Below are 139,462 nucleotides of genomic sequence, written 5' to 3' on the forward strand. Positions count from 1 at the left end.
TCCAAGTGACCGGGCTCAGGGCATTCTCGATCAGGAGATCTTCTAATAGTTTTTTGGCGTCATTAGCTATTTGTGGGAGGGATACACTTGTCCACTTGAGCCGCTTCAAATTAATTGTTGTAAGGTTGCCTGGTAGCATAGGAGCTGGTTCGAGTTTGGGTATTTCCGTCGCGATCTCAAGATGTTGTTTGGAGTGATCGCTGTCCAGGGAGCAGATGATATGAAAATGTTGTATTTGACTGAGCAGGGGTAGTGTAACAAATGTATAATCCAGTACCGAACAGGAGTTGTGGCCGATGTAGGTCATTGAGGGAGGGTTGTCATGATAGGTTCTTCCATTTTGTGCTCGGAGACCAAGGTTTTCTAGGTCCCACATTAGTTGTTTATCCTCCTTGTCCTTCTTCACTACCTGAGGAACAGCCTGCGGCAAGACGTTCCAGATTTCATTTGCAGCATTGATGTTGACTTTGTCCTCCGGAACTGTAAAAGGTTTGAGTTGAAGTTGCACGTGAGGATTATCTCCCAGTCCGGGTGTACCAAACGCATGTTGGTGATTATCAAGGTGATACGTTGGAATAGTGTTTTTTTAGAAGATTTTTTTGGATTCGCATATATGTTCATTAAAATTATGGTTCTGGTTATGGCCGCTGTTGTACTCTCTAATTTTAAGATTTGCATGTCCGGAGCTGAGTCTGGGGATTGTATTGCTCTGACATTTAAAGATGTTGATATGTAGACAGAAAGGCCCCCACGGGCTCGCCCAAAGCGCTGGAGGCGGGTCGCGCTTTTACGTGATAGCCCAACCGGCCAGGTATGTCAATTGGATCGGTTTGCCACGTTTCCTGTAGGGCTATAATTGCATATGGGTCCCAATTAGCGGCTTTGCCGTTTTTGTTCATAATGTCTTTTGCACCCGCAATGTTCCAAGAAAGAATGTTTATAACGTGACTTGCAGTGTTAGTTGACTTGCCGGGCGTTCAATATGGGAATGGCAATTGCGACTGGGGATGTTCGTGGTCTGCTGCTCCGGCTCCCTTGCTCCTTTTAGGACAGGTGGTAAATTTACGCTCTTGGTCTGCCTTCTTAGGAGAGGAGATGGATACGCTGCCTTGACCATTTCCTTCAATAGGATTCCCCATTCCTTAAATTTAGCCATTTCAGAGAGGATGTGGGTTACCATTCCAGCCTCCCTCCATGTCGTGACTGTGCATTCTTTTTTGGGACATTTTCCGATGTTGTAAACTCAACCAACAGGAGGTCTGCTGAAGTGAGGTAGCCAAGACTAGGGATAGCTGATGTTAAGCGGAGTATATTCCCACGGTTTAAGTGATCTTGCAAACCTTGCTGCTCGAATTCAGGAACAAAAAGAAGTTTGCCTGCATTGGGAGCGCCCTCCTTTGCCGTTGGTGAGTTGTCACCAATTTTGACAATTTGGCGATGGTACATTTGGTTCCAAGACCCAGAGACTTTCATATTGTTAGAATTGCAGTTTCCAGGGGGGGTTTGAACGCTGGGCAGGGGACGCTTGTTTGGTACGATTGATAAGTTCTCTTCTCGTACTTTACTTGTTGTTTGCCTAGTTGCTAGCGGTCCCTCTTTTGCATCGAACAAGTACTCCAAGCGGCGACTGCCCCCTGCTTTCCTGCAGGTTTCGGGGTTGGCGCCATTATTGTCAGTTGGGAAGGTTATTCTAATGAGGTCAAGGTTCTCCCTGGTCGCGTTTGTTACCAAGTGTCTGTCAGGGTCAATGACCACACTGGGGATGGTGATTGAGAATGGGGGTACTGTGTCGTTGGTAACTGTCATTTCCACAACCTGACTATTGGGTCTATCATTTCCATACTTTTCGTTTAATAGTTCTTTCCCATTTGTAGTGGGCTGCTTGTTCTGATTCTGCGTACTTGAGATCTGTTTAGGGGAAAGATCGAGTTTTCCCAGCGTGGATTGACTAATTACTAGCGGCTTGTTTAAATGGCCGTTGATAGAGTCTTCTTGATCAGAGGAAACGTTTAATCCCGTTCGGTCGCGGAGCTCTGCACCCGAAGCGTTCCCTTTACACAAGGCTTTTGTGGGGGTGGCCTCCGCTAGGTGGAATGGTTTGTTTGGCGGACGTTTGCGCTGTTGCTTATTAGTTGGTTCTAATCTCACTACTTGAGCCTCCATTTTTACAAGCGTCTTCGGGCCCTTGATTTTTATGTCTTTGGGTATCATCGTCTGGGATGGGTCGGTCGTTGTGGCACTCTTGTTTTTAACTTTGGCTTGTACGAAAATAGGGAAGAGTGGTAGCGTCTGCTTGGGCTCAAGTTCACTGCTTAGACGTTGATTTCTGTTTTTTCGAGCCCTTTTTTTCTGACATTTGGTTAGTTTTGTTCCATTCTCGGCTTCTGGTGGTTGGACCATGATAACAGGTTTAGCACTGCTCTGTTGGTTGGTCGAGGCGATGTCAGATTTTGAAGTGATGCTCATATTGTTATGTTTGTCGTAACCTTCTACCAGCTGTTGGTGGGAGACGACTATGTTAGCTGCCTCTAAGGCATTGTTTAATTGAATCACGTTGTCGTCAAAGGAGATCAAGTCGTCATTCAATTGAATGCTAGTGGTATTTAAATTAGTCTGCTTACATTCCTGCAGAATGTCTTTCAAGATGAGTGGCAAATCCTGGAGTTTTTTCAGTATTGGATGACAAGTGCAGGAGTGTGCTGGCAGACTTGAGCCAATTTGTTCTGTTAAGATGTTAAATGAGCCGGTTAATATGTAGAGTTTTTTATTTATGCTGGCTATATGCTCGGCTATTGATCCCAGTAAGTATATTTGCACGTCAAACTTATCCGACTGCATGTTTAGAGTTTTTATCGATGTTTCCAGTATGCATCCCAGTGCCTTGTGTAACGTAAATATGGATTCTAAGTTGATTTTGGTGTCCGGCTCGACTTCTAATTGCGTACTGTGTTCATTATTGTTGCTGGGAGCGATTGCCGGCTCCGATGCAGTCTGGTCGTTGGGTGGTATTCTGTGTGTCTGTTCTTGAAATAATTTTTGTCTAGTGTTGGAATTTCTTTCAATAGATACTATGTCTGGTGTCAGGGAGCTTGAGATCTCTAACATGAACACTTCCTTTGGATTGCCCCTGTCCTTACCACAGTTGCTTGTATGAGTGAATGAATCATTTCCTTGTGCAAGTTTCATTGCGGTAAGGGTCTTCGTCGGACCATTGGTCGGTGGACCTATGATTGGCGAAATGGGCAAAATATCTGACTGTGAGTCATGGATTGTTATAACTAAGTCCTCCAGCACTGCAAGCAATTGTTTGTCGCTTGTATTGGGTTGGTCCGTATTACTTCGAGTTGTGTTTATGGACGGGCAATCCCTATGTCTTATGGGCTTGCCATTGGTGGTTGTTGTGACAATGTCCGGTTTCCGTGCTAGATGTGAATCTTTTGATTTCGCTGTCTTCAGATTTAGGCTTCTGTTTAAACGTAAAGCCGGTCTAGGAGTTGAATGATTGTTTAAGTAAGCTTTATCCGATAGGTTATTGTTGATAGGACTGTCCCTTTTGCTCTCTGGTCGCTGGTTACTAGGCATGATTAAGTTCGGTTCGCTAGTGTCTAGTAGTACGTTGCTTGTAAAGCCTTCAGACATGATGTCTGGGACTGTGCTTAGGGCTCGTGTTGTTGGTGAATTTTCCTCTGCGTCAGCTCGTAGTAGAGGTTTGTGCGTATTGCTGTCCCTGTGGACTTGGGCTTGACATTGCATGGTACGTTTCGTTGTATTGTGAGCTTCTTCCACGCAGTGGTGATTCGGCTCAAATCCGTTTAACATTGTGGATATAGGTGATTGGGCTGATTGTGCTCCTGACAAATCCTTTGTCTCCGTTGTTGTACTGCAGATGTTCGGAGTCATTGGCTTCTGTAGGCTGGTTATGCTCGCCGGCGTTGAGTAAATTACTGACATCGGGTCCTTCATAAAAGTGAACTTCCCCGAGGGTTTCGCTGCTTCAAAGATCGAATAGATGGGAGGTATTGGACTAGGGGGTTAGTCGGCTAGCTGGGTCTGGGGAGGCCGGTTGGTCTTGGCCTTGGTCTTATTCCTAATGTTCCTTGGTGGGTTTACTCTCGGCCTCCCTGATCTCATTTTGCCCCTCAGGTGGTCCCAGATGGTCAGCTTTGTTGTTCTTGTGGGTTGGGGCTGTTTTTCGTGTTTGAGTGTTCTCTCCCCGCTGGAGCGGGTACTGGTTAGGTTACTTACAAGGTGTCGTGACTATCTGCACATTAGTCGACGCTAGTAACCTTAATGTACCTATCCAGCATTCCCTATTCCAAATCAGGCACGGATCAGATACAGTATGATCCTCCTCCTTCCAGGTGCTCGCTTTGCTTGATTTTTGTAGCTTTTTAAAGTCTAAAGCTTGTCTCTGCTGCAGTTTATGGAATTTTGTAAGGTGGTAGCTATGGCGGCAGGAACGTCGTTCGGGCCGCATGCAGGAGTGTTGTTATCACAGCGCTTCCTATTACGTCCAGCGCTCACACTACCTGCAGTCTGCAGCCCCAGCGACTGATAAAACAACAATTAGAATGTATGCAGGGGAGTATGTAGGAGTGTTGTTGTCACAGTGCTATCCCTTAACATGCGTGGGTGTTCAGCGCTCACACTTCCTACGGCCGCTGGCCACTGGCCCACTAGCCCGCTCTCTCCCTGGATCAGGGATAGATAGGATAGATAGATTGCCTGTGTTGATTGGGTGGTTAACTAGTTAGGTAGATAATTGCGAGGGTCATGACGGAGGTTGATGTTATAGATCCTGCAGGTTATGGGCCGCTGTTGGTGCGCAGCTAAACAGTTGATGGGCCGCTTGTCCACTTGCTAGTAATTGGGACGCAAACTCCCAGTAGCTCGCTGCCCTGGGACCTCTCCCCTGGACTACCGGCCACTGCCTGTCCACCGTGCGGGATGTTGCTGGGTTATAATGGCGTGCCCCCTCCCCAACTGGGCAGAGTTGGCAGACTTGGGGGCAGACCTAGGAGCAGACTTAGGGGCCAAAAAGCAAAGCCCGCGCTTGCACCCTTATAGCACCCGCTGAACCCTAACCCAAACCCAAACCCGACGGACGGGCGGGACGGGCGGAATGGGTGATGCAAGCAAGGAGCGGCAGTCAGTGACAGGAAGGGGTGGCGGGTAGGTATAGCCTGGTCGTTCCCATATGCTGCCCTTCTCCGTTGGTCCCCTACCTCTTGTCGGGGCTCCCTGGTGCCTCAAGCGGTCCAGTCGACCTTGCGCTGTGGAATTTGCGGTTGGAGTCCTCTGACCATTGGGTCTCCGCTCCGCTCCGCTCCGCTCAAGTCTCTCACGCCACTGAGACAGACTAGGTGTAGCTTTTTAACTTTGGCTGGATCCTTAGGCCTTAACTTTAACACTTTTAACTCCCAAGGTCGTGGTCAAGCATGGAGGGCAGGAAGGTGCTGAACTATGGCAACCCTGGACCCCCCAGCCGCTCCTCTCGGCGCTGCTTTGCACTGCTTACACACCAGCACCCAACTGTAGTCGGTTGTCAGTTGTCAGTTGTTGATGGATTGTCTTCAAGGGTGTGACAAGTCCGCAGGTTGCAGTGTCCTGGCTGGTGAGGGAACAGAAGGATAAACAAATGGAGAAAACAGCTCTGAGCTCTGGGCAGCTCTCCTTCACCATCACCTACAGAGTGTTCTCGGCTCTGTAGGCTCAGCTCACTGCTCATGGCGTTGTCCATCGGCTCTCGGTGCTCACAGCTGTACTTGACACCCCCCTCTTCCCTCTGCTCTGTTGTGCTCTGCCCGCACCGGTCCCTGTTGATGAGCAACTTTGAGATCTCCCAGCCGCGAGGAGCGGCTTCCCCCGCAGCTGCAGGGAGCAGAGACTGGAGCAGAGAGGAGAGGACCGAAGGATGGGAGCCTGGAGAAGGAGGTAGCAGTCGGAGCTCGGAGCTCGGTTTTCGACGTTCTCACACGGCGTCTCTCCCCACTAGCTGCAGCTCAGACTGCAGTTCGAATACTGACTCTATTGTGACTGAAATTAAAAATGTGCGCAATGAAATGGCTTGTTTATCGATGAAAATTTCAGATAACTCAATCAAAATCCAAGATAATAAAACCAAAGTAGATGCCTTCGCTCCACTTGTGGCAAAAATATCTCCGCTGAGCTCGCACCTTCTGGATATGGAAAATCGAAATAGGCAATATAACTTGCGAATTTTTTATTTACCAGAAGAAGTTGAGGGAAATAATTGTCGATTATATTTGGAGTCCTTACTTCCTGATTCAGAAAAGGGGGTGGTGATGAACAGAGTGTCTGAATTAAGCAGACCACTCTTACCCAGTCCAAAGATCAGGGCTTGATCCATCACCGTTATTTAGCTCACTGCCCCATCCCAGCTCAGAACCTGGCTATATGCAAATTAGTCTGTCCCTAGCCCAGTGCATCATGGGAACAGGGCAGACCAAACTACCAAGCCAATTCTTCACCAGAAAGGAGACAAGCTTCCGGGGAGCGGTTTCTGCCATTTCAGGCGTCGTCGGCCCGGCTTGCTTGAATCCTGATGGAGCAGTGAGCAAGGGACTCATGTCTGAGCATACCCTTCCACGCTTATGGTGGACAAAATGATTCAGAAAAGGGGGTGGTGATGAACAGAGTGTCTGAATTAAGCAGAGCACTCTTACCCAGTCCAAAGATCAGGGCTTGATCCATCACCGTTATTTAGCTCACTGCCCCATCCCAGCTCAGAACCTGGCTATATGCAAATTAGTCTGTCCCTGGCCCAGTGCATCATGGGAACAGGGCAGACCAAACTACCAAGCCAATTCTTCACCAGAAAGGAGACAAGCTTCCGGGGACCGGTTTCTGCCATTTCAGGCGTCGTTGGCCCGGCTTGCTTGAATCCTGATGGAGCAGTGAGCAAGGGACTCATGTCTGAGCATACCCTTCCACGCTTATGGTGGACAAAATGATTCAGAAAAGGGGGTGGTGATGAACAGAGTGTCTGAATTAAGCAGACCACTCTTACCCAGTCCAAAGATCAGGGCTTGATCCATCACCGTTATTTAGCTCACTGCCCCATCCCAGCTCAGAACCTGGCTATATGCAAATTAGTCTGTCCCTGGCCCAGTGCATCATGGGAACAGGGCAGACCAAACTACCAAGCCAATTCTTCACCAGAAAGGAGACAAGCTTCCGGGGACCGGTTTCTGCCATTTCAGGCGTCGTCGGCCCGGCTTGCTTGAATCCTGATGGAGCAGTGAGCAAGGGACTCATGTCTGAGCATACCCTTCCACGCTTATGGTGGACAAAATGATTCAGAAAAGGGGGTGGTGATGAACAGAGTGTCTGAATTAAGCAGACCACTCTTACCCAGTCCAAAGATCAGGGCTTGATCCATCACCGTTATTTAGCTCACTGCCCCATCCCAGCTCAGAACCTGGCTATATGCAAATTAGTCTGTCCCTAGCCCAGTGCATCATGGGAACAGGGCAGACCAAACTACCAAGCCAATTCTTCACCAGAAAGGAGACAAGCTTCCGGGGACCGGTGTCTGCCATTTCGGGCGTCGTCGGCCCGGCTTGCTTGAATCCTGATGGAGCAGGGGGCAAGGGACTCATGTCTGAGCATACCCTTCCACGCTTATGGTGAGCAAAATGATTCAGAAAAGGGGGTGGTGATGAACAGAGTGTCTGAATTAAGCAGACCACTCTTACCCAGTCCAAAGATCAGGGCTTGATCCATCACCGTTATTTAGCTCACTGCCCCATCCCAGCTCAGAACCTGGCTATATGCAAATTAGTCTGACCCTGGCCCAGTGCATCATGGGAACAGGGCAGACCAAACTACCAAGCCAATTCTTCACCAGAAAGGAGACAAGCTTCCGGGGACCGGTTTCTGCCATTTCAGGCGTCGTCGGCCCGGCTTGCTTGAATCCTGATGGAGCAGTGAGCAAGGGACTCATGTCTGAGCATACCCTTCCACGCTTATGGTGGACAAAATGATTCATTGCACCATCAGGATTCAAGCAAGCCGGGCCGACGACGGCTGAAATGCCAGAAACCGGTCCCCGGGAGCTTGTTTCCTTCCCAGTGTAAGAATTGGCTTGGTAGTTTGGTTTGCCCTGTTCCCATCATGCACTGGGACAGGAACAGACTAATTTGCATATAGCCAGGTTCTGAACTGGGATGGTGCAGTGAGCTAAAAAACGGTGTTGGATCTAGCCCTGATCTCTTGACTGGGTGAGAGTATTCTGCTTAATTCAGAAACTCTGTCCATCACCACCTCTTGTTGTTAAATATTTTGTCCACCCTCAGCGTGGAAGGGTATACTTAGATGTGAGTCCCTTGCTCATTGCACCATCAGGATTCAAGCAAGCCGGGCCGACGACGGCTGAAATGCCAGAAACCGGTCCCCGGAAGCTTGTTTCCTTCCCAGTGTAAGAATTGGCTTGGTAGTTTGGTTTGCCCTGTTCCCATCATGCACTGGGACAGGAACAGACTAATTTGCATATAGCCAGGTTCTGAACTGGGATGGTGCAGTGAGCTAAAAAACGGTGTTGGATCTAGCCCTGATCTCTTGACTGGGTGAGAGTATTCTGCTTAATTCAGAAACTCTGTCCATCACCACCTCTTGTTGTTAAATATTTTGTCCACCCTAGCGTGGAAGGGTATACTCAGATGTGAGTCCCTTGCTCATTGCACCATCAGGATTCAAGCAAGCCGGGCCGACGATGGCTGAAATGCCAGAAACCGGTCCCCGGAAGCTTGTTTCCTTCCCAGTGTAAGAATTGGCTTGGTAGTTTGGTTTGCCCTGTTCCCATCATGCACTGGGACAGGAACAGACTAATTTGCACATAGCCAGGTTCTGAACTGGGATGGTGCAGTGAGCTAAAAACGGTGTTGGGTCTAGCCCTGATCTCTTGACTGGGTGAGAGTATTCTGCTTAATTCAGAAACTCTGTCCATCACCACCTCTTGTTGTTAAATATTTTGTCCACCCTAAGCGTGGAAGGGTATACTCAGATGTGAGTCCCTTGCTCATTGCACCATCAGGATTCAAGCAAGCCGGGCCGACGATGGCTGAAATGCCAGAAACCGGTCCCCGGAAGCATGTTTCCTTCCCAGTGTAAGAATTGGCTTGGTAGTTTGGTTTGCCCTGTTCCCATCATGCACTGGGACAGGAACAGACTAATTTGCATATAGCCAGGTTCTGAACTGGGATGGTGCAGTGAGCTAAAAAACGGTGTTGGATCTAGCCCTGATCTCTTGACTGGGTGAGAGTATTCTGCTTAATTCAGAAACTCTGTCCATCACCACCTCTTGTTGTTAAATATTTTGTCCACCCTAAGCGTGGAAGGGTATACTCAGATGTGAGTCCCTTGCTCATTGCATCATCAGGATTCAAGCAAGCCGGGCCGACGACGGCTGAAATGCCAGAAACCGGTCCCCGGAAGCTTGTTTCCTTCCCAGTGTAAGAATTGGCTTGGTAGTTTGGTTTGCCCTGTTCCCATCATGCACTGGGACAGGAACAGACTAATTTGCATATAGCCAGGTTCTGAACTGGGATGGTGCAGTGAGCTAAAAAACGGTGTTGGATCTAGCCCTGATCTCTTGACTGGGTGAGAGTATTCTGCTTAATTCAGAAACTCTGTCCATCACCACCTCTTGTTGTTAAATATTTTGTCCACCCTAAGCGTGGAAGGGTATACTCAGATGTGAGACCCTTGCTCATTGCACCATCAGGATTCAAGCAAGCCGGGCCGACGACGGCTGAAATGCCAGAAACCGGTCCCCGGAAGCTTGTTTCCTTCCCAGTGTAAGAATTGGCTTGGTAGTTTGGTTTGCCCTGTTCCCATCATGCACTGGGACAGGAACAGACTAATTTGCATATAGCCAGGTTCTGAACTGGGATGGTGCAGTGAGCTAAAAAACGGAGTTGGATCTAGCCCTGATCTCTTGACTGGGTGAGAGTATTCTGCTTAATTCAGAAACTCTGTCCATCACCACCTCTTGTTGTTAAATATGTCCTTACTTCCTGGCCTTTTAAACCTCAAATTTCCTGAAAAATTCGAAATTGACAAGGCCCATCCAATTCCTTCACATCGTAACCCACAACATACCAAACCTAGACAAATGATACTTAAGGTATTTCGTCATCATCATTTGGTTATGATCAGAAAGGCAGCAAGAGACATTCCTTCATTGATGGTTAATGGTCACAAAATCTTTATTCATCAAGATTTTGCAAAAGACACTGTTGCAATCCGTAAGGATTCGCTACTCTTCGCCCTCAACTAAGAAGTCTTGGATATAAATATGGTCTCTTTGATCCTTCAACGATGCGCATTTGGAAGGACTCATTCTCCAAATCTTTTCAGAGACCTGAAGATCTTCGCCATTTTCTTGATCAGCAACTTCAACGTCCAATGGACACTCATGATCCTCATCCTGACTCTTGAATTCTTGTTGTTCATTGTCTGCTGACAGGTTTTTGAATTCTTATTTTACCTTGGGGCTCCAACGGTTACGGTCATGCTTGTAGATCGTGTGTGCGTTTTACTGCTCTTATTTATGTGTACTGTTTTGTCTCTGTTTTGTTTTTTTGTTTTATGTTTTTTCCTATCCTTCACTTTTCATAATCCTTCGAGCTACTTATACTCTTCTATTTCCAGTTTTCTCTATCTTCCTCTTCTTCTTTTTCTCTTCTTTAACTCTTCACTATTGCTAATGTCAAAGTAATTTCATTAAATGTGAAAGGTTTGCGACATCCAGTTAAACGTACTAAGATTTTAGATTATTTAGGTCGTTCTAAGGCTGATTTCTGTTTTCTTCAAGAGACTCATGTTGATGATAAAATACTGGATTATATGAAAAAGAAATGGGTTGACTGTATAGTTTCATCTCCTGCTATTGGTAAAAAAAATGGTGTAGCAATACTAATTGCAAAAAAGTCTCATTGCCAAATATTGAGCAAAATTGCTGATGTTGAAGGGAGGTACTTAATTGTGAAAGTTAAAGTTCATGACACTTATCTCTTTGATAAATGTTTATGGTCCTACTGCAGATGAACCTACATTTTGGTCTACTATTACTACTGAGGTTATTAAAATTGAAAATGTTCCTTTGATTGTTGCAGGTGATTTTAATGTAGTAGCTGACCCTTAATTGGATAGATTGTCTCACACAAAATTTCACACCTCTAAAGTTTATTTTGCTTTTAAACAATTTTACAAACCACAAAGTTAGTCGATATTTGGCGCCTCCATTTCCCTACAGACAAAACTTTTACTTTCTTTTCTAATCCACATAATTCGCATTCTAGAATTGATTATATTTTAGTTTCACGACAACTCATTGCATCTATCACTAACCCTGTAATTGGAAATATTGATAGCTCTGATCTCCAGACAATACTCCCTAAACAATCTAGATGGAGAATGAATTCTATCATTGCTCTCAACGAACGGAATAGACCAAGACTTTTATCTGCTATATCAGATTACTTTCAGCTGAACCCTGAAGGCTCAACTTCTTTGATTAATCGATGGGATGTGTTTAAAGCTTATATTAGAGGGACTACGATTTCTATTATGGCTCATGAAAATAAAACTTTTAAGGCTAACATTGTTCGGCTGCAGAAACAAATAGCGAAATATGAAAGACTTTTTATTACCTCCAATGATTTGAAATATAGAGATATTTTGCAAAAACTTCGTTACGAATTCAATACTATTCTTAGTAAAAGAGCTGGGGTCCAACTTTCCAGAGCCAAAGCTAAATTTAGTTTCAACGCAAATAAATCTGGTAGGCTTTTAGCTAATTATCTTCGTATTAAAAAAGACAAAACACAGATAGCTTCCATTCGTAATCCTACTGGTAAAATTGCGCTCTCACACGTGGATATTGTTAATGAATTTTTAGAATTTTACTCTACATTATATAATAAGCCTGATTTTAACGATGATTCTATAGTTGGCTCTTTCCTTTCTTCCAGTGGCCTACCCAAACTTTCTCAATCAGATAAACTTGGCCTAGATTTACCCATTACAATAGATGAAATTGTATCTGCTATAAAATCTCTCAAACAAAATAAATCCCCAGGTCCTGATGGCTTACCAGCTGAATTTTATAAAGAATTTCAATCCCAGCTCTCACCCTTTTTACTCCAACTATTTACTTTCTTTAGCTCTTCAGGAACTATGCCTGGGCCCTTTTCAGAAGCCTTAATTATTGTTCTTCCTAAACCAGATAAAGACCCCACCCTTGTCTCTAATTACCGTCCCATTTCTTTAATAAATCAAGATTGTAAATTATATGCAAAAATATTAGCTTCACGTTTATCCCCAATATTAGATTCTATCATACATTCTGATCAATCAGGGTTTATGAAAAATACATATTTAGCTAATAACACAAGAACGTTATTACATGTCATTGAACAAGCACAAACATTTCATACTCCATCCGGTGTTATGGCTTTAGATGCTGAAAAAGCCTTTGATAAGCTTCATTGGCATTTTTTATTTTGTACCTTATGTTCCTTTAATTTTGGTGATAATTTTATCCATATTGTTTCAGCCGTATATTCTGCCCCTACTGCTAGATTATTTATTAATGGCCAAGTCTCTACTCAATTTTCCCTTTACAGAGGTACACGTCAGGGATGTCCCCTTTCGCCTCTTTTATTTTTATTGGGTATTGAACCCTTTCTTGCTTCTATCCGACAATGCGATTCTATTAAAGGGATTAATGTTAAAGATATAGTGGTCAAAACACTGTCATATGCTGATGATGTACTTTTGTTTATCAGTGATCCCATGTCCTCGTTTCCTTCCTTATTAGACATAATTTCTAAATATTCTTTAGTTTCCGGTTATAAATTAAATTCCAATAAAACTGAATTTTTTCCTTTAAATATATATTGTACTCCTGAAATGGTGCCCATGTGTGAAATTATTTGGCAGAAGAAAAAGTTGAAATATTTGGGTACCTTATTTTCCTCTTCTAATAAATCAACAATGTCTTTAAATAGTGATTTTGTTTTAAATTATATTAAAGATAAATCATCTAAATGGTCTTCATTGCATCTTTCATGGTGGGGACGAATGGAATGCATTAAAATGAATATTGCCCCTAAAATCTTTTACACATTGACTATGATCCCCATTCAATTCCCATTGAAATTTTATAAAGATATTGATAAACTTCTCTCCAACTTTCTTTGGAATAAAAAAGTTAAACGCATTAATTATAACAAATTGAAGATGTTAAAAGGTAAATGCTGGTTTCGGCATTCCAGATTTTCTTCTCTATCATAAAGCTTTTATTATGAAACAAAGTGCTATTTGGCTTAACCACTCCTCTATACATAACCCTCCCACTTGGTTCCTTATTGAAAAATCCATTGTTAATCCCTTTCCACTTCCCACTTTACTGACCATGTCAATTAAATCTTCCAATGTTCATAAATCTCATATCATTAAATCCACTAAACTAATTTTTAATGATCTCGATTCTATTTTTGAACACCACATGTCTATTACTAATGATTTGTCACTATGGTATAGTCCTGTTATTAAATTGAATAGACATATTAGTTTTTGGTCCTCATGGATTAAAGCTGGAATTTTTTATCTTAAGGATATTTATAATGCTAATACGTTCATATCATTTCAAATGTTACAAACTACATTCAAATTGGCGAATTCTGATTTTAGTAAATATGAATGTTTAATTAATTCTATGTTGGACTCATTTTCACAAACCATTCCCTCTGATGTTCATGCTGATTTATTCACTTATATTCAAACTGTATCATCAAATCCTCATTGTGTTTCTATTTAATATAAAAAATTATCTAATAATTTAGGTTCGAATATTAATGTGATTGCACAATTTTGGAACATTGAACTATCTCTTTCTCTCTCTCCATTAATTCATGGGAAACTATTTGGATTAACAATATATCTGGTTGGTTACCTGTTTCTTTATTTCAAAGTAATTCTTACATTCTATTTAATTGCATGTGGACACCTTTGCGACTATTCAAAGCTAAATTACTTCAATCTGATACATGTTGGCATTGTAAATTACACTCTGGTTCACTACAACATATGCTTTTACTTGTCCTTTAGTTTCTAAATTCTGGACAGATGTTTGGGACATTATTAAGAAGATTCTTCATATTCAAGAGGATTTAACATATAATCTGTTGATTGGCAAATCCATACTCTTGTCTCATGATTTAAATACACTTAAATGTAAACTCTTTAATTTTCTAATTTCAGCTACGTTAAAATCCATTACCTGTTGTTGGAAAGATGTTTCAAAGTTATCGGTTCATGCATGGTGGTCCTGGGTTATTTTTACAAGAAGAGGAGCACAATTATCTTTATCCGGGGTTTGTCAAAACTCATCTTCTTATCATTTATTTTGGGTTCCTATCGATATTTATTTATCGAATTAATTTCAAGTATCATATGTTATGAGTTTAGTTCTTTTTTGGTTATTGTATATAGTAGCTCTTTTATTGCCTATTATTTATCTGATATTATATGTTTCCTTCCCATCCCCTCCCTCCCCTTTCTTTTAGTTATCTCATTGCATTGCTTGTACTTATACTTGGAACCATGAATGTATTATATTTTTCTGTATGTCTTGTTTTTTGTTACTTATGATAAAAACCTCAATAAAATATTTTGAACATAAAAAAAAAGCCAACTTTAAAAGGCTGTTTCCTGTACCCTCCGTAGGAATGCTTCATATGTAGTGTTCAGTACCCACATTACAGGCGGCGGTGTCTCGTGATAACGTTTTATTGTTTATTAAGACACACATTCTGAGCCTCCAGGCAGATCTTCGCACGTTGTTAACAGGACTCAAAGGCCGGCCAGTCCCTCACTGTGCAGCAGTCAGGTCAGGTGCATGCACGCGTCGCATGCCACTCGAGTCCGCAGCGCGGCTTTGCACATTTAAACTGGGCCGCGGGTGGCCACGGCACTGGAGGCCCGTTGCGGCCACCTTTATTATTTATTTAGGGACAACTGTGTTCGTTCCCAAATAAATTATAAAGGCGGCCGCAACGGGCCTCCAGTGCCGTGTGGCCGCGGTTGCCTCAAAAATAGTGCTGCCCACCCCCACACCCCCCTAGCTACACCACTGGACTCCGCTATTGGGCCACTGCTGAACACAAGAGACCAGTAAGAGATTTCACCCCCGCGCAATTCACGCTGCCCGATCACCCGTGCACCCTCTCCTTACTCCCCCCTCCTCCTTCCTTTCTCCCTTAGGCCACCGTGCCAGCTCAACTACTCTCGAGTAATACCAGCAGGGCTTTAAGTGGGGGGGGGGGTGTGGGGGGCTGAGCCCCCCAGTTTTTTGGGGGGGCCTTAAAAGGGGGCTCTAGGGGGCTCTATTTTCGGGCCTCAAAGGTCAAAGGTAGGGTGAGCAGACGTCCCCGTTTTTGTTTGGTGTTACTAGTGTGGGTCCCATGTCTTGATAGTGAAATACTGCCAATTTCGTTTTTCACTATTGAAACGCTATCTTGCCCATAGGATGGCATGGGGAATGCTGTGTGACATGTTTACCTGCATATCTTCCCATAACGGCAAGATAGACATATGGAATCTGGTATCCCTGAACTCAGAATTTAATAACACATCCTTTAGTGAAGATGGTTTTTAAATTCTAAGTTTGGTTATTGCACTTTTAGAAAGTGGCTATTTTCCTGTTCTACCTTTCTGTGTGCCTCTGCCTGGTTGTGTATTGTATCTAGTTTGTGAGTGACAGGGGCTGGGGCGGCTCCAGGAGGTTGGCGGAGTCAGCACAAGGCTGAATAGACCCATCTGCATGTAGAGTGGTGGGAGGAGTAGCATCTGGGTCTCAATAGGGCTGTGCCTGCCTGCCAGAATGCTGGCTCCACCTCCTGCAGTGTGTCTGATGGCCCTGGCCCACACTCACAAAGGAAGAAGAGGTGCACTGGCAGAGTGCACCCAGAACTGGTTTAGGTTGGGTCCAGGACCCCTCACACAAGAAGAACATAAACTTTTGGGGTATAAAAGTAGGACTGGAGCCCCAGTAAAAATAGATTAGGAAACTTTGTGATCAAGAAGGAATCCGTGCTGAGTGTCTGGGAGCTGACCTACAGTTGCTGTGATGGCTGAGGAAGGGGCTGTCTGCTGTGTGCTGTGTTCCTCTACCTTTAAGAGGAGCTGTGCTGTGTGCTTTGCCCCTCTGAATCCTGCCTGTCTCCAAGGGCCTAAGAAGAACTGGGAACTCAGGGATACAAAAGTTCTCCAGCACCCACCCTTCCAGCTGCTGTGTGGGTCTCTGCGCTGTGCCTTCGTGAAGCTGCCCCCTGTGAAATCTGTCTTGGTGTGCTCATCTGCACACAGCTGGGGCGTAAGGTCATGGGGCCTGCTCTGCCTCAAATGTGATCTGCCCCAGGATAGAGTCCCTTGCGCTCTGTGTGTGCGGATTAACGCACCGCTGAGGAACTTTGGAGCGCCTGCTTTGCCACCGAGCGCTGTGTGCGCATTGACTCCACCGCCGCCCCTCGAGCTGTGTTGTGTGCCCGAGGCCGGGTTTGCCGCTCTGAGAAGGAGCCTTGATACCCTGCCAGTATTCACCACCACCGGCCCTGGATCATCATTTCCGAGCCGTGCTCTGATTGGTCACAGCAACGAGAATTTCCCCCAGCAACGTGGAGGTTCGTCAGGAGGAGCTACGTTGCGTCTGGAGAGGTGCGAGGCATCCCCTAGCAACCAGGGTACCCTCACGCTCGTCATTGAGGAAAGAAGCTGCCCGAACCTGAGGCCGAGGCGTGTCCCACCGGCGAAAGCGGCTTCACTGGAGATCAGCGCGGACCTTCACATCCTAAGGTAACCAGAGTTTGCAGTGGTGGGGAGATTATGATCACACGCGCTACCGGCAGGCCTGCCTACTCTCGTTACAGGTCGCCCTGTTGCTACATACGTGTCAGTGGCGTAACGTTTGTCAGGGGCCCCTCTGACCACACTCAGGAGCTTGGGGAGCCCCGCATCATGGCGGCTGTGGAGGGCCTTTGTTACACCACTGGTGGGAGATCCATATTCAAGACTTCTTCTGGACTTTAGCCCAATAGCTGCCCTCGCTTTCCAGTTTATAATTCAGTTCACATCTGGTTGGCAGCCCTCACAGTTGCTCATTGTCGCCCTCTCTATTTTTTGGGTCACCATTAGCACCTCTCCTGCCATGCCTCTTTGTAGTGCTGCTTCTTGTCTACTTTGTTTGGTGGGTCCTACAAGTGTGTTTGCAGCAGTGCGCCGGGTCCTTTAGTCAGATACCTGGTACGCCCGGGTCACTGTTGTACCACTCACTGCTGAAGCCAGTTAGGCTTGTTTCATAAGGATAGCATTGCTGAAATCAGAATTTCCAAATCTTGTACTGACATGGCACTGTTTGGCTCACAGACTAGAACTTGGTGTGTCAGATACAGTTGATGAGGTTGCCGGGGTCAATCACTTAAAGATTTTCATGGACTCATTGTATACCACATACAGCATGTCACCAAAAAACCAGAGAGAGCTAAATCTGGCCGCCATCGGGCTATGTGTACAGCTTCAGAAGATAGGGACACTGTTTGATACTAGATGGGTTGCATTCAGTTACAGATCTGTGAAAGCTGTTTGGAACTGCTTCCCTGCCTTGTGCAAACATTTTGAGAATGCTTCTAAAGACCCAACCAGACCCATAAGAGACCGGAGTAAGTATGAAGGTCTCTTGAAGAAGACTACATCCTATTCTTTTATCAGAGATTTGGGGGTACTGTGTGATGCACTTCAAGAGCTCAAATACTTATCACTCTCCTTACAGAGGAGGGACATTACAATTGTTAATGCCCACAGACTTTTGGTTAGTCAAGTACGTATATTTAAAGCAATGAAGGATTCAACAGGGGAGTTTGCTTCTGCGGCTCAGAGAGCAGTTGGCGAGGGCAAATTTTCCATGTAGAAGTAATTCTGTTGACCTTAATCGAAATCAGTTTTACCAAAGTCTGTCTGTAAATATCAATGAACGATGTTCCTCGGATTCTGAGAAAGAACTTATAGCCAGCTTCAGTGTGCTAGATGCAGGAAACGTGTCTTCTGGTGATGAATGCATTCTTTATGGTGAAACAGAGACCCAGAAACTGTGTTCAGAGTTTCAGCTGCCAGCAAGAGATACTATCCAAGCTTTTAGACTTTTCAAAGATTTAGGTGGAAATAAAACCCCTGAAGCATTAAAAAAGTTAGTAGTTTGCATGGATACCCTGCCAGCAACTAATGTGGATTGCGAGAGAGGTTTCAGCGCTATGAACTTAATTGCTAGTCCAACAAGGTCTCTCTTCTGGTAGAGACCATTTCTTGATGCTTATGGGTAAAACTCAATGGTCCTCCATTTGAAACATTTGACGCAAAGCTGTATGTAAAGAGCTGACTGGCAAAAGGTAGAAGGTCTGCTGAAGAAAATTGTTGAGAGAAATCCCAGCAAAATAGACACAGTGAATATCTTCAAGGGTTTTGGGAACTCCTGCAATAGATTTCTAAGTAATGTAAATCATTTGTACATGTTTTTTTAAAGTGGTTGGTATTTTTATGGCTTATACCTAATATATATTCCTTTTTGCCTATTTTATTATCCTTTGCTGGATGCGACTTCATTATTTTCTTAAGCACACAATACTAGTTATCTTGATTTAGACCAAGCCCCTTCTCGGATAGGCCACACCCCTGTAAGAAATGTGCCACGCCCCTTTTAGAGCACCCCCAGTTTTGTTTTCCCACTTAAAACCCTGAATACCAGGATACTCGCAACCATCTGGTGAGTCTGCCGAAACTCCTCCCGCAACGGTCACATCACGCACTGTTTAACGCTAAGGCTAACCCCCTTCCTTCATCCAAAGGGCGAGCCTTGTGCACCCACTACTGCGCCGAGATTCCACCCTTCGGCACACAAAATGACCGGACTTCCCCTCGAGCCGCCAAGAATAAGCCCTGCATCCGCCTTGATTATTATCTACCCTCCAAGCCGCCCTGGCCGGTAAGCCTGCACCCCCCACGCAACTCACCGTTAACAATGACCGCTGTATCAGTTTGTTCGCATGTTTCCTTCTCACCACCGTTGGCTTGCAATTACAAGTATCTCTTCCGTACATCACAAAACTGTTAAATTGCGTGCACAATGACCGCTGTGAGTAGTTGCTTGTAGGTAACCTCACCACTAATGCTGCCACTGCCATGGTTCTGGCGTAAAAGGTCACGCGGCTCGCATTGTGCACATTCCTTTGTCCGTTTCTACCCCCCAACTCAGCAGCCTCTGATAGTAATGTATTGCAATTAACTGCCTGTACTGTACATTTGATATGTACCTTGGTTTTTTGCAACCTGCATGCCACTCCTTTTCAAACCCACACGACGCCGTCCCTACGGACTTAGTTATTGTCATCCCACCACTCCTAGATTAATGCACCAACTACCACCCTCCTCACGAATAGCCTGTTCAATGCATCTTCCCTCCTTCTTCCCTAAACACGGCACGAAGTATTATTCACCGTCCTAACAGACCAAACACAGTCATACCGTTTAACCATCTTCACTGCTGCACCCTTCTCCTATGGTGTACACTCTAGAACACCTGTTATCTCCATATAAGTATGCCACATCCAACCTCACTCACCTGCACCCTCACCTGCCAATGTATCACATAGAGCCACCTATGTCCTCATCTGGAGGTGCATGCCGCGTTATCACCCTTACTCCCTGACTTTTTATGCTACTCTTCCTAATTTCTGCATTCTTATATTTTCCTCCCCATTTCCTTCCCCGGGCAAATGAAGCTTCTAATTATTAGGCATAATATCTATGTCCTGATGATGATCTGCGCATTTCCATGCTGGATCGAAACGCCGTCGACACTTTGAAACACCTTACACACTCAAACCTTGTGTGTACTTAATTCTAAAGGTGTATAATGAGATGTGTTGCCTTTTGACATTGCTTATTTCCCAAGTACAACAAACCGTAAAACTTTGCCTAAAGCCCACTGTTTGTGGTTCTCCCATGCTTTGTATTGTTTTCCATGTGTTAATTAGGGCACAGGCTTGTGTCCCACTTCTTGTATTGTTTTGTGAATATTTGTGTTCTATTTCCTAAAAGTAAATATCAGACCTCCGTCCGGCTGGACATGTTGATTCAATATAATAAGGACTGAGTCTATATTCATTGTTCTAATATTCTCCCTTCTCCAGGGGCCACTGTTGTTTAAAAGAATTAACTCCCAAGGTCCCTGGTCGATTTTTTTTGGGTTCCCTTGTTGCCTTAAAATAAGCAATAGAATGGGACTGTTGAAATAAACTCTTTTAACCCTATTAGTCCCCATTGAAAATCATTCAATGCCAAATCATTTAAGGACCTTTTGGAGTGCTTTACTTTTGCGTGATGTATTTTGTGTAATTATGATTATAATGTTGACAAATTATATACTTCTGGTTCATGTGCTACTTCTACTATCAATTTATATATCAAATATATATTTATAAACCACCCCAAAGTCACATGACACCATTCAATATGCCCGACAGGTGACTGTGAAAATAATGTGTGTGAATGACCGCGTTGGAAGGGTAATGAAAAAAAATGAAATCAGAGGCACAGATTCTTTATTATTATTATGATTGCCATCCAAGTAAAACACATATTTTGATTCTCTCTTTGTTTTGTTGTGTTTTTTATGGCTATTTGTTATACTATGACATACATTGAAGACACGTACATTTATCATTGGTTTCAATTGTTGTACCAAATCTGAAGTGATATCTGTAGTAGAATTATTTCACAATAGTGCATTTGATTTTTTACAGAGTACTGTTACTAGATAAAAGAAAATACACAATTTTACTGCTTTTGACACCACTTTATTTACTACAAAATGGCATGATAATGTGTTTGTTGTTGCCTTTCATATGATCTTCCCAATCTTCTTATTAAAGTTATGTTTAATGTCTCAAAATCTTCTGACCTTTATCTGTAGTAGAGATGCATATTTTGTGAATAGGTGATGGATGATTTCATGCTAATCCCTCAAAGGCCCCAGTCTTTGACCTTTGACCTTAAATGGTAGCTCCTAGAAATCCACAAAGGATGCATTTGTGTATCAGCATAACCTTTTTTGCAAAATGGAAAGGTCATTGTCTGTACTCAGTAGTTAAACAAATCAACAAGGAGGGATTCAGGATTTTTTACAAGAGGGACACCTCAGTTCCCGGTAGCCTCTTACAATACAAGAGGATGTAAAATAAAATCTTTTTAGCTGACTGTCATCCACATATTTCTAGTTGGCATGCTTAATCTGCAAGTTCTCAACCAATAAACCTGATTGTGTACTGGGTGGGCACAACCCCACTCCTGGAGGAGGACTTGGCTATTCCTCAAAATTTGAAATATACAATTAGTGGAGGGTCTAAGGGGAAAATGTTTAAAGACCAGAAGACACTATACCCCCAATCACAATTTAGCTAAACTACAAAAAGTATCACTGGTCTATCATTCGACATGTGCGAAAAAGTACAGTAAGCTCAATGTGTACCCAAGATGTGTTCACAAAAGAAAAGAAATGAATCCCATCAGCCCACCCTATGGCAGAGCATCATCATCTGGGATTACTGAAGAGATGATCCAGTTAAGGAGCCACACACATATTGGTATCGTGTGTTGCTCCAAATCAAAGGAACCACCAGTGATGAATAATACCAAAGAATATGTATGTTCTATAGTGTGGATGAAAAATGCAGTGTTCAAAAAAATATGTGAAAGAGATCAGGAGTGCATTATAAAATTGGCTACCATGATAGAAGGGAAAAATTGTATTAAGGAAATATCATGGTGTCATCATTAAAAACAGAGTGTTGAGACAGTTTGAAATATTAACTGTCAATTTAAGAGTTATAAACGGTCAACATGCTTCTGCCCTCGTAGGATATGGTAACCTACCTGGCATTCATCAGGACCAGAATTACACTACTGCAAAAGCAAAATACACATTGTGAAAAAATGTGTGAAAAAATTTCAGGAATTTAAGATGCCATACATCCTGCCTGTGTGGGACCTGGGAAAGTAGAAAAGGTTAAAATGCCTCTGAGTGTCACTTCTCTAAGGCTACCTTTTTAGTGGGCACCTACGGGATAGACTTAAAATATAAAAGCAGACATTGAGGTGATGCTTACCTAGTGCCATGTTTCAGCTGATTTCTTATGCTTAATCAGGTCAGTCGGGTTTCATCGGAACCTACCCGGTCCCTAACATTGTATTGGGATAATCATGTGAACATCTTCATAATCACTCACTCCCAATTGCAATACCCTGTATTCCAGTTGTGTTTTGGTATTTCCTACACTTGTAAATCTATTTAATGGCTTTCTAAGGCCCCTTGGGAAATGGCGTCAGACTTGTCCATCAGTCCCACAGGCATCAACGATCTTGTTCAGCAGGCAACCTACTTGGATACCCCTAACTCCTGAATGTTCTGGAGTTGCAGGAATTCAAGTTGGGTTCCTTGCTGGGTGAAGTCTTGATAATGAAGCATGCCACAAAGAAATATAAGGGTGAGAGTCTGCCCAAAAAGAAATACTTTTTATCCTCCTCTTGTTGAGAAGATATTCTGCAGGGTCACCCACCAAACTATTTGCCTTCCTCCGCCTACTTTTTGATGGATTTGTTTTTGTTGGCCTTAGGACCCTGTGTACTTTACCACTGTTAAAAGGTGCTAAAGTGCTTCTTCTTTCTCCCTAAAACATAGTATAATTGGTTTACGCCTGTTTGGATTATTTAGTTTACTTGTAATTCCCTTGTAAAGTGGCATATCGTATACTCATGGCCTGTTAATTAAATTCTACCAAAGGGGCCTGCAGCACTTGTTGTGCCACCCACCTACGTAGCACTCTAAAACTTGTCCCAGGCCTGCCATTGCAACCTGCATTCAGTGTTACACTGCAATTTTGACCTGGCATTTAAAACCCAATGCCAAGCCTTAGACCCCCTTTTATTACTTATAAGTCACCCCTAAGGTATGCACAAGGTAGCACATTAGTTATAGTGCTATGTTATGAAAAGGTAGGGCATGTACTTTTACGTTTTACATGTCCTGGTAGTAAAAACACACCCACATTTATTTTTTGCTACACCTCTCATATGATAACATTGGGAATTCGTTATCACATTTAATAAGCTGTAATTCCTAATTGAGAGGAGATAGGTCTGTCGTGTTTAGTACCTATGGCATTGTAATGGTGCATCCTCTTTACTGGCAAAGTCAGATTTATTGCTACAATTTTGAAAAGGCCCTTTTTAGAAAGTGGAGTTTTCCTGCTCTGTGGCCCGTATGTCTGCAGTCTGTCTCTGAGTGCATGTCTGGGTTGGGAGACAGTATGGCTTTGTGTATTCCCTCTAGACAGTCACACACAATGGGAGCTTAGGTGTGACTTGATGGGCCATCCTAGGAGGATGAGAGTGAGATGCTGGGCACAGTCTCACTCTAAAACATGAATGGAGCAGGAAGGGAGTACCTCTGTGCACTTCAAAAAACCTTGTTTGAAGTCTTTCCCGCTTCAGAGGCACCACTGGATATAATAACTGGACCTCAGACCATTTCACTTCAGCACATTTCTGGACCTTTGACCACTTCACCAGGAAGAAGAACTGCTGTGCTGCTTAAGGACTGCCACTGTGCTGGCCTGCAGTTCTGAAAGAACTTGTGCCTTGCTGTGTTTTTACCTGCTGCTATCTCTTGCCTCATTGAGAAAGACGGGCCTGTATCACTTCAAATCAGTGACTCCCAGGGCTAGCTGGCTGACCTCCTGATCTGAAGTCTCCGGGAAATAAAAGACTTACAACCACACTGCTCCTGCACCTGGAGCATTGGAAGTGGGACCGATGCATTGCCACCACTGTGTGGAGAAAATCAAAGCTTTCCCTCTGCTGCAGGATTGACACTGATGCATCGCTTTGACTGCACCACAGGTCTTCATCAGTGCAAACCGGATTAAGGTACTTTCATTCCAACGGCCTCAGGGGGTCCCTGTGTCCAGCCCACACTCCATCGCAGTCAGCCTGAACTTTTTACTTTGTCCCTGTCCGGATTGACGAGACAACCCAGGTAAGTGCTTATTGCTTCTAAGCACTATTTTTCAGTTTATTCTTTTAAAATTAATATCTCAAGTTCTACTTATAGGATTTGTAATTCTGGTCTTGTATTATTTATTACATTACATGCTCCCCCTAAAGTTAAGCCTGGCTGCTCAGTGCCAAGTTATGAGCAGGTGAGCACAGGTTAATGTAGGGTATGCTTGTGACTTACCTGGAGTTCGATTGTGGTTTACTGCTATACCAGGGCTTATTCCCCAATCAACTCTTCATTTGGTCTGGTGTACTCACAAGTCAACTATCCAAATTGAATGAGAGGTCCCAAATGTGACATTTGAACTCTAAATACAAATATTTTGCAAAGTTTTTTTGTTTTTTTTTCTTTGATTGATTTCTGCGAGTGCAGTATTGGTGGACTTGATATGAAGAGCACTTTCTTTTTCCTTGTTCATCTTTGTGGGAGAACATGAAAATTGACTTTTGAACTCTATATACACTTTTTTAATTGGATTATTCCATCACTGTTAGATCCTTTATTACAAATATTGTATCTTTAATCATTATTTACATGTTTTACATTTTCCTTTGTTAACTTAGTGCTTGGAATTCATGCAATTTGATTTGTAACCTCTAATTCTACTTTTCTAACTTTTCAAGGTAATTTATCCATCATTTGAATCGTCTTGATAAGTACTTATATATAATCTCCTTCGTTAAATTGTTACAAGCATTATCCTGTTTGACCTCTGACATATAAGTACACATCTTAGTGTTTGAGTATCATTTTTCCACTACCTTTGGATCGTTTTTCACTAGCGTGTCATCATTTGAATCATAATAAAAATGACTTGAATTTCCTTGGTTATGTTATTAGGGATGTGATTCCATTTGACCTTTGGCCTCTAAAGCCACAACATTTACATATTAATTGACTTTATTCTTTCATTGCTAAATCAGTTTTTAATGTAGTATCATTGGAATTATCATGATGTGTTCTAATAATATGAGTTCTTGAATTTCACTTATTCAAAATGGTGGAGGGGTTAATTCAATTTGAACTGTTTAAGTCTAAAAAATATCAAAAAAGGAACATGACACCTTGACTCTAGGTGTATAAAGGGCAGAGTAGCACTATCAAATTCAGACACAGCCCTTTTCAATTATGCACCACGACTTGTCTACAAAAGTAAAGATTGAGAAAATGGAAGCTCTGCAAAGCATGTCTCGAAAAATCATAAAAAGGTTCCATTATTGTTATTGTGGTAATTATTTCGATATTAGTAGTTTATGTCATTTAGTTACAGGTAGAATAAGGAACTCCGTTTAAAGATTTAGTCTGCTGCCGGCCTCCGGGTTGTAGGCAATGGGAGCTGTGTACCATTAACTATGCAATAAAGCAGTTTGAACACAAAAAAAAAAAAGATCTAGTCAATTTATAAAAGTACAGAAATGCATAAGCTGGGCCATCAGAGTTTCATAAGCATTAGATTTAATAGAAAACACAGCGAAAAGTCAGTTGAGTTTAAGTCAAAATCCAGGATATATTTGCCTTCAAAGGATGGGGAAAGTGTCTCCTCTCAGCATAGAGTATTCTCACCCTTTATAGGGATTTTACAAAGGCTTAATGCATTTACTACATTAGTATGTGGTTCACATGCTCTAGCCAACAGAAATCAAGCAAAGAGTAACAGTTTGCAATGAAATACATTGGAAGATTTTCTCACTGTTCTAATACATGGAATTCTAGTGTACACTGCATCTGTGCTCAGTACACGAAATGTTACATAGAATGTTATTCAGCCTGGGACAGTTACTCTGGGGCATATTATCAAGAAACAGTATTAACATTATCGCCGCTTTAGCGGCAGGAAACTGCCACTAAAGCGGCGATAATGTACTTGATAAAATATCCTACAGAATTCCAATAGAAGCCCAGGTTAGATGTCCTTCACACCAGAACCTGGGCTTCTATGGGAATTCTTTAGGGCATATTATCAAGCCCATTATGGCCGCTTTAGCGGCAGTTTCCTGCAGCTAAAGCAGCGATAGTCCTAACTCCGTTCTTGATAATATGCCCTTCTGTCCTTGGGAAAGTACACGCTGCTTGGGCGAGTACTCTGAATCATTTTCTCAACTAGTGAAATTCATGAGTCTTTATCATGACTCAAAGGATTAAACTCTAGTTCAGGTGACGTGTTCGACAGCATTGCACGAGAAGATGGAGAACAAGGCCAAAGTTGTCCTAAAGTAGAGAAAACATGAAGTTATAAAATGTAAGCATTGACATTTTCTAAAATTAAGCAATCCACGCTAACAAGGGGATAGCAAGGATGAGATACTGGACCACAGTGCTTAGATTCTATACAAAGCCCAGTTCCACAACATAACATAATGATCCCTTTTAATGTGTGGGTTCTCAGTTCTCTAGGGTATGAATCAAAGGTACATCCCCTATCGGCACTGCATGGGGACTAAAATGGCAATAGTGGGTAGAGGATAGAGAGAGAGGCAGAATGAAAGCTCGGCTCACCCTCTTTGTTCTGATTTATTTGACCAGATTGATCCTTGGTGACCACTGTAAGTAAGTAAGTAAAGGTTTATTGTTTTAGGTTATTTAAAACCGTTACAAAAAGAAAAATACATTTGAGTACACATATCCTCAGATAAAAGTTTTAAAAAAAGAAAGAAAGAAAAGGGAAAATTAAAAAAAAAAGAGACCTTTAGTTATAAAAGTAGTAGTGCTAAAATCAGTGGGGTGTGTGAGCTAAGCATTGTTCATTGCATCCTGTCTTGGCCGTGGCACCTTAGGTCTAATCTGGGCCGAGTTCTTGGCTTTTTAGTTTGAACTCCACTAGTGTCAGGAACTTCACCAGCTTTCCATTTAGTGGGGGAAGACCTGGATCAAAGCAGGCGAGAACAGCTTGTCTGCGTGTGCGAATTCTTTGTTCATTGAAGGAAGTTTTTAGCAGGACTGCTCTTTCCTCTTTCAGCCTCGGGCAGGTGCATAGCAGATGTTCAAAGTCTTCATTCCCTGCGCCGCACAGCCTACATTTTGTCGAGCATTCCATCTCAGCCTTGGTTGTAGATGTGGTATGGCTGGTAGGATACCTAGCCTATGTTTTAGAAAGGCTTCTTGGTGACCACTGGGAATTTCAAACCCCCCAAGAGAGTTTTAGCAAGGGTAATAGCCACATGTGCTGCCATTTTCCAACAATGCCCCTCCCACAATCTCCAGGATTGATGGAAACCCATGATCCTTGAGTAAAAGCCTTTGCATGAGGCCAGTGGTGTCCCTCACAGAAATACTCCAGTTTGAAGAGCACAGTCTGCCACAGTCCCCAACCAGGAATCCTTCTCTTAAGAGTTTAGTTTAAAAGAGGAGTAACTCCCTTTCAAACTGTGCCTCTCCCTCTGTCTCCAGGCCTGGGCTGCTCTGATCTTGTCCCTTTCTTTGGGGGTGACTGGTCGCAGGAACAACCTTAAACTGATGTTAAGTTTTTGTTGTTATGTTAACATGTAATTTTAGTTTTATTTTCTATTAGAAACCTTTGGCAGGGATCAATGTATGGCTGGAGTAGTATCACTCAAAGGCCCCTCTTCTTCTCTCCTCCTTCCAGCCTGGCTCGGTGTCTGGACCCCGGTGACGGCGGGGCAGGGGCCCTTTGCAGGTGTGATCACAGCTGTGGTGGGACAGACGGCCACTCTGCCTTCCCCAGTCACTACAGGCGTGTACTCCTTTAACTGGTACAGAGGAACAACAACAAATAATAATACACTGTTGATTATGACTTACCTCCCATCAACTGGTGCACAGACCCCTGGTCCCCAGGCCACGGGCCGGGAGTCGGTGCTGGCGGACGGATCCTTACAGATCAGACACCTACGAACAAATGACAGCGGCTACTACACAGCATCCGCAGCCCTGGCGAATGGAACAGTACACACAGGAGCCCCCCGGCTGCTGAGGGTCCACGGTAAGTGGCAGAGCCCCATCAGCGAAATGTTTCTACTTCCCCAGCGAGGGTTCGCTGTAAGTTAATCACATGTTCTTTCGATCCTACTAAAATGCAGCATCAGCCGTCTTAGGATCCATGACAATATAGATGCTGAGTCACCAAAATATGTCAGGTGTTGCTTAAGTGACATCACACACACATAACCTACAGGTGCCTAGATTGCTCAGTAAAATTTCCAACCTATCACGCTTACATATCTTGCTGAAATATATTATATGAGAAGCTGGGCAAGAGGGGACTAGGGGTAGTGGAAAGGAGAGCAGTGCGGATTCTTAGGGTTACTTAAAAGACATTCAACATTTCACGGAGTGCAGCGCAGCAGCTAAAAATGTTGGGGTAGATTTATAAGCCCCCTGCGCCACTTTTGTGTTACTTTTAACATGGGAAAAGTGACACAAAAGTGGCGCAGGGTGCTTGTAAATCTGCCCCGTTGTACTGTGTTGCATGACTGGGGAAGATCAGGGGAGCAACATATCTATAGTGATGTGGCTGTATGCTGCCCTCTCCCTAGCGCCAGCACAGCCTTTTGCTGCTGTGCACCAGGTACAGACCTTTGTGCCATAGTGCTAGGGTGTGTACGTGAGTCTAGCATAGGTTTTGTACTTCAAGGGTTCAATTCCAGTTCAAAATGCATCGTATATATAAGTTTAAAACTTTTCCTACTTTGTGTGTGTGCGGTACAGTACAGCACGCATGCATGCAAAGTCGGAAAACAAAGGAAAAATTAAAACACGTCTCCTTTAAAGCCTATTTTCAAAAGGCATTAACTTGTGGCGCAAAACCCTATCTAATTCTTTGGGCAGATAGGGTTTTGCATCAAAAAGCATGGGTGATTGCATGGGGTAGCCCTCCTAAAACCAACTTGAACCTATGTAATCAAAGCAGCCCTTCACTCTACTTTGCGTTACTTTCAGGCAGTTTCCAGTGGAAAACAAGTTTTGTGCTGTAAGCAAATAATCCCAAAAACATTTTGTTCTGGTCAGCGTCACTTTTGTGATGGACGGAAAGCGCAATATGATATAAAATATCCAAATGTTTTAAGAACTTCAAAACAGAGAGTGTGTGTGTGTTGTCTGTGTATGTTTTTGTCTCAATGTGCATGTAAAAATCCTAGATGAAATATGACAACCACTTCACCAAAACCAACTGAAAGCATCTCTACCCAACTACTTACAAGAGAATTCATTTATTAGGCCCCCGTAGCTACGCCCCTGGAAACAACCCATGCTACATGTTCTGGATCCGCAGGCCTTTTTTCCACAGCCATAATAGGAGAGATTCCAGGCTCTCAAATGTTTACCCTGGCGCATGAATCTGAAAAATCTTGCGTGTTACAACCCCAAACTAAAGAATGTGACAACAGGTTATGACATTTGATATTGCTCCCTTTGCCACTGGATTCAAGCTAGCCTGCTTGATGAGGGGGTTTACCCCAAAACCGGTCCCAGGATGCTTATTTGCAGTTCAGGGAAGGCCTGCCTTGGCAGTTCGAGCTGGACTATTCCCATGAGGCACAGGGTCAAGACTGATTTGCATATAGCTGTATCTGAATTGAAGTGGCAAATTGAGCTAAAGAACAATGATGGATTCAACCCAGATCTCTGACTGGGGGTGAGTGTCTGAAAAGTTTCTGAGCTTCGTCCATCATCTCCTTGTGTTTGCTTTGTTCACTCTAAGTTGGCAGGGTATGCCCAGACATGGGTCCTTTGCTCACTTTGCCACTGGATTCAAGCAAGCTGGGCTGATGAGGGTGTTACCCTGAAACCATTCCCAGGATGCTTACTTCCAGCTCAGGGAAGACCTGGCTTTGCAGTTCGGCTGGACTGTTCCCAAGAGGCACAGGGTCAAGTCTGATTTGCATATACCTGGGTCTGAACTTAAGTGGCGAAGTGAGCTAAAGAAAAACCCATATCAGTTTTGGTGCTCCGTCCATCATCTCCCTGTCTTGATATTGGCCGTGATGGTGATGCTGTAAGGACTGGTTAATGTACACTGCATTTAGTAAGTGTATTCCATGAGGTTTGTTGTGTGATGTCTAGGGTTTTAGGAGTTCATTGAGAGTTTCATTCATTTTTGGGTAGATTCATCAGATAGGTTAACTCCTTGAGAAATGTGATGGTGAGTTGCATGGATAAGTTGGTGATGATCCAGGATTTCTTCAGTGAAGGCTTTATTGGGTCCTGGAGGTCTGTGGATCTGGTGGAACTTCTCAATCCAGTGGATCCAGAGTAGTAGATGGTAGCTGAGACATTCCATAAGTTTGAGGGTTGTGACATTGTTCAGGAAGTAGAGATAGGAGAACTTTTGAAAGTAGATGTGACCTCTTCCTGTTGTGTGAGCATTATATGTAAATTTGTCTTTTCTAACATATGAATAAGGGAGTAGAAAATGTGTGAAGATGTCACTGTGGCCGTGTCACTGTGCTGAACATTGCCTTGACTCAGTTCATTGCTGTGATGTTGGTGATGTACTCAGAATGAGGTATAAGAGGTCAGTGCTGAGAATCATGATATGTTCTACCAATGTAACTGATGGGCTCGTCTAGTGCCCAGCTGCAAAATGTATTTGAACTCATTACGTGGATGCACCATATTTCACACTACATGGCACATTCCTGTCCTTTCCTTGTGCTGGCGCACTATTGGTTGCCTAGCGCCAATGCCAGCACCCTTGAATCATGTTGTAGATGCTCCTGTGGTGTTAAATTCGAGGAACTATTGAGTCAGAAATCTTTCAATATGATATGACTGCGATATAGATTCAATCGAATTAATGTTTTGGTGATGATTTTTAATATGTCACTTGTTGTTTTCTCTTTTTTGTTGATTGATTGATTTATTATATGAATTGTTTTTATGAATTTCGGACAGTGTTTGCTGTTTTAAAAAAAAAAAGAATTGTATTAGCTATTAGTGTTTTTTTTTATTTTCAAAAACCTTTATTGAAGATTTAGACACAACAGAAGTACAGGGTTGCATCATGAGAAGATAATATGCATTGCGATACGTTATACAAAATCGAGGACAACCGCATTACATGCACCACAATCAATGATATCAATGAAATAGATCGGAAGATCACCAAAAGCAATGTGGAAAAATTATCAGGGAGGGCACCACACTGGAAAAGGGGGAGAGCACAGGGTAGGGTGGGAGAGGGAAGCCGAGAGTAGGAGACTCAGTGACCAGCACCGGCGGGCGCCTTCGGCTGGGTGCCGACGGGGAGCGCGGGAGAGGCATCTGGGTGCTGGGAAGTGTGACTTAGAAGGTAGGAGACAAGCAGACCCCAGATGTCTGGCGGGCGGGATCTAGCAGGCATTAGGTCCCAGAATTCGGACAGGAGAGTCTGGCAACGGGACGCATCCTCCAACCAAAGGGCCACCTTTGGTGTGGGTCGGCGACCCCAGCACATGGAAACCCTGCAGCGCGCAAGGACAAGCAACATAGCAATCAGTCGGCGGGAGGCATTGGGGCAGAATTTGACAAAGCCTAAGAGGCAAAGCAGAGGGTCAGGAGGGAGCGAATATGAAGTGATGTCAGAAATGACAGCGCATACCTCACGCCAATAAGCAGAGACCTTGGGGCATAGCCAGGCAAGGTGGGAGAAGTCAGCCGCAGAGCAGCGCAGGCATCTGTCACTAGTATTGAGGCCCATTTTGTGCAATTGCATTGGGGTCCGGTAGAGCCTATGGAGATATTTAAAATGAATAAGGTGCAGTCGATAGTTAGGGGAGAGGTGTTTAGTCTGGGGGCAGCAGTACAGCCAGTCGGCCTGGGAGATTGGGATATCTAGGTCTGTCTCCCACGCCACGCACACCCTCTCAGTGGAGTTGGAGGAAGCCGTCAGTGTGGAAACATAAATTCTGGTGACCAGTTTTTGTGGAGATGGGGACGTGTAGAGGAGATTAAGAGTGGCCATCGAGGGGGGGCTGGGGGAAAGAAGGATGGAGCTTCCTACAGACCTCCCTAAGCTGATAATAAAGAAAAGTGTACATAGGGCCAGAGTCAGCCGCCAATGTGTAGAATTTGTTCTCAGGGTAGTGATCGGACAAGGAAGAGAGCCCCAGATGGGTGGCATTTTTCGCCATCCTCGAAGAATGAAGAGGAGAAAAAGCAGGGTGTTGAGCGATGGGCATCACAGCCGCGGAGAGCATGTCCGGACCTGAGATTTTCCGGAGCCCCTCCCAGGCCAAGGGCAGGGTCTCGAGTGTGTCGATCTCAGCGCAGGGAAGCTGCTCTGGGGCAAATAAAGCAGTAGAGAGCGGCCAACGGGCAGCCAGGTCGGACTCGACCGCAACGTGAGGCTGGAACAGAGTGGGGTGGAGCCAAAAATGGAGAAAGCTGGCCTGTGCCCTAAGGGCATAGAGTTTGAAGTCAGGGGCACCAAGACCATCTCGTGACATAGGAAGCGTTAAGATATTGTATGCAATCCTGGGTTGCCGGTCGTCCCAGATCAAAGTAATCACCAGTGAGCGGAGTTTACAAAAATAATGAATGGTGATGGCGAGGGGAATATTCATAAATAAATATAGGAACTTCGAGAGCACCACCATCTTGGCAATCGCTATGCGCCCAGCTAGAGAGTGGCAAACGACTCCATAGAGGAATCTTAGATTCCAGCCAGTCCACCGCGCAACCTAAGTTGGCCCTCCAAAGCTCATCCACATCCCTGCTAAGCCAGATGCCAAGATATCTGATGGGCTCATTCGCCCACACAAAAGGATATTCCGGATCAAATGGTGTTGTGGCATTGGTAAGAGGGAATAGCACGGACGTGCTTCAGTTGACCTGGATGCTGGAGTAGCCGCCAAAGTGTATCACCTCCCGGACCAAAGGACTGAGGTTCCCCCGGGGGTGGCGGGCGAACAGGGTGATATCGTCTGCATACATTGAGACAAGTAGAGCACGGGTCACGAAGCCGATGCCCCTCTGGGTGTGATGCTGGCGCAACTGAGCCGCTAGAGGCTCCTTTGCTATAGCTAAGAGCATCGGGGACAGCGGACAGCCCTGCTGAGTGCCACGCGCGATGGAGATGGGATCAGAGATTTGGCCATTGAGCCGAAGGCGAGCGATGGGGAGAGTATAGAGAAGCAGCACTTTTCGAATGAACATTGGACTGAAGCCCAAGCGGGGAAGAAGATAAAAGAGGAAAGGCCACTCTAAGGTGTCAAAAGCTTTAGTAGCATCCAATAGGGCTGCCACTGCCGTGAGGGTTGGGTTTATTTGATGTGACGGAAAAAATGATCCGCAGATTAGGAGAGGAGGCACGGCCAGGAATTAAACCGGACTTATCAGGGAGAGCAATGTGTGGCATGAGAGGCAAAAGGCATGAAGCAAGCAATTTGGCAAAGATTTTGTTATCCGTGTTTATGAGGTACAGGGGGCGATAAGAGTCCCGCGATTCGGTTGATTTATCTGGCTTTAAGAGCAAGGTAAGTAAGGCCGCTGGGGGAAGTTGCCTAGTTTCAAAGGACTCGTAATACACGACGGCAAAGTAAGGAAACAAAATAGGGGCAAAAGCCTTGTAGAAGGAGGCCGGCAGGTCATCCAGGCCTGGTGCATTATCACCGGGCATGCCATTTGTTGCAGCAAGTATCTCCTCTTTGGAGACCGGCTCATCGAGGAGCTCTTGGTGTTGATTATCTAGCCATCGTAGTTGGAGGGTGTCAAAGTTTTTCTCAAGGACCTCTGGCGAGGGGACTGAGACGGACATGTAAAGTTGTATATAGAATGACATAAAGCGCCCTTTAATTTCCTCGGGCACAGTGGTTCTGTCAGTTCCATCGTCACGGAGGGCGTTAATATAAGAAGCTGCTTGTGGTGGGCGTAACAGGTTTGCTGAGGTTTTGCCAGGGCAGTCGCCCTCACAAATATGGCGCGCCCTAGCCTCCTTGCCGAGAAAGGCAAGCTCTCTGTCGGCCTCGTCGGGGAACTCAGTCAGTTTCCCCCGATCCTCGTGAGCTTATCTGGGTTGGGGTCCTGTGTATGAGATGAAGCTTTGTGTGGTTATTGCTTCATTACACTGGCGACAAGTGAGGGATGTCCAGAGATGGAACCTGTGTGAAATGGAGGCAGGCACTTCTTTGTCGAGAACATTGTTTGGTGAATGATTTGTGGGGAACTCATGATGCTGGATGAGGAGTTCCAGTAACCTGGAAAGGAACATACGTTGGAGGCAAGAAATGGAGAAGGGCATTGCAGTGAGACCGGTGTGCTTCTAAAGGGTTTGTGCAGTTTGCCTGACAAAAGAGGAGCAAGGTCCGTGCTGTCTGGCTGCGAGAAGTAGACTGATGACATAGTCAGCGGGCAAGGAAAACAAGGGCAAATGCCAAGAGAAGCGAGGAAGCAGGCTATATGCTTGATGGTCATCGTGTGATCCATGGTGGCTGTGAGGAAACCATGGTGGTCACGGGTCTGACAAAACAAGACTGATCCCCTGTTGAAAGCACGCAAGTGGTTGTACATGCAGCCGTTTTGAGGAGTTGATCTTTCTCCCGTTGTCTGTCCATACATACTAAGTCGCAACCTACGAAGCACAGAACACTTGCAAATGTTGGTGAATGCTGCACCTAAAATGGTAGCACACACTCCAACAGACTCCAGATGATGTGCAGTCAAAACCTTGGGGTTTTGACTGCACATCATCTGGAGTCTGTTGGAGTGTGTGCTACCATTTTAGGTGCAGCATTCACCAACATTTGCAAGTGTTCTGTGCTTCGTAGGTTGCGACTTAGTTCAGAGAAGAGTGGGCATGTCAGTGAGCACATCAGGCAGCACATCAATTTGAACTATGCATTTTTTGGACCGCGTTGATATGCTGCGGTAACAGACACACCATTGGAGAGATCAGCAGAAAGGAGGAGGTATTATTTATAAAGTTGGAACAGGAAAGTAGACCTAAGTTTCAGGAGAGACAGGCACAAAACAAAAACAAAAAGTAGAGAGAGTTTTGTGACTAACCAGTTGTGGTGAGAGGCACACCATAAGTTTATAGGTATATTTTTTAACTGTTGCTAAGGTGATATGGTGACCGGCACAGCATATTTGCGAGATCTATCTGTTTGCACATAGGAAATAAGGAAAAGGGGTATCTGCTGTAGTGACAGGCACACAAATTCAAAGATACGTTTTTGGAGGTGGTTGAAAATCCATTTCATATTACGCTACAGTGTGGAGCACAGCATCAAATCGGTGACACATAAGTCAGGAAACACTAAATTTATAAAGGCATAAGAAAAAAACGGAGAATTTAGAAAATGCAGAATGTAGTACCACTGCCATTTTTCTTAAGTAGCCCTGGAGAACCAATGGTAAGATGGAGCAAATGGAAAAAAATGTTTGGGCACTGTGCAAAAGTATGTGGTACCACTTTAAGCTCAGAACGGAAATGTGCATTACTACTTCATTGTCTTGGTGGAGAAGGTCAAGAAGTACTGGATAACTATTCAGAGCTGAGTAATGAAGAGCAGACAGATCTCAGTGAATATTATATTTGCATTCTTAAACTGGATAAGCATTACTTGCCGCGCTTAGCACAATTCTTGAGAAGTACCATTTAGGTCTGAGAGGACAGGTTAGCAATACATTTAGAGTAGGAGCAGGTCCTTGTGTCTGTTCCCTCTTGCAGCATCGGTTGGCTCTTCCACCTGTCCATTGCCCTATTATTTAGATGCTTGTTTGTCCCATCTGCCTGATTGTCTTGTTTCTGTTGCAGTTTTGCCAAAGTTTCTGCTGTTCTATGTTGCTGTTCTGCCTTGTGTCTTTTGCCCATTTTTATTGCTTATAGTCTGCTAATTTTCTCCATTTGCATGACTGTTTTATTTTTGTGAAAACTTTCTGCTGGTCTGTGTTGCTGGTCTGCCATGCGTTGGCACCTGGATCGCACCCAGCACCAGATACCCTGGCCCTCCAGCCACCCATACATACTTTACTGCAGAGCTCCGAGCCCTAAGCCAGACAAGCCACAACAACAACTGCTGCATCACATCTCCTCAATCAACAACAGTAGAAATGCTACCATTTCGTCTGCAACTCAGGAACTCCTGACCTCACTGAAAACTGCACCACACCGACCACCCCAGAACCGCTCCACTGTCTCCTGCCTAGCATCCGATTGTTCGCCAAACATGCTGCCAAAATCTGGGACACCATCTCTATTCTCATCCCTGACGTTATCTTCATCACAGAGACCTGACTCAACCCCTTCTCCATCGTGACATCTCCACTGTGACAGCAACGACTATAAGATGATACACCGGGATCACCCCACCAAACACGGAGGCGGCATTGCCATCATACATGAAGAAACCATCCACCAAAGACGACACCACACCGATCATGGAGAAACTCAACTTACAAGTCCAAACCCATGGCAAAACTACCATCAGAGCAGTACCTCTGGGCCACGCCGTGGTTTCTAAAGCTCCATCCCTGAATTCATATGCCTCACTCTCCATTGACTCCAAGCTCTACCAAGCATGAGCAAAATCAGCCTCACCCAACTAGTCACCGACCCCACACAAAGTGCAGGACACACTCTCAACCAAATCTTCAAGACAAGTGACAGTCATGTCACTGAACTCATCTGGATTAACTACACCATCATGCACTTCACCATCGCAGGGACCCCCATGCACAAACTTAAGGTCTCCCAGCTGCTACCACCGCAACTGAAAGAAAGTAAGCAAGGAAAAACAACCTTGGAGGTAAAGTCACATATACTTCCAATCTAGTCTCATCCACTCAAACAACTGCAAAGAAACTACCAATTCTGCGGCATACAAAGTGAACCCGAAACTGAAATGTAGTGCTTGCACAATATTTATTTATGAAAAACAGCAAAAGATTTGCCTCACATCATGTATCTGTTAAAAATCTCAAATAATCAATATACATACACAAAACAATACATTAAAAATCACAATTTATGCAATACAATGTCTTCTATAAACATATTCAAACACAAGAAACAAAGACCCAACAACATATACAGGTATTATAATCTGTTAAAAATCCATATAATCCAAATACAGTACATTATACGTAGGGAGCCTTTAGTAAAAAGTTTTTTTTTCTTATCTAAATGGCCCTTTTTTGGGGGGGATTCTTGGTTGGTGAATGCGTCAACGCGTTTCGGTTGTATGGCAGCTTATAAAAGGAAACTACCTTCTTCAGGACAAGCATTGTTAAAGGGTCACTTCTCTCCACATTATAGATATTATATATACAGAAGGAAACAGATATCAACCAGAATGTCAGCAATACATGTGATCCTAAAATAATGAAAATCATTCATTGTTTTGAACTATGTACTCTAGCCCGGCAGAAGTTACTACCCCGTGTCTCTCAGAGATACATTCCTCCTACTGTAGGAGTTCATGTTGCTCAGCACTACATTTCAATTTAGAGTAGGGTCTGAGGGTGCCATTCCGTTTCCTTTCATACCCCCTTAATGCATCCCATTTAAAAGAAACGTATACACCCACATACTTCATTCATACTCATATGCTGCTATTTGCTCTAATGGTTATACTGACCACAATTAATGTAGGGTCGTACTTCTTGATCAGATTGCTTGTTGTCCTATCCTAGATCCTTCCTGTCACCGGATCTGAGCCAAGGGATAAGATTTAGATGTAAGAAACCTAATGATTCTTATTGATAATCTTATTGTCTGCACTAATTGCTACACTCATTACCTCAGGAATTGTTGCATGTGGCGTGAGTCTTTCCTTTTTCTATCTCACCCATGTTTAGCCTTGTCTTTCCTTTTTTTCAAAGGCGCCTAATGTTTGGTATGTTGCACACATTAAAACACATAGCAACTACAAATAGAGAGGAAAACAGCACATTAGCGATTGTTCACTTTATCTCTATTTATATTCAGTTGGTGAGAGAACCAGCCCTATTGTCAAGGGAATTGCTTACTTTTATCAGAAATTGCTTTTTTGTATGATTAAAAGTGATGTGGGAGTCTTATTCGCCCCACATAATGCCCATATCCCCGTAGACTTCTGATTTGTCTATCTGGGTATTTCAATCGTCACGCAATCTGTAAATCATGAGACGGGAGATTGTTTGTTTCTCTTTTTTACTCCTCTACGGTGTTCTTATCTTATTCCTATAGTGTTAGTATCCTCTTCTACATCCTTAGCGCACAGTTCTATGCATCTACTCTTTCTCCCTAGCTGTATTCGGGAGTATTACTTACACTTGGCACATCTGTTAGTGCATAGTGCCAATATCGGCCCACTCACCAGCCCTCCCACAGCAACATGCATGTATCATAAATAAGCAGACAAGACAACTTTTTGTTGGGATAAAATTGCTGCAGGTTTATTAGCATACAAATGCCAACAAGGTGGGTTATCTTATAGACGATCCAAAGGCAAGCCGCCCCTCGCGGCCTACCACCTGATGGGCCAACTTGCATCGTGGCCTTAGGCAATCGGTGCTTAGCGGTTGTGGGAGGGGATAGCCACTCCCACTTCCGGTGAACCATCGGTAAACCCTCTCGCTCACGCCCCCCCCTACGAGGGACGGAGCGTTCAAGCGACCGCCGGTTGTTCAGGTTTCCAACCGACCGTACGATAGACGGGGCGCCGTCGCACCCCAGGGTCCACCGCACAGACTTCCTGGAGATATTAGGCCTCAGCACCCTTTGTGCTCCTGAAGAGGGTACCCCTGAGTACCTTTCCGCCTCTGGATTGCCCTGTAACTCTGCCTGCAACACAAATAAAAAGGATTAGAACACATATCCCCCCGCCCTGAAGACGCCGGGTAAGCGGTAGGGAGGGAAACGGCGTCAGGGTGAAGGGACAAAGAAGCCGCCAGGTGGGCGGGGGAGGAATATATACCTCTCCCCGCCTCCCACCATGACCGGAAGTGACGTCCAGGACCCCGTGGGGTCATGGAACACTGGGCTGCCCCGTGTGCTATCTTGTGGCACTAAGGGGCCGCCCTCTTATGAGTGTCCCCTGCGGGGACGTGTCGGCCGGCCTGCATAGTGCCAATATCGGCCCACTCACCAGCCCTCCCGCAGCAACATGCATGTATCATAAATAAGCAGACAAGACAACTTTTTGTTGGGATAAAATTGCTGCAGGTTTATTAGCATACAAATGCCAACAAGGTGGGTTATCTTACAGACGATCCAAAGGCAAGCCGCCCCTCGCGGCCTACCACCTGATGGGCCAACTTGCATCATGGCCTTAGCCAATCGGTGCTTAGCGGTTGTGGGAGGGGATAGCCACTCTCACTTCCGGTGAACCATCGGTCCACCCTCTTGCTCACACCCCCTCCTATGAGGGGCAGAGCGTTCAAGCGACCCCCGGTTGTTCAGGTTTATACTGGGCGGATGTACCCCTCCGTCACAACACACCCTGTGAATTTGGAGTGTAGCACCCGGGTCTAATGGGCCACGACCCCTCTGCCTGGTATATTTACGCATAGTGCAGACTTCCTGCACGCTGGCTCCAACGCCTCCCCTGCCAAGCTCCCTGCCACAGGAGCCAGGGGGATTTTCGACCACTGACGTTTACCTGCCCCCCACTGGTTGCTACTTTGCCCCGTGTGGTGATTGTGGTCTTTATCCCTGGTTCATACTTTGCCACCTGGACCAGACAACTACAGTTATATACTAAATAACCCTGGTGCCCCTAGCAATGATGTCACATAGGTTTGAGGGAAAAAGCGTGTGGTGTTTATCAATAGACACTGTACCAAATCGGTACCCCTCTGTTCAGAACACCCTGTGACTTTGGCATGTAGCACCCATGTCTATGCAGCCAAGACTCTGCTCAGCGAATGTACGCATAGCGCATAAACTTTCTGCTCGCAGGCTCCATCACCTCCCCTGCCAAGCTCCCTGTCACAGGAGCCAGGGGTGAATTCCGACCACTGAGGATTACCTGTCCCCCACTGGTTGCTAATTTGCCCCGTGTGGTCATTGTGGTCTTCATCCCTGCTTCATACTTCGCCACATGACCAGACAACTTCAAAGTTATTTTCAAATTATCCCTGGTGCCCATAGCAATGGTGTCACAACAGGTTTAAGGGAATAAGTGTAAGGTGTCCAACATAAGACACTGCACCAGATTGTGAAGTGGCAACCTACAGATGCCCGGACCCTGTTATCTGCCCGGACCCTGTTATCCACCCGTGACCCTTCATACTTATACCAGTAAAGGTGTTCAATTACAAGATAGCGTGTGACATGTTTCGCAATCATCCTTTTTGGAGGATTCGCTGGGACCCATCTGTGTCCCTGCCAAAGCTGTTTCCCCCCACTTCAGCCCTATAATTCCCTGAGCCCGTCCCTTACAGACACCTTACAGCTCTATATCCCCCGCTGACTTTGAGAGGGGGGTTTTGGGCCCAGCACATCCCGACTAGGTTACAAACCTATTTCTCCTTTACTGGCTCCAACTAGAGTGAGCAGCTATCCCTGTCCTGGCAAGGCACAATAATGGCCAATTCGCCCCTTGGGGACTATCCTGCCATGGGATAAGTGACATAGAAACGGGTGTCCATGGGGCCTTGTCGTATAAAAGGGGGAAGCACCTGAACGCAAAACACTTGTCCCTTTTTAGGGCAGTCGGAACGCTAACACAAATCTTCTTCCATCATTGTAGCCAAAAGTTGGCCCCACGTTCTCCTCAGGTTATTGCACCCCAACACACAAATTAACTGGCAGCTACCACCCCTGCCTAGCTCCCTGGCTCTCGCGCAGGTGGTGTTGTCTGTCTTGAGTGGACTTGAGCATCCAACAATTGGTGCATGTTTGCCCTTAATGTAATCACCTTGTTTGTTCAAGCCCCTGCCTGACTGCAGGCTTAGCAAGGCCCCTGCGGAAATCACCTGCCTGTGTAAGCCGACCAAGCTACCTCCCTTGGCATCCCGTCCCTATAACACAAGGCTTACCTCATAAGGCATGTCACTAATTGTCTCCATCATGCGAATAAGGCTAGTTGAGACCTGCTTAAACAATCTCCCTTCTTGAACACCGTGCAGAGTAACTATTAATGTCTGTCTCTTGACCAGTCACCCCGATTGGGCACTCGTTGGACCTAAGGTGGCTATAAGCAGGCACCCCATCCAAATGAATACATCCAGTTGGGCAACTTGGGACACTATTACTTTCTCACTATGTACTTCCCGGCATGGAGATACTGCCTAAGATCTCCCCACCTTAGATCCTCAATAACCACTAAATGATCTGGCTCAGGCCAAACGATTACTAGTGCACCTAGCCCAGGGCCCTCCACAGCGTGTGAATCCATGTGGTTTGTTTCAAGACTGTTATTATTACCTGCCCACATCTGGACTCTACAGGTTAAACCCAGCCAAATCAATCGCAGGCCCTCCTGCTAAGACAACCCTGTCTGGGCGTAAACGTGCCAATAACTGTCCAAGTTAATCCGGGCACCAGAAATTAAACAAACCGATAAGTCCAAAGGCAATAGTCACCACTGATCTTGACTTACTCCGTGGCTGTTGTAGCGGTCCTCTCTGAAAGCCAGACAGAGCTGTTATTGACAATTGAGGGACGGTGCCGTGCACCAGAAACACCCACCCTGTAAGCGCTTAGAGACCAACTGGTGATAATGCGCTATATAAATTGAATAAATAAATAAAATAAATAAAAATAGAGCACCGGAGAACCTGCTGCAGAAAATAGCATAGCCGCACCTCCGGAAGTCCAGGCATGACTCTCTCACCTTCTGGGGTTAAAAGTTACCAGTTTGACAAGTGTGTACCTTGCAACTAACTAGGCGGGGAAAATTATGAGGACCCCTCCCCCTTGTGCGACACAGGTGGATGCCACGCCAGAAAATATATAATTCCAATAGCTTCTAACACACTTCTACTAGCTGCACTTGTAACGTAAGCACTCCTACGAGCCCTATCAAGTGGATTCATAAGCGTCGCCTGCTAGTAACATGTGCTTGAGATAAATTGCCACTTGTATACCTGGGACTACCCTTAGTACATGTCAAAAGGAACATGCCCCATAGTGCGAAAAGCTTTTATCCCGCCATCGTAGAGAGGCTCCCTGGTGCATCCGGGCGAAAGCAACAAAATATTTTGCTACCCAGGAGGCAGTATTAAAATGCATGTTACAAGTAACCCAATTGTGTATTGCTGGGTCTCATAAAGGCAGGGGTAAAGTATGTTTGGGTCTCTCCCCTGCCACATTCAGAATCATGTTGCAATCAATGTCGAAAAAGACAGAGGCAGTCACTGCATCCCCTTGTGGGGTTACCCATTCAAATCCCCTCAAGCTTACTTGCTGTAGTCCTAACCCAGGTAACCCTACCTGCTGCCCAAAAGTGACCCTAGGAGTTGAACCAACCATGCCCTGGTTCGCTTAGTAGCCCCCGGAATTGCTAGCCCTTCACTGAAGTGTGTGAATTGGGCATGCCTGTATCTTGGAGGGACTGGTGGACGTATTTAATACCATGCATGAGAATTGCGTGCTGAATACAGCAATGAGCATGCCCAAGTAATTGCCCCTTGTTTTGAGACTTGAGGAGGACATACAACACCCCCCTATGTTGACCTACGCACAGCCCCGCTGTGCCCAGAGCCCTACACAACCCCAGTATGTTACGGCCCTTATACCTGTTGATACTTAGGTGGCCCCCATGTGAGTAGGGTGGTTCTACATCGTGGTTCTTGCATTTGACACAAAACATCAATTAAAAGCCCTGCCCCCCCTCATATAACAATAAGAATTCACTGCCAAGGGACAGGGGCCATCAATTTAATTTAATTTAATTGTGGGTTTATATAGCGCTAGGAATCGACTCCCGGAGGAGTATCTCCACGCTTCGACCGCTGGGGAACCCGTCCTGGCTCACCCTGAGAGATGGTCCCAGATGGGTATCTCTAAGGTGCGACCAAGCATCCCCGGCGATCTGGGGGGGCCGTTGTGAAGATGAGGCAAGCTGATGCCCAGAGTTGCCGCGTGTGGTCTCTGACTAGAGTAGGCACCGAGGCGAGAATTATCGAGTCCGCTGACCCTGGTCCACGACCCTTCCGCGTCGGGAATCGAACCCTGGTCCCGGGCCGTTCTCTGCTTACGGGTCTGCCGCCTCTAACCAGTGAGCCACACTTCTCCATCAATGCCCCACGCAACCAAGGCCAAGCTTCTTTGTCCGTTACAAGAACTAGGTCGGTACCACATACATTCTCGTAAGGAGTTGGGTGAGGCAAATAGTAGGTAATTATTCAAATGCTAAATCGATAAAGACCTATAACTATGTTTACTATGATCCCATAACCGCCTCCGCTTCCCAGGCCTTCAAAATTGACCTCAACGTTCTCAACCTTTAAAGACACTTCCACATTGTCATGCCCCCTCTATTAACTGAAAGAAGACCTTTTAATATAGAAAATTCTACTCTCCTTGACTATGGAAGTGTCCTCCCAGTGTGTTCTTGTGGTTTGAGAGTCTGCCAATTACGAAGTATTATTCTTCTACCTGTGTTTGGTGCTCTATTGTACCATGTGCACTACACTTTTCTCTTGTGACACACTGCTTGCTACCTCTTACATTGTGTTTCGTTCCGGTACTTGCTCAAGAGCCACCATTACCTACGTAACGTTTAATGTTTTGAGTGTCCTCCATTTCTTGCAATATTATACCTGTACTTGCACAAGTGTCCCTTTTCCTCCTGTAATGCACCATATGCTACCTTGTAATGTGTTCACTTATAGTATATTATGAAGCGCTCTGACACCATCGGGTAAAGTCCGCGCTAACTGAAGGCATAATAGAGTGTGTACATGATTGTCAACTGCAGCGGGATGCGGAGCGTCAATACAAGACTCGAACCCGCTTCCCCCGCAACAAAGTCGACCGCATTCCGAACGGATTTCAAAACCTGCCACACTAATTGCTTCGGTATGCCTTCCGTAAATTATAACCGACTGTACTGGGTTACAGATGCGACTTCCGAAGCCATAGCACAAAAGAGCTATTGTAAGGGGAAACCTATCGTGGAGTTATTTCCTGCCATCTTAAATACCTGCATTTGCCAGCTGTATGACCTCATGCTAACGTATCAAGGGCCACATATGTGTCTACCACACTGTCCTTTTGGGTGATAGTCGACGAAACAGGTTTATGGAGCCATACAAAACATTAGTACCTGCAAACATTTATAAACAGCAGAAAATCACATTTAAATAACATGACTTGGGGGCCACGGGTAGAACCAGGGGCCTTCCACCTGCGAAGCCCGTGCTCTACCACTGAGCTACACCCCCTGACCGCCAACTAGAAACATCCTCTGAAATAGACTAAAACAATGCGGCATCCCCAGCTTAAAATACGGTTCTAAAATCAAGCAGGCCAGCAGGTACTGACTTTTGGGCCTTTGAGCTTCACTCCAACGCTCTACATCGCTTGGCAACGAACAGCTCCTCTGTCCATCACTACCCCCGTCGCCGCCCGCGAGCCAACACTCCTAACACTCACGGCAAGTGAAAAATTATGCAAAACAATGGCGCAAACAGGTCCCTCAATTGGTGGAAGCTGGGAGCTCCTCACAAAACAGACACAGAGTCTCTCTGTCCAGATTATGCCCGAACAAAAGTGAGAACCCATATGAATATGACCGCCTGCGTGTTGGCAAAACTATGCAGAGGCCCAAGCTAGCCCTGCATGCCTTAGTGCCCTCACCCCCAGTACTCGGCCCAATCCGAGACACCCAAGACGGTACGCAATCATGGTAACAGAGTAGAACCCGAAGTAAAGACCCCTGCATGTAAGAAAAGTCTTTGTGGCACGACTGGGCACGAGAGGAAAAGACCTAAACAACTCCCAGAACGACAAGATGGTGACCGGTGCACAACTGTAAAACCGCTCCAACACTTGACCAGAAGAGCTACACTGCGCAATGCCCTGGGAAATTACTACATGTGAATACTGGGAATACCAGTCCATACTTGTCACACGAACTCCCCAGTTGCGTTGCCAACTTATGTTGTGGGGAACTTATTCAACTGTCTTACTGCCTGAGCACAGGAAGCTACACTCCAGGATGATAATAGAAACACTGCAGGAGCTGAGCGAAAGATGCAAGAGAAGGAAGTGTTTGCAGGGAGCTTTACGTATCGTCTACAGTTGCCATCGAGAGAAAAGATAAACCGTTCCCTTGCCGAGTCTCGCGTTATGAACCATCACCAGCTGTAAGCAATCAAGAATGCAAAATGTTTGATCGCCCCATATTTGGGATTCGAAGTACAGTTGCCCTATTCCGACTGTTAAAAAGCAATCTGTCTGAATCAAATGCGAGAACAGCGCAGACACCGGGCAAATCCGAGACCAGAGAGTACTGCGCATGCGCACTCCCAGTCGCTGACTATTCCCAGCCAAGGTACCTAGGAAGGGGGAACATCAGCATAGTATTGATAGAAGAGGCAACATGGGGAAAATAATACCCTTGACAAGATAACGAGTGCCAACAGGTAGGGGGAGTGAGTGCTATTAGCAAAGAAATCGTGTGTGCGAGTCTATCGCACGCTGCACACCGACGAGAAAATGACCACAGAAAAGGGGGAACAAGACCTGCTAAGGGCAGCAGGAAGCGTACTGACTAAACCAAAATATATGCTGGTGTTCCTGCGCACCCGGAAACGGTCAGTCTGGGTGCGGCTTACTACCAGGGGAGCCCCCTCCTCTGAGCAGCGCATCCTGATGCGCTTACGAACCCCGTGACGGTCTGCTAGATTAGTCTAAGCCAGACGACAAAATTCCCAACCCTGCACAAAACTCAAACCGCCATGAGGCGGACCATTCTGCCTCCGAACCTAGGTGCGACGGAGATGATGTTTTGTTAGGCCCATATGGGGGCGCACAGGAAAAAAGTCCAAAAGAGAGCTATCGGTTTGAAGTATATGAAAATTTCTCTTTATTTGATATTATTCATTCCCTTTTTAAAAGCAGTCATAATACAATTAGCAACCAAGTCAGCCAACACGTTTCACTCCCTACCAGGGAGTTTCTTCAGGGCAAGTGTTGTTTCAATTGGTGGTACTTGCTCAGATCCTCAGTATTTCTGAGGGGAATTCCTTGTCTACTTGTTTGTATCCCTCCTTAAAGAGTTGATTCGGTTGCGCAGTTTAGGCGTACTAGAGTTCCACTTTACAAATGTTCGTGACTTTTAACCAAATCTCACAAGATGGTTATAAAGGTTCCCCTTTTTTTTAGAGAGAAATCACACTCCGGTGTTGGAGATTTTAGTGGAGAAGATCAAATTTGTTTCTTCTTCCACATGTACGCCTCCCTGGGGCAGAGTAACACAGGGCAGAAACTTGCGTTGCCGATCATTACTTCACATTTACCAAGCCACACAGAGCCACGCATGGTGGCCTTGTGTCTTTGTAAATGTAATGCTATGTGTTTTGTCACCCTTGCACCTCCTTGCATGGTGCAATGCAAAACAATGGTAAATAGGCCCCAAAGTAAATGAAGTGGATAGCTGTGTCCTCAATATATTTTTTGTTGATATATTGGCAGCCGAATATTTTGTCATCAATGTTTCATCATCCAACCCAACAAGCAAAAATGCAAAAATGCAGAAGTGAAGCAAGTTGGTTAACAAGATCTGTGGGGAAAATGAGACATGGTTACAAAATGGTTATAGGTAGTCTCTACGTTTTAAAACCATTTTAAATGACTAGTAGAGAAGCAGGGATCAGAAGAGCGAGGGGTGCTGTTTTGACACACAGGATTGTCTGTATTGAGGATAGATTTCCTGCAGTGTAATATTCATTGCTAAGAATATGTTACATGTATTTTATGTATGTGAGATGTCTTTGGTGCATGGATTTTCCATTATTCCAGGACATTTTGGGAGGTGGTTGATTTGAGGTCTAGCGATGCAGAAGGTAGCACATCGCTCAATAGGTTGAGGGAACTCTAGAGGGACCTACAAATATAGAATTCTCACAAATGATTTCAGCTTGAATGACTGACCAAACAGCAGTTCTAAATTTATTAGTATCAGAAATGGTTAATTTGGGAATGGAGTTCACTTAGGCGAACCATAGGACTTGCGTAGATTAGCTGCATGATCCTACAGAGATGGTTTGGAGACGGTGACCTGCACCCCTGCTTATCTAACAGACAACCTCGCATCTCTGGTGCTTCACTACCCTGTGAGGAACAAGTGCTACAATGGGTACACTAAGGAGACAATAATGTACCTGTTACTTGCACAGGACAGTTTTAGGACCGAGTAGTGAGAGAGAAACTCTATGGGAGCTATTCAAAGCAATATGTTTTAGCACATTTAGTACTACTACAAGAACACTTCCAACATACTGCAAACTGGCAGTCATATACCTACATGGGGAGGTCACCACCTCTCCTATCTTATCTGTGAGGAGATTTCTACCCTAATTTTGGAGTTCCGCAGTAAATGTGGTAGAGACAGAGAGGAGTGGATAGAGAATGCTATATACTGTTTAAAGACAGTGGTTTCCAAACTTTTTCGAACCGTAACTCCCTTGATCCATTTGCCATTGCCCATGGCTCCCCACTGTTACTATTTTTTGAAGGGAGGGGTGGATTTAAGCCCGGCCTCTGAAGTACTTGCATTTTTTTCCCTGAAAATTATTGGTATGAGGCTGATGAAGGTATCATAATTAAATACGGAGGATGTTTCGTATTACTAAGGCGGCACCCCTAATAAAATATTCCTAGTTCACTTCTTTGCCCATGTCTTTTTTAACACTTTAACCGCGGTGCAAATTCCGCTGCAGTGCGGATGAAATAAGGAGTGGGCGTGGGTCGGATGGCCCCTGCCCGTCCTTTGCACACGCCCACTGTGACGTCGGATGGCCAGGGGCCGTCCGATTCATCGAACAAGTTAAAGTACCCTCCCAAACTTTTTTATTCCACTTACAGTGCTGAATAGCACCCCTGTGCATGTAGGCCCCATTGCCGAAGGTTGTATGACGTTACAACTCAAGGCCATTACCCCGTATGCCGTTGCAAAGCAAATCTTTACCCGACTTTCTGTCGGGGGTGCACTGGAAGTTGGAATAGTATAATTTACTATTCCAAGTCCAGTGTGTGCAACAGTCGGGAAGGTGTTGGAGTTAAATCCAACACCTTCTACCCCCTGCAGCAAGTCTTTTGCTTAGCAATAACATGCAGGGTAATGTCATGCGTTGTAACACATGCGTTGTAACAGTTGTTTCCCATTGCCAAAGTGCTTATGCGCTTGAAGAATATTTTTATGCACTTCCATTTCTACCTGGATCACTGATATATCGATGTCAAAAATATCGACATCTTTTATTTAAAATTGTAATGACAAAAATATTGAAACTGAAATATCGATGTAAAAAATATAGATGTACAGAATATCGATTTTTTATTAAAAAAATTAATGTAAAATATATTAAATAATAAGATTAACTTAACAGAAATATTTAGATTTAATATACATTTTAACAAATATAATTAAATACATTTAATTTAAAGATTTAAACATACATATATAAAATGTAATATATATGTGTACATATATTACCTTTAAAACAATTAATAAACTATTAATTTTAATTTATTTTATAATTCTATAAATATATAACAATATACAAATAAATATATATATATTTACATAATCTTAGAACATCAAATCCAATAAAAAACATTATATTATAAATTAAAAGATTAAAATATTTAATAGTCTTCCAAATTACATTTTGCACTCTATTGAGTGCAACAGTAGAGAAAGAGTGGGATAGCGGAGGGGCAAAAATTACTATTCCCTCTCCAGTGGGTGCAACAGTAGGGAAAGTGTTGGATAGCAGAGGGGTAAAAATTACTATTTTCACTCCAGTGTGTGCAACAGTAGAGAAAGTGTTGGATAGCGGATGGGTAAACATTACTATTCCCGCTCCAGTGGGTGCAACAGTAGGGAAAGTGTTGGATAGCTGATGGGTTAACATTACTATTCCCACTCCAGTAAGTACAATAGTAAAGAAAATGTTGGATAGCGGAGCGGTAATTAATACTATTCCCACTCCAGTGGGTGCAACAGTAGGGAAAGGGTTGGATAGCAAAGAGGTACAAATCCCTATTTCCACTCCAGTGGGTGCAAAAGTAGGGAAAGTGTTAGGTAGCGGATGAGTAAAAATGACTATTCCCACTCCAGTGGATACAACAGTAGAGAAAGTGTTGGATAGCAGATAGGTAAAAATTACTATTCCCACTCCAGTGAGTGCAACGGTAGGGAACGTTTTGGATAGTGGAGGGGTAAAAAATACTATTCCCACTCCAGTGAGTGCAACTGTAGGGAAAGTGTTGGATAGTGGAGGAGTAAAAATTACTATTCCCACTCCAGAGGGTGCAACAGTAGGGAAAGCGTTCGATAGGGTAGGGGTAAAAATTACTAGGAGTCAGTTCAAAATTTTAAACAAACAAATAACAACAACACAACAGATTTTTAAAAAAAAGAAAAAGAAAACATATGAAAGTTTTAAGTAATAAAAAAGATCGAAACAGATTAGAATTTAAAAAAGATCTAACAAATACCTAGAGAGATTATAAAAATATTTTTAATTGAAGTTCTTTTATAATGTACCTCCATAATTAACATAATTAATTAACAATTAAACTAATATTATTAATGATTTTTTTACAATAAATAAAAATTTACTCCTCAAACGTTACCCCTATAAGACCAAAACACACACACACACACACAATAACAATAAACACTTACAATAAATATGTATTAATTGATAAATTAATATGAATAATCAACTAAATACTAATTAATTAAGCATAAATTACTTTCCACCCTCTACCCCAATAAACAACACAACCCACACCTCAAAAGAATTGCGCAATTCCCATAACTAATTTTATATTAATAAATTGATATCAATTAACAACATATTATTAATTTAAAAAAATTTACTTCCCACCCTTTACCACTATAGACCCCACAACTTACATCAAAAACTTAATTACACAGTTGCCATATTTTATTTGTAATTAATTAATTAGCATTATTTAACAAACAATCATCAATTAATTATAAATAAATTACTTCCCACCCTATTTTCCTATAAATCCCACAACCCACGCCTAAAAAAATGACACAATTAACATAATTAATTACAAATTAAATAACAGCCAATTAATAAATAATTTATAATAAATTAATTCCCACAATTAACATTAAATACTAACACATAAACAATTACAATTAATTTGTTACTATTAAATTACTTCCCACCCTACTCCCCTATAAACCCACAGCCCACTATAGAAAAACGCACAATTTAATTAAAATAACATTAATAACTACAAAAAATGTAAAACATATATTAAAAAACAAAACAAATTGTTATACAAAAAAATGAATCACATACTTTTAAAATACATACTAAAATACATAACACTAATTAAAACATCGATATTTTAGACAACTATATTTATGCAACTGAAATTAACAACTACGATATTTCCAAAAATGATATTTCTTTCCTACAAGTCGATATTCTTGACCACGATATTATTCCTGTTGATATTTCTGTATCACGATATTTAGAACTCTGTATTTGTGTATGTCAACATTTTAAACTCGATATTCTGTCTGTGCGCCTTTCTACCCTTGTCATACGTGCAAAAACACCTGTCTCAGCAGGGTGACTCCCGATCTTTTAAACACATACAGTTTTATTTTTGCTGTCTCCTCCCTAAAATTGCCTCCAAATCAATGCAGGTAAAATAAATCCCTCTGATTTCTTGCTTCCAAATGCTGGCATTATGCCATATATGGTTTTTTACTTCTCTATGCTCAAGGGGAGAGCAGGCCTGTCTGGAAATGTGTGTGTACTGAAAGAAATGTGTACTGCAAGTACCTGTGATTCAAGTACGAATGTCAATACTTAATAATACTTAGGGGCCTATTATGATGGCGGGCGGACTTTGTCTGCCCGCAACCATATTGGTAAACGGAACAGAACGCCAGAGGTGCAGCAGTCCCGCTATTGCAATTAGGATGCGACCACCACCCTGGCGGTCCCAACCCCCATATTCAACATTGTGGCGGGCGGTGCTGTAAGTAGCACCCGCCACAATGTTGAATATGCATGTTGTGCATTGGCATGCACAACGTGACAGCATCACGCAGTGCCTGCTACCTTGTGTATGCCGATGTAGGGGGATACCATAGGTACCCCACAAGTGTAGCCCCCCACCCCCACGGGGGCCTGCAATGGGCCCCCAAAGTGAACTCTGCATGCCTTTCCATGGCAGAGTCCCCGCTATGGAAAGGCATACTTACGCACTCATCGTAATATGGATGGCAGTGCCTTCATGCACCACCACCATATTATGGGCCTTTTCCGCCCCGCAGGCAACAGTGATGATTGCCTGCGGGCGGAAAAGCGGCGGACGGACATTCAGTCCACTGCATTACCCCCACCATGCTAATGTGGCAGGGGGTAAATGGCCGTCGGGTGGTGCAATTTCACGGGCGGATCACCACCACCAGTGAGGCGGTGGCGATCCGCCCGCCATCATAATAGGTCCCTTAGTGTGTTTAATAGACAGGGCAACTGTAGTTTCCTGATAATGTGCATTGGTGTAAAATGCATTTGGAAAAAACAAAACTATTAATGATTGCAATAAAATTGCCATCAATTAAGCACTACGTTTACAGTTTAGGCTTGTCACTTATAAATCATAGACATCATGTGTTTAAGTTTAATTAGTTTAACTGAAGCCAACAGACTCTTCAACATTCAATGCATTAAAGTGCTTGGTGCGCTGCTCACCAGGCGTTGGTTCCACAGCTCCTCAGGTAGCCACACCGGACGGTTTGGGAACCACTGTTATAGAGAAAGGGTCTCCAAGCAAGACTACTGTTCCAGGATGCGCCTAACCTTGTTACAACATTCTGGAATTATTAACTATGAGTAATGGGTATGTAAATGTGCTGGGAGAAAAATATGTCCCCCTGAGGTGTCGGCTCCAAATTGTCCCATAAAGGGCACCTTGGGAAGACCATGACTTTGAAGCATGTCAAGGAAAGGTTTCGGTGAGTTGACAGATCAGGCAAAGAAATGGGTGTTCAAATGTGAGGTGTATGAGGAAGTGGAGAAGGGTGGATTGAAGGTTGTTTTGGGTACTATAAATCCTGACCAACAAATAGATGATCTACGATTGTCATGAGACAAAATGTGTATTAATTTATTTATCCTTTTTGTGGTCCTTCCTAGCTCTTTCAAGATATGCAGCCGTAGTTGCTGTTCTGCATTCTAAGTTGGCAGAGCTGGTATTCATGAGTAATGTGACCATACACTCTACCATTGGGGCATTGAGGGCAATTTTCAGTAGGGAAGGGATTCTGTCTTGTTTGGTCCTATTAAAAAATAAAGAATGTTTTGGAAGGATGTCGGATTAGACATATGGAATACCCAGGGCAGGCGGAAAGTCTGGTTACTTAAGGGGACCATGGAAATGGCAGTTTACTCAGATGGTTGAGAGGGCACTGGGAGACATGTTGTAAGAAAACACCATACTGCAATTAATAGTGTAATTGTTAAATCTCTGATTGTGATAATGTGAGCTAGATCATCTGGTACTAAGGTGACTGCAGGATGGTTGCACACAATTTATGGTGTTGAGAATAAAGCATAACTCTCCCCATATTGAGTTGCATGACCAGTAATTTTTTCTGGTAGTTTAAATGCAAATATACTGCAATTAATCTGCCACACAAGTGCCCTCCCATATCTTTCTAGCCCTTCCCATTTACCAGGACTACTTATGGAGGCCTCAGCATGACTCCTGTGGGCAACTCCTCAACCTCTTGGGCAGCGTGCTACTCCTTTACTGCTGTCAATCGCTAGTTGCTATCTGAGACTGCCATAGTCCGCCAATTGCTGTAATTCTCTGTTTCTGTTTTATTGTATTGTACTTGGCTACTGTTGAAGTTTTTGTTGCTCTTTGTTTCGCTGCTCCTGCCATTTTTTTCCCACTCTGTACCCCCCACCTCTTGCTTGCCCCTCCCACCTCCCACGACTACTTCAGGAGGTCGCAGCTCGGACGCACAGTGGACAGCGCACCAAAGCAAGCCCATCTGTGCCTACGCCTCACCCTGTGCCAGGAACCCTGACCCTACTGCCACTTGGAGATACAACTCCATCAAATCCCTGGGCCCAGGCCTCTGCACCAACAACTGCTGCCGCTCCTCTACCCGATCCATGGTAGGACCTTTCTCCTGCTGTAACTGTCTTTTCTACTGCAACTGAAGCTCTGGCACACACAGCAACCACCAGCACGCCTACTCAGACCATCTCCAATGCCTCCTGCTCAATGCATGATCTGTCTGCAAGCACACCACCAAGACCTGGGACACCATCAACTCCCTCTCTGCCAACGTCATCTTTCTCACTGAGACCTGGCTCAAACTGTCATCCACGCCTGACATCACCTCAGCCATGCCCGACCACAACAAGATTGCATACCGAGACCATATCAACAAGAATGGAGGTAGAATCACCATCATTCACAAGGAAACCTTCCACCACAGATGACATCACACCGATCATGGAAGACACCCAAACTTTCAACTCCAAACTGACATCAAAACCATCAGAGGCACCCTTGCCTACAGACCTCTAGGACCTTGCCCCAGCTTCTACAACACCATTCCCGATTGTATCACTCTGCTCGCCACCAACTCTGAAAACAACATCTTCCTTGGCAACCTCACTTATCACCACGTCGACCCCAACGATATCAACATCACCAACCTCCTCGAAGCATGAGCAACATCAGCTTCATCTAGCTGGTCACTAACCGCACTCACATCCCAAGACACACACTCTACCCAAACTTCACGGCCAGCGACAGAATGAAGTACAGCCATGTCACCGAGCTCACCAGGATGGACCGTGCCATCATCCACTTCACCATCTAGGGATCAACAGCACCAACCCCAAGCCACCCTGCACATCACACTGCAGCTAGAACAAGATCTCATATCGCCAATGTACATATTCCTTCAACACCTTCCTCCCTCACACCACAGCAAATCTAGAGCAGGCGGTCAAGAACTTCTCCGCCTGGATCACAGACTGCGCAGACAGAGTTGCCCCAGCATACCCGCCAAGCTCAAAAGGTCCTCCAAACAAGTCAGTTGGTACACGACAGAACTTAGAAATGTGAAATGCACCTGCGTATGACTTGAAAGGAGATGGCGCACCAGCGTGGAGCCAACGGACTGAACAACATTAAAAACTACTCTTAATCAATACCACCAACTCCTGAAAAAAGATGAAATGGAGCGCCCTGGCTGACCACATCGAAGCAAACTCCGACAGTAAGGAACTCTTCAACATTGTCAGTGAGTTCTCCAGCCCCTCAGCCACCAAAAATGTCATCATCCGTTCACTGGAACTCTGCGACTCCCTGGCAGACTTTTTTCATGACAAGTTCTCCACCATCTACAGGAATTCCGTATCCCAACCCACCAACCTCTTCAGCCATTTTGAATCCACGAAGGAGGAACACAACCATCTTATCACCACTTTGGATCAGCTCTCCATGCAAGACACCACAGCCATCATGACCTCCATCCACTTAGTACAAACAGGGAGCCCTGCCCCACCACACAAGACAATCAGCAGAGAGCTAACTGCCATCTTCAATGCATCCATCACCATGGCCACATTCCCCAAAGAATGGAAGCGTGCAGAAGCCAAGAAATTATCCGTGGACCCCAAAGGGCTGAAAAACTACTACCCCATCTCTCTGCTCCCTTTTTCCTCCACAGTCCTCGACAAGGCCATTAGCTGCCAACTCACAGAACACCTGGAGAACAACAATATTCTGGACAATTCACAATCTGGATTCTACACCAATCACACTGCACTGAAACTGCCCTGATTACAGCCAGAGACAACATCAGATCCCTCTCAGCAGCATTTGACACAGTATCACACCACACCTATTCAAAAGGCTTCACAACATTGGAATCCAATGAGACGCCCTCAAGTGGATCGCCTCACTCCTCACAGGTAGAACCCAGAGAATTTGCCTTCTGCCCTTCATCTTGGAACCAAGAACACCATCTGCATCGTCCTTTGAGGTTCGTCTCTCAGCCCTACCCTGTTCAACACCTACATGACTCCCCTGGCCAACATCATCAGATAGCATGGACTTAACATCATATCCTACACGACGACACTTAGCTCATCCTCTCACTATCAGATGCCCCCCCACCACGCTGACCAACTTCTGCATGTGCATGATGAACATCGGCGACCGGATGAGAGACAACTGCCTACAACTCAACACAGACAAGGCAGAAGTGCTGATCTCCAGGACCTACACCTCCCCCTGAAATGACCCCTTGTGGCCTGCCCAAACTAGGGCCCTCATGCACTCCAACCGACCACACCCATAACCTAGGCATCATCCTGGACAGTAAGCGCACCATGAAAAGATAGATCAACGCAGTTTCTTCCACTTGCTTCCTCACCCTTCGATTGCTCCACAAGATTTTCAAGTGGCTCGTCATCGACACCAGACACACTGTCACGCACAGCACTGGTCACCAGCTGACTGGACTACAGCAATGCACTCTATGTAGGAATCACATCACACCTCCTCAAAAGACTGAAAACTATATGCAACTTAGTAGCCATACTCATCCTAGACCTCCCTAAACTGACCCACATCATCCCCCCAACTCAAGAAGATCTACTGGCACCCCATTCAGAAGAGATGCCAGCTCAAGATGTTGATCCACAACTTCAAGCCCTCCACAGCCAGGGATGTACATCAATCACCGACTAAACTTCCAACATCCCTCCAGACACCTGCGCTCCAACTCCCTCTGCCTCACCCACACCCCCTGTATCCAACACAGCAACAGTGGAGGATGTCCTTTTACCCACTTCACCTACATACCTCATGCCCTCTGCTAGAATTCAGAAAAGTACTCAAGACCTGGATGTTCAACTAGCTCCCTCCAGCTTTACTCTCAGCTCCTGGATACCCTCATGAGTGATTAGAAGTGCTATATACATCCAGGGGCTTATTTATGAGCCCCTTGCGCCGTTGGTGCGTCACCCTGCGTGGCTTTACATGTGTTTGTAAATGTCGCCCCTTTTCAAGCAATATGTTGCCTGTTAGGGGGCGTGACATGCGTGTTGCTGTGGGTGTTCCCACGCAACACCCATGTCCACTGACGCATTTCCAGAGTTACGAGCAAAGCGTCAGAATGCTACACCACCCCCAGGGGTGGTGTAACGAGGTGCTGAGAGCTGAAACGTTTTCATTTCCCCTCATTTGCTTGCTCTTTCAATGCGTTCTGCATTCTACAGCACGCATTGGAAGAGGAAATCACCTCAATTGATTGATTTTGTGCAGGAAGGTGTCCCTTCCTGCACAAAAACAATCTCCCCATGACGCAGGCATCCTTGCACCATGGTGCAAGGGTGCCTGTGCTGGAGCATGGCAGCAGTTTGTACACCAGTGCAGGCAAAAGCATATAGATGCAACATGTTATTGTAAATATGTTGTATCCCTGGGCCTCAAAAATAATGCAGGGTGGCGCAGTAAAATAACTTGCGGCACCGCGCTGTATTCGTTTCTCATAAATAGGTCCCCCAGATTGATTGATTGAAAATCTCTTGCTCATGTATGTCCATTTAGCACACTCACTCTTCTATCACAACCCCTAAGCTTTTAGGGCCAGATGTAGGTAGCCAAATACCGGTCGGTAACGGCCGAAATTCGGTAATTTCGTCCGTTACCGACCGGTATTTGGAAATTGAGATGTAAGAGGCAAAAACTTTCCGATTCGGTAAATATGAGTCGGTAATCTACCGATTTGGTATTTACCGAATACTTATTTACCGAGTTCTTATTTACCGAAACGGTAAAAAATGTCCATCGAGATGTAGGAAACCCAAAAAATACCGAATTGCATGAAATTCGGTATTTAAGAGTCGGTATTTACCATGGATTGAAAGCAGGTGGTAACCAGGTGCAGGCTATAAAAGAAGGTCCCAAAATGCAACAGTGCGACCAGAATGGCGGCATTCTACGTCATAGCAAGGCTGCTATGGCTACAGGCAGCAGGAGAGAGGGTATGGAGAAGGGTGGAGCAGGTCTACAGGCAGAGGATAACGCTCTTCCAACTGACTGAGCCAGAGATACTGCAGAGGTACAGGAAACAACCCAGAACCATCCTGGACTTGATTGGGGACCTCCACCCACACCTGGATCACTCAACATCAAGGGCGCATGCCATCCCATCCCAAGTGCAGGTGCTGTGTAGCCTTCACCTGCTTGCCTCTGGGAGCTACCAGAGTGTGATAGCTGCAGTTGGTGGTGTGTCCCAGAGCTGCCTGTCCCGTTTTTTCAGGAAGTTCCTTGAGGCCATGATGCAGAGAATGCATCATTACATCCGGTTCCCTGACACACCTGCGGAACTTGCCAAGACCAAAACTGATTTGTATCAACTGGCACACTTCCCTCACGTGATAGGCTACATAGACGGCACCCACATTCCACTCTGTCCACCTGCAGCCAATGAACACATATACAGGAACCGTAAGTCAACGCACTCCATCAATGTGCAGGTGATATGCAATGCTGGCAACATCATTACAGACATTGTGGCTAAATTCCCTGGGAGTACCCACGACTCGTACATATTCCAGAACAGTGGGATCTACACACGCCTTGTTGCTGGAGAGTTTGGGGACGGATACCTGCTAGGTAAATAACTGTGGCACACCCTGATAGTCATAGCAGATGAATGTATCATGAGTATGTAACTAATAGACCTCTCATTTCAACCTAGGCGATAGTGCATATGCCCTGCGGTCCTTTGTGCTCACACCCTACCTCAATCCAACTACCAGGAGTGAGAGGCGTTATAATGTGGCTCACAAGTCTACTCGCAACGTAGTGGATAGCACATTTGGACTCCTCAAGAGCAGGTTCCGCTGCCTCCACAAGAGTGGAGGTGCACGCCAGTATACTCCCATCCTGTGCTGCAAGATGATAGCGACCTGTGCCATGTTGCACAATCCTGCAACCAAGGAAGGCACAGAGGCAGAGCTTACACATCACGAGGATATTGATGATGACCAAGAACAGGCAGAGCCCCATGCAACAGGAGCAGCAGCAACAGATGGGAGATTGAGACAGGCAGAGATCACACGTCGATATTTCTAAGTAAGTAAGGAGACACAGACAGCTGTAGTATGTAAAGTATGTAGTTTAATTGTGACTACAGCATGTAAAAGATTCAACACCATGGTCCCACAATGTCTATGTCCATGACTGGGTGGTCGCAGTTCTCCTCACTGTGACTTGTCCTGAGGGTTGAGGGCATTTTTAACGTTTGCGCACACGCACTACAGTGCGGGATGTGCGAGGCTGGGTCTCAACACTTTCGGTGGTGCCTGGGTCTGAAATTTGGCACCTGCCGCTCCTACGCATCTCAGGGACAGGAGTGCTGGAGCCACTCTCCTGGTGGACCCTTTAGTTTCATCGATACCTGTGTCTCCGGCAGTGCTTGCCTGGTTTGTGAGCATCTGCTCCATGGCAGAGGTGACTCTCCCCATCCCCCTTGACAAATCTGTGCAGCAGTGCACAATTGCATCCTGCATGGCGACAGAACGCCGGGCTTTTGACTGCTGCCGCATACACTGGCGCTCCCTGCGCCGCTCAGAGTGGTCTCTATCCGATTTGTCACAGAGAGCACTCATGTACTGTGTGATGTCTGTCATCCCCTTTGCAATTGACTGCATGCTCTCAGCCATGTTGCCAATTCCATGGTCAATGTTGGATATTTTGCAATTGATACTGCGCACCTGCCTGTGCACTGGCAAAATTGCCTTTCACCTGCAGGCACTGCACCTTTACCATGGTGGCCTCTAGTCCACAAAAGACCCCCTCTCCTTCCTGGCCTTCATCTCTCTCCCGTGCCCTTCGGCCAAGGACACTGGCCCGCACAGCTCCTGCAGTACTCCACAGGTGGATTACTTTGCATTTCACCCTCTTCATCCTCCTCATCTGAGGTTTGCAGGATCCTCAGAGAGGGCACAGCAAGCCTCCTTGCCCTTTCCTGCACAGATGACTGTGTTGTTGGTGTTGGGGAAAGTACTGCTGGCTCCAACTCGTGGGTCCCATACAACAGAGGTGACTGAGGCTGTGGTGTTGTTGGTCGCTCAGGTGTTGTGGCTTCCTGCGCTGTGGTGTTGTCTTTCTCAACAGCGCTGTGACCTGCTCTTTCTTTCTTCTTTTCCCTCCTCTCAGTTGTTGGTGCCCTCTCCTCCCTTTCTGGTGCTGTACTGCGTGAGGACTCTCCTGTGGACAGATATGGACATTGGGTCAGTGGTCTCGTTCACCTGTGTGTCATGATTAAATTACATTTCTATCACACAATTGCCTAGTCTACATCAGCTTCTCAAAGTTGTGTGTGGCATGCCTTGCTGAATTCTATGGTGACTGCACTGAATGTATGTACCTATGACTACGTCTCCCATGATGCATTGCTGGACATCAGTGAAACCTGTTCTGGAGTGTTATGCTTACACACACAGTGGGGAAGGGGGACAGGGAAATGGGTGGGGATTACTGTCCATGCATCTTACCTTGCTTCTTTGCAGCTCTGGCAGAGCTATCAGCGTCACCAATTCCATGGATGCTTTCTGGCTCCGGGGTGGATTCCACCAGCTCCTCGAGGTCTGTTAGTCTTGGTGCTCTGTTTTTTCCTCCACCAGTAGCTCCAGCTTCCTTTCTTTGTGCAGCAAGTTTTTTCTTTGTGATGATACGCAGATCGTACCATCTTTTCTTGAGGTCATCAATCTCCCTGTGCGTCACCCCAATGGCATTGACCTTTGTCAGGATGTCAAGCCATGTATTACGTTTCACAGACTCTGCAACATGCAGAGACTGTTTACCGAAAATCTGGGTGTGGTGCTTGACCACCTCTTCAACAAGCACCTGCAGTTCTGCTGGGCTGAATTTTATTTTCCTCCTGCGCTCTGCTGCATCCTACTGCCCATCCTAGGACTCCATTCTGGTGATCAGGTATGTTCAGGGAAACCTGCTCCTCTCTGTTTCCTCCTGCTCTGCAAAAAGTTCAGTTGCTCTGCACCTGCATGGGTGTGGCCACTCCCAGGTACTGGGAGGGGTGGTTGCATCTGATTGGTTGGATCCTCTGTAGCTTTGTTGTGGGGTGTGGTAGGTGTTCCTGATTGGTTTACAGGCTCACATGGGTTCTTTTCCAAATTACCGATTCGGTAAATACCGATTTCATTTTCCGAGTGATACCGAATCGGTAATTTTTATCGAATTTTTACCTACATCCCGTTTTTCAATTTTTAAATACCGAATCGGTATGAGTCAGTATTTAAGAGTCAGTAATCAGGATTTACCTAATCTGGCCCTTAGTGAGGTATATTATACTCTAAAAATGGTTACAGCCCCACTGCATGCGCTCAGACCAAGTGTTATAACCCAGACACTAACTGGCTGCCTTCATTCTGCTTCCTCCCACAGAAACCATTTGCCTCACCCCCTGCTCCTGCTGGCAGACCACCCTGGGTGTGGCCTGTGGAGTTCTCCTCGGTGCTGCAGTCATTGTGGCAGTGATGGCGGTTCATTATGAGAGACGCTTAAAACACAAGGACACAAACAAAGGTAAAAGTCCATAACATGGCCCTTAAATTATCTCCATGTATATTATAAACTATATGCTCTCTATATGTGACACAACAGTAATGCTTCCATCACTCTTTGTTTCAGTTGAAAACATGTACCAGAATCCCAGCGTTATTAAAAACGCTGATACCCAAAATGAGAACGTGAGAAAAGGGCGCGAGGGGCAGTCAGCGGTGAGTAGCAGGCAGTGATGACGTCATGTCAATTATGCCTCATAGTAACAAATCCATGGTATTCATATTGTTTTCACTTTTAATTTTCATTCTGCATGGAACAAAGAGCATAGGCCTTTTGCTCTGTTCAGGAAGAGCATAGATTGAGGGCTTGGTTGGAGCCCTGATGCATGCTAGACAGTCTGCTATGTCTGGCAGATAAACTGTCTCCAACTCTCTGGAGTGACCCCTGAGGTGGCTTGCTGTGACAGTCTGAGATTGACTACTGTCAGCTGAAGATGCTGCAGGAAATTTTCCTTCCTTCATTGGGGGGAGGGTCTTTCTTCACTCTTACATTTAATTCTAGTAAATATAGATGAGCTCCATGCACTGGGCCTGAGGGGGCGACCCCTGTCTGGCTCTTGAATCTACATGACGCCGGCAATTCACCTCTCTTCATAGGTTGTCAGTGCCCATATACTAAGGGTCCATTACGATCTGGTAAGGAATGGCTCCGACCATTGGTCAGAGCCTTCATTACTGCATCAGAATCTCCTGTTTGTAATAATTTCCGACTGACCCATTTTGATGGAGTCTGTTGGAAATTATTACAAACAGGAGTTCCGAATGGCTGACGACTCTGAAAACTTACAGATGGCGTACATTAGGGGTTCTTCAATCGTGGGGTGCTAATGGACAAGGATAGGTTTGTGTCATCCAATGACAATCAAACTTTGTGAAAGTAAAAAGATCCTCACAAGAGCAACCACAAAGGGCCTGTTTGATTTTGCTAGCAACTGGCCAAATCTGTCATCATTGTCACCTTCCTTTGCACCCAGGAAAAAGCCACCATTCTTAGATCTTGTATGAAGTGTAGCTAAGTAAACAATGTTTGCAAGAGCTTCTGCTCTAAAACCTGCAACAGTGTGTAAGGTCCTCCAAAAAGTCTTCATTCTTCACTCTATAGGTCCGAAATGGGCCCAAAGGACCTCCAAACTTGTTCATATGTAGGCCGTCGACGCACTGTTAAAAACAACTGTCATGCTCAGAAGATACAGTTAACAATGGCCAACATGTCTTATTCGCGTAAAATTCAATTTGTGTGAGGGTCCAAGTGGAAATGAGATTAAAGGCCTTACAGTACCCTGTCCCCATTCTAAGTGTACAAATAACAAGCTGGAGCAGAGAGCTGCCAAGCCTATTGTTCGACCCAGCTCGTACACTGTCTTCCTTACCTGTCCGTCGGTACCTCTAGCTTAATCCTAAACTGAGTGGGAGGTACCGACAGGAACAGAAAGGCCGTCTTATGTACCCTTCGTGGAAGATTCCCGCCTGTTACTAGCGGACCAGAAAGGAAACCAGAAAAAAACGGAAAAGGAAACCAAACCGCAAAACCAGACGGTGTCTAATTTCCGGTTTGAAAGTCTCTGTAGTTATTTGCTGTACAAGCCGGCCAATCCAAACCATGTATTGACTAAAACTCCTCCAGCTCCTTTGAGCGTACCGCCCGGCATATCCATGCTGACCAGAAGGAGAGCTACCAAAGGACCCAACCCAGGGAGATGTCTAATTTCCGGCTGTGTGAGGGACCGTGAATCTCTTTTGTTATTGGCTGTTCTACCTGGAGTGTTCAGGATGCAGCCAGGACAGGATGAATGCCAGGCCTTTAATTTTCAGCAATTGTTTGCATTATTTCAGCAGACAAAATGTCCACCTTCTGTCAGCGCTCTATCGCATTCTGGTGACAGATCAAAAAGTGGAGAAAGTACAAGAGTCAGAATTATTAAAGCAATGCTGATGTATACATGTACCTCACCATCTCCATGTATTAGACACTGAGATAACGCCATGTTTAATTTAAACAGTGGTCACCCATTATACAGACCAATCTAAATCGAATACATGTATCTGAATAGGGTTGTCTGTGCAAGGGATTCATAAATGGAGTGACACCCAATGGCAGATATCAGTGTGTATGGTCAAACGGGGGATAGGCGTACCGTGCAAGTTCTTTATGCAGAAATCCTAGTTAGTCATTACTCAGGGAATCTCATCATTCAGGTCTTCGATGTCACTTTTGAGTTTAAAAACCCATTTCTGTTCCCTAATGAATAGGTAACGTGTGATATTCTTGATGTGATGAGGGATAAAGGGTTGTTCCAGAACCACCCATTGCATCTCTTCAGCTTTATGTTTTTTAGTTAGAAAATGGCTGGTGAGACGCGTTGCTTGCTTATTACATCTTATGGTGCTCTTGTGTTCATTAATTCTGAATTTTATTTTCCTGGTTGTCATTCCCACGTAGCGTTGTGAACAAGGGTATGTGACCATGTAGATCACTTTCTCGCTATTGCAGTTTGTGTGTTTTTTTAATAGCCAAGGTTTGCCAGTCCCTATGTCTACTGCTAGTGTCTTTTGTGTTTGTGGGCAGGCGGTACAAGAGCCGCAAGGATAGTGGCCCTGGACAGGAGGTAGGCCCCAAAGTGTGCTTGTTGACTCTTGTAGGTGTTGTCTAGGTCTCGTATGTACCAGATCGTCCCGTAAGCTCAGTCCCCTTTTAAAAGTGAAAAGGGGGAGGGGAATCGATCCTCCTGCTGTGTTAAGGATACGCCAATTCCTCCTAATTGACTTCTGTACTTACGATGATAGTGTGCTGAATGTAGTGACAAATGTGAGTCTGTCTAATGGGGTTTTTATGATAGAGGGCCCAATAGCGCATCCCGATGATTGTTAGAGACTCTCTTACGTGCTCGCCGTATTAGATGTTTACGGTAGCCCCTTTGTTTCAGTTTTGTTGATAGAGCACTTGAACAAGTATCAAAATCTTGTCGGTCCGAACAATTCTGTTGGACCCTCAAAAATTGTCCGAAAGGTACATTTTCCCGGAGTGATCGGGGATGATGGCTGTCAAAGGAAAGCAAAGCATTCCTTGACATGGGCTTACTATACAACTTACTTCCTAGTCTCCCCCCTGTGGGAAAGATAAGTAAGTCCAGAAATGGCAGTTCAGCTTGGCTGTATTCAACGGTGAACTTCAAATACCGGTTCTTTGTGTTCAGCCATGTATGGAACTCCAGAATGTAAGTCACATCTCCACGCCAAATGACCAGAATATCGTCAATGTATCTTTTCCACAGCACCACATGGTGAAAAAAGGGGTTGCTGTGGTCAAGAATACATTGGGTCTCAAAGAGGTGGACATACAGATTAGCCAGACTGGGGATGAAAACGCTCCCCATTGATGTTCCTGAGACTTGAAGATAAAGGGAATCCTCAAACTCAAAAAAAGTTCTCAGTCATGGCTATTCTGGCACATTGCATGATGAAGTCCACAGGTGTGATGCTATCAAGGTCCCTGGTCTCCAAAATGCCCCTAATCACTTACATGGTTTCCTCTTGGGGAATGCAGGTGTAGAGGGATTCTACATCGAAACTGACGAGGAAGTCAGTTTCGATGTCAAATTATATCTATGGGAGCAACCTGAGGACATCTTTTGTGTCCTGGAGGTAGGTCGGCATATCCTTTACGAATGGTCTGAGGAAAAAATCCACAAAGGTGGATAAGGGTTCGAGTAGGGACCCGATGCCCGATATTATGGGGCGTCCAGGTGGGGGTCTTGCTACCTTATGAATCTTTGGCAAGATATAGAAGTAAGGTGCTCTTGGGTGCGGAGTCACTAGGAATTGTGCTTCCTTGGAGGTTATCCAACCTTCCGCACTGGCTTCTTCTACCATGATATTAATCTCTGTTGCCAGTCTGCCCGTGGGGTCTGAGGTAAGGGCCCGGTAAGATTTGACGTCATTCAGTTGCCTAAGACATTCGGTGCGATAGTCTATGGTGTCCATAATTACTGTAGCCCCGCCTTTGTTGGCTGGTTTGATGGTAATGGCTGCATCCCGTGATAGAGTCCCAACTGCTGCTTTCTCAGTGCCAGATAGATTCTGGAACACCTTAGATTCAGAGAAATTGAGAGACATAATGTCATGTGCTACCGCTTTCTCAAAAGTACTGACTTTGGGAGGCACTTGTTGGAGTAAAAGTGGACTGTTTTTTAAGTCCTGAATTGCTGTCTATCTCTAGTCCTTCTGTATCTTTTTTACTGTCCGAAAAGAAAAAATGAAGGCGGACCTAACGGAAAAATGTCTCCAATTCGCAACGTAATAGAAAAGGATCTGCTTTGTTTGTCAGGACAAATCCTAACCCTTTATTTAGAACCAAGAGCTCAGTCTCAGATAGTGTACGGGTACTGAGATTGACTATGAGATTCTCGCTTCTGAGCTCGTTCCTGCCTGTTGTTGTTGTTGTATTTGTCCTCTTCTGCTGCGAGTGTTTGGAAAGGTCTGCTCGTCCTCCCATTGCACCTGTTGGCCCCTCCGTCTGCCTCTGTTGCGGCCCCGGCCCTGCCCTAAAAAAGGCTGATTGTCAAAAAACTGTGGTTGGGGCGGGAAATGTGGCATTGTAGGTGGATATTGAGGTTGAGGGTACCCCCAAGGAGATGGTGGCCACCACGGACCGTGTTGATAGAAATTCCCTTGTGTGCCTCTCCTACGATTAGATCTAGTTTGTTGACCTCTCCCTCCCCTCCGTAGTGTATTATTTTGTCCGGAGTCAGAGTCACTTGATTCTGGGTCAGATGAAGATGTTGAGTAGTTTGACCCGTAACGCCTGCCCTTCTTGTTAAATTCAGGGGGTGTATAGGTAGCACTAGTATACGGGTACACTTTTTCAAAAGAAAAACGCGCTAGGTCCTTCTTACATTTTTCTATTTTGGTAAACAAAATAGAATCTTTGTATTCTTTGTTGGACTTGTTTGTATCGCCTACATTTTAGTGTGAAGTTTACTTCATAGTGTGGTCTTTATCTGGCCCTCCAAGACTTGTATTTCAATCACAATGGCATCCGCCACTCTTATGGCTGTTGTTATAATCAGGATCAGCCAGTCGCGGGTACATCACCACGCGATCAAAGACCAATCTCGTAAGAAAATGTTATCTGTTAGAAAAAGTCTGGGGGCGTTCGTTACTATCAGTCCTGTAGGTGCACATTTTCCGTGTAGATATTCGGCCATAACTTGTCCGTGTATACATGTACGTGAATGGGTTTTCTTCAAATTTAAAACTGTATTCCAATCATCCGAGGGGCTAGGACCTGTGGTCGGCAATGAATCTAAAAGACTAGGGTACTCTGTAAGAACTGGCCGTAGTGTACTCTCATCAAAGGCAAGGCCTGCAAAGTCAGCCATCCTAATTGCAAAAAGAAAATGATTTGTACTCTTACCAAGGTGAGCAAAATAACAACTATTCGCGAAATGTTGTAGTTTTTTGGACCCGCAGCCGTAGCTGCTCTAATATGCGTAAAATTCAATTTGTGTGAGGGTCCAAGGGGAAATGAGATGTCCCCCATTCTAAGTATACAAATAACACGCTGGAGGGTACTAAAGGTCTGGGCTACATGAAATAGAATGCATTTAGGCAAAGGTTGGGTAATGTAGGCATCTGTGTATAGGAAAAGAAACCCATCAGCCCACCCAATGGCGGAGCATCATCATCTGGGTTGAGTTGAAAGACTGGTATCCGTGTCGGGTATCTCACTGATAGTATTATGAGAGCACCCCGTTTGGATCTACCAGTGATGTGCCAAACCAAAAATCAAATGCAGAGATATAGTGGTGCTGGAGATGATTTGCAATGTAATAAGTGGTGAAAAAACAAAATGTAATAGTGAAATTAAGATTGACTATTATAATACCTAGAAGACTTTATTATGCGGTCATCGTAATGTCATGATTAAGAAATAGTGTGAGATAGTCTGAAAAAATGGTAACTATCTTATGATGATACAAATGGTCGACATGTTTCAGCCAACTAAGGTCAATGTATAGACCGGTGGCTTTCTTCAGGACCAGATTCAAAACACTACTGCAAGTATATTGTGAGAAATAATATGAGAAATAATAAACGTACAATACCTCCTACCATGTATTGGTATCCAAGTGTAGGAGTGTAGTCTCTGTTGTAGAGTTCTTTTCCTAAAAGAGAAAAATACACAGAATACATGTACACACCAACCAGATGCATAAAAGCCTATGCAAGAGCCAGGGATAAGCCCGCAAGCTGTATTTTATAAAGCTGATCTTATATCAGCCAGCACAAATGTGGTAACCATATAAAGTGCCATTCCACTCACCCAGAGAAATCTTGGGATCAAGCCTCACCTCTTCTGGCACTCGCTCAGGTTATGAGGCCCCGCTCTGTGAGAAAAAGTAATGTCGGATCGAATGTTATCCCCACATTAACATCTTGTTTCTCAGTAAACCTTAGTATAAAATCAATTCGCAATGTATGATAGGCTGGTAGCAGACCAATGAAAGATGAAAGTTAGACTGTTGATGAATCTAAAATGAATTTTTCTAGTAATGGCCTTTTTGGCCAAAGGGTGTGGCCGCCATCTTGCTGGGAGGAAGGGTTGTGGTCCAGTTGCAGGACGCCTCCTGCCCTCCCAGGATACTTAAGGGGTGGTGATTGCATAGATCAAGACTTTTGCTAATTTCTCCCCTGAGGCGGAAGCCGGGGGCTCCTCAATCTATCCCTGTATCTTTGGTAAAGACTTATTTTAAAAACTGTATATATTTTAATTGCCCGCTTTTACTTACCAAATTGACGGGACACTCGAGTGCGAGAATTTTGTTGCACCGAGGCTCATTGCACCCGTTTTTCAATCCCCGGCGCAGCCGACTAGGGGCGCTGACGCCGAGGGTCAAAGGGTGTGGCCGCCATCTTGCTGGGAGGAAGGGTTGCGGTCCAGTTGCAGGACGCATCCCACCCTCCTCCATACTGTATAAAAAACCAATGCCTTTCCGTCCGCGCAGCGGGCGCGCCGGCGGCACGCTGAAGGCGCGCCAAAGGCAAGCCCGTCTGCGCCCGTCCGCGCCGGGACCGGGCCTAGGGCCACAACCCCTGGATCTTACGGTACAGCTCACCGCTTCTCCTACTCATCTTTAATGTTGAATGACCTCCGTCCACCTCCTATAAATAATTGCACTAAGTATGACTGAGTTCATTTCAGATTCCTCATCTTTCGAATGTTCGCATTGCAAGAATACCATACCTCTGGTGTACAATACAACTCATTGTAGTAAACAGAAACATCCTAAGACAACTACAATAGCACTTACCAATGTTCGTTCACTTGGAAAGCACAGACAGGAAATATCAGATCTAGTCAGGGATAGTAATATTCATATACTGTTCATGACTGAGACATGGATGGATAGTACGTCCGACCCAGATCTCGTCATTGTGGTCCCAAGTGGATTTAAGGTCCACCGACAGGATAGACAGGGCAAAAGAGGGGGCGGGCTAGCTATAATTTCATGCAACACTTTTAAAATACGTACTTTCCCGATACCCTCTCTCACCTGCGAAGCTATGCAATTTGCCATCAATCTATCAGCCTCGCATAATTTCAGAGGTCTGCTCTTATATAGACGACCAGGAGCATGTTCTGGATTTCTCTCTGAATTAGGCACTACCCTGGAAACTTTGGCAACTGAAGAGTCATTAACGGTACTTGGTGACTTTAATTTTCATTTAGATAAAATTGATGACTGTGATACGCTCTCTCTTCTATCTGACATGGAAATTTTGGGGCTCCCTCAATTGGTTAATCGTCCTACTCATGATGCCGGTCATACCTTGGACGGTATCTTTTCCAACTTAGAGGACATCCATATAACCGATATCCTCCCGCTCCCTTGGTCTGACCATCATGTAATTCTAGGTACAATTATAACCAATGAGGTCTCCACTGTTAGTGTATCCACCCCTAGTCGCGAACCTTTTAAGGCTTGTAAAGATATTAACAACTCAAGCCTTAAACTCCTACTTGAAAGCACCCAGCCTATTTTCTCTACTGACCCTAACACTGCTACTAAGCAATACCAGGATTGGTTAGGTCATGCTACAAACTCACTGGTTCCTCTCAAATTAGTAACTAGAAACAGGAATGTCCCCTCAGCACCATGGTTTACCGAAGAACTAAAGAATCAGAAACAACTTTGTAGGAATAGGGAGAGGCATTGGCGGAAACTTTATGATGAAGAAAGTAAAAACCGCTACAAGGAGATGCTCGCTAAGTACAAATCTATGATCATAAGTGCTAAAAGGAAGTATTTTAGCGAGCAAATAGAGAAAGCAAAGAATTCTAACAAGCTTCTCTATGATATCACTAAGCAGTTAGCAGGAAACACTCCTGATTTAAATCCTCCCCCTTCTCAAGCCCTTTGTGATGCATTAGCAAATTTCTTTTTCACAAAAGTTAATGATATTTATTTAGCTTTTTCCTCCAACACCAACCATATTACACATATTGGACATTCCTTTTCCTCTGACTCTTTATTTACTCAGTTTATTGATATCACGGAGGCCCAAACTAGGGACATTATAAGGTCCATCAAATCCGGATCAGCCTTGGATCCGTGCCCTTTTAAAATTCTTCCCCCGATCATGGACTCCCTGATTCCGGTTATTACTCAAATTTGCAATTCTATGTTTAGGTCAGGAATTTATCCAAACATACTAAAAAAAACTCTTTTGAAACCACTCCTAAAAAAACAACTCCTAGATAAAGTCGATTTGAAAAATTATCGACCAATAGCCAATCTTCCATTTCTGGCAAAAGTCGTAGAAAAAGCAATGAATTCCCAGTTATCAGAATGTATTGAGGAACATCACCAACTGGACGGGACCCAATTTGGGTTCCGTAAGTTCCATGGCACAGAAACCGCCTTGATCAAAGCTGCCGATGACATCAGAGTCATTCGAGATCAAGGAGGATCAGCGTTACTAGTGCTATTGGATCTCTCTGCAGCATTCAACACGGTCGACCACTTGATTCTGGTCGACCGTGTCGAAAAAATGGGTATCCAACAGACAGCCAAGAGCCTATTGGCCTCCTTTCTGAACGATAGAACTCAGGCGGTTACCCTGGGACCGTTCCAGTCGGCTAACCTGTCTCTGCCGTGTGGGGTTCCACAAGGTTCATCCCTTAGTCCGACACTTTTTAATATCTACGTGTCGGACCTAGCTAAAACCATAAAAGCACATGTGATGAACCTTACCCCATACGCAGATGACACTCAGTTAGTCCTGGCCATCAAAAATGATGGAGAAAGAGTAGCCGAGGGTTTCAAAGTAGGTATGTTGGCAATTGGAGACTGAATGTCCTCCAATTGTCTAAAACTTAATTCTGAAAAGACGGAAGTTGTCAATATTTGGACAACTAACCCCAAGCTGGTCTCCCGCTTGGTGGCCAACATCTTTCGGAATCCTGCCTAAACCAGTTTCTAAGGTTAGGAACCTTGGAGTTGTTTTTGACAATGACCTTAATTTTGTTGCCCATGCCAATCAGACAGCGGCCACAGCTTTTCATAAGCTACAATTGGTGAAAAAAATTCTTCCTTTCCTGCCGGAGAGTGCAGGCAAAACCCTGGTAAGTTCCCTAGCGATATCCTCACTGGATTACTGCAATGGCTTATTTGCCAATGCCCGGACCCGTGTAATCAATAAAATGCAGACTATACAGAATGCGGCTGCCAGGTTACTTTCTAGAACTCCCAAGCATAAACCCATTGCTGATACAATCAGAGGCTATCACTGGCTCCCAATTAGAAACCGCATTAAGTTCAAAACGCTATGCATTGTATATAAATCATTGCACAAACAAGGAACCCAGTTTCTTAGAGACCAGTTGACACCTTACTCCCCCTCGAGACTACTTCGATCCTTCACTCTGAACGAATTAGTGGTGCCACGCACCAAGACTGTCTCCTGGGGAGATCGCCGCTTTTTGGTCGCGGCTCCAAAATTGTGGAACACATTACCTCAGTCCATTAGGACCAGCCCCTCCCTCTTTTCATTCCGCAAAAAATTGAAAACGTGGTTGTTTAACCAGTGATTTTCTAGAAATTCAGTCGTGGAGAATTTTTGCAGAAGTAGCAGCGCCGAGACGCCCACGGGCAATTGTTGGCGCTTAACTAAATTTCATTAATAAATAAATATGTTAATAGCCCATGTAGCGAGAGGAATTTTCTTCTTTACCACACCAATAGAGGGATAGATAAAGGTATTAAATCAATAGATTGTTATCTGCCTTGTGTCAAGTGGAGACACTAATTCACACAGATGCCTACATTACCCAACCTTTGCCTAAATGCATTCTATTTCATGTAGCCCAGACCTCTAGTACCCTCCAACATGTCTTATTGCCAGGGAAAAGTTTCGGCAACTTCATCAGGGCAAGCGTACCATACTGTCACTCAATCATACAGCACACCACGTCGCCACCAGGTGAAGGCCATCAGTGGACTATCGGTTTAAACGCTGTGCAAATAAATTGAACCACCTGCAGTGCCGGAAGTAAAAAGTCCTTGTCTGGGTGCATTAGAGTCCGAGTAAGCCTAGCGTCTTGACACATTCAGAGATCTTTCCACTGCACTTAGGGGCATATTTATGAGAGACTTTCATCACGTTTGCTCCATATAAAGTGGTACGTGCAAGTCTCTAAGTCAGATTCATGCAGCCATGCAAAGCCACATTGAGGGGCTTCATAAATCTGGAGCAAGGCAATGCAGCGCAAATCCCTGCGTTACCTTGGAATTTGCAAGGGCGGCGTTCCATGGGCTGTTCCTATGCAAATCCCATGTCTTTTTTACACATTCCCAGATTTACAAAAACTGGAAATCCTGGGAATTCTCCAAAAAGATATGCCTCCCCAGGTGAGGTGTAACAAGGAGAAATATCTTTATAGCTCCTCGTTGTTTCATTCTGCAGCACCCATAGAAAGAGGAAAACGCCTCTATGGATTGTTTTTGAGCAGGGAGGTGCCCCTTGAACAATCCTGCCTACAACACAGGCACCCTTGTACCATGGTGCAAGACTGCCTGCAGTGGCACTAGGCTGCTGAAATGGCTCCAGCGCAGGGGGAAGGACAGGAATGCGCCATGTTGGATAAATACAGTGCAATCCTGCCCTTTCCCAGTGACTCAGAACAGCGCAGCGAGGTGACTTTCTGTGCTGCCCTGCACCACTATTTTCATAAATATGCCTCTTAGTCTTTTTTCTGGAAGTTGAGGTGGAAAACTGACCTCTTTAAGTCAAATATGCATTGAATGAGGTCCCACTGAAGCCACTGATTTGGCAAGCAAAGTTGTGATTGGGATCCGTTCAAATTTCATGCCCTTGGAAGTTCTCTCGTCGCCCGATACATGCGGTCAAATTTCCTACATTGGGACATAGTCAGGCCCATAATGAGCAATAAAAATGCTGTTAGATTTTGTCTTTATCTTGTTACATTTGCTGGGTGTTCCAAGACAGGTTAAAAGACAGGCAGTGTCTTCTGATGAATTGCTGCTTTTTCTTTTAACATATAGATGGTGTTTACTTTCCTTGACTGTACAAGACACATTTAGTAAAGTGAACTATGTCACAATCTCTCAGGGGTGCAGACAGGGCCACTGGAATTATGATGCAGGAGCTGCCTAAATTATGCAGCAATGTTGACTAAATTATGGGGCAAGAAAGCACAAATGATGCAGCTTAATGAAGCTCATTTTTATTCATTGGCACTATCTCGGCAAAGGTTTTACTTTATTAGTACCAGTTTCACATCCACATAGAGCTGTAATTAACTGTAAGGGGACCAGTCAACCTTTGCGTAGGCCCTTCCACTGTACGGCATCACGTATTGCAGCATTTTTGTAACTTTTGATCTGTTTGAGATGGAAACAAAATTAGTTTTTTTTAGTTAAAATCAGCAGATTAGGAAGCAGATGATGGATTAACTGGCAAATGCGGCAAAATCATATTTATGTGGAAAATGCAGCAGCCGCTGAATCAGATAATCCCAGTGGCCTTGCATAAAGGGAGTGAGAAAAGGAATACTGTAGGATGTCAATTAAATATTTGTTAGTGAACTGCAGAAATATCTCAACATATACCAGTGGGTATGAAAGCACAAATGAAACACATTTTGTTTTATAATTCTGAAGTGTGATGTAAACAAATATCAAAACATATCTTGGTGATGCACAAATGATAATTATTATATTGCATTGCACATTTTTTTAGCGCTTACTACCCCTATGAGTGGCACTGAAGCGATTATCTACATGGCAGCAAGCTACACCATATAGGATGGCGTTTGGTTGGACAGGTGTTGTCTTTGTTTTTTGATTCGATGTGGGAAGTGTTTCCATGTCATGTGTTATGGCCACTGAAGAGCGGTGGTTGTGTTATGAGATCAGCGTGTAGCAGTATGGTGGATGATGGAGTGTGAAAGACACAGAGACGCAGTTTATGGTTTGCGGTACGTTACCAGCGTTGAAGAGCTCTGCTCACTATTATTGTCTGCTTAGCTGGTTACGGCACTGGATTGTCCAAACAGATATCTTGGGCCAGATTTACTTTCATGTAACGCACCGCAGGAAAGTAACTGCGGTGTGTGACAGATCTCTTCAGTTACTCCATGCCTGTACAATTAGCGATGGCAGGTTTATTGGTTGCACAGTACTGGTGATGGACAAGCCTCAAAGCAGATATTCCTTAATTGAATGTAAGAGGTGTAAGTTACAGTTGGCTGCTGAGTGTTATGGTGATAGTATTGGTGTGGGCCTGGAATGTTACGTAGGAGCTAACATAACTATGTAATCACCCGGCAAAACATAGATCAACTATCCTTAACTTACCTGCTTATCGAAAGTAGTTTGTTAGATGGGTTGTTTCCAATCCATATATTATAAGCTCAAGATTGAGCTTGAGGGTGCGACTGTCTTTTCCACATTCTGCAGCTGGAATGTGTGGTGGTGTCAACACAACGTGAGTGCGGCCAACAAGGTGGAGAATTTTCTAAAGGGAAGCAACTGGTTGCTTGTGTGATCTTGTTCACAACGGCTTCAGTTTAACCTTCTCAGGGGCTCATGTTGATGTGTAATCACCACCTTGAGGCACACATCCTTTTACCAGCAGAGCCAGTTTCAAACGACAGCACCCGTGGGTGAAGTCAGGTGAGACATATTTTCTGTCCTTGTTTTCTGGTCTACACTGAGACCTGATTTCCAGGTGTTTACCAACCGCCGTTTTCTACTTTAAAAGTAACTTGGCACGAGCTCTAGTCAGCGTACCCGAGCTTACCTCCTTTGTGAAGACGCGCTGACCAGCCTCTTGCTGTTTCTTCGTGGAATCTTCTTTGACGACATGGACGCCTGCACGTGTGGACGCGCCGTGAGCCATCCGGCTCCGCGTCACGTGTGTGCGGCCATCTTGGGGTTGGCTTCCTCATTTTAGTGTACCGTTACCTTGGTTCCTGTTCGTTTTATTACCAACCATGGGTCACTCGTATATGGATTCGTCCGTTAATGATGCTGTTGCTGCTATACGAGTTAGTGCACAGTCCTCTATTATTGGACTGCATCGGAGTGGCTTCATCTATCGGCTTGCAGCACTTTCACATGCCACGTCTATTAGGATAAGATTACCCTTGTACATTTTGTTCTTGTGTTGTGAAGAGACTTTAAGACTCGCCCTTCGGCTTGCAGAGTGATCGTCGTTTGAAACAATGTGCCATAGCCAAGTTACGTCAATTTCAAACAGGCTGTTCCCTCTACAGATTTTTGCTTTTGTGAGTGAAGAGTACACAAGCTCACAAGTTATTTGGAAATCAGTCTGCCTCCATATCGTCTTCGAAATCTTGACTCTGATGAAGTCAGTTTCATGCAGTGTCTTGAAGTCTTTGTAGCTAGTCCTTTCACAGCTGTAGTGCGTGTATGTGTTACAACGTGTTGAGAATTCTTCTAGGGAGTGTCATGAAAACGTTTTTCACCTGCAAACTTTTTGAGTTAAGTTATTATGTCTAGTTCTACTCGGGTGAGAGGCCGCTCACCGGCGTTTGTTTTAGCATAAAGATGTACTACATTTAGAGTTTTTGCATATCTTTGAAGAAGGTTTTGTGTTTAGTGATGCCACAGACTTACGTTCTTCTAATGTATTGGGCTTGTTTAGCATTTACTTAAGCAAGCCTAGGTACACTTACATGAGGGATGTGTAAACCTTTACACAGGGTGTGTTTTGGGTTTTTCCACATTTACATTACGTTTAACCCTTGTGCTGGGTTGGTTTGTATGGGTCTTGTCCCACTATATTAGGTTACGGGTCATGGTCCCATTTACGATAAGCATGTTGCAAGGAGACACTTTCCTCATGCGTGCATAAGACACCATGTGCTGCACATTTCTTGTTTGTTGCAGGGGTGTGTCCTCTGTGTATGTAAGACACCTTGTGCTGCACGTTGTTTGTTTGTTGTAGGGTTTTGTTCTTGTGTACCTTCTCACACTGAGAGCATTTACGTTTTTTACTGGTTGTCCCTTGTTAATGGTGGGGCGGGACATTGGGTTTCAGTCCTTTTAGTCCACACGACTTATCTCCCTTCATGGAGGGCACATGCGTAACATTGTTGTCCCTTGTTTAAGTTGGGTGCAGGATATTGGTGTTTAGTCGCTTTGGTCAACATGACCAGTCTCCTTACATGCAGAACTTACATCTTGACATTTATTTTTCCTTATTAGAGGAGGGGGATGGGTATTCTGTATCCATCTTTCCTTCTTGTCTTTAGTTCCTTACCCTCTCGTGATGTGGTGTTCCCGTCATCCCTGGGTCTGGCTTTTGACTCTTATTTTAATAGTTCTTTTCCACTTTATGATGTTGGTGGTGTTTCCTTCATCCCTGGGTTGTGGACTATTTACTATTGCTGTACTTTTAATGTTTATAGTTTTATGCATTGGTTTCGTTATTCTTCTGTTCAATAGGGAAGAGGTAATGTAGTATTCTGATGTTATGGTTGTTCTCCTACGTTGTCTGGTCCCTAGCTGCTCAGCCTGTGTGAGTGTTCTGAGTAGAATGTTTGGTGTGTGGGCTATGAGTGGAATGGATGTATGTCAGAACAACGTGATTTTACTTTACAACGCTGCCATTACAACGCAAGTCGTTACAACGACTTGCGTTGGAGGGCGCGGATTGAGTAATATTATAATTTTATATTCCAACACCAGTCCACGTAACAGTAGGGAATATAAAATTACAATATTCCTTAACCAACAGCGCCATCCAGCGCAAGTCGTAGTAACGACTGGCAGCATTGTTACGGTAGTGCGGTGTAAACACCGCGTTGTAAACGATGTTTCCCGATGGAATGCTTGAGTGTCTGGATGAGTGATGACAGTTGGAGATGGGCTGATCGGCTAGCAGGCTGCTCCTGGTGGGGCTATTGATGATGACTTACAGGCTGCCCTACAGTGCTTATACTTCTGCTGAGGATTTATGCCACCTGTTTAATTATCCGAACAAGCCTATTTGGATGACAACTTCCCAGTAGGGCATGATTATTACAAAGTTGTCCCAGAAATAGCCATGTTTTCAACTGTCTTCTGAAGTGTACCGGCTCCAGGATGCAGTGAATGTTGGCGCCAGGTAGTCCTTAAACCAGAACTCCTAATTGCAATAACACATGATCTTCAATGTGCAATATCTGAAACGAACATCTCTCCCATGGCCCCTGAGGTTTTATCTTCCAATTTCTGTATCTCTGATTGTATTTTGACCTACCTTACCGTCCCTGTGACCTATAGAGGAAAACACAGTAGTGAACCCATTATTTGGTTCAACAAGGATTGTAGACAGATCTGTAAAATCTTAGCCTAGGCAATCAAACTAAAGGAAAGCAACCAAATGCACAGGGCAGGAAAAGTTTACAAATCAAGTTTGGTCCTCGCTAAGAGGGAATAGGATGAACGACATTGGAGGGAGCTTAAAGCAGCTTATTCTAATTAGCGAGTCATCTGGGGTAAGCAGTAACATCCTACAATTTTGTAATTGGTAGGCCCAGCAATAAAGCTGGAGATCTGGTGAACCCATGCTGATTGGCAGCATGTTCAAAGCTATGCTAGTCGGTGTAGTGGAGTCAGGATTCATGTACAAATTTGGCTCCCTCAAGTTCTTTAAAAAAGTCCATCCGAAGATATTGCGTATGGCGGCCAAGCTATTGTCAGACTGTGGAGACTGCTTGGGACTTTCTTACTATAGCGATTGGGCCCCAGTTTGGGGCTCTCCTGGAACACCGGAGTGTCTTTTGGTCGCTCTAGCCCACCCCCTAAAAGATGCTGGGGGTCTCGCACTGGAAGAACGTCGTAGTGGGTAATACATGCCATTCTTGGGACTTTTGGAGCCATATTACGAGTGGAGCTTTGTCCAGGTTTAAGTTTTATCAGTTTTTATCTTGGTGTAAGAGTCAACGCTGGCCCTTTTTGGAAGATAATACCATGGAAAACGAACTTCAAGATTTGGCTCAAGGAAGAAAGAAGTGGCTCAATGGTATAACCACCTTCTGGTTGCAGTAGATAGAAAGATGGAAAAGCCATACCGGGTCTGGGAGAACTACTTGCAGAGTGAGGAGCTCAAAGACTTATGGCAAGTATCTCTAGATACTCTTTACCTACTGATTAAATGTGCCGCACTCAGAAGAAACCACTTTTTCACACTCCACAGGATATACTGGTCCCCTCTTAAAATATCCAGAATAAAGGGTGGTGGAGAAGCTAATTGTCTGAGATGCGGTAGCCAGAATGCAAATGACGTTCACGTATTCGCCTCCCGCCCCAAGATACAACAATTCTGGAGAAGCGTGGGTAAGACTATCTCTAGGGCACTGGGAATGGTTATGTAGGTAAGCGCTTCTCCTATTATTTTTGGCATTGTGTCTACGACGGGTGGGGTGCAAATCCCAATTGGGTTGCAACATAAATTGGTATTTCATTTAATTTTGTTGGCCAGGAGAGAGATTTGTAAACTGTGGCGTCAGGTGGTCCCTCCTACTTGGAATGCCTGGTGGAATTCTGTAAGATATTTTAGAGTTCTAGATCTGCGGGTAAATGTATATAGAGAAAGGCCAGATAAGGGGTTATTTTGGAACCTGTTGGATGATTCATCATTAGATTAGACCAGATTAGATTAAGGTAATTATTAAACCCTCTGGGTCAGCTCAGGTTGTGTATAACAGGCGCTCCCCGTAAAGAACACCAGCTGAGATTGGAACCACCAAGTTATATGCACCAGAGGTGGACCAGGTGGAGGGGTTGCTACAGCTACGGAGATCATATGAGGGAAAAAAGCAGCTTTTTCTGTCAATGACTTCTCCAAGTTTTGGTCTCTTGTCATTTGGGGCGCCAATGGTACAGTCCCATCTCCTCCGAAGCATATATTACCATCAGATTAATTTAGCTATTTATCTTCTGTGTGCTCTGGTGGTAACCTTAAAGCTTCCTCAACCCCTCCTTTAATACGAGCTATTGCTCCCTCTGCAAGTCCAATGTTTAACTTTGTGTATGTAACTGTGGCTCTTGGTGAAGTTACCACTGGTAGGGCTGCATGATCTGATGGTATACCTGCAGACCTATTGTTATTTGATAAACCAAGCCGGACAAAATATATTTTAGTTCTTCACAATTCTATTACCAAAGATGCTTCTGTCCCCGACTCCTGGAACGGTGCTACTGTTATTCTGATATGCAAAAAAGGTGACTGGTGCTCCCCAGTAAACTAGAGACCAGTAAGTGAGATAGATTGCATTAAAAAAACTTTTCTACAATGCTGTTATTAAAATCCAGATTTGGATCAAGGAGGGAGATATATTGACATTAGGTCAAGCTGGGTTTTGGAAAAGGACTATCACCATTTATCACCATTTATCCAGTTTTTTGCTTCCTGGCCTTCTTTTGGAACATAGTGCTGAGTGGCAAGGACAACTTGTTGATCTAAAATCAGCTTTTGATTAATTTCCATGTGCCAAGCTTTGGCAGGTGCTCAATGATATGGTATGCCCCTGAGCCCTTGACTCTGTTTATTCAGTTGCATGATGCCAACTTTGTTAGAATTCGGTGGGGTATGCAAGACCAACGTTCTGAACCAATCCCAGTTGTTAATGGTGTTTGTCAGGAATGTGCTTTTGACTCAACCCTTTTTTCACTTTATTTAAAATATGTAGTTGACATCCTAATACAGACTCCATCTGATGTCCCTTCCCTTGCCGGTATTTAGACTCCAATTGTAATATTTGCTGACAACACCCTGTTGATCTCTAAAACCAGGAGTGGATTACAGCTATTACTAAATCGCTTTGATGAGTTCTGCTGGTCCTGGAGGTTGATGATCAATGCAGCAAAGACTAAATATATGTCTTTCAATGAGAATAAATCCTGCAAGGGTAGGTTAGTATTGAGTGGTAGGTACCTGAAAAAGTGGACTCTTTTCATTATTTGGGAGCACCCCTATCGCCTACTATGTAATGGAAGTACCACCTCGATAAAGTGATTATTACACACAAACAATTAACAGGTGAATACTGATCATTGGGCATCATACACTAAACCTGTTTTTCCGGCTTTGCAAATATACGAGGCTACAAGGCTCTGGGGCTTTTCCAACTGCTCAGACCATGGGAGGAGTGAAAATAAGTTCCCTGAGGAGTGATGCAAATCTTCTCCCTAGTACAACGGTTCTCCTATTAACTTTGGGCATGGGCAGGAAACCTATATAAAGCCAAGCGAGATTGTGCCTACTACTGTAGTGGAGAAGGCTATGGACCACTCCTGGACTTGACCATTATACACTAGCTCTACAGTCGCAGATCTGGGTTGAATCCATCATCGTTCTTTAGCTCACTTTGCCACGTCGGTTCAGACCCAGCCATATGCAAATCAGTCTTGACCCTGTGCCTCATGGGAACAGTCCAGCCCAAACTGCCAAGCCAGGTCTTCCTTGAACCGGAAACAAGCAGCCTGGGACCAGTTTTAGGGTAACACCCCTCATCAGCCAGGCTAGCTTGAATCCAGTGGCAAAGTGAGCAAGGGGCCCACCTCTAGGCATACCCTGCCAACTTAGGGCAAACAAACCAAACACAAGGCTATGATGGACGGAGCGCTGAAACTTTTCAGACACTCACCCCAAGTCACAGATCTGGGTTGAATCCATCATCATTCTTTAGCTCACTTTGCCAGATCCGTTCAGACCCAGCTATATGTGAATCAGTCTGACCCTGTGCCTCATGGGAACAGTTCAACCCAAACTGCCAAGCCAGGTCTTCCCTGAACTGGAAACAAGCATCCTGTGACAGGTTTCAGGGTAACACCCCTCATCAGCCAGGGTAGCTTGAATCCAGTGGCAAAGTGACCAAAGGGACCCACGCCTGGGTATACCCTGCCAACTTAGGGCGAAACAAGCAAACACAAGGAGATGATGGAGGGAGCCCTGAAACTTTTCAGAGACTCACCCCTGTCACAGATCTGGGTTAGATCCATCATCGTTCTCTTGGGTGATGGCAGAGAACAAATCTTGCCGCAGCATATTGGATGAGTTATATTTTGCTTATGATAAATGCAGGTTCGCCAAGGTATAGGGTGTTGGCATAGTCATGCTTGGAGATTAAGAGTGGCTTGCATTTCATGTCTGTATTCAGGGTATGGAAGAATGTTGCGTAGTGTTTTCATTGGGTAGAAGGCACTAGTTTTATGTTTTTAACACGTGGTATCAAATATGCATGGTTACTACTAGGTTTCTGTCTTCTCTTAATATGGTTGAAGGGGACTCACGCTCCTTAGGCCATGGCGGTAAGCTGCTATTTTTTTCATTGTCTGCAAATCATTATTTCTAGCTTTGTGGTATTCAGCTTTAGTTGGTTATTCATAATTCGTTTCTCAAAGGCAGTCATCAGATTTTTATTTTTAGAGCTCTTCCTGACCATCTATTTAAAAAAAATGACTTTGGTGGCATCTATTTAGGTGAGGTTATTTAATCAGGTTTGGCAAGGAGTTTAGGTAGATGTTGAATAATAGAGGGGATATGGTCAATCTATGTGGGATGCTACAGTGGTGTGTACGAGGACTTGATATGATAGGTGGTATCAACATTAGTTCACTGTCACAGCTAAGAGGCCAATAATTCAATGGGGATTAGCTGAACTCCCTTCTCATATTTTATATATGGGATGTCAAACAAGAAGTTGCTGGGTGAAGAAATTGCTCAAATGTACATGACATTGAGTAATGCGTTCTCAAGCCAGCAACTTTCATGATAATCCCTATTCCTAATACAGAAGGGGTTGTCACTACCTAAACCTACCATTCATTGGGGAGAGGAGTGGCCTAACGGCTAGGGCGGTCGTCCTCGAATCTGGGGAACTGGTTTTGAGTCTCGGCAATGATGCTGAGCACCCTGTGATTCTGGGCAAACCACTTAATCTCCCCGTGCCTAACAAAAAATGAATGTGTCCTAATGTAACACAACTGGTGCTATGTAAAGCGCTCTGATACCCGATACTGTCGGGTCAAGTTTGCTATTTAACCGCATGTGTGCGGCCGTTTTTCCCGCTGTGTGCTTCATTTTTAAAATTACCGCGATACTCGTCATCAGCACACGGCTGGTAACGCTGATGACGAGCTGAGCTCGTCATCAGCATGGAAGGGGTTAAAACTCAGTAAAATAAATAAATAAATAATTCTGAAGCAATGTCAAATCAGGAAACTCCATATCCCAATATGGTGTAGAGCTTTTATTAGCCTATTGAACTATGGCAGAGTTATCACAAGTCAGGTACGACTTATATTTAACTGACATTGCTCCAGCCTGCACTGGCCTTTTGAGCAATATCATCTGGTGAGATAATGTATCAGCTCTATAGATCCTTATTTAGGTTGAAGGAGCCACATAGTTTGTTAGTTTAATGTGCCTGCTGTATAGGGGTGAAAATACCCTAACTAGCAGTGGTGTGAAGTTGAAATGATCAAATTCAGCGTGTCATCTGTCAAAGGGTTGCTATTACAGACTTTCTTTCAAAATTGGTTTAATATCTAGATAACCTCCCCAGGGTCAACACGCTTTTGATCTCAGTGGACCAAATACTATGGAAACCATAATCAGGGCAGCTGAAAGCATTTGTACTATAATGGACCTCTCTAGACATCTCCGCACATCTACCAAAATTTTCTGATTTTTATATATTGTAGTATAACATCTGTGTAGTATGAATCTGTTTTTTGCAATTTATTGACTGCTTTGAAATGATGCTTTATCTTTATCTAATTTATGGTCATGGCAAATAAATTGCTGTCATGTGGTCCTGTATAATATGAATATGAATATAAAGGCATTTGTATAGCGCACAACTACTCAGTCAAGTGTCCCGGCACATCAAAAGGCCCCCTCGGCTAGACCCGCCCAATGACCTCCAAGAACATGAAGGACACATATAAGGAAACCTAAACGCGCAAAAGAAGTCCTCACAGTTTTCGGGTAAAAAGCAGGGTTTTAAGATGCTTTCTGAAAATGGTAAAATCCGTCACTGCTCTCAGTGAGGCGGGGAGCGCATTCCAGGCTTGAGCACCTAGAAGCCCAAATGAGGATACCCCAGACCACACACAGGAAATTCTGAGTACCTTGGCTAGATTCATTGAGGAGGATCTCAGCAATCTAGAAAGGATATAATGAGAGATCCTTCTACACAGATACTTAGTCCATGTTCTGTGCCGAGCTTTGAAGAATAGTACCATCGCTTTAAATTGAATTCTGTTTTTTACCGGGAGCCAATGAAGTTCTGTAAGGTAGGGGGACATATGTGTCCTCACCTTAAGCCTGAGAATGGCTCTAGCTATGGCATTCTGTGCCACCTACAGACGTTTAAGAAGATATTCTGGAAGGCAGAGATAGAGTATATTCACATAGTCTGATCTTGAAGTGATTAGTGCTTGGACCACTGATTTCATGTGTTCAAGAGACAGGAGAGGAAGAAATATCGTCAACATCCCGAGGAGACCAAAACACCTTCCTACCACTGATTGGACTCTGGCCTTCATTGATAGACGATCATCTATCAAAACGCCTAAGTTCTTAACTTTTTGTTGAGCCGAAGAAGGTGGCGACATATCTTCAAGCCACCAGAGTCTCCAGTCATCTGGCGATTGAGTGCCAAAAAAGGTGATTTCCGACTTTTCCGGATTGAATTTCAGCTGGTTAGATCTTAACCATGTAAACACTTTAGAGAGGCAGGTTTTAATCACGGTTCCCGCAAAATTCATCCCTTTGTCACAGGAGAAGAGGCGCTGAGTATCATCAGAGTATGAGATGAGTTTTGCTCCATAAGACTCAGCCAGTCCAGCTAAAAGGGACATGTAGAGATTGAATAATGTGGGGCTTAGAATGGAGCCCTGAGGGAATCCAACCTCCATTTTAGGGATTTTGGCTGCATAGGGAGGACACCAAACCTCCTGACCCCTTTCTTTCAAATATGAGGTTAGCCATTTTAATACAGAGCCTCCGATACCAAGATCTTGAATCCTGTCCATTGGTTTAACATGAGGCACGGTGTCGAAGGCTGCTGATAAATCTAACAAAATCAGAATGGCCTTCCCACCCCCGTCCAAGGTCTCTTTGATGTATTCAGATACTTCTAAGAGGGCGGTCTCGGTGCTATAATTAGGTCGAAACCCCGACTGATTATTGAGGAGAAGGTTGTTAGTTTCCACATAATTAGTAATCACTGAGTTCACATATTTCTTAGAAAAGGCTGGGATAAGAGAGATGGGCCTATAACTTTCAGGCGATTTCGGGTCCGCTGTATGTTTTTTATTCAGTGGCAGGATTTTTGCCTGCTTCTATCTCGTTGGCATGTGACCAGAATCTAATACGGCGTTGCAGATTTTATTTACCACTGGATTAATAACTTGAGCAATGGACACTAGCACCTTTACAGGACAGGGGTTGGAAGGAGAGTCCGACTTCAGGCCTTTGATGCTAGCTAGGGAAGTTTCCAGAGGTATCGGGGGAAATTGCTGTAACAAGTGCATAGGACCATCCCATGACTCCATAACACGACTAGATGCTGTTTTGTCCGTCCTGGACGTTTTGCCCTCAGAGTTTCTTGAATCATTCAGATCTTTTCATGAAAAAAAGTTGCTAATAGTACCGGCCAATCTGCAGTGGGGGGAGTGACCTTCATCTCCAAAGCCGGGTTAGTAAAAGATTTTACAATTTTAAACAACTCTTTACTTTTAGATATGGACGATTCTATTTTGTTTGTAAAATAGTTATTTCGGGCCTCATAGACTTTCTTATAATGGCCTTTGAGTGATTGTTTATATTCTCTTTTGGCTTCTAAATCATCATTTCTTTGCCATTTCCTTTGATAAATGCATAATATTAGGTGAACATTTGGAGTAACATTTTTATTGGGAGGAGTGTGGGAACGCTGGTTGATAGGAAGTTTAAGATTCATATATTCCTGAATATTTTTTCACAGAAATATGTGGATAATCTGTGATCATAGATGTATAGCATGTGCTAAGGTCCATAATACATATGGGGACCTACCCAGGATATCCGTATAGAAACAGCGGGTTGAAAACTGTATTCTTTACATACCATACTTTCCGATCTATGACAAAAGTATAATTTAGTCTCTCTGAACACAGGATCGTTACTACGATAGTACATGCAGACAGATACTATGGTTTCTTGTCACTAATGATTCACCTGTGGTATGTTCAATAATTTACTTGGGCAACTATCCTGGATATCAGTATGGCAATAGCCAGTTCCAACCTCTATTATCTCCACATATCTTTGCTAGATGTGATAGATTTCAGACTCGATAGGGTTGCAACTATTTCTTTTACGTTTCATGTACGGATTGCACTAATAATCCTGTCACCATACCTATGATTTTCTATGCACGTTCAACCTTACATCCAAAAGGCACTTAATTGTGTTGCACGTTATAGGCAACACGATTATATAGCAATTCTCCAACATATCTTGTCCCCAAATTCTAACTTGGACTGCTGTTATCTACTTCTTCAATCAGACAATCTTTTTCTAGAGTTCCATAATACTCTTCTTTTCTCTCTATAACTTTTCATGGTGTTTGCCGTGCATTCTGGGTAAGAACAGTGATTGGGATCCATGCAAGCTACTCCACCCCAGACTACCCTTATTAACTTGTTTTCAGAAATGTCTGGGCCTGGCAGTTTTCCCTTAGTGCCGATCAAGTCCTTGCCTAAATACCACAGCTACCCACATAACCAGGATTGGTAAATTTTCAAGGTAAAATCTTAATCTTTCTTTGTGTCTGAGAGGCCTTAGGGATATGGATATGAATTTCTCAACGTAGCCCGTGAAGATATAGGCATAGGATGGCGCTAATTTTGTGCTCATCGCTGTTCCGCGTAATTATCGATAGAATGTCTGCTTGAAGCTGAAGACATTTTGAGTTAGGTAAAGTTCAAACATATCAAGAATCATTTGGTTGGATTCAAAGAAGTTAGCTGGGTTGGTCCAATGGGTACATTTGATTGCTGCTATGCCATCATGATGTTCTATTGAGGTGTATAAACTAACAATATTGATGGTGAGAAGAATAAAATCCGGTTCCCATTGGATATTTTGTATTTTAACTAAGACATCTTTAGTGTCTTGACTGTATGACAGCAGGACTTTCAGGAATGGTTGTAATTTCATATCTATATACTCTCCCAATCCTGAGCACAGAGAGTTAATGCCAGCTATTATGGGTCTTCCTGGAGGAGGTTAACCTCCTTTGTGTATTTTAGGTAGTAAATAGATTGTTGGCATTGTTGGACTCGACGTGGATGGAACCAGGAACTAAACCTATGCAGGAGGGAGAATTAACTTATATTAAAATATAGTACAGTTAGACATGGACTAAACAAAGATGCAGAATTGCTATATAGGTTACATTAGGACTAGTTTTTCTGTCTTAACATCATAGATGCATAGTATGTGCTAAGGTCCATAATACACTTGAGGACCTACCCAGGATATCCGTATAGAAACAGCAGGCTGGAAACTGTATTCTTTACATACCATACTTTCTGATCTGTGACAAAGGTAAAATTTAGTCTCTCTGAATACATAAGAACATTACTACGATAGTACATGCAGACAAATACTATGGTTTCTTTTTTAGATGTACATGTATTTTTTAAGTATTATGCTGATCATGTTGTCCGGCCTTTCCCATTTGGAGCGAACCGGATGCGGGATTCCTTCCGACCCATAACTACTGAACCGTCATCCTCCATTACGCAAAAGTACCCACTGGAGCTTTCCATCACTCCTATGCCGACCACAAGTTACTTTACCACCACAGGAACGGGAGGCGACTTCTTGACTTCCTCTCGAGAACAATGTAGTAACTACTCACCTAATATTGTTCCCCTTTTCTGTTCCATTGCGTTCTAAGCTGACTCCCTAAAACATGCCTGACATGGCTTTCAAATTCTTACATGGGCTACCTTACAGGTAAATTACACCTCTGTGATGTTTTTAATATAAGTTGCGACGCAACCCCACTAGCCACCCTCCCTGTTTATAACTGAAGACTTCGCTGTTTTTTATATTTTTTGATTTTTCAAACACTTGACACCTGGCTGTTATTACGCCCACTGGCTGACAGCAGGAGCTGCCAGCCAAACACTACAACCTGTCATTTAGCACTACGGGGATATATATGGCAATCCCTCATGCTCTTCTGACCTGGTCGATTTGACCACAAATTCCCCTGCATCACGCTGGATTATCCTGCCGAATCTCCCATCTCTTCACATTCCCCGCCTTTTTATATCTCACACAATTAATGGGACTGATCCTTTTGTCTATACCCTTTTGGTTCTCAATTCTGTCTATATCTGGATGACACTTCAAAACCTTTAATATAATTTTCTAAGCTCACATCCTGCCATAAGGAATGTACTTGTTACACAGGGACCCCAACTTTAGAGAACAGGTAGGTACAATGATATTTCTTTTACTATGGACTTGTTTTCTTCTCCTCATTATATTATACCTCTGTGCCTACTGCGACCATTGTATATACGCATGTACATACTGTTGACATGGATATATTGTTTAATTATATCACTTGGGGTTTGCTTTCGATGTATCTATTGCGTAGTTTTGAGAATGGTTGATACCGTTTATGTTGCTGTACACTCTATTGAATGACTGCATGATATTTTCAATGATGTCACTATTTAAATTATCTTTCTATCATATCATCAGACACTTTAAATAAGACAAATGTGCTTAATGTATTCACCCTGACGATGAACATTATTATGTTTTATTTTAAACTAATGATTGATTTTTTCTTTCACCTGCATTTTAAAATCTTATACTAAATGTATAATGTTACTGCTATTAGCCTTGAGAAAGCCCCAGGCAAGTACGCCACTAAAGGGGCGAAACACGTGTTGGCTGTATCTTTGTATCAAGTGATTCTGACGTTTGAACAATCACCTTGGAGCTTTGATTTACCAATCAAAAAGAAAGACTTTAATACTGCCAGCAATATCATTAACCACTTATTCAGAAGGAACATTTCAAAAATACTCACTTATCCTGGTTCATGTACCCACTTTTGGAATCAAATGGGTTAGGGGTGTCACATTTACTAAGGACAAGTGGCAACGTAGATACCCTCATCACTTCAAGACAGGCAAATCCAGGAACTATCACCCCTATAACATTGGATACAATTTTAGTATAAGTCCACCTCATGCTTTTTGGGCTGCGAGATCGGAACCTTCTATTACATAGATCGAATGTAAGGACTATTTCTTGAATTACACTGAGGCTACTGATGAGGTGAAAGACATGTCTGCTGAACAAAAAAAAGGATCTTGTTACACTCATTGGGAACCCATGGGTTGAAGTTGTATACCCACATGCGTAAAGCAACTACAATAGGGGATTTCAACATGTTTGAAGCAGCAATTAAATATTTCGATAATTATTTCACACCCACAGTCTGCATAGGTATAACTAGGTATAAATTCTTCCAAAGGAAACCAGAGAAGGATGAGCCAGTGGATGATGTCATTGGTGATTTGAAAAGGCTTGCAATGGATTGTAAGTTTGGGATTGTACATGATGATTTAGTAAGGGACCAACTGATGATGCATGCTAGTAATGCCACAACACTATGACTCCTCTGGTTAAGTGACAATCGCCCTTTGGATGATGTTTTAGCCATTGTACTTAAGCTGAAATGTCTGGAAGGTGTGCTAATGTTTTGAAACTGAGTTATAAGGAACCTATAACAGTGAACAACTGGCCATTTCACAGTAGGGATAAAAACTATCTAAGGAAAAACAGGAATAAGAAGCTGGGAAGGATGGATACAGGTATCTTAGCTGTGATAGCAAAGAACATCTGGTGTACAGCAAGAATTGCCTTGCTTTGACACTGAACTTCTGCAAATGTGGCATCATAGGCCATTATTCCAGAGTTTGTAGTAAATATGTTGTTGAAGGTTGCAAGAGTTCAGATAAAGATGATTCAGATATGGGCATAGTCAAATCCACCAGGGTAATGAGCCTATGAGGGAATTTAGTTTTAGATATTTATGAGTCTGTAAAAATAATTAAGCTGGAATGTACCATGATTATAGGTGGAGTTCATAATAAAATGTATGCAGATTCAGGATCTCTGCACACGATTGTGAATGAGGAAGCGTGGAAAGACAGATTTGTCACCAGTATTGGTACACACCTGCAAATCATCCTAGATCAAAATCGTTAGGCGAAAGTGTTAGTGGTGGACGATGGGGTTACCATGAGTGCAACTGTACTACAGCAATTTCCATAGGTGTTCAGTAAAACCTTAGGGAAGTTACAAGATTTTGAGCATAACATACAGGTACATGCATCAAGGTGGGATTTCGTGAGTCCATAATTGCAATTATTAAGGAATTGCAATTAAGGATTTGCAAAAACCTATGCATGTAGGAATCACTATAAAAATAACGATTCCTAAACATTCCTTAATTGTGACTCGCAAATTGGGAGTTGCAATAAACAAATGGCTCCCCATTCATTCCTTGTCTAAGATTAATGGGATGGTGGTAAGTCTTAGGGGGTGAAGTGGTTCTCAACCACTGACATATCACCAGATCTCATTGGCACAGATGTCCGGGAAATTAATGTCATTTATCTCACCATTTGGTTGTTTCCAGTTTAAAAGAATACCATTCAGATTAGCATGTGATGCAGAATTTTTTTTAAGGTTCATGTAAAATATTTTGGTAAAGAACAGGGTGTGGTGTTCTTACCGGATGACATCCTTGTTTTTTGGTGAAGACAGGAAGATTCATGATGACAGGTTAAAGAGAGTTTTAGGAATTCTTGTAAACAACATTTTAACTGTAGGGTTTTAAAAATGGAAATTTGCTGAACGTACAGTAACATGCATGGGTCATATAATTGGTGAAGAGGGTATTAAACCTAACGTGTCTGTGAACAGTGTGATTGAGAAGTCTCCTGTACCTAGCAATAAAGAGGAATTTAGGTAATTTTTTGGGATGTATGACATTACAGCGCAGGCTTTTACCACGCATGCTTTTACATCGCAAGTTTTACAACGCATGCCTTTACAACGCATAGTGCTTTGGGGCGCTGGATAGTGAATTATTTAATTTACTATTCCAACTCCAGTCCCCGTGGATAGTAGGGAAGGTGTTGGATAGTAAATTAAATATATTCCCTATCCTAGAGCGCCCCCCAGCGCAATGCGTGGTAATGGTTTGCGTTGTAAAAGTTGCGATGTAAAAGCATTGCGTGGTAAAAGTTGCGTTGTAAGTGATGTTTCCCAATTTTTTGGGATGGTAGAGGACTGTGCTAAATTCATTTCAAGATTTGCAGTGAGTACTTACAACATCAGGCAGGTACTAAAAAAACAAAACGAAATTTGAGTGGTCACTAGAGTGTAATGTCGACTTTATCAAAATCAAGTCTAGTATTAATACTGTTGCTACTTTAAGCAGTTTTGACCCAGAATTGGTCACTGGTATTACAACTGATGCAGGCACCAGGGTTGTGAGAGCAGGTATGACATTTCCTTTGCTTTCAGGTCATTGTCACCAGCAGAGGAGAAGTAGCCCCGAATTGAAAAAGAAGCTTGGCATAGGCCGTGGACTATTTCAGAGTTTTTATTTGGGGAAAACCGTTGATAATTCAGTGTGACCATAAGCCTGTCATCAGACTGTTGACAACGAAAGGAACTGTCAATGCGTCGGCCAGAATGGCGAGACTTTCTCTGCAAATGCAGGATTATATTTACAAAATTGTATATGTTCACAAATCACTTGCTTTGATTGGGCACAAGCTCATTTGTTTTTTGTTGTAAAAAAAAGTTCTACTTTGTAGCGTGCCACGGAGGTATCACTTTGTAGACCATAAAGTGTGATCATCAAATCTCAGAAAAGCGTCCTCTAAACTTAGAGTTCGTCCCTACCGGCGCTGCGGTGAAAATCGCCAAGTAGCGATTTATTCCTATATATCCTAGTTATTCATAAATCTTGAAAAAAAAATTGAGAAAAACTATTTGTTCCAATGAATGATGTTCAAGTTTATTTCATTATCTTCTGTAAATGTTGTAATTCACTTGTTACAGTGTATTTTTCATTGCATTCAGGCTTGAATCAATCGTTTTCCTAATGAACCCAATGCAAAATTCGTGTCTCAAGGACACTTCATCAGGGGAATCTATTAAGGGTGAAAAATATGTATAAGAGGACACCTGTATATACTTCATTACTATACAGTAAATCATGATTTGTAAAACTTGTCTTATTTCATGAATAGGCAATAAAAATGTTTGTGTATGTGGACAGTGAAAAGGTAATCTCGTGTGTATTTACTCGTGGAAGCTAAGGTGAAAAAACGGCTTCTATCCCGAACGAATATTAGGTGAAAGTGACCAGTAACGAGGTGAAAACACAGCATTGTGGTTTATCTGAATAAGTGCTCCAATGATGTCAGGTCTCAGTATTATATAATTGAAGCTTCGTGACAGTGCTCGGTTTTAACAAAACATAACAAATATAAAACGTGACGTAAACAGTTAGTCGAGTGAATTAAAAACTAGTGCTTGAAAGGTGAAAAGTCGAAGTGAAAGAGAGAGAGTATTAAACGCGGTTCACAAAAGTTTCTACAAAAAGTTCTTACCATAAATGTGAAGCTTTATATGTTTGCGTGCCGAAGCTCGAAGATAATAGTTTAATCGCGCCATTGAATCTATGGCGTCTGTTTATATGTAGAAATAGAAGACGGTGGTTAGGTCACGGGGTACGCATTTCAATAGGCACCATCTTAGAGTGGTGAAAAAGCATCCCGAAGTAAAAAAACGGGAGAAAATGTGTAGTGTAGGAGAATAAAGGTATCTAAAGGTGTCAGTGAGAAAAAATAAAACAATGATAGTTTCAAAGGCATTGTAGGCGAGTGTCAAAGTATAAGAGGATGACTTTCGTATATGAAAATTTGATAGGGATAAATGTGATAAGGTAACATAAAACAGTATCACTGGTATATAATAGAAAGAAAAGTATACATATTAATTCTAAATAATCTGAACAGTGTGTCCACCATGTATAAAATTAAAGGTAACAAGAGAATTCCAGTCGATCATTAAGTCCATTGGGCTTCATAGCCTCCAAGCTATAATCTATTAATTTTCTTTTCGTAAAAGGACTTTATTGATGCCTTGTCCTTCAGTTTTCGTGATTGTTTCCAGTATGATGAAGTGTAATTGCGATATGTTATGTCTTCTTTCTTGAAAGTGTAAAGCTACAGTAGATTTGACATTTTTGGTTCTAATGTTGCTTTTGTGTTCTGATAGTCTGGTTTTGATTTTTCTTGTAGTTTTTCCCACGTAAACCAGCCCACATGGGCATTTTGACATATAAATTACGTTTGCAGTATCACAACTCGCTGTAACTTTTAATTTGATGGGGGTACCTCTCATTGAGTGCATAATTGTACTTCCTTTGATTATCGAATGACAATTGTTGCAATTATGGCAAGGTGGAGTTCCTCTATATTGAGGTTTTTCACTTTCATCAATGGGTTTCAGTATTTCCTGTATGTTTCTGCTCCTAGTATAGGCAAATATGGGTTTACTTTGAAAAATGCTTTTAAAATCTGGTTCATTTCTCAGAATTTGCCAATGTTTTAATATGGTTTGTTTGTAATACCGACTTTTAGTTGAGTATTTGGAAACAACTACCACTCTTGATCCTTGAGGTTTAACTGATGGTTGTAACAGTTCTGTTCTCGTTTTCGAAGTACACTGAACCTTTGCATCTTGTAACACTTTGAGGGGATATCCTCGTTCTTGGAAGCAGTGTATTATATTATCTATTTGAGTCTGTGATTCAGTGCTTTCAGAAACTATCCTTTTTACTCTGTAAAGTTGTGAGAGTGGTAGGTGATTTTTGAGAGATAATTGGTGAAAGCTTCTGTAATGAAGTAGGTTATTGCGGTCTGTGGATTTTTTATAGAGAGTGGTTTCTATCTTGTTCTTTTTGATACTCAATAGTACATCCAGATAGGGAATTGATTTATTTTCCACTTGCTAAGTGAATTGTATACGATCATTAATTGTATTTAGGTTATCTAATGCTTGAATCAAGGTTCAATATGGGCCAAACCATAGTACAAAAATGTCCTCAATGTAACGTAAAAAAAGTCTTGTATGTTTCTTCCAATGTTCTAGGCTCAAAATCCTTTTGGTCTCAAATGTATTCATGAAAATGTTTGCATAACAAGGAGCTGTAGAATTGCCCATAGATGTACCTGTGAGCTGTAAGTAATGTTCATCTTTCCATTCAAAATAACTTTGGTAAAGGGTAAATGTTAGAAGTTCCATCAGGAATATTTGAAACAACATTTACAGAAGATAATGAAATAAACTTGAACATCATTTATTGGAACAAATTGTTTTTCTCAAATTTCTTTTTCATGAATAACTAGGATATATATGAATTAATCGCGACTTGGCGATTTTCACAGCAGTGCCGGGAGGGACGAACTCTAAAATTGTATATCTACCAGGGAAACACACTGTGGTAGCCAACTGTCTTTCTATAATTTCAGGTGCCATTGGTTTATGATTGTAGTACTCAAGCAATAAAGAGGGATGAATGGATTGTGGAGTATAAGAAAGATAGGGCGTTTCAGTAAGTGTCTCCTTTTATCTACAATGGTTGGCCGAGGAAGGAACACCTCAACAGGGATGTAAGACCTTTCTGGGAAATTAGATCAGAACCTTCTGTCGACAATGAGCTGATTTTTAGAGGGAACATAATTGTTCCCCCTGTGGGGGTGCATGGAACGATTATGGATTTGTGTCATGAAGGCCATTTTGGAGTGTTTTGAACCAAATCTGCTGTGAAGAAACTTTTCTGGTGGCGAGGTGTGGAAAGTGGAAAGATTGATCAGGTAATACCCAAGGTGCACCTTCCCAGGCAAATCGTTACATATATTAAGGCCTCCGATGATTGATTGTTGCATTCACACACAACGTGGGAATCTGTAGCAGTTGTGGACTGGTTGGGAAGTCACAAATATTCATTGTGGTACTTTTTACAAGATGGCCTGTTGTGGATTTTATGAAAAAGCTGACTGTGAAACAGTTATCAAGTTTTTGGATGGAGTTTTCATTTTAGGAGTAATTCAATCAGCCATTTTGCGCACAACGATTGGGTAGTACAGGTGATGAAAGCTGTGTGGACTCATAGAGTAACAACTAATAATGTCACTGGGTTGTCACCTTTTTTAATGATGAGGGGAAGGAACCCCAGGACAAAAGCTAACCCTAGTTGGTTGGGATATGTGAGTGTAGAGAATTGGGTCACCTGAGCTGGTCCAAGAAAAGTCGGTAGAAATGCATAAAAAGCAAACAGTATTACAATTACAAACATGTTGTGGAACCTATTAATGGTAAAGTTTGGGTTCAAATCAAGAATCCTTGTAAAGTTCCCAAAGAAGTGAGCAATATTTTGATCCTGAGATGGTTGTGGAAGTGTTGTAGAATGCAGTCAGAATACAGTGTGGTAAGGTGTGGAATCTAACCGGTGGGTTTCGTTTCACAGGATTTGTGGAAGGACTTTTTTTTTTTTTAAACTTTGTTTATTGGTGGTTTTGTAACAAGAGAAAACATAGAACATACATAAAGAAAGAAAAAGGACAGTACATAGGCTGGGTTGCAAGGTCCGTGGGATAGCATCCAAAGTAAACATCAGATACAGCATGGCATAGTACAATAGTTCATTTAGAGCATTAATAGAGCGAAATGAGGTGGACTCTGTGTAGTGATCAAGGGCAAGGCAATGGTATCAATACATAGTGAGTGAACAATAAGTTGAAAGATATCACAGTAGAGTACAGGCGTCCACATTAGTCATGAATGAGCAGAGCAACAGTGAGCAATAATGAACCATCGGGGAAAAAGAAGGATACAGATATTTGTAATGCAGAGCAATAATAGTAATAGCGTAATCAGTTTAAGTCTATTAGGGGGCATGAGTACGTTATATCTGGACACCATTATCATCTTGGATGGTGTCCCCCTCCCGACTGTCACCTCGGGTCATCTGGGCCTGAAGATAGTCAACCAAAGGACCCCACATGTCTCTCGGTCTGCTAGAGAGCGGGAGCAGGTCAGCAAAAATTGTATGTTGGTCCTGACTTTATGTCATATCAGCAAGCCATTCCTTAAATTTCGGGGCCCTGCCACGACCCCACCTGCACGCTACGCGCCGTTTCGCTAGAAGAAGTGCAATATCTACAAATTTCCTGCACGGTGAGGGGATGTGTGGTGTGTATCCCAACAGCATTAGTATTGGGTCGGGTGGTATGGATGTCCCAGTCATGGATTCTAGGGCGCTATGTACCTGCTGCCAATAGGCCTGTACAGAGGGGCACTGCCAGGCAAGGTGCAGGAAGTCAGCATGCTCTGCACGGCAGCGGTCGCAACGATCAGTGTCAGACTCTAAAATTGTATATCTACCAGGGAAACACACTGTGGTAGCCAACTGTCTTTCTATAATTTCAGGTGCCATTGGTTTATGATTGTGGTACTCAAGCAATAAAGAGGGATGAATGGATTGTGGAGTATAAGAAAGATAAGGCGTTTCAGTAAGTGTTTCCTTTTATCTACGATGGTTGGCCGAGGAAGGAACGCCTCAACAGGGATGTAAGACCTTTCTGGGAAATTAGATCAGAACCTTCTGTCGACAATGAGCTGATTTTTAGAGGGAACATAATTGTTCCCCCTGTGGGGGTGCATGGAAGGATTATGGATTTGTGTCATGAAGGCCATTTTGGAGTGTTTTGAACTAAATCTGCTGTGAAGAAACTTTTCTGGTGGTGAGGTGTGGAAAGATTCATCAGGTAATACCCAAGGTGCACCTTCCCAGGCAAATCGTTACATATATTAAGGCCTCCCATGAGTGATTGTTGCATTCACACACAACGTGGGAATCTGTAGCAGTTGTGGACTGGTTGGGAAGTCACAAATATTCATTGTGGTACTTTTTACAAGATGGCCTGTTGTAGATTTTATGAAAAAAGCTGACTGTGAAACAGTTATCAAGTTTTTGGATGGAGTTTTCATTTTAGGAGTAATTCAATCAGCCATTTTGTGCACAACGATTGGGTAGTACAGGTGATGAAAGCTGTGTGGACTCATAGAGTAACAACTAATAATGTCACTGGGTTGTCACCTTTGTTAATGATGAGGGGAAGGAACCCCAGGACAAAAGCTAACCCTAGTTGGTTGGGACATGTGAGTGTAGAGAATTGGGTCACCTGAGCTGGTCCAAGAAAGGTCAGTAGAAATGCATAAAAAGCAAACAGTATTACAATTGCAAACATGGTGTGGAACCTATTAATGGTAAAGTTTGGGTTCAAATCAAGAATCCTTGTAAAGTTCCCAAAGAAGTGAGCAATATTTTGATCCTGAGATGGCTGTGAAAGTGTTGTAGAATGCAGTCAGAATACAGTGTGGTAAGTTGTGGAATCTAACCGGCGGGTTTCGTTTCACAGGATTTGTGGAAGGACTTTGAGGTTATTCTGGAAAAGGACTTCAATTGGCTAGAGGTCTCAACTCCCATGATTAGTAATCTTCACCCAGTGATGGCACGGAACAAGTTTTAGGGGATGGTGATGTAGCCGAAGAGCCTGATTCCAGTGTAGGTGTGGGCACTAATGATATGGTGGAGGATAATTCTAGTGTGGTGGACAAAGAAAGCCTCCTGGTTGGTTGAAGGATTTCATTGTGGAGACAATGGAGTGGTGGACTGAGTAGGATTCATTTTGTATGATTTTAAGTGAAGAAGTAACAGGTTTTGATTTGAGTGAAGGAGTGATGAATAGTGATGAAAGTGTTTTGTTTTTGGGTATTGATGAAAGTATTTTGTTTGTTTTTTTAGAATATTTTTGTTTAGTTCTATTTTTCCTCAATATTAGGTTATATTGTTATGCTAATCAATTATATATAAGTAAGGGGGGATGTGTTGTAGGCGTAAGCATTGCTGCGAGCAGGGACCACGTTTGACCTATTTGGTGGCCATTGTAAAAATAATCTAATACGCACCTGTTAGCGGAAAATCCATTGTGTATGACTGAAAGCTTCGGCGGTCAACATGGAATACTGGCATATTTACATTGCAGGTGGTACCTTCACGGTGATTTGCACACCAGTTTTTGAACAATGTCAGTTGTTGTAACGGTTTCTAGTATAGAATGCAGCCTCTTGTGATGCATGGAGTGTTCTGTGGTAGCACGGAAGACTGCAGAGAACACTGCAGGCTGAAGGGCCTTTCGTTACTCCCCTACAAAACTTAAATAATTACTCTTCAAAAGTATTCAAAGCTGAGTGTTTATCCCACTGCACAATCCTTTCCTGTGCTATCCTTCCAGCCATAGGACCTCCAGGACAGGATGCTCTATTGATGTCAGATACTCTCCTCTGTTTTATAAGTGTTACATGTGCTAAGTCTTTTCCTTCTCTCTTCTGCAGAATCCAGGCTTAGCTGCAAACTCAGTGTACATGGTAAGTACATAACACAGTACAAGGATCAGACCTTGTGAGATCCCAAGACGTAAGCCTTAGAGTCATTATTGTATTTCACCTTAGAGACAGGAAGCAGATCCCTGGCACAGGAAGTGAAGATGCTTTTACTGTGGGGAGGAGACTTGTCTGCCTGAGGGACAAAGAAACAGGAAACAGAGGCAGGGCAGATGTTCTTTGTCCTCAACTTTGAAGGTTATGGAAGGAGAATGAGGAGTCTCAGGGAGTAGAACATCAGCAGAGCTTAGATCAAGAACTGATGCAAACTAACCGACAGGAGCCAGGGAGAACGTATTTGTAGTAATAATAATACATTAATAATAATATTAATAACAATAATATTTCGCATTATTATTAATGTTAATAGAATTCTTCAGAGTGCCCTGCCCTATGTCATAGTAGCTGTCAGTATAAGTATTTGCTCTTAATTATGGGTGTAAGAAGGATAAATTGTAGACTTTGCTGAATTCAAACTCATGATCTGCAGACATCTGCAGATAAAATGATAACCCTAATAATTCATGGTCCTCATATTTACTGAATGCTGACAGAGTATGTGTCCACCCAACGGATGGCTAGTGAGCACCATAGTCGCTGCTCAATGCGGACTTGTCTGTTGTGTCATCGTGTCAGGTGTTTCTTTTTAAATTGTGTAAAACAAAAGCTTGAATGTTCTTGACAAACTGGGGGTTTCTCACAAATGCATAGGGCAGAGGGTGTGGCTACCACTGATGCATCAGGTACAGTGGCACCAAGGCCCAGAGCCCCTGAGAGGTTCATTGATCCTTGACAATGCTGTATTTTACTACCCTGACAGCAGCCCAAGGGGGCATTTTCCTTGCTTGCACCAGGGCCTCTTCATATGCTCCTAGGCATAGGGGACATTGTTTGCCCCAAATCCATGGAGTATGTTGCTCTCTGGGTTATGACAGCTGAGCCGACAGATGTTTTTGCGTTCACCCTCTACATGAGACAGGGAAACACGAAGAAGGTGAGTTAGCTATCCACCGATTTCTGGTGGGAATAGCCCACCCAAGCTGTGCCAAACTAACGCCAGACTGTACCCTCTTCTATAAATGAAACCTATACACACCTTGATGCTGTTCTAGAACTAAAAGAACCTACTAAAGTCTTTTTTTCTAATGCTTGATTTATTTGTTTCCAGGAACTGGAACATGGAGACCGAGCAACATACGACCAGCTAAAAAGATAAACGGTTATATATTCCATTCCAATTTATTAGTGTTTCTTTATCTTAAGCGAAGTCTGGTTAATATATTGAAGGAGATCTCTGTGGGTCAATTAGACTCTCTGACCGGGCAAGGTGGCCGCCATCCTGTCAGGAGATCACTGCGACCTTCAATGCATTCTTTGGTGATGTGGTTGTAGTGAAGCTTTGTCGAAGAAGAGATAACGTTGTTTTTGTCAAACTTGCCAATTTGTTTTTGTTTTATTATAATAAACTTTTGATTTAGATTTTTTAAACAAAGATGCAGGAACCCTTCACTCTGCATATTGGTAATTGATTTACAGCTCTGCCACGCCTCTGAGTGAGGTCCGTGCGCCTCTGAGTGAGGTCTGTGACAGAGAAGGCTTGAGGCATTCATTAAGACCTAGTGAAGGTCTGACTAAGGGTCTCATCATGAGGGCCACTCACACACACACTCACACTCACACTCTCTCTCTCTCTCTCTCTACTGGTGGTCACCAGTATGTAGTTATAGTTAGAACCTAGTTTCCATAGGAAAAGCATTTTTTGATTTCTAATAACTTTGGCGTTGTTTGACGAATCTTCGCAAAATTCTCCCAAACAAAAGTCTATCCAGGTCAGCTCCTATCCCGATGGGGTGATTTGTCAAGTGGGGGCTGAGAAAAAAGGGGGGTTGCAAAATGCGTTTTACCCATGTTCATTTCCATAGGAAATTTTGCGACGGGCTACAGCCCGAACTGCTGAACGGAATTACCCCCAAATTTGGGAAAAAGGTAGAGCTTGGTTCAGAAAGTGACCTTTTTCTTAAATGGTGTAAATCCGTTCAGTAGTTTTTGAGAATCAAAAAATATGAGTCAAAAAATCAATTTCCCATAAGAAACTTTGGGCAAGGTTACAGCCGAAACTACTGAATGGAGTTACCCCATATTTGGCAAACAGGAAGTGCTTGGATCAGAAAGCGACCTTTTTTAAATGGTGTAAAACAGTTCAGTAGTTGCTGAGAAATTAGAAAAATAAAATTTTCGATATCTGGGAGGAGCCTAAGTCCCGAGCACGAGCTTCACTGTGATTGGCTGCCAACACTCCAAACCAGGAAGTGTTGGCAGACATCTTGTGACTCTGTAGAAGCAAGCCACCAGAAAGTTGAGAAACAAAGATATAAAACAAGAGAAGGGGGCAGGGTAGAAACACCCTGACCCCTAGGCCTGCTCAGAGGGTCCCAGAAGAACCCCCAGGGCCAAAACAAATAATTTAAAAAAAAATTAAAAATCACGGCGCAATTCGCGCTGTGGTCGCGGGTTCCCCCATTTTATTTTATTGAGGCCCCTGGGTGGGCTAGGTCCCGGGGGTATTAATTAAATAATAATAGCGGGGGCCCGCAGCCCAGGGGCTTCACTCGTTACTTACCCATGAGGGTCTCAAGGCACTGAGGGGAGGGAGTGCCGCTACTGCTCGAAGAGCCAGGTCTTGAGGAGTCTTATGAAGGCGAGTAGGTCTTGGGTGTGCTGTAGGTGGGTAAGGAGCGTGTTCCAGGTCTTGGCGGCCAGGTAGGAGAAGGATCTGCCGCCGGAGGTTGTTCGTTGGATGCGGGGGACAGCGGCGAGGGTGAGGCTGGCGGAGCGGAGCTGGCGGGTCGGGGTGTAGAAGCTGAGTCTGCTGTTCAGGTAGGCTGGTCCAGCGTTGTGGAGTGCTTTGGGTGCGTGGCATGGGTGAGGAGCTTGAAGGTGATCCTCTTGTCGACGGTGAGCCAGTGTAGGTCTCTCAGGTGGGGGGTGATGTGGCTGCGGTGGGGGAGGTTGACGATTAGTCGGGCGGAGGCGTTTTGGATGCATTGTAGTCGTTGTAGGTGTTTGGCTGGGATTCCTGCATAGAGTGCGTTGCCATAGTCCAGTCTGCTGCTGACGAGGGCCTGTGTCACCGTTCTTCTTGTTTCGGTCCGGATCCACTTGTAGATCCTGCAGAGGACGTTGTAGCAGGAGGAGGAGACGGCGTTGATCTGTTTAGACATGGAGAGGGAGGCTCTCTTGCTGGCATGGCGAGGGTGTTGGCGCAGTCGTTGATCCACTGTTTGAGGTTGCCGGCTGCGGTGTCTGGGTTGGTGGGGTCGGTGGGTGGGTTTTGGGCGAGGGCGATGATCAGCTGGTCTTCGGTGACTTTGCTCCAGCAGCGGCAAGGTAGCTGTTGGGTGTGGTGGTGCGTGGTTGGTTTGTTGAAGGTGAAATGGATGCAGTGGTGGTCGGTTCAGTGGAGTTCGGTGGTGTGGTCGAAGGCGACATGGGTGCCTGTGGAGAAGATGGGGTCCAGTGTGTGGCCAGCGGCGTGGGTGGGTGCGGTGAAGAGTTGTCTGAGGCTGAGGTTGGCGAGGTTGTCGATCAGGGTGGCGGAGTTGGCGTTGTTGTTGTTCTCGCGGTGGAAATTCAGGTCCCCGAGGAGGATGTAGTCCGTGGAGGCGAGTGCGTGGGTGCAGGCGAGGCCGGCGATGGAGTCGCTGAATTGAGCTCGGGGTCCGGGTGATATGTAGATGAGTGTTCCTCTGAGGGTGGTGTTGGGGTCGGTGTGGATCCGGAAGTGCAGGTGTTCGGCGGTGTTTAGGGTGTCGTCTGGGTGGGTGGCGACCTTGATGGAATAATGTTTACTTATAATGCAGGGTTCCCGCGTATTATTTTAATGAGGCCCGTGGGTGGGCTAGGTCCCAGGGGGCATTTCCTAAAAAATAATAGTGGGGGCCCGCAGCCCCGGGGCTTCACTCATGTTGGGAGGGGGGTTCAGTAGGCTATGGACATTTTATCGGGAAAACAACAATGCGCCTTATTGCGTCCTTTCTTTAATATAATGTGAACTATTGAAAGTAGAAGTATTGCCAGCCATTCATTTCCCCTCCGCGGAGTAGGAGGGACATCTGATTGACTGTTGTTTCTAAGGAGGAGCTTCCAGAGCTTAATGTTGATTGGTTGCGAACTATTGAAAGTAGAAGTGTTGCCAGCTATTCACTTATCCTCCGCGGAGTAGAAGGCCCATCTGATTGGCTGACGTGCTCAAGGAGGACTTAATGTTGATTGGCTGTAAACCATTGAAAGTAGAAGTGTTGTCAGCGATTCCTTCCCTCTCCGCTGAGTATTTGGGACATTTAATTGGGTAATGTGTTCTAAGCGGGACCTTCTCAATCTCAATCTTAATGTTCATTGGCTGTGAAGCATTAAAAGTAGAAGTGTTGGCAGCCATTCCCTCCTCCTCTGGGGAACAACATGGACATTTTATTGGCTAAAGTGTTCCGAGTACAAGTTTGCTCCTTATTGGGTGGGAACGGTTCAATGTTGTCAGCCATTTTGTGACGCACTTCCAAAGGAGTACGGGAAAACAAAGTAGAAGAAGGAAGGGTGGGATCATTATTAACTCTGTACAGTGGTCCCATGGTGGTGGACAGGGTTTTTGAAGGTAAAATTTGTTTTTGATATATTTTAAGGACCATTTATATAATTACCGTGGGGTGTACAAATCACTGTGGAAAAATAACAGATTGTTTTGCGGTCTTCTTTTTATCAAGTTTGCGGGTGGGATACTTCACAGGAGCACTATTTACTTATAATGTGGTGTTTACTTTTCTGATGGGGAGGTGTGGTTGCCCAGCAAAAATTTCAGCCTAGGTTTCAAACAGTTTTTATTTAGCAATTACAAATAAACTTTCTTCGCAAACTGATGCTGTATATATACAAGGGGTGACAAATAAAAATTTAATTTATAAAATATCAGTTAAGCGTGGCCACACCCTCCTTTTTCTGCTATAATTTGTAAAAGTGTTGCACCATATTCTGGATAATATAAGAGGGCATGTGTTACTTTTATAAAAAGTAGAAAAGAAGTGCTGCATCAAACACTCCAGCGCTACATTATCTGAGGTCAGAAGAACAAGTAAAAAACAGTTAAACACTAATGACTTCATATTAGATAGAAATGTATGCATTATCATTTTTCAAGTTTGTATTTTGTAGAATTCGGGAAAGTTCTGTCGTAGTGCTTAGAGTTCGCACACTGTTCAGCTAACAAATCACATACTCATTTATGAATATATAGGATAATACTATTATAACATACAGTACTGGTCCTATATATTCTATAGGGAGAACATGAATATGAACCGCAACTGAGAAGAATATAAATTAGAAAATAACATTCAGAAATGTAGAGCTTATCAAATATTTAAAGTATCAAAGTATGTATGAAAGCTATATTTTTTCGACCTCAATTTTGTAAAATATGCTCCCTGAAAAAATATCTGATCAAGTACGTTATAATGTTTCATAAGCTGTTTTACAGATGGTGCAGACAAATCTGCAATTCCTCTTCTGGAGCAATAGGACAGTCTATTACAATATAACAAATGCCACTATTGTTACAGTAAAAAGAAAAGGAAAATAAAGTTATGAATAGAACAGAAGATCAATAACGAAATACTTTCGAGCAGTAATTATTTTGAGAGCTTTTTTCCTCCGGGACGTCAAAGTTTGATCTTCGTGGCGACAGGTCATAAACTCCTCTGAGATCATTATACTGTGAAACTTATAACATATATATTCACAGTATATGATCAAAAGGGGGGAACAGACTAAAAGCCAGAAGCTGGTGATGTTGCTTATATATCTTTACTCTTTGTGGCGACGGGTAATGAACTCCTTTGAGATCAACATGACTGTTCACATTATAATATACATATTAACAGTATATGATCCCTAGGGGAAAACAGACTAACAACTGGAAGGTGTTGACGTTAATTGTAAATGTTTAGGGTTTGCACCGACGGGTCACCAACACCTCTGAAGCAAAGTACAGTGTTAATATTATAATATAGAAAGTCACAATATATAAGCTCAAAGGAGCCAGAAAAGGAGCAATGTTTGCTGTAATCTGTCTGTTTCTGAAAACAAGCTGCTGACGTTACAGCAAAAAAGGAAAAAACATGCGATAACACTTTTTTCTAGATATAAATATTTAAATATTGAGAAATAGCTACGTATTACAACTATGCCATAATCAAACAACTTACAACTCCGGAATATGTAAGGCTACTCAAGGGAGTAACTCCTCAACCTAGACCCTGGTAAGAATATTGTACGCTGCTTTCAACTGTCCCCTGACACTGTGTGCCATTCAAAAAATAGCTCCCTTTGTGGTCGTTGTCACACATACCTCCCGGCCATTTTAAACCTTCCCATTTCACAGGAAGTTATATCTGAAACTAAAAACCTAGTCGATATCGATAGGGATTCTCTAAAATGTATCCTGTTGAACACCAGATCTCTGGTCAAGCACAGCACAGAGTGTGCATTATTACTTGAGGAATCCAAAGCTAAAGTGGCTTTTCTCACAGAGACATGGACCGATAATTCTTCTGGTCCAGACCTGGTCAAGGCTACTCCGCCTGGGTATCAATGCTTTACCCTTGATCGGCCTATGAAAAAAGGAGGAGGACTGGCAATTATCTACCACGAATCTCTCACACTGACCTCGGTTCCTGTCTCAAATCTGAGTTGTGAATCCTTAGCGTTTAATATTTACGCTGACAATCGCAGAACTCTTAGGGGCATACTAGTATACCGCCCACCAGGAACTAAAAGTGGGTTTTTAGACTCGGTGGGGTCATTATTAGAAGAAGGAATGAGTTTAGAATCCTATTTTGTGGTGGGCGATTTTAATTTCTACCTGGAAGATTCCACTAATCCCGACACGATTCGGTTAGAACAAATCATGGAGGCTGGAGGCCTCACACAATTGGTGGAGCCTTCCACGCATGAGAAAGGCCATACACTGGATGGTATTTTCTCTAATAACGAGGACATAGGGAATATTTCAGTTTTCCCGATTCCGTGGTCAGATCACTGTGCCATTCAGTTCGAACTGAATAACTGTTGGGTTCACCCAATCACTACAAAACCTATTCAAGAGATTGCTACTAGGGCCTGGACTAAATTAGACATTGTGAACTTTGAACATTTTGTCCTAAACTCATTGGTGAACCCCCTCCCGATGTGGATGAGGCAACGGAGATGTATAATGATTGGCTAATTAAGGCCAGTGATGCACTAATTCCTATAAAAAAGTGGATCCCCAAACAAGCCTTACCTACTGCTCCTTGGTACTCAGATGAACTCAAGAAGCTGACGTGTAAACAAGCCGAAAGGGCATGGCGTAAATATTACAACGAAGAGGCCAAGACAAAATATAAAATTGGCATTACAGACTATAAACATCTATTGCTAGCAGTAAAGAAGGACTACTACTCAGGGCAAATTGAGCTGGCTAAATCTGATGTTAAAGAACTTTTTTAAACGATTATTAAATTATCTACCCCTACCACCGCTAAAAGTCATGCCCATTCTGAATTTTGTAATGAAATAGAAGGCTTTTTTAAACAAAAAATCGATAATATTTTTTTATCGTTCTCCGAGACTGCTACTAAAAAGCAAACCAGTACTAAAGGAATAGGTACGTGAAACTGTGGACCCCTAGTGTCATTCAATATGTTTACTCCTTTGGAGAGGAAAGACATGCTCAAAACACTTAACATGATTAAATCCGGAGCACCTAGCGACCCTTGTCCCGTATGAATAATGAAACAAATTCCCGAAACTATAAGCACAGCATTAACTCCACTACTGAATGCTATTATGAACGCAGGTGTATTCCCAAATGTATGGAAAAAGGCATCTGTTCTTCCCCTTCTAAAGAAGAATAACTTGGACCCTAAGGACCCCAATAATTTCAGACCAATTTCCAGGCTCCCTTTTCCGGCTAAGATACGGGAAAAGAAGATGAATTCCCAACTTAGTGATTTTATCCATTTCAACAACTCTTTGGATATATCACAATATGGCTTCAGAGCCTACCACAACACCAAGTTGGCGCTGTTAAAATCTACAGAGGAAATTCGAGAGGCTGTGGATAGAGGAGGACAGGCGGTTCTCGTCCTGTTGGATCTATCCGCGGCTTTTGACACGGTCCATCACGAAATATTGATGAACCGGTTGGCGGAAGTTGGTGTCAAAGGGTCTGCATGGAAACTCATACAATCCTTCCTATCTAATAGGTTGCAGACCGTTGTTCTTGATGGAATGGCCTCTGAACCTTTTATACTTCCATGTGGGGTGCCACAAGGTTCATCACTGTCCAACCTTATTTAATATTTACATGGCACCACTGGCGGAAGTAATTAGATCCTTTGGCTTTCAGCTCATCTCCTACGCAGGTGACACTCAGATTGTGTTATCACTGACAGAGGGAGCTGAAAAGGAGACAGGGTCCCGTTTTTATGATTGTATGAGGGCAATATCAATCTGGATGTCTTCTAACTGCCTTAAATAAATTCCTCTAAGACAGAGGTTTTGAAATTTGGGAATAATCCCCGGGTCTGGAACCCAGAGTGGTGGCCTGAGGACCTTGGTAAATGCCCTGAACCTGTTAGGAAAGCTAAGAACCTGGGGGTTCATGTGGACACTAGGCTCTCTATGGGAGACCAGGTGAGCATGGTGTCCTCAGCCTGCTTTATGGTTCTAAGGGTAATTAGGAAAATCAAGGCTTTTCTTACAAAGAACAATCTGAGGACAGTAGTGACAGCTCTTATACTGCCACACCTGGGCTATTGTAATTGCCTATACCTTAATGCTCAAGAACAACATCTGAACAGACTTCAACTGGTCCAGAATGCAGCTGCAAGACTGCTGACTGGGACTCCTAAGTTTGTTTCTGTTAGAAGCGAATTGAAAAAACTACACTGGCTTCCAGTGAGACTCAGAACTCGCTTCAAAGCTCTTTGCACTGTCTTTAAAGCAGTAAACGGAATTGGTCCAGAGTTCCTTAGACGCAAGCTACAATGGTACATTCCAGGCAGGAGCCTAAGATCTTCAAGTGCTAAGCAAGTACAAGTGGCCTCCTTTAAAAAAAAAACAGAGGAGGCCGAGGCTTTATTGTCTGTGCATCTAGAGCCTGGAATGACCTGCCGTTCATGCTTAGGAATGCCCCGGACCTTCTGTCTTTCCGTAAGGGTTTGAAAACTCTGCTCTTCTCTCAATAAAACTTTTCTGCTTCTCAGGCAGTCAGCACCTAGCGCAAGGACACCCTCGGGTAACCGTGCGCTCTACAAAAATAAGTAACATAACATGTTTTGTTGCCGCAAAACAAGAATACAACGCTAGAAAATGGAACCTGCATCACAGAATGGACACGGAAAAATAACTTGCAAAAACGAAACTAATCGAACAACAGGTATGGTTTATATAGTTTTTAGTTATTGAGTAGGCTATGGAAGAAGCGCCCATTCAGATTCACGTTTTACAGTTTACACGTGCTCACATTTTAACTGTTTAACTTGTGCACGTATTGGGAAAAGTTACAAGTTAAAAACTGTGAAGCTGTAAAGGTTTCGATTTCCATTGTAACACGTGTACGGTTCTTATACCAGGTATCGGTAGAGCCAAATTTCATGGGGCTGTATATTGGAACTTAACAGCGAAGTGATCTGACCAACATAAGGGAAGAGCAGGTGGGCATTTAATATGAGATAGATTAGAGAAGATGGGATCCAATAACTGGCCAGCTGTATGCGTTGGACCACTATTACAAAGTAGTAAATTAATTGCAGAAACGTCTGCAATCAATGCACTGCTGGTAGTACATTCATTATTATCCAAGTGGAGATTTAAATCACCCAAGGCTGTAAAGTTAGCCATTTTGAGTAAATGCGGACCAATCAAATCTGGGAGTGAAGACGCCCAAAGACCACCCGGTCCTGGGGGCGATAGATCAATACCCCAGACATAGTAAACTGGGCAGTCAAAGTAAGTTTAAAAAGAGCAGCCTCACAATCAACAAGAGGAAAGTCCTCAAATTTGCATGAATAACATTTTTTAAAAATTAATGCAATGCCTCCCCCTTTCCTAAAAGTTCTATCTTTCCTGACTATGACATAGTTGTCGGGTAAAGCAGTAGCCACGTCAGGTCCTGAGCTTGTGTGTAATCATGTTTCTGTTAAGAAAATTGCATCAGGTTCTTCACTGCTTAATAAATTAAAACTATCCTCCTTATGTTTTGGGAGGGAACGGCAATTAATATTTCAAAAACTATATGGGCCAGATGTAGGTGGCCCAATACCGGTCGGTAACGGCCGAAATTACAGAATTTTGGCCGTTACCGACCGGTATTGGGCATTTGGGATGTAGGTGGCTACATTTCAGATTTGGTAATTTACCAAATCGGTAATTTAAGGAATCGGTAATTTACCGATTCCTTAAAATACCGAATCGGTAAATTAACGAATCTGAAATATAGGGAGCACTCAAATGAGTGCTTTTCCCATTTTAGGATTCGTTATTTACCACCAACTATAAGTTGGTGGTAAATAACAAATACCTTTGAAAATGCAAATCTGTGCATTTTAAACTGTGCCATGTGGCAGACATACATGCCCTTAGGGCATTTATGTGTGCCACATGTGCACACAAGCACGATTCAGGGGTGCAACAGGGTGTCAAAGTGACACCCTTGAATGTTTTCCCCATTTTACCAAATCGGTATTTACCGATTCGGTAATTGCCATTTATTCCTATTGGCCTACATGCCCATAGGAAGGAATGGCAATTACCGAATTGGTAAATACTGATTCGGTAAATACCAAATCTTACCAATTCGGTAATTGTTACCGAAAAATGATCTACATACCATTTAGATATTCTTAAATACCGAATCGGTAAAATTCGGTATTTAAGAATAGGTAAATTGAGATTACCTACATCTGGCCCAGTATCACAAAGGTTTAACTATACTGCATGGTTTATAGGGCCAATGAAAACAGTGATTGGCACGCTTTCATTCAGTGCAGTCTACAACAGTAATCTGCAAACTAGTGTTACAATGTATTTTGCTTACATTTATAGTGTATAGTGTGTTCTATTAATATTGGTATTATAGCACTCCTCTACAAGTGATTGGTCAGCAAGGCAAATTCCATATTTTCAATCAACCACCACTTTTTTTCCAGTCACCAGCGAAACCAGTAATGAGATGGAAAAATGGGCACAAGTCATTTGAAAATTTTTAAATTGATATTGAGCTTGTATGTAGTAGGGCAAGTTGGGTATGGCAGGTCAAGACATTTTTGATAACCTGCCAGAGATTGAAGCAGCTCCAGGTCAATTTGCACCTTTAAATGAATATGACGAGGCAGTAAAAAGGACGTAAAATCTATTTATTGAAACACCAAATGTTAAAGTGGAAAGGCATGTTTTTAATATGAGAAGTAACAGGAACAAGAAATTATTGAAGAGTCCATGTGGAGACATGATGGATATAAATTTGAGATATCAATTTGTATTTCACTACTATTATAAAGAATGCATGGAAGAAGTTTGGTCTGTGTCATCCATGAAAAGAAAACAGTCTAAAAAGTGGGAAAACTTCTGACTGTACAGAAGAAACAAAAGTCAAAGAACTTCTTTGTAAAAAAAAACGATTTTAAATGTTATGTGGCTTAAACAATCACTTAGGAAATCATTCAGGGTGTCCAGCTATTGGAAAAATATGTATGTGAAAAAAGTGGGTAATTTCGGGGATCTTTGTATAAATACATGGCAAGTTGGCAAAAGTGAATATAGTAGATGATTTTGATGAGGAAATATGTTCAAACATTCTACTTACTGTTGACTCAAAACAAGGTCCATTAGGAGTAGTACACATAGGTAAAGTAGAATTATCCATAGTGGCAGGTTCTCCAATTTCAAGTTAGGCTGATCATATATTTTATAGATTGTAGAAGAATGTGAAATTGATGGAGTCAGATGTCAATTTAAAAGCATTTGGAGTATTTGACATTGAAATGCTAGGATACTTTAATGAGATTTTGGAACTCATAGGACGCTCCATAATAATAAAAATGTATGTGGCAGTAAGGGGAAGAGACACAGTAGGATGGCAAGATCTTGGTTAACTTGTAACTTGTATTTTGCTAAAACCTGGCTCTAAGGAACCCATACTGTTAGGAGATATGCTTATTCTCAATTTTGAGCAGACATATTAGGATTTGCCACTTGAAGAGGTGTTGGAAAGACATAATAGGGTATTTTTCATACAGGTTGGTTGCTTAAATGGATTTGAGCATCAAATCAGGTTAAAAGAAAATGCAATATCAGTGACTCATAAAATACTACTTTCAGTTAGAAAAGAACTTAAAGAACTATTATGTACACTGTGTAAATATGGTATCATAGAACCTAATGACTCATCAGAATGGGTTTCTTCAATAGTGATTACTAAGAAAAATGGTGAACTTAGACTTTGTGCAGATCTAAGATCATTAAATGAAAACATCATAGTAGATAGTCATCCACTTCCGAAAATACAAGAGATGCTTAACTCAGACAGTGGTTCAAAATACTTTTAAATTATTGATTTAAAATCTGCATATCATAAAGTCAGAAACCTGGAGTTCCAGTCGGCTGAGACATTGGCTGCCCCAACTAAGTATTCTAATTTGAGCGAGATTTTGTTGTTCCAGGCAGAACATCCAAAGTCTCTTGGCCAGGTCTGACAGATCTGCAGGTTTCAGTCCACCTAGATGGTGTATATGTGCTACTGATTTGCCCTGTAAAAAATGCTTGAAACTCATCAAGGCATAAAGTGAAGTCCTGCAGTTAATTCTAGGAATTTTATGTGGTGGTATTGGACTTGGCCCTTTTGGCAGGTTCACCCCGAAACGTTTTGCATTTTCCTAGCCTTTTTCTGTAACCTGGTGTTTGTGATTTTAGGCCTCTGCGCACTTTTCACTGTGGTCCAGTGCAAAGTGTGTGCGCTCTCTGTGTATGTGTGGTGAGAGTGGCCGGCCCTCCCATAGGAATGCACGGGGAATATGTGTGTCCATGGTAGTTCCTGATGTGTGGGGAGTGCAGGGGCGAGTTTGGTATGTGCGAACTCGTGAGATTAAATGCTGCGCGGTGATGTGCTCAGATTTAATGTGTCTAGTGTAGAAGTGCCACTTTTAGAAGTTGGCATGTCTGTGCAGTGAATGTGACTTGACTGTCTGGCTTGTGATTGGCTGGAGCTGGCTGGTGTGCTTGGCTCCAGGAGTCAGGATGGGTCTGCCCGGTGGTGAATGGGGAGATCTGCATGTTGATGGAAGGGAGGAGTTGCACCATGGACCTGATTAGGGCTGGGCCTTCCCTCCACAATGCTGGCTCCACCTCCTGTGGTGCGTCTGATGTCCCTGGCCTGTCCTGTGAATAGGGAGAGGGGCTGAGCAAAACAAAGTGCTCCAGAACCAGTTGCATCTGGTTCGCCCATTGCCTGCACCTTTGGAGACAAAGGATTTTGTGTATAAAAGAAGGGGCTGTGACCCCATGATTTTGTTCTTGTCTTGCACTTGAAACTACCAGGGGTGTGCTGCAGCTGGGGCCCAGGGGAAGGCTTGCCTCCCTGGGCCCTGCCCTGCCCCTGGATGCTTGAGGACTTATTGGGACCCATCTGCCTTGCCCTTGATGCCTGGGAAGACTTCTGGGACATTTGGCTTTATTTTCCTTGCCCCCAGGACCTTTGCAAACCTTTGGGCGCCCCGGGAGTGTAGAGATTTGGCTCCAAAAGGAGCCCTGGAGCGTGGCAGCGCTGTGCTGCACTTTTTGTCCTGAGGGAATCCCCAGCGTAGGGATTCCCCCGAAATTGCTCCACTGCGGGTGCCGACCCCGCTTCTTTAATTATTTATATTACAAGTGCCCACTCTGTTTATAGGAGCCCAAGAGGGTTCCCACCCCGCTTCTACATTTGGTTTTGCCCTCGAGGGAGCCTACCCCTCGTTTTGCCTCTTAAACGTGATCACTGCGGCGGCCCAAGTAGAAAACAGGAAGTCAGGCAGCCATCTGCCTGACGGCGGGCGGGACATCCGGTTTCACGGAGGAAGTCCCGTGCACGCCCCGGCAGCCAGAGAAAGTCTTCAAGAGTCTCACTGGCTTAATCCTGAAGTCCCGGTCCCGAGACGGGGGACCGGGTGAAACGCGGCAGGTGCGAAGACGGGTTCCCGAGAGTAAGGGAGAGCCCAGCGTGCTGCCGCCATGGAGGAGTCCGGCGGAGGGAGCCAGAGGCACATTGCTGGTGCCAACCCCTGCCGCATCCAGAAGGAGGAGTCGCCCGCGAGAAGAGAGCCGGCGGAGACACCAGGAAGCTCCAGTAAGGTGAGGGCTCCAAGTTATTGGTGCCCTTCAAGGCACAGGGCCTTTCTGCATTTCTTGAACCGCCCCGTCTTTCAGGGGTATGCTCCCATGATGAGGCCATGTTACTTTGAGGGCCTGGAGGGGCCCGCGCCCCACCCCTGACTGTACAGGCAATATGGCAATGCCATTTTTCAGAGCGGCCCCAATGGCATTGGGCTGCTGCGACCATGGGGGCAAGTAGATTTTTTATCACAAGGGCATTTCTTGGTTCAGAGCCGACGTGGCTCCAACAATGGGGGCAGTAATCATTTCAAAGAGCCCATGAGGGGCCAGAGAGGCCCAGGTCTCCCCCTGTGGGATGTCACAGTGTTTGGGTGCAAAAGTTACTTTGGGAGCTAGTATGCTCCAGGGGACATGTTGATCTCTTAGAGCCAAATAGTTCCACAGGTTGGCCCCACTATTCCTAGAGCCTGAGGGCTCCAACACGTGCATAGTGGATTGTCAGAGCCTAGATGGCTCCAACGTTTGGCGCAATTTATTGCCAGGGGCCAGTGAGAGCCCATTTCGCATTCTGACTATTTACAGCTGCCCAGCAAGTAGTGGGCAGCTGCAGTAAGAGTAAGAGTCCCTGAGAGGGACAGAAGTGGCACAGAGGTGCCAGGCCTTCCACAGCTGCGCAGCACTTAGTGGCAGCTGCAGCGTTTAGGCCCTGTTATTGTTCCCAGCTGCCCGGCAACTAGTGAGCAGCTGCAACATTTAGGTTTTGCGCAGATTGCGCACCCTTGACTTTCGCTGCCCTGGCTGCGCGCCCTGACATTCTGGACACAGGGCATTTGAGCCCCTTTTTGCAGTTGGCCAGGGGGACTGGTAGATGTATAGGGCCCAAGGCCTAATGTGAGTTATACTTAGGAGGTAGGGTCTAATGTGTTTAGATTAGTGAGAGATTGCATAATGTGTTTATGCTGGTGAGGTTGGCGCAGGATGTAATTCGCGCCTGATGTGACTGTGCATAATGTAGGTTATGTTACAGGTTAAGGTGGAGTACAGTGATTATCATTGGTTACTGGTTGTATGTTTATGATCTATTTTTACTTGTACCAATTTCTGCTAAGTGCTGATCCTGACAGTGGCCCATATGGCCCTGTCTTGTGTAAATATTCCCTTGTGAATATTGCCCGTGCCAGTTGGCACAGTGTATATGGTGTGATTACTATCTGATGTGTTATGCGAATACAATGGCTATTTTTATATAACCTTGTGTGGAGTTCCTTTTGTAGTGTGCCTGGGATGTTGTTGCTGTGTGCGTGTGCAAATGCTTTACAGATGGCCTCCGGGATAAGCCTGACTGCTCTTGCCAAGCTACCAAGGGGTTGAGCAGGGGTTATCTTTGGAGTGTAACTCCCTTGCCTTGACTAGAGTGGTGGTTTCTGCCTGGCTTTGGTGCAAGCCTTAGCCAACCAGAAATCCCAGTTCTAACAGGTGGGATCTCTCAATGTGGGACGACAGTCACCTCGTATTCTCGGTTCCCAGACGAGCACCCCATCCAAGGAGACTAGTATCTGATTCGAGAATGTAATCCAGGGATGATCCAAATATTGCACATCCATTCCATGCATCCACGTTTTCCAGCCACCAGCTCAGTTATGATTTTGCCTCCTGAAACAAGGAGATTTTGTCGCAATACCACAGGCCTGCTCGAAGGGCTCTTGCTTTTATTCTTTGAAGAACACTGTAGTGAACGGGACCTGAAAATATGGCCTGAATGGAGAAGGATAGAAGGTCTAGAATCCCTGCAAGTTCTCTCAGGGTTAGTGGGTGTTGTTTCAGTACAAAGCGTATCTCTTTGTGGATTTTGGCAACCTTCTTCATTGGCAGGAGGAGACTAGATTTGACTGTATCTGTTGAGAAACCCAAAAATACTATGTTTTTCGAGGGTGTTAGAATAGACTTTTCTTTGTTTATGATAAAACCCGGGCTCTCTAGGAGGGATATCATCCTCTTTAAGGGCTTGATGTAGGTAATAGCAAATTACCGAATGGTAAATACCGAATTTTACCGATTCGGTATTTACTAATCGGTAATTGCTATGTAGGAAAAAAAATTGGTAAAAATACCGGTAAGATTCGGTAATTACCGAATCTGTATTTGCCATTGATTCCTATGTGTCTTGAAGCCCATAGGAATCAATAGCAAATACAGATTCGGTAATTACCGAATCGGTAATTACCGAATTTCCAAGGGGGACAGGGTGTCACTTTGGCACCCTGTTGCACCCCTGTTTCTGGCTTGTGTGCTATGTGACACACATACATGCCTTAGGGCATGTATGTGTGCCACATGGCACAGGTGTACATGCACAGATGTGCATGTACACAGAAATTCGTAATTTACCACCCAATAGTTTTGGGTGGTAAATAACGAATTTCTAAGGGCCTGTGGCACTGTAAACTGTGCCACCTACATATTGAATTACAGAATCGGTAAATTTACTAATTCGGTATTTTACTGAATCGGTAAATATACCGATTCGGTAAAATATACCGATTCTGTAATTTTCTAGCTTCTAGATTACAAAACCCAAATACCGGTCCGTAACGGCCGAAATCGGCCGTTACCAACCGGTATTTGGGCTCCTACATCTAAGTCTTTGAGACTTTGCATATGATACTGAGACAATATGAGAATGTAGTCCAGATAGATAATAAGATGTATACCTCTCTCTCAGAGGAAAGAGATAACTGCTCTCATCACTTTTGAAAGCTCCAGGGAGCCGATGCAAGGCCGAAGGGGAGTGCCTGAAATTGAAAAAGATGATTTTACCTGAAATATTTGAGGTAACACTGACATTCCTGGGCCATTGAAATACTGAAACATGCGCCTTTGAGGTCCAGGTTTACTGACCAGTCTCTCTCCAGTAAAATGTCTCTTAGGAGGTGGATACCCTCCATATTGAAGTGTAAATGGTGAGGAACCTGTTTAGGTCCTTGAGATTTATTACTGGTCATTGGATATTTCTATCATGGCACCTTTTTTAACATCGAGGGAATCTCCTCTTCTACTACCTACGGTTGGTTTTGAGATAGACTTAGTTCTCTGGAGAAATGGCACTGGTGTGGTGGTTGTACGAAGTTTATCTTGAAATCTTGAACCTTTGGACAGTTTCTAGAACCCAGGGGTCCCCGGTGATTGATTACCAGGTTTGGAAAAATAATCAGAGGCACCCACCCCCTTTTACCTGGGTAGAATTGCAAAGATGAAGATCAGTAATCACTGTTAAAGGTGCTTGTGATCTGTCCGCATCCCCTCGGGCCTCTTGAATGGGACCCTAAGCCATGTTGTGGATAAAAGGGTGATGGTGTTCCTTGCTGGAAGCTCCTGCCAAAGCCCCTTGCTCTGAAATTGGGCCTGAATGAAGCTCGGCCGGGAGAAAGTCCCCTTCTTCCGGCCCATCCAAAAACACTTTGCTAATCCAGATCGAATATTTATTTGTCTAATATCTCCTTGTTTTGGGAGTTTGTTTCTTCCAGTGCATTATCTTGAGTCTTACTTAGACTAGTGCAGGTAACAGTGCCATTTTGTGCACTCATTGGGTTTGTGTCGCTTAGGACAGCCATCATATTTGAAGTGTTTAGAGTGCCACTGTTTCTTGGGGTGCTTAGACCTCCCCTCAAATTTGAGTTGCGTAGACCTAAGTGTTTTGAGGTACAAGGTCCTCCTGAAATGCCATTGGAAGAGACACCCTTCTGTATTTAGTCTTTTTTAATCTATTTCCCCTCTACTTACAAGTATCTGGCTCCCCACCAGACATTGAGTCCGGGTTAGGTTCTTCCTCAGAAAGGGTGAGTCTTTTGTTGCTCAAAACCTGATGCATGGTCTCACACACGCAGGTGCACATTTCTAGTTGGATGAATTTTTCATGAGATATCCATTAAAATGTTGGAGTTGTTCAAAGGATTGGCTGTGTTGATCTGACAATCTTACAACTTGTGCCTTCTAATGTATTTTACTATATATATTCCATTTGAAAAATAAGAAGTTTTTTTTTTGAGTGAACTCCTTGTTGGTATAAGATAATGCCACTATCACCTTGCCTGCAAGGAATTTGATATTAGGGCTTTGGATATTACTTTTTGGAGTAATGGACAGTTCAACTCAAGACCCCAGGACTGCCAGAGAGACGCTCAGCTGTTCGCCTGATGTAGCAACTGACAGAGTTGCTCGATCGAACAGCTGCGTCTATGATGGACAGAAGCAGCCGTTGCAGACTTCTTTCCTCAAATCGGCCAGTTCTTCTGACACGCTCCTATAGCATTGCATGCCAGGAGAAGAGGTGTCGTAGGGAGCTCTTGATGCTCTGAGGTATGTGGCTGGGCATGGTTAGGGGCTCTGAGATGTGTGGCACCTCTCACGGTGCATGGTGTTTGTGGTATGGTGCGCCAATGTGACAAGTGGAATAAGGGTGGCGACTGCCCTGCACGATGCAGTGATAAATGGAAAGGGAGTAGCCAGCGGTCATCATTAGAGTTAAGAATGGGTGGGGGGACGACCACAAATTGGAAGGCTTGCCTCTTTACCCACCATAAAACCTTAAATGATAATAGTAAAATATGTCCATACATATGTAAATAACAGGCTTATAATCAGGTATAGTAAACATAATAAGCTGAGATAGAGAATAGATAGATAAAAGTTAAGGTTAAGAAAGGTAATTGTATGGATACTTATCTGTGTGGAGGCTCATTTAAGAGAGGCAGATTGTACTGAGTGCATGCCTATTATAGCCTGACTGTATTATGTTCTAGAACAATCTATACTGTGATGTAATACTTCAAAATGGCTGTGTGGAAGTTGGCATTAAAAGATTAATGCATAATGGTAGCCTCCGGTCTTTTAATGACACTGCTCATGAGACATGATGTACTTGTACCATCTTGTATGCTAATAGTTTAAAATGGAGGCATCAATGGGTTACAAAGAAGCATTAATGGTTTACAAAGGAGGCAACAGTGGTGTACACAGGAGGCGTCAATGTTTTACAAAGGAAGCATTGTTGGTTTACACAGAAAGCATCAATGGTTTACACATGAGGTATCAAAGGGTTGTAAAGGAGGTATCAATGGTTTACAAAGGAGGTATTAATGGTTTACAAAGGTGGCATCAGTGGTTTACAAAGGAGGCATCAATGGTTTACAAAGGAGGCATCAGTGGTTTACAAAGGAGGCATCAATGTTTTACAAAGGAGGCATTGTTAGTTTACACAGGAAGCATCAATGGTTTACACATGAGGTATCAATGGTTTACAAAGGTGGCATCAGTGGTTTACAAAGGAGGCATCAATGGTTTACAAAGGAGGCATCAATGGTTTACAAAGGATGCATCAATGGTTTACAAAGGAGGCATCAATGGTTTACAAAGGAGGCATCAATGGTTTACAAAGGAGGCATCAATAGTTTACAAAGGAGGCATCAAAGGGTTGCCAAGGAGGCATCAATGCTGTACAAAGGAGGCATCAAAGGGTTGCAAAGGAGGCATCAATGCTGTACAAAGGAGGCATTGTTGGTTTACAAAGGAGGCATCAATGGTTTACACAGGAGGCATCAATAGTTTACAAAGGAGGCATCAATGGTTTACAAAGGAAGCATCAATGGTTTACAAAGGAGGCATCAATGCTTTACAAAGGAGGCATCAATGGTTTACAAAGGAGGCATCAATGGTTTACAAAGGAAGCATCAATGGTTTACAAAGGAGGCATCAATAGCTTACAAAGGAGGCATCAATGGTTTACAAAGGAGGCATCAAAGGGTTGCAAAGGAGGCATCAATGGTTTACAAAGGAGGCATCAATGGTTTACACAGGAGGCATCAATGGTTTACACAGGAGGCATCAATGGTTTACACAGGAGGCATCAATGGTTTACACATGAGGTATCAAAGGGTTGTAAAGGAGGCATCAATGGGTTACAAAGGAGACATCAATCGTTTACACATGAGTGTGAAAGAAGCTTCAGACAACCAACACAGGTATTGTTATGGTTATGATAATCGTTATGAGTATGATGATTATTATTATTAGTAGCAGTAGTAGGAGTAAGAGTAGTAGGAGTAGTAGGAGTAGTTGTAGTAGTATTTATAATACAGGTAAACCTGCCTTTTATGTCAGACGTAAAAATGAAAGACGGTATAGACCACAGTTTCCATCATCAGGAGCCTTACCAGAGATTTAAGAAGACAAGATTTCCATTTGAAACTGTTAATCTATAATTGTTTCCTCGTTTTAGGCCCTAATGCTTTGGCTGAGAGGACTCTGTGCGCTGGAGAAGAAACTTTGATGTTATTAAGAACCAGAAGATCACCTCTTACATCAGTGTACAGAAAGACATAGTTAATAATTACAAATGTTTTGGTAACAATGTGTTCAGCTTCAAGTGGTTTTGTTTTATAAGTGCTGCAAATGTGACCAATTATATTCAGACTGATTTCAGTTTATTTCTGTGACATGAAAATTATGAATTTTGTTACAGAAACAATTATATTTAGTAATTAAACATCATATTTATTATCTTTTACTTTTAGGGCTAGCAATAACATGTTTAGTTCATGTAACTTTTCTTTTCTAATATGCAAAAATAAAAACAAACATAATTATTGGTGTATTGAACGAAAATTGCAACAATTTCAACAAATGTTGATTTATCCTATAAAGAAATCAGGGCAGTACATAATGGAGAAGATGAAATAATGGAGACACAAGCATTATAAGAAGAGGAGAACGTAGACACGGTATTTTAAATGACACTTGCAGCAGTTAAATTGTACAGATTGGTTTGGTTACCGGGCAGCATCTTTCAAATTCCAACTGTACCCATGTTTCTGAGTGGAGTAAATGTCATCGGCCTCTTCTCTTCCAACTGGGCGTAAGTGTTGCCATCTCCACCTCATCAAAACAGCATAGACTTCAAGGAAGCGACAGCCATTAGGATAATGACCTTCATTCCAAATGCCATTGGGTAGAATTCCTGGTCCATAGTGCTACAGCCAGCCCTACATCCCTCCTATTGATAAAGAATAGACCTGTCCTCCTGGATCCATATTTTAACTCATGAGCACAATTTTAGAAAGCCTCAGTAATCATTTCAAGCAGCTTCTTTGGTACCACCATTTTATGGTCTAGCTTGACAGACAGTTATATGAGGGGTTTTGACTTCCCATACATGTTGGGAGCCATGTTTAAAAAATGTGATTAAGGAAACAAAAAGAGTGATTGTAATAGACCCCAATTGGCTGTGGGAGGGTTCCCAATCACCTCACCTAATGTGGCCCCTGTGTTAACGTGATGTCAGCAACTTGCAGGGGAAACCCTTAATAATGCTACATTCCTGTGTGTGCATCTCTCCCTGGTCACCCCACAGAGGCCCTCTGCTCTGCCTTGTTTTAAGCATGCAGACTTCCATATAAATGCCTGTGCTGACCTCTGAGCACACCCATACTAGTAGATGTTAGTGCACACCTTTGCTATTGATGAGTCGTCAAACAAGGCCCATCCATCCTCTGTTTTACATGGCCTCTAGTTGGAGCAGGAATTGTTACAGTCAAAAGGGGCATGGCCATAACACCATTAGAACTTGTTTAAAGGGGTGTGGCCTCTGTAATGAAGGGTGTTGCCTAATAGAGGGGACTTGAATCCTTTGTTGCACAAATTCATAAATCAATCAGTCAATTAATAGGTTGACTTGTAGAGCGCTGCTTGCCACCCATGGAGGTATCCAGGCGATGGCAGGGATCCAATGTTTCAATCGAAGAGTCAGATCTTGAGCATCTTGTCGAAATCTAGTACAGTCGCAGAGGTCCGGAGGTGATAGAGGAGGTTGTTCCATACCCTGGGTGCAAGGTAGGGGAAGGAGCGACCACTGACCCTGCTCTGAAGCATGCAGGGGTGCAAAATAGTGTGAGGGAGAGTGGAGGTTTCTGCTAGGTTTGTGGAGGTTTAGATGGTGGTTTATGTAGGCTGGTCTGGAGTTGTGCAGTGCCACGATTGTGTGGATGAGCAGCTTGAATCGTCATCTTTTCTGAAATGGGAGCCAGCGGAGCTCTTTGAGGTGTCAGGTGATGTGTGATTGTTGAGGGAGATCAAGGAAAACTCTGGCTGCACTGTTCTGGATCTTTTGAAGTCTTTGGAGGAGTTGATTTGTGAATGCTTCATAGAGGGCACTTCCGTAGCCCAGTTGGCTGGTGAACCTGTCCTGGGTGAAGGTACATCTAGAGTTTTGGGGTAGCCACTTGAAGATCCTGTGTAGCATGTGCGGGATGAAAATTCATGAAGATGATATGGTGTTGAACTGAGATATCATGGAGAGTTTGCCATCTAGTATAATGCCTAGGTTGCTGGCATGGTCCTTAGAAGTTGGTGTGGGGCCAAGTCCCGTCAGCCAACAGGAGGCATCCCAGGGGGAGTTCTTGTTGCTGAAGATCAGTACTTCAGTCTTGTCCGTGTTGAGTTTGAGGCAGCTGTCCATCATCCAGTTTGTGGCATTGGTCATGCAGTGGTGGAAGTTCGTCCTGATAGTGGCAGGATCTTTGGAGAGGCTGATTTGGGTGTCGTCCGCATAGGAGATGATGTTGAGTCAGTGGGATATGATGGCGCTGGCAAGAGTTGTCATTTAGGTGCTGAAGAGTATGGGGCGGTGTGATGAGCCTTCAGGAACTCAACAGGTGATCTCCAAGGGTGAGGAGAAGGGTGCGTCACGGGGCCTGTGGCCCTTAGGGACATTGTTGTTTTTCATTAACTTAGCATGAGCATGTTGTAACTTGCCTGCTGCTTTGGTGCACATTACTACACATCTTTATTTTTGCAATACTTGAAGGATCACTTTCACATGAGAACTAATCGCTGTGTTCACACTCTGCATCTTCCTGGGATTTTGATTGAGTATTAAGTGCAAGGTCGAAAAACAATGCCCCTTGTTATTTTGTTCTGGCCAGACCATAGCCCTTGAACAAAACATACCAATGCAGCTGTTGTTTGGACAAGGTATTTTGGTTTTTAGTGGGGTACACAATTTAGGTGACATACTTGGAGAGGGACCTTTCCAGGGAGAAGAGTGAGATGTAGATCCACCATCTATAGGCTGAGGTATGGGGTCTGCTGACAAACCCCAGAGATCTTCTAATATATAATAATTAGGCTGTGGGGTTTTAGGTTTAAACCTATAATAACTGATAAAACCCCACTGAAAGAAAAATAGCCCTCACCGGTGAAAACATAGCAACACTGAAAAAACACCTGCACAACCACAAACTAAATGCCATTTAAAGAAAGGAAAAAGAAAGTGAAAGAGTCATTTTGTTCTTACTGAAGGGGTCAATAAAATTTAACTTTGTTATAGAAGCTAGCAGTAAGAAAGACTGGCTAACATTTTTCTGCTTGAGTTTTGTTCTTTAGGGATGCCACTAAAATAATGTTTCTTCTTCCTTTTACTTTTTTCAGTTTTATGGCCTCTGGTCTAAAGATGCAGGGTTTAGTTTCATGTTTTAGGTTTAGTTTAATTATTTTATAAACTGTAGAGAATCAGGACATATCAAACTCACATTTAATATTTTGGCTGCATTTGATTCTTTTACTGATAGGTAAAATGGCTTGTTTCATAAAAATCTTTCCTAATATGTGTCATCACATTTGCCCACAGAGAATGGGTAAAAACCCTTAATACATCAGCCCATAGTTTCTAGTGGGTCAGTATTGATAGTAGGTGAATTGCCAACACCTCAGGCTTTAAACATTAAATGCAAGGTATAGTGACAAGTATATATATCACCGAACATCTGGTATAGTGGTGAAAACATGACACCAGACTTTTGGAAAACATGGAACGCAGTGTGACTTGTTATGCTCTGAAAAAAAGGTTCTTTCCAAGTTCAACAAAGATTGGAGTAATATTGTTTGTATTTGTAGTGATTCAGCTACGTATATAAAAATGTGTGTGATAACCTGTCATAATTGATACCCAAGCTGAAGTGATTCCCTGTAGGAGATCCTTGCCACTTGTTAGATGGTATGCTGGAAGCATCTTTACAATCTTCAGAGTTAATGAGGGATGCTATTGACTTTTTAGTCCATTCTGGTGCACTGTTTTCTTATGCCCAGGAACTAAAACGCAAATATTTATAATTTCGTGCTTTATGTGGCATCAAAGAAAGAGTCATTCCAACTGTGCCCCTTAGCTGACGGTTCTCAGCCCAAGGGGCTATAAATGCTGAGAGGGCCTTTCCACAGACGTTTACATGGGAAGGAAAGCGTGAGCACACATGACCAAAGACTCACTGAAGAAGTATTGTATGGTGTACTACAATAAGATTAATTTGCTAAAATCTCTTTGGGCCTCATATACTCTATACGTACACTGTCTATATACCATGTTCTTTCAGTGCAGAAAGCAAGCAATGATAAAAGCAAAACGTTCCATAAACACCGGAAAAACACTTTTTCTGTTGATTTTAGTGGCGTGAAAATGTGTAACCACTGATAACAACTGTTTTTTAAGATATTAAAAACACTGAAAAAACCCCACCAGAATTTACCAAAAATAGAAACTGAAAACAGGACAGCCTAATAATAATACTGCTTCTTAGCAAGGGGCATGGACGTTAGGCTCCACTGTATTTTTATGATGACATCTCCCTTCATGATTTATGGAATAGCTGCTATGCTGACTATTTTTGTATTATGCATTTTCCTGTTTGTTGTGGCACGTATTCTATATGTTAGGGCACTTTAGTTAAAATAAATATTTTAAATTGTTTAGTGGCTCTGTCAGATCGTATTGTGGATGAGTATAAGAGTGCAAGTGAACGAGTGTGTCACGTTACAGCGATTTCTGAGGGATCTGGGAGAGTTGTATTCTTGGGAGTCTAATCATTTGCTTCTCCTTGAGTGAGTAGGAGAGCGAGTGAGACACTATAGCTAGTCGGTCCCGGGCTCCTGGGTACTAAGGTGGTAGGATGACCCGGTCCTCATACACTAAGGGGCCAATTAGGATCACGGGTGGATCGCCACCACCCGAATGGCGGTGGTGATCCGCCCGTGATCCGACCCCACCCCCCACCCATTTCCCCACGGCCATATTACTATGGAGAGGGGGACCGCGGCGGACAGAAAGACCGTCCACCGCTTTTCCACCTGGTCAATGAGTTGACCGGGCAGAAGAGGGGTTATTATGGTGGCGGTGTCTGTTAGACACCGCCAGCCGTATTACCATGGGTGCTGTAACAAGCCTTTCCGTGGCAGTATTGCCGCCACTGGAAGGCCATGCAGGAATAGACTGCGGGGGCCCGTTGCGGGCCCCCAGGGACTCTGGGGGGTGGGGGTGCACATGGGGGTACCTATGGTACCCCCCTGAACTTCCATGCACAACATGGCAGGCACTGCGCGGTGCCTGCCATGTTGTGCATGGAAGTGCCTGACATGCCTTCCTGGCATTGTGGCGGGCAGTGCTGAGCACGCGGCACACCACAATTACAGGAATACAGAATGCGCCCGCCACAGTGGTGGGCGCATCCTAATTGCCCACACGGGACCCCCGCCCTTATGGCGGGCGGTCCCATTTCCCATCCTAATGGCCCCCTAAGTTCCTTTAGCCCCTTCGCTGCGGGGGTAATTCCCCCGCTGTGCTGGGGGACGGGGGGCGCCTACAGCGCCCCCATGCTCATGATGAGCTCAGCTCGTCATGAGGCACGGCTCTCCGGTGCTCATGACGAGCTGAGCTCGTCACAGCTGCACCCGTTCCTGTGGAACGCTCAGCACAGCAGGGGAATTATCCCCGCGTGTGAGCGTTCCACGGCTCATGACGAGCTGAGCTCGTCATGAGCACCGGAGCACCGTGCCTCATGACGAGCTCAGTTCGTCATGAGCATGGAAGGTGATAATCCTGTGCATAGTTCTGGTTTTGTGCAGAATCTCTGCAACATGACGCCACCAGCGTGTGGTCTGGTACTTATTCGTGAGACTCCTGAGTAGCGCTTGTCTTGTCCACAATACCCTTTCACTGTTTCCAGAGACGTCCGTGGTGAGGAGGCTTAGCCTCCTATATTTTAATGTTTATAGGTTTTTCAAGCTTGAATTTTAAAAGGTTTTTGTTTTCTCTGTTAGACCCAGTTTTGCGCTACCGTCCTCATTATTCCTTTGTCCAATTTCTACTATGGCAAAACCGGACGCTATTGTGGCAGCGAGTGTGACTTACCACTTAGAAGTCTTTTACTCTTAGGTTACATTTCCAGCAGTGGATGGGAATGATAATTCTTTTCATGAATATACACCAGCAGTGGTTCAGCTCAACTATCGCCCTTATCGGTTACTTTGAAGTTCTGTTGACAGCCTGGGAGCATACCATATGGTTTAATGGCACCCTTCCTCACCCTGTTTCTGCAGAACGTTTAGGACCTTTATTGGTCAATGAGGCCACTTGGCCCGTGTTGGCTGGTTTTACACCACATCTTAATTATCTTAATGTTACACTCGCAGAGTATGTCAATTACATATGTCTTTGATTCATATACACAGAAGTGTCATACAGTTTGTCATGTAATATACAGGTGGCTCCGGCTGGATCCGCACAGCAGCCGCCTGCACATGCTGGTGGTCTTTTTATAAGTCCCATCATGATTAATTCAGTGATGGGCAAACGTCCGCAAAATGGAGATGAGTTTCCATATTGGTTGGCAAAAAAATTGGAGCAACTCAAAGCTGTTTTCCCACATACTGCTCCTGTATAAAAACACAGGTTCCTTACAATGAGTTTAGCTAGTGGTTTTATTTCCACTTTAGCTGATTGCACCACCTGGGGGATGGTGTTTGCTGCAGTGTACACACTGTGTTTTGGCATCCCGTTCATGATCGTTCTAACGAGCGTTCTCAAAAAGGTTCAAGATGAACACCGGGCTGGTCCTGCCTTGGAGTTTGGGATGAGATTAGTGGGCATGTTACCTATTGTCTCTGATATGATTCTGGCCAATGTCAAATGGGAGCCAGTAGGCTTGCAAGTGCATCAACGCCTATCAGTGGTGGATGAAGTTGACAAGCAACAACAGTAGCCGATTATTGTTGTAGATATATACACATTGTTAGGACGCAATAGTCTGGGAATGAGACCTTTTACTCAGGTACAAAATAAGCCCACTCCTGAAAAGGAGGGTCGTCCAGTCTTTCCTAAAAAGACTTGGAAAAAAAATCAGCGGCAGCAACAACAGAAGCCTGCTTCACCTGCTGGTTCACCACCACCAGATGCTTCTGAACGTAGATATGATTCGCGTGACTGCTCTAAGATGAAAACACCAGAGAGGTTCCAGGTTCCTGATCCTCGTTCTCCTCGTTCTTTTCAGGAATCGTAGGATCAACAGTTCGGTAACAGACGACATCAGGATCGCAGAGAAGGTGAGTCAGCGCAGGCAAGATGTGACAGCCGGCTGGAGCCGCACAACAGCCTTTATGAGATAGGCCTCCAAATTGAAGGTGATGTGAGATGCACAATTAAGGCGGTCTTTTGGGACAACCTTACTTCTTCATATGATATTTTTTTAGCAGAGGTTGACTGGCCTCCCCCATTTGTTCTGGCTTCTCCTAAAGGGGAGGATGTTATTCTCCCAAGTTTTTCCTGTTGTCTCAGAGGAGGCTAAATGCATCGGAGTAGGCATTAGCCTTTGCTCCAGCTGTTTATCGTGATCAGGTGAAATGGGATAAGGATTCCCCAGAACGTGAAATTCCATTGCGCTCTATGCTGCAGCCCCATGCCCAATACACGATTAAGTGTGAAGCTAAACCTTAGATATTGAAATTCTTTCTCAGTTGCAATAGCAGGGTGTGACTGAACCCTGTGCTTCGTCCACGAATAATCCTCGTTTTTCGATATTGAAACCGGATTGTTAATATATCATAGATTTGGATTACCGTCATTTACACAGTTATGTTCGTACCTTTGCTGTACAGAACACTCACAGCTCTGCGTTGGTAGATAACCTTGTTCATCATAAAAAATATAAAATGACTCTTGATATATCTAATGGTTTTTGCAGTCACAATTTGGCCCCTGAGAACCGTGACTGGACAGTGTTCAGCGACGTCAGCAATCACAAAAGGTATACACTCTTGCCTATGGGATATAAGAATAGTCCCAGCACTTTTGCAGCATGCATAGTATCTCTTTTGCATGGGATTGACCCTGATGCCTTCTCATAAATCAAGGACATCTATTTTATGGATGAATAATTGATACCGCATCTTGTGTGTGTGGACCGCATGATAATGTGTTTTGCTGACTTCGATTACAAATTTAACTTTGCCGAGTCACACATTGCCTTTTTGGCAGTCCTTTTTTTCTCAAATATGAGCTTAACAATTAAGGTCGGGGCTTGGCCCTCCACTTTCTGGAGAAATGTGCACAATTGCAGCCTCCATCCACTCTCAGAAATTTGCAATCTTTGCTGAGTTTTTTTTATTTTGGGAGGACATATGTTCCTGATTATGCCCAGCGTATCAAACCTCTTTACTCTTTGATACAACCTACTTACTCAGCTTCCTGTTGGCTTCCGGAACACACGCGAGTCTGTGATCTCTGCAGTCTGATCTGCTTGCGACCAACTTCTTCAGACAATTTGACAAATGTAGTAATAAGGATTGGAGCAGGCGCGTTAGGTTTCACTTACTTGATGTTCAATGAAGGAGACACTGTACACATTGCTTACAAGTCGCATATGTACACTTCTGCTGAGATGCATTTCTCAATTACAGAATAAAGCTTGATGGCTGTCTGATGGCAATTCTGAAGGAACACTCTCTGACTCAAGGTAAAAGCATTTTTATGGTTTCGCCTGTGCCTGTCTCAAAGGCTAGTGTTCTAAATTCTAAAGCCTTGCATCGACTTTGACGTTGGCTGATGTCAATTTTATCTTTGACCCCAACTGTTGGGTGATGATGAGTCCATGCATAGCATCCATGATTTATTTATTACTTACAGCATTGAGGAAGTCGAAGGCTAACTTGGCGTGCAACGAAACACAACTTGGCTGGTTGTTCTTTGTAATGCATCAACATTGTATTAACTACATGGTAGATCTGAACTAACACTGCTTGGAACTCTAAGACTCCCTGGATTTGAAGTTTGACTTTCTTATGAACCTTGAGAGCCCAGAACTTTAATTGTTTAGCATACATTCACCATAATTTGGGGGTTTATGTTTGGGGTTTTATGGTAGCCAACCCTTGCTTTAGAGTACCACCATATTGTTACTTCTTGCTTTTTACTATTTCCCGGATAGTATCGGTGAGTGCCTTGTCCTAGGCCTGGCTTCATTACTTCTGTGACCATTTATTGGATTATATGGAGGTTGTAGAATTAATATGTATTTAAAAGAAACTGTTAAGTTTGCATGATTGTGGTCCTTAAGCTTGCAGATGAGACATTTAATACCAATGTGAAAGTAGTTTTTTTGTATGTTTTTTCCCCTGCAGGTGACGACCAAAGGCATTCATTAGTTAGTAAAAGGTACATTGTATTCTTAAGATAGCAGGACAAGGAAGAAGTGCCAAGGTCGAATAATTTTAATGAATAACAAAGGGAGTTTTACCAGTTGGTACTATCGGATGAAGGGAGAAACCTAAGGATGCTTCGAAAGTGGAGACTGGAATATGGGAGTAGTGTTCAAGGCACCAAGTTCATTTTTGGGATCTGGAAAGATACTGTGATGTGTAGGAGGTCATATTTCTAGAATGTTCTTTTAATTAGTTAATCGGCCTTAAGGTTAGTCAGATTCCTTTTAGAGTTGGAGTGGTACAGACCTCTCTTGACTTCTCTGATAGTGTGGCTTCAGGTTATAGATGATTGCTTACTTATAGAACTTCTCCAGGGGTTCTGATGCTGACACCTTTCTTGCTTCCTTGATTCAATAGGGTCTTCCATATCCTTAGATTATTGCAGGATTTAGTATATGCTGCATATCTTTTCCATGTATGTGTAGAAGGATCGAAACCATTTGCCTAGTCACCAAATTCTTTTAATTTTGTGTTTTTTTTGTCACGGCTACTGAGAGCCCTACTTATATTCTTTGCTGTTCAGGACCAAAACTGTAAGACGCGTTGGTCTTCCTTTCATAATTTTATACTTTTACCTTATGTTTTTCTGATTGATGTATATAAATATGGCTTTGAGTTTGTAATAACCCCTTTTAACATAAAGTTACGGAGTTTAACTCTTATTGTGTGGCCTTAATGATCACACTAGAACTTAAAATTTAGATTGTTATTAACTCCTCTTTCCGTTAGGATACTACAGAGGTCTATCGTCCAGAATTGACTTGGAACAAATAGCCTAGTGCATTCACAAGAGGAAGGACCTTTGTTTGATAGAGATGTACGTCTTTATAGTCTTGTTGACTTCTGTATCGCAAGATTCATGGTATAACTTATATTAGAACATTGGAATGTTGGGAGCTCCATTGCAGACAATGGAGTGCTCCTTCTCTCTCTCTCTCAAAGTCTTTATTTCGGCATAAATGCCATAAAAGAAACAATTCAAATGCATACAATAAAAACATATTAAAAACTGTACAGCGTGGAACATAAAACCATTCATTAAGAACAATTCATTTGTATAGGAGACAATTGTAAATAACAGCATTAAAGTTCTGCATTGGACCCCTCATTATTTAATTGAAAGGGAATTTTGACATTTCTACCTATTTACAATCGATAGCCCAATTTTTTTCTTTGGAAAAAGATACAATGCAAAAATCTACTGACACTAAATATTATGGGTTGGCTTGTGTTGGTAGAAAGGATTCTCAGAGCCTGAGAACATGATCTCACACCTAACACTAGGCATATTGGTTTGATCCATCTTTTCCTGGCCTGGGCATATAATGGGCAGAAAAAGAGGATATGTTGCTCGTTTTCTTTTTGGTGACTTCCACACATGGGGCAAAGTTCGTCTACCACCTGATTTGAGATATTTGCACCACTGGTCCAACGAGCCAATGTGGAGCCTATTTGGAGGTTGCTGTATCTAAATTTTAAAAATAGAGTTTTTGCAAGCGGCGGTTCTATTTCATCCAAAAAGGTCTTGAAAGTTGGTTCATCTTTAAAAGTGAGGAACTTTGTTACTAGTGTCCCACTAGATGAAGCACTTTTGGTCATGTCTATGATGTATGTCCAGAAGGCCCTTTTTGCTATTTTTTTTTAGTTCGGTGGTAATAGGTCCGGGTTTTCCCAATAATGTTTCAGACCTAAATTGTGAAGCCAAGTTTTGACATGTTTGACCCACGATATTACTTGGAAGTTATCGAGCTCCATAACTTCTTTAAGCCAATTTCTGTAGTCTTGTAATTCTGGTACCTGCCATAGCCTTATCCATAGCAGCAGAGGGCGTAAAATAATATGGTGGTCCGTTCTTCTAAAATTTAGGTCCATTTGGAGGGGCACCAAAGGGGTACTTCTAGGAACCCTGAACAAACTCCTCACAAAATTGTTATCTAGGACACTAAAAGTGCCTTTCGACCCGGGGCCCCAGATTTATGAGCCGTAAAGCACTGCTGGCTGCACCTTGAATTTAAAAAGTTCAACCGCAGGGGATACGGCTTTGCTAGTACTCAGACTTTGTTCCCTGAGAATGGGTTTTGCATTCTGACAAAATGTCATCTTGCTTTTTTCCAGTTGGGCTTTCCAAGAAAATTTGGAATCCAGTGTCACCCCTAAATATGCAAAGTAAGGAACCGATTCTAATTTTAAACCATTAAGGGTTAAGCAGCCTTTATCTGTTTTAGTCGGATTTAGGGCCATATACTTAGTCTTTTTCCCGTTTATCTCCAATCCTTTCTTGCTACAATACTCGCTGAAGGAATTTAGGAGAGCTTGAAGACCTTTTTTTGTCTGGGAAATCAGAATAGTGTCGTCAGCGAATAATAGGGAAGTTACCTTTTCACCGTTGAGCTTGGGGGAATCGTTTTTACATCCCTCTAAATGTGATGGAATATCATTCACGAAAAGGGAGAAGAGGGTAGGGGCCAAGACACACCCCTGGCGCACACCACGCTCAATAGGAATTTTTGGGGTTAGTTCTCCGTTTGGGCCCCAGCGAATTCTCGCAAAATTGTCTCTATGGAGCTCTTTAATTTGCGCTATTAAGTTGGTTGGCATCCCTACTACACTCAATGCTTCCCATAGTAATTTTCGCGGCACTAAGTCGAATGCAGCCCTTAGGTCAACAAACGCAACATGTAGCTGGCCCTTTTTGATCTTAACATATTTCCAATAAAGGCAACAGAAACGGAAAATTTGATCTATTGTACTTACTTTGGGTCTGAATCCCGCTTGATATCTAGTCAAAATTGCCTTTTCGTCCAGCCAGTCATTAACACGAAATAAAACATGTTGTGCATAAATTTTCTGGAGTATGTCCATTAAACTTATTGGCCGGTAATTTGAGGGGTCCATCCTGTCTCCTTTTTTAAAAATTAAAACAATTTCAGCTCCCTTCCAACTCTCTGGGAAATCTAGATTTCGGGATAACTCATTGCACAAATAATTAATGTAGGGTGCCCATATTTTTAGATCATGTTTATACAAGTCTCCCGGAATCTTATCTAACCCAGGGGCTTTGCCAGGTTTAATTTGGCTTATTGCCGGTTCAGTCTCTCCTAGCGTAAAGTTCAAATAGTCTGTTGGAAGAGCATTACTTTGGACAACCATAGCAGTGGGGAGTTCTTCATATTTTTTATAAAGGCTAGTGAAGTGGTTTACCCAGGTCTGTTCGTCCAAATAGACGTCCTTGGCCACTCTCCCTTTGTGGTTTCCATTCGTTACTAGCCTCCAGAAAGCTACATTATCACGTGATTTTGCTGCGTACAGCAAATCAGCCCATTTCTCTTCTTCCCAAGCTAATTTGGTTGCCTTTTGAACCAATTTAAAATTGTTCCTAGCTGTTTTAATATCTGAAAGTGCCTTGGATTTGATCGCAGTTATAAGTGCCCTTTTCGACTCCCTACAAGCTTTGTTGTACCAGGGCTTGCTATGGGACAAATTATGTGTCTTCTGCTGACTTTTCTTGAGCATTTTGGTGACTAGCAATTTTAAAGCGTCAAAGAATTTTGGTGTAACATCTTAAAGTGGCTATTGTTTTCCTCGTCTAGGGAGTGATTTAAATATGGGCCAAAAGTACATGCGAAAAGTGAATATATTTCTGCGACAATTTCACCATTGTCCAGTATAAACGGCCATTTTAGAGATCGTCTATTATTGCTAATGTGGGTCTCGCTGTCGTCACCACTAGTTCCCTCTTGAGACCTGAGGGAAACTGTAGCTTCTAAGAGCGAGGCCTCCATTTTGAGGTCCAGTGGGAAGTGATCGCTTTCTAATCTTTCTATTACCTCCATATCAAGGAGGTATGCCCAAGTTGGTATGGAGGCAATAACAAAATCTATGTTGCTTTTGTAGTTCCCCCTAAAGAAGGTAGGCTTCTTCAGGCTATCCGACGGTAAACGTCCATTACAGGCCCTAAGGCAATATTCTGTACATATTTTCATCATTTGGAGGGCCATAGTAGAACATTTAACTGGTTTAATGTTGCCTAAAGCAGGGATTTTGTTAGCTTCGTCTTCTTCTAAAAAGATATCACTAAATCCTACGACTGGCTCGTAGTTGCAATTAAAATCACCGGCCACGATAATGAGGTCCTCCCTGATATCCAAATTACTCAAGAGGGTGTCTAAGCAAGAGAGTGTTGGAGATTCTCTTGTTATGGGTGATGGCCTGTTGTAGATGTTTATTAGGAAGAGTTTTTTCCCTTCTCGTACAGTAATTTTTAAGACCAGTATATCAGGAGAGTTAGCGTCCACCACCTCAATATTCACCCTTATGTTAACTTTCACCCAGGTTATCAGCCCACCCGAGGGTCTTCCGCACCTAGATGGAATAGCGCTAATCCCATACGATTTATACCCTAGTCTATGTTTGATTTCGACTGACCAGGTCTCTTGTAACATGCAAAAGTCGAAGGAATCGATAAAACTTGCCCATTCGGGATCCCTTAGATTTTTTGAGACCCCTGCTATGTTCCAAGAGACAAGTTTAAATGGGTATTTTATTTCTAGTGCCTTTTCCAAGGATACTTTTTCCACCTCATTACAATTGGGGAAAACCTCAAGTTGCTCGACTAAAGACCCTTCTGGTCTAATCAAATCCTCCTGGGGAGGCAATAGATCATTTGGGTAAATAACACTTCCATTTAATGTATGTCTATCCCCAATTGTTAGTACAGCCATGGGTTGGGATCCTGTGGTCTCCATAGGTTCAGTTTCATTAGTGATACCACCAGCTCTCAATAAACCAAGTTCTTTTCCCACAACCCCCTCCCCACCCGAGTTGACAATTTCAAATACATTTCCCCCACTCCCACAGGACATATGGCATCAATCACAATCATCTAGTCCACCAAATATATCGAATCTATTAGTGGTTTCTAGGGGTGTGAAAGGCTTCAGATGGTCCATTCTTCTGTTGTTAAATTTGAGGGGTCTATAAGGAACACAGTTCCAGCCAAGGGGATCGGATACGGGCACGGGGTTTGGCGGGTCGTAGAAGTCCCTAGGATTTTGTCTAATTGGCGGTTGCAATGTATGTTGGGTATTACCAGCCCTCTGTATAAATGGTGGATAACAGCTGGGCTGGGTTTGGGGTGCTGTTATGTGCGGGGGTGGTTGATGTTGAAAAGGGAATACCACTGACCTAGGATAAAAATATGTCAGTGGTCTCGGTATTATGCAATTGCTGGTAGTGCCTGGCAGCCAGTTTAGTATGAATTGTACAGCATTGGGGTCCCTAAAATTCACAACCACCACGTCGCCCTCAATGTTTTTGGGTCTACCTCCCAGCCATTGAAGACGACGAACATGCACAATTTCGCCATTTACATGATTTGCTATTGGCCTGTAAAGACTTAGCCAGTGCATGATCTTATTTTTTAATTGAGCAAAACCCTCCCGTTTGTTAGGTTGTAACACAGGGACCCCTGTTAGAACTACCACAAAGGGCACTGCCTCTGGTGGTAATTCGGGAATGGGAGCCTGTTTGGGTCTCCCCCAGCTGGACTTCGGGCCCCCCGCCTCTGCTGTAGTTCTTCCCTGGGGAGTATTAACCGTACCATTTGGCGGCTTGCTTACTAAGGTAACCGGCATGGGATCTGGTTTGTTGTGTGAATTTTTAGGCAAAGGGATTAACTTAACAGTAGTTTTGTTACCTTTAGACATAGAAGTGGAAGGGTTGGCCAACAAGGTAGAATTAGCTGTAGGAGCTAAAGCTACTGGGATAGATTCAGCTTGGGTGACGGTCTTATGCATTGCTATATTGGGAGCTATGATGTTATCAACACCCTTGTTTCCCAGTGCCTGCTCAATTGAGCTTAGTCTAAGTTCCACTTCGATCAGCCTCTCTAGAATTGAAGCAGAATAGGTTTTAATTAAGCTTTCTAGAGTATCTAAGGTAACAGGATCACAATTTGCTTGGGGCGCTTTGTCCATCATGGAAGCTTCCATGTCGCCCTCTATCTCTGTAGGCATATTGGGTGGTAACGGTGGTGTAAAAGTAACCCCTACTGTAGCTGTTAATGGGTTATCAGTGTTATTAACGAATTTCTTCGCCTTTTTCCCAAAGTCAGCATGACTTAACTTGGGTTGTTGTATATTCCCCCCTTTGCGCCTCCTCTTGCAAGGAGGAGGTCCATGAACCCTTGGAACTGGCATGGGTTTCTTTCCCCCATTACGCGTTATTTTAGTTGGTATAAGGGCAGATTGCTTTGTGACATTAGGGGTGCTCATATGGATAATTGGAGGGGTGCCATTTATATTCAGTTCAGGAGAAGCAATTAGGGACGGTGTGATATTAATAGCTTCTAGTGGCTGGCTATCTAATATGTGTACAATAACGTTAGCTAACTGGAGGTTTTCATTAGTGCAGGCAGGAGCTAAAACTAATGGTGATAGTGGACGGTTTTTCATGCTTTCCACAGAGCGACGGCGTTCAGCTCGGCGCTCTGCTAAGGCAGTTTCCAAGGGAATATCTGGGGAAGCCTTAGTAAAGTAGTCATCGAGTGTTTTGTTTAACAACCCTCCCTGCTTATCAGACATGATAAATGTTCTAATCTGGTGGTACAAAACAAAGACTATAAAACCCCAACAAGATTAGACCAATGCTTAAACTATAGAAGTAAAGTACCAGGGGGTATTGTCCAGTCCGGTCACCTCGGTTCTCTGAGGGCCTCAGAGGGCCCGCCCGTTGCCCGGGCTTAGCCCGGTGCTAAGTCCCGCGCGCGTCCCGCGCGCGTCCCGCGATGCGTTTGGAAAGCGTCAGATATAAGGCAATGAGGGGAGGCGGGGCACGCCCGGGAAGAGGCACCAGCTGAAGGCAATCAGAGGAATGCTGGTCCTCGCTCCCTCAGTATGTGTCCTCGCAATCAGGCTCTTCCACAGTCAATCCCCTCAGACAAGGCCACAACGAAGGAAATCAGCAAAGAGGCCAGCGAATGGCAGGGCGGCCACAGAACACCAAAAATCCTGCTGCGAGCGGCACCCCTTCGAAGTTCGAGGGGATTTTATATCCCCTCGAGCTTCGAGAACCCTTTGTTTAATTTGTTAGAACATTCTGCCCTCTAGTGGCAGAATGTTCTAATAGCCTTATAGCCCTTCGTACAGGGCTATACCGGCTATTAAAGTCCTGCTGTTTCGTTAAAGTCCCTCGCCTTCGGCTCGGGCCTTTAACGATTCAGTGGGCCTTTAATAGCCGGTACCCACTACGGCGGGCTATAAGGCTATAATATTTCTGGATGACACAAGGAACAGTCACATTGCCGAAATACACACACCATCACTGGAGGCATTTCCTTGTGGTCCAATATGTTGTAGTGTACATGACATTTACCCAATGAGGAAGCACTTACTAATTGACCAGTACAAATTACTCCAGTTAGGTAGACATTTTTTGCAAAACTGTGGACTCTTGTTCTATAAACAGGCAGGTGAGGTTCTGGTCTGGCCCCGATGCTCATTTCACATAAATGTACCTTTAACTGGAAGCACTTAAATATATACACATAGTAGGTGCCCCAATTGATGCTCCAATTTTGTAAAGACAAATGATCCTAATGTCCGGGGCTTGACAAAGGATAAGCAAGTGTGTTTTCTCTGCAATTCCACACTGAAAGACGATCTGAAAATTTTGGGAGGGTGAAAGGATTGTTGATCTATTGAAGTGCCATCTGTAGTGACATTGATGAGTTTGATCTTTCTTGTCCTCACTTGATAAGAGCAGAGTCCATGGTTCTCCCTTTAAATTACTACAGGTAAGCAATGGAAATTCCACCCGTTTGGCCCGCCTCGTCCACCTTAGTAGTATGCATTGTTCTTCCCACCTTTTGTCAGGATGATGGAAAGTTTACTAAAAGGACCCCCCGGACATTTCCTGATCATTTTGGTGATGCGTTCCTGTTGCCAACGAGGTAGCATTTACTGATTACCTGTAGAAGATACTCCTGTTGGGTAGACATTTTGTGCAAAATTGTGGAGTCTTGTTGGATAAATGAGAAAAGAGGTACTGGTTTGGCCCTGATGCTCATTTTACAGATATTAAACCTCAACGGGAAGCAGTGGCACGTATAAACATAGCAGGTGCCCCAATTGGAGCTCAACTTCTGTAAAGGACAAATGATCCTAACATCTGGTGCTTGACTAAGGCAAAGCAAGTGTTTTTTTCTCAGCAATTTCACATTGTTAGACAATCTGAAATGCTTCGTGGAGGTGAATGCATCGTTGATCCATTGGAGTACAATCTGTACTAACTGTGACAAGTGGGTTCTTTCTTCTCCTTGCCTGGTCAGAGCTGTGTTCATCCATTGGTATTCGACCTTTGCTAGGATGATGGACAGCTTACCAAAAGAACCCCCATCACATTTCCTACTCATTTTAGTGATGTGTTCTAGATGCCGTAGAATATGAGGACATCTCCATCAAACAAAATAGCACTGACTTCATATAGATAAGAGGAAGGACCCTTGTTTAGTGGAGATTTCACTCTTTATAATCTCGTAGTCTTCTTCATAGTAGGATTCGTGTTATCACAAATTTATGGATGAAGACACACGAGGAACAATACTGGTTAATTATTAAATGCTACCTTGATGTTTAAATGTCTAGTGCATATTCTACAGTACAGCTCTGTAAAGGGCCACGAGGAAATGTCTCCAGTGAACATGTGTGTGTTTAATTTCAGCAGTGTGATCCAAGAAGATCCCACTGTTTTGTGCAAAATGTCTACCCAACTGGAGAACGTTCTACTGGTTAATTAGTAAGTTCTACATTGTGTGTGTTTAATTTCGGCAATGTGGTTCTTGTTTGAGTGTCTTCTTCCAGAAATCTGTGATGACATGAATACTCGAAAGAGAAGACAACGAGATTACAAAGAGATGAATCTCTACCAAACAAGGGTACTTCCTTCCTCTTGACTATATGAAGCAAGTGCTTCTTTGATTTGTGGAGATGTTGTCATATTCCTCTGCTTCAAAAAAGTGTCACCAAAATCGTCAGGAAATGTGCTCAAGGGGCCTTTTTTGAGCTGTCCATCAACCTGGGAAAAGGAGGGAGGACCTTTGCCTACTACTAAGGTGGATGAGGCAGGGCCGAATGGGAGCAGCTTGTAGGGGATTTAAGCATTTGAATAGTCATTTTAAATAAAAAGGGATAACTATGGACTCTGCTTTCACCAGGAGATGACAAGAAAGAACCAACTCATCACAGTCACTACAGAGATCGCGCTCCAATAGATCAACCATACATTCACCTCCAGCAAGGATTTCAGATCATTTTTCAATGTGTAAATGCAGATAAAATACACTTGCTTTGCTGTCATCAAGCCCAAGAAGTTAGGTTAATGTGTCCTTTACAGAACTTCAACGGGGGCACCTGCTTTTTTTTACTTTTGTAAGTGCTTACCATTGAGGTTTAATTTCTGTCAATGAGCACCAGGGCCAGAGCACGTTCTCACCTGCCCTTTTATCCACAAGAGTCCACAGTTTTGCACAAAATGTCTACTCAACTGGAGTACTTTCTACTGGTTAATGAGTACTCACTGGGTAAATGTCTAGTGCATATTGTACACTACAGTTGCATTGTGGACCACGAGCAAATGTCTCCAGTGACCTTGTGTGCATTTAGTTTCGGCAATGTGAGTATTCCTCGAGGGTCTTCTTCCAGAAATCTGTGATATCTTGGGGCCTTGTATAGAGAAGATGATGAGCCTGCAAAGAGGTGAATCTCCACCAAACAAGGACACTTCCTCTTACATGTAGCAAGTGCTTCATTCTTTGGTGGAGATGTCTTCAGATTTCTCTGCATCAAAAACTCATCACCAAAATCGACACCAAATGCGCTCGCAGTGCCTTTTGGTAAGCTGTCCATCAACCTGGGAAAAGGTGGGAGGGCCTTTGCCTAAAACTTAGGTAGACGGGTGGGCCAAATGGGCGGAGCTTGTAGGTGATTTTAAGCATTTGCATACTCATTTTAATTAAGGGAGAACCATGGACTCTGCTCTCACCAGGAGGGGACCGGGAAGAATACACTCATCACAGTCACTACACAAGAGATTGTGCTCCGAGACATCAACCATGCATTCATCTCAAATGCCAAACAGTTCCACTCCCAATCACATAATTCCACTCCATAACACACAATCCGATGCCACACAACTTCACTTCACTCCAATCCATTCCACTCCACTCCACTCCACTCTACTCCCCTCCCCTCCACTCACCACACAATGCCACTCCAAACCACACAATGTCACTCTACTCCAACCCTCATAATCCAACTTCCCTTCACACCGAAAAATGTCACTTCACTCCACACTTCACACTGCTACTGCAATCCAAACCTCACAATTCAACTACACACCACACAGTGCCACTCTACTCCGCACCAATCAATGCCACTCCACACCACACAATACCACACAATGCCACTCCACTCAATGCCATGCCACACTCCAAACTACTCTACTCCAGTCCACACAGTGCCACTCCATGCCACACAATTCCACTCCACTCCAATCTACTCCACTACACAGAATTCTCTTCCACTGCATTCTACTCCACGCAATACAATTCCATTCCACTGCTCACCGCACCATTCTACTCCACTCCACGCCACACAATCCAAGTGAGAAGTAAATTAAAAAAAGGATTTGAAAACAAAAAGAACCAGTATTTAGGAAAATGTTAGCTCTCAAAAGAGCCTTTGTGCGTATGGTATGTAGATGATACGTACACATAGACCAGGAGGCAGTCTTTCAAGTTGTTGAAGAACACCATGTTGCCTATTTCTATGAAATGGTCTCCTTCTTTTCAATATTTTCCGACCATGTCGAAGCGTAAGTTGACCTGGTATATAATGCCCATGTTGTGGTATCAGAGTAATGCAGAAACCGCGTTATTGACATGTTCCCTGGATTTCTCTATTGGGTTGGCCACTGCCACTTCTGTCCGGCAAATGCTGGAGAACACCAAGGTAGTATGTGGGAAAAGTGATGTTAATTTACCAAAGGCATCCTTCATTAGGACTTCCTGTCCTACCCTAGTAATTGTGCCTGGATCATTGCCACGAGCAGTGCATAATCGTGAGGTCTGAATGTTGGGAAAGGAAGCAATTGATGTCACTTAAACCCTCTCTGGTCAACCAAAGTAATGTTTACATTAGGTAAACCTAGGCCCCTGTCAATGCCATTATTTCTAGCACTTTCTCTGGCCTAACAAACACAAAACTATGGCCCACAAACAAGACTCTGGCCATTTTTTAGACAAACAGGAGTAGCACACAGGAAAAAGATGCAGCAGAATGAGGCAGTTTTGAAGATGAAAGGCAACTAAAATGGAAGACAACAAGTAAACTATAAAAGCACATATTTGATTGGATGGTGGAGATGTAATGGAATCTAAAAGTAGGTAGTAGTAAATTCCTAAGAGTCAACCACACCTGCTGCAGTTAATGTGAGGCTAGTATGCCATTTAGAGAAGGTTTTGTGAACTTTTTTACCTACTGGCTGGCAGAGACTAGAGGAAACATGGTTTCTATGGAAACAGAGGTAAAAGAATGTGGGGAGGAAAAAAAAAGAGATTGCAGTTTGAAACTGAAAAGCAAACTGATGTACATAAATTGCTCGGTAGGGTGTGTATGTCTTGTAATTAACAATATTTTACAAAATAAAACATAAATGAAAAACATTAAAATGCTTTTAAAGGATTTTTTGTGGATCAGCAGATCAGGCATAGATTTACACAGGGGCCAAAATGAGCACCGCGATCAATCCTTCGGATCTGCAGAAAAACCTACTGAATTGGGTTTCTTTACAGGAAGAATAGAATGGGTTAAAATATAGTGACCATTTAGGAGTGGTATAACAAAAATAAAAGATTAAAGGAAGTCTGTGACCTGCTATGTATAGGAGTATGTGTAAGAGCACATGGGCAGTGTAGCCATTTTAAGATCTTTTCTACTGAGCGTGGACAAGGATTGCCATAGGTCTGACTAGAGATTTGCAGTGCAAAATACGTTAGTAAATATCCCACTTAACGTCGGACAACGGCAAAGAGATTTTAGAGGTATATTAATTAGGTTGTTCTTTAAAAAGTACATTTACAAAACAAGTGTGAGTGTATGTAATCTGAAAGAAAATGTGTAGCTTCTAGACACTACAGTAAAAGGCAAAATAGAAGGGAGCTTAGAAGGGAGCATTAACTAAAAATGTAGTGAGCAGGAAAGGAGAAAGTGGAGTTTCTATACTGAGAAAATAGTTATTTTATTAAGCCAGTATGAATGATTGTGTTAAAAATTTGTTGTGAAAATAAAAAGTATTTATAAACTTGCAAAAAGGCATATTACTAATTTGAACTTATAGGTGAAATTGTAGTACAATTTATATAAA

The 139,462-nt window shown here is 43.5% G+C and overlaps 1 pseudogene; it reads left to right on the forward strand.

The window, feature by feature from the left end:
• The first annotated feature begins 58,600 nt into the window (after positions 1–58,600).
• On the forward strand, positions 58,601–118,093 carry LOC144768905 (uncharacterized; annotated as a pseudogene).
• Positions 118,094–139,462: the final 21,369 nt, after the last annotated feature.

Source organism: Lissotriton helveticus, chromosome 7, assembly GCF_964261635.1.
Source record: "Lissotriton helveticus chromosome 7, aLisHel1.1, whole genome shotgun sequence".
Taxonomy (NCBI): Eukaryota; Metazoa; Chordata; class Amphibia; order Caudata; family Salamandridae; genus Lissotriton; species Lissotriton helveticus.